Source organism: Tachyglossus aculeatus, chromosome 1 (genome assembly GCF_015852505.1).
Source record: "Tachyglossus aculeatus isolate mTacAcu1 chromosome 1, mTacAcu1.pri, whole genome shotgun sequence".
Taxonomy (NCBI): Eukaryota; Metazoa; Chordata; class Mammalia; order Monotremata; family Tachyglossidae; genus Tachyglossus; species Tachyglossus aculeatus.
Genome location: NC_052066.1, coordinates 152,559,301 through 152,703,479, shown reverse-complemented (window position 1 = coordinate 152,703,479; position 144,179 = coordinate 152,559,301). Strand labels below are relative to the sequence as shown.

The 144,179-nt window shown below is 43.3% G+C and overlaps 1 protein-coding gene across 5 annotated transcripts; it reads left to right on the top strand.

Moving 5' to 3' along the window:
* The first annotated feature begins 49,623 nt into the window (after positions 1–49,623).
* Positions 49,624–122,526, top strand: VRK1 (VRK serine/threonine kinase 1). 5 transcript variants are annotated; one of them, XM_038747878.1, is made up of 14 exons: positions 49,624–49,699; positions 72,018–72,107; positions 72,776–72,937; positions 74,139–74,194; positions 81,436–81,505; positions 82,682–82,769; positions 86,586–86,694; positions 86,849–86,941; positions 90,501–90,633; positions 92,428–92,548; positions 93,158–93,216; positions 94,935–95,113; positions 106,543–106,633; positions 122,308–122,526. In XM_038747878.1, the coding sequence occupies exons 3-14, from the start codon at positions 72,781–72,783 to the stop codon at positions 122,337–122,339; spliced, it is 1,188 nt and encodes a 395-aa protein (XP_038603806.1). In that variant the 5' UTR covers positions 49,624–49,699; positions 72,018–72,107; positions 72,776–72,780; the 3' UTR covers positions 122,340–122,526. The 5 variants fall into 5 exon arrangements, with proteins under 5 accessions (XP_038603806.1, XP_038603833.1, XP_038603841.1 ...); XM_038747905.1 differs by lacking the exon at positions 122,308–122,526 and adding an exon at positions 112,965–113,019; XM_038747888.1 differs by lacking the exon at positions 49,624–49,699 and adding an exon at positions 49,721–49,737.
* The last annotated feature ends 21,653 nt before the right edge of the window (positions 122,527–144,179 follow it).

Below are 144,179 nucleotides of genomic sequence, written 5' to 3'. Positions count from 1 at the left end.
CCTCTCCATCCCCCCCATCTTACCTCCTTCCCTTCCCCACAGCACCTGTATATATGTATATATGTTTGTACATATTTATTACTCTATTTATTTATTTATTTGTTTTACTTGTACATATCTATTCTATTTATTTTATTTTGTTAGTATGCTTGGTTTTGTTCTCTGTCTCCCCCTTTTAGACTGTGAGCCCACTGTTGGGTAGGGACTGTCTCTATATGTTGCCAATTTGTACTTCCCGAGCGCTTAGTACAGTGCTCTGCACATAGTAAGCGCTCAATAAATACGATTGATGATGATGATGATGATAATAAATACGATTTAATGAATGAATGAATGGAAAGAATAAAGGCCCGAGAGTCGGAGGACCCGGGTTCCAATCCATTGTCTGTTGTGTGACCTTGGGCAAATCACTTCACGTCTGTGTGCCTCAGTCACCTCATCTGTTGAATGGGGATTGAGACTGAGTTCCGCCCGCATCTACCAAACTTCACTTTCAAAGCCCTCCTAAAATCCCATCTTCTCTTCCAAGTCCTTCCCAGCTAATCATCAGTACCACAAATCGTTTTATTAGTGTTATTATTATTATTAGTAGTAATTATAATAGTACCTCTTTAGTGCTTACTAAGTGCCAAGTCCTATACTAAACACTGGGGTAGATACAAGATAATCAGGTTCCACCTGGGGCTAATGTGCACCCATGTGGGGTTCACTGTGTAAGTAGGAAGGAGAACAGTTATTGAAACCCCCTTATGCAGATGAGGAAATTAAGGAACAGAGAAGTAAAGTGATTTACCCAAGGTCACACATTAGACAAATGTCAGAGCTGGGATTAGAACCCATGTCCTCTGACTCCCAAGACTGTTCTCTTCCCTCTAGACCATTCTGTTTCTCATTTCAACTCTTCAGGCGTTTTTTGCACTTATGGATTTATTTATTCATGCTCATCCTCAGTGCTTGCGCATGTTTGTATACTCGCTTGAACTTTCAATTTTATTTATTCTGATTCCACTGCTTGGGAATGTTTCCATGCCAGTCTTTCCTGTGTTAAATGAATACCATTACTACTACTATTACTACTACCACCACTTCTACTAGGCTTCCCCCAACTCTAAACATCATCTCTGCTTCCTGCTCTATTGTCCCAGGTCTCCTGTACAATATCTTCAGTAAGCTATTCTATCATTTAAGATGTAATTCTCAGGTGCGGCCTTGTCATCAAGTAAAAAAAATGAGAAAATGTTGGGAGTACCAGCAGGGTACTCCGACTCCACTTTGCATGACATGGGATTGGATGACATTTTATCATGTCCCAAAGAGAGAAAACATAAAGAACACTCATTAACTATAAGTAAACACTTTATTATCTCATTTTTAGATTTCTGGGTGGTCATGCCCTTCGATACTCACATTCTCTAACCTCAAGTCCTTGCTGGATTTGGATGTCTTGGATTTTCTTCCTAAAAACTCCAAGTTCTTCTTTTTTACATGCTTTATTTCCCGGCATCCTTAGGTGGTAGGAAAAGGTAGGGGTTGTCATCTCTATTACATAGAGGAGAATACTGAGGACCACAGAAGTTTAGTGACTTGCCCTCCACTAGTCAGTCAGTCTTCTAGACTGTGAGCCCACTGTTAGGTAGGGACCGTCTCTATATCTTGACAACTTGTACTTCCCAAGAGCTTAGTACAGTGCTCTGCACACAGTAAGCGCTCAATAAATATGATTGATTGGTTGATTGATTGGAGAACTCAGGATTAAGTCCCAATTGACCAGACCCCCAGGCACTGGCCCATTCTACTTGAAAGAATTCAAGATCTTAGAAACACATTGGAACTTTAAAATCCTCACCTTCCCCCTTCAAAATAAAAATCACTGGCAATATGCCTTCAATTTTCTGGTCATGCTGGGAGATGACAGTTTAATAATAATAATAATAATGATGGTATTTGTTAAGCACTTACCATGTGCCAAGCACTGTTCTAAGTGCTGGAGTAGATACAAGGTAATCAGATTGTCCCACATGGGGCTCAAAGGCTTAATCCCCATTTCACAGATGAGGTAACTGAGGAACAGAGAAGTTAAGTGACTTTCTCAAAGTCACACAGCTAAATGGAGGAGCTGGGATTAGAATCCATGACCTCTGATTCCCAAGCCCATGCTCTTTCCACTAAGGCATGCTCCTGGCCTAGTGGAAAGAGCACGGGCCTGGGTTCTAATCCCAGCTCTGTCAATTGCCTGCTGTGTGACTTTGGGTGAATCACTTAACTTCTCTCTGCTTCAGTGTCCTCATATTTAAAATGGGCATTCAATACCTGTTCTTCCTCCTACTTAGACTGTGAGCCCTATGTGGGATAGGGATTGTGTCCAGTGTGATTGACTTGTATCTACCCCAGCGCTTAGAACAGTGCTTGAGGAACCAACTTGGGAGCTTGAGATTTAAACTGGGCTATCTCTGTAGTAGTCTGTTCTTCAGCTATGGATCACTGGGCATGATGTGGAAGTAATAAATCAGTGATATTTATTGAGCGCTTACTGTTGCACAGTACTGCACTGAGCGTTTAGGAAAGTAAAATTCAATAGAACTGGTAGAAGCAATCTCTGCCCACCAGGAGTTTACAGGCTTTGTTAATTATGGTGTTTATTAAACGCGTACTATGTGCCTAGCACTGTGCTTAACCAGATTGCATACTATTCCTGTCCCAGCACGGATTCATAATCTAAAATGGAGGGAGACCAGGCAGCTCACCCCATGGCTTAGTGGAAAGAGCCCGGGCTTGGGAGTCAGAGGTCGTGGGTTCAAATCCCGGCTCTGCTACTTGTCTTTGGGCAAGTCACGTAACTCCTCTGTGCCTCAGTTTCCTCATGTGTAGAATGGGGATTGAGACTGTGAGCCCCACGTGGGACAACCTGATTACCTTGTATCAACCTCAGTGCTTAGAACAGTGCTTGGCGCATAGTAAGCATTTTAACATATACCACCATTATTAATTATTATTACTATTATTATTGATGAGGCATCTGAGGCCCAGAGAGGGTAAGTGATTTGCCCAAAATCACACAGCAGGCCAATGGCAGAGATGGGATTAGAAATCTGGGTTCCCCAGCTCCCAGCTCGTGTTCTTTCTATGAGACCAGGGTACCAGCTCATCTCCTGTGAAGAGTTTTTCACACCAGTGCTCCCCTTTCCTGATGCACTGGGATCGTTCTCATGGATTCATTCATTCAATCATATTTATTGAGTGCTTACTGCATGCAGAGCACTGTGCTAAGCGCTTGGAAAGCACAATTCAGCAACAGGGACGATCCTTACCCAACAATGGGTTCCCAGTCTTCTCAGGGAAAGGCATCAGAAGGAAAAATGCCTTTGTTCCCAGCTAAAATGGAAATGCTGCTAATCAGTCATATTCTCATCCTCACTTGGTGCTAGAAAAGAGGAATGTGACAGTTTGAATCTTATTTTGCCTTCTGCCACTCAGGTCTGGGGGAGGAAGAACTGGCTTTGGGGACAGGGGAGGGTGGTGTGTGGGAGAGGGAAGTGGTAAAAGCAATCCACGTTTGCCCTGTGAATTACCTAGAACGAAATCCCCATTCTTATACTAAGAGACCGACAACCCAGTTAAATAAGCAGTAGGTGTCTGCACAGCATCGAGCATTAAGGAGAAAATAACAGTCATTTTAATAAAGTCTGCAATCACTTTCATCTCCTTCAACAAAGTGTCGGTGCAGACGGCAGAATCCTCCCCCTCTCCTCCCCACCCCCTCCGCCCCCCGTCACCTCCCCGGAATTTATTTGCCTTCAAGAGGTTCTGTGAAGATCGGAGGAGAGGAACACATTCTTACGAGAGGCAGCGTCGGCCTTCCCCGTTCGTTGCGATCCATCTCCCTTTCGACTGCTAAACAAAAGTAGCTGGTTATCGCTTTTAAAAATGATTTCCTACATGAGAGTCAAAGGCCCAGAGTGGGTATTACAGATTCCAACTGGGAAAGTTGACAGCAAGCCAGGGGGCCACACAAAAGGGGGTTAATTTTATTTAAGCATTGCCACGTGGGCCTCTAATTAAACTTTGAAATGGAATGTGAAAAGCATTGGGTGACAGACTGTCTGTGGGCGTGTCCCCTGAGGTGCTCGCTTTTTAGTATTAGTAATCTTCTCTGCCCATGTTCTTGCCTGGCCTTAGCCACTGCTCTCTATCTTTCCCTTCCGTGGGCACTTCACTCCCTCGCAGATTTGTCATACGCGCTTCCCTCTTTCCGGTCTTTTCTCGCCCAGTTTAAACTCTAGTTCTGCCTAGCTACCCAAGTCGACTGATTTCACTTTTACTCCTCATTCTTCGATCGATTTTAAAGGTCCGGGCCTTCCCGAACCGATGCCATCGGAGGCATGCGGAAGTCAGGAGGACCTATTTGTCTGTTGTGTGACCTGGGGGAAGTCACTTCGCTTCTCCGTGCCTCAGTTCCCTCTTTCTGTCAAATGGGGATTAAGACCGTGAGCCCCCATTGTGGGACGTGGATCGTGTCCAGCCTGATTAACTTGTACCTATCCAAGTATCAAATGCAGTGCCTGGCACTGGCTGAACAAAAACCATCAACGACAGCAGCAAACGACAACAATTAGGGGAGCGTGTCTGTATCTAAACGAGTGGGGCTGGGGAAGTGAAATGGCCAGTTGACCTGTTCACTCTCTCCCTATTGCGTTCGCCTGGAACATCGCCATCCAAACAGCGAGAGCCTATTAAGGATAGGCTGGAAGTTTCAATTCCTTATGTTGTGCAGAATGGCCGGCTTAAGTAAGGACCTCAGCCCTCACTCCTGACCTTCTTCCGCACATACGGAATCCCTACAGTTACTTAAAAAACACTTAGTGGGGTTGAACGCCAGCAGTTATGGGCATAAACTGATTTGAAGAGTTAAGAAACGTCTCCAGGGTCAGCTGCCACTGAAATCCAATTGTGCACCTCCATCATTTGTATCGTTTGAATCGTGAACTGTAATCACCTTAATGTCGGTTCTTTTCCTTCGATCCGGCATCGGGACAGAAGTGGCATTTGTTAGGCGATTTGCTTGTCGGTTGCTGAAGTAAAAAGCAACAACAGAAAAACAACCAAAACAAAACCTCGCCAATGATAATGAAGAGAGATATTCTTCTGTTGGAAGGGGAAGGTCCGTCTGTGCAGACAGCTCTAGCGTCGGGTTATAGGAATATCAAACGAAGCCGTGTGCTGTTTGTCTGATGTCAAGGCTGAGAGCATGTCAGCCTCACGCTCTCAGAGAGGTGAACCTTGGCGGCATTGGTAAGCACCTTATGGAGCATGAAAAACGAACGGCAGACGAAAACAGAAGTCCAGGTGTTAGGCTTAAGTGTACTTCTCCCATTACCTGCTCCCCCTGCCTCTCCACTGTTTCTCCCCCGCCCCACACCCTTCCCCTCCTTCCCCTTCCTCTTCCAAGCTAAGCAAAATGGAAGAGGCTACAGTCCAAAACAGAGGTTCAGCTGTACTGTTCGTTCGGTTGTTTTCCATTGCGTCAGCAGCACTCCGCTCCGTCAAATGGAGAGGAGAGGACGGGTAGCTCCATCCCAGCAGTCCCAGGATTTGCCCAAGACTCACTTCTTAGCCGTGGGGGTCCCCACCTTTGCGGGGCAGCAGGTAGATTGTCGGTCTGGAGCAATCATTTTTTCAGACAAGATCTCCCCATGTTTGTGGTCCCAGTGTTGATGCCCACCAAAAAACCACACCACCAAGAGTGACTTCGCAACTCATCGGGCCCACGGCTGCCTGCTGGCAGAGGTAATTATCCTCTGGAGCCCTCAGAATTAGATGCAGGTGGTTAATTGCACCTGCCAGTCGGCAACTGCGGGCACAATTAGTTGTGTGCACGTTTTTTCCCACTCACAGCAAATGCGGGGGGGAAAATCATAGGGGCAATAGAGAAGTCCAATGGAGAGAGGGCTCAGCGGTTCAGTCCTGAATATGATTTCCACATATTCGGGAAAGCTGTGGCATCATTCTATCGATCAACAATAATTATTGGGCATTTACTGTGAGCAGAGCACTGGACTAAACACTGGGGAGAATACAGTACAGTAGAATTGGTAGACATGATCCCTGCCCATAAGGAGCTTAGAGACTAGAGATTTCTCAAATTTTTTTGTTGATCTTCTGCCTTTTCGATGGACATATTCGTTGGCCCTCTCCTCCTACCTCTCTGATGGCTTCTTCTCAGTGTCTTTCACCAGTTCCTCCTCTTCTCTCACCCACTAACTGTGGGGGTTTCTCAAGTCTCAGTTCTAGGACTCTTATTCCCCACGTACACCCACTCCCTTGGAGAGCTTATTCAGTCTCACAGCTTCAACTACTATCTCTATATGGGTGATTCTTAAATTTACCACTCCAGCCCTGACCTTCGTTCTTTTCTGCAGTATAGTATTTCCTCCTGCCTTCAGGATATCTCTACTTGAATGTCCTGCTGACACCTCAAACTTAATAAGTTCAAAGCAGAACTCCCATCTTTCTCACGCAGCCCCTTCCTTCCTCTCCCCCTCGTCCCCCTCTCCATCCCCCCCATCTTACCTCCTTCCCTTCCCCACAGCACCTGTATATATGTATATATGGTTGTACATATTTATTACTCTATTTATTTATTTATTTTACTTGTACATATCTATTCTATTTATTTTATTTTGTTAGTATGCTTGGTTTTGTTCTCTGTCTCCCCCTTTTAGACCGTGAGCCCACTGTTGGATAGGGACTGTCTCTATATGTTGCCAATTTGTACTTCCCAAGCGCTTAGTACAGTGCTGTGCACATAGTAAGCGCTCAATAAATATGATTGATGATGATGATGATGATGGGAAGCAGCGTGGCTCAGTGGAAAGATCCCGGGCTTTGGAGTCAGAGGTCAGGTGCTCAAATCCCGGCTCTGCCAGTTGTCAGCTGTGTGACTTTGGGAAAGCCACTTAACTTCTCTGTGCCTCAGTTACCTCATCAGTAAAATGAGGATTAAGACTGTGAGCCCCCCGTGGGATAACCTGATCACTTTGTAACCTCCCCAGCGCTTTGAACAGTGCTCTGCATAAAGTAAGTGCTTAATAAATGCCATTGTTATTATTATCACCCAAACCCCGTCTCCCCTAGCTTTTCCCATCACTGCAGGTAACACCACTATCCTCCCTGTCTCACAAGCCCGTAACCTTGACATTTTCTCAACCCTTGCTCTCATTCAATCCACAGATTCAATCTGTTACCAAATACTGTCGGTTCTACCTTCGCAACATCTCTTCCTCTCCAACAGAACAGCCGCCATGCTGATCCAAGCACTTATCCTATCCCACCTTGACTACCTTCTGCCTCCTCGCTGATCTCCCTGCTTCCTGTGTCTCCTCTCTCCAGTCCATACTTCACTCCACTGCCCATTTTTCTAAAAAATGCTCTGTCCACATATGCCCACTCCTCAAACACCTCCAATAGTTGCCCCTTCATCTCCGCATCAAACTGAAACTTTTTACCATCTGTTTTAAAGCACTTAATCAGCTCTCCCTTTTCATCCTTATCTAGCTGACCTCCTATTACCACCCAACCAACACGCTTCATTCCTCTACAGCCAACCTGCTCATTGTACCTCAATCTGATTATTCTCACCATCCACTTCTTGTTCATGTCCCCTCTCTCCTGGAGCCCTTTCCTAGTACAGTGCTCTGCGCACAGTAAGCGCTCAATAAATACGATTGAATGAATCCCCCCCTTACCTCCTTCCCCTCCCCACAGCACCTGTATATATGTATATATATTTGTACGTATTCATTACTCTATTTTATTTGTACATATTTATTTTATTTTGTTAATATGTTTTGTTTTGTTCTCTGTCTCCCCCTTCTAGACTGTGAGCCCACTGTTGGGTAGGGACTGTCTCTATATGTTGCCGACTTGTACTTCCCAAGCGCTTAGTACAGTGCTCTGCACACAGTAAGCTCTCAATAAATACGATTGAATGAATCTCCCCTTACCTCCTTCCCCTCCCCACAGCACCTGTATATATGTATATATATTTGTACGTATTTATTACTCTATTTTATTTGTACATATTTATTATATTTTGTTAATATGTTTTGTTTTGTTCTCTGTCTCCCCCTTCTAGACTGTGAGCCCACTGTTGGGTAGGGACCGTCTCTATAGGTTGTGAAGTTGTACTTCCCAAGTGCTTAGTACAGGGCTCTGCACACAGTAAGCACTCAATAAATATGATTGAATGAATCCCCCCCTTACCTCCTTCCCCTCCCCACAGCACCTGTATATATGTATATATATATATTTGTACATATTTATTACTCTATTTTATTTGTACATATTTATTTTATTTTGTTAATATGTTTTGTTTTGTTCTCTGTCTCCCCCTTCTAGACTGTGAGCCCACTGTTGGGTAGGGACCGTCTCTATAGGTTGTGAAGTTGTACTTCCCAAGCGCTTAGTACAGTGCTCTGCACACAGTAAGCGCTCAATAAATACGATTGAATGAATGAATAAATTTATTTTATTTGTACATATTTATTTTATTTTGTTAATATGTTTTGTTTTGTTCTCTGTCTCCCCCTTCTAGACTGTGAGCCTACTGTTGGGTAGGGACTGTCTCTATATGTTGTCAACTTGTACTTCCCAAGCGCTTAGTACAGTGCTCTGTACACAGTAAGCGCTCAATAAATACGATTGAATGAATGAATAGTCAGCAGACCACCACTCTCCCCATCTTTAAAATCCTTCTAAAATCATATAGGACGGATTATACCAGGCTGTTTTACGAACAAGGAACCTGAGGATCAGAGAAGTTAAGTGACTTGCCCAAATTAAGTGACAGCAGGCTGGCAAGTGGCAGAGCTGAGATTAGAACCCAAGTTTCCTGACTCCCAGTCCTGTGTCCTTTCCATCAGTTCACGACGCTTCTCTTAACCAGCATTTAATATCACAACTTCACGGATTTGTTTAGAAAAACGCTCCTTCTTACCAGAGTAGTCGTTTGTCAAGTTTTGTAGCAGGCAGTCCAGTTCTCAGCTGGTCCATTCCCTGATGAAAATATAGCATCAGTTGCCTGGTGATTTTCAGGTCTACACCCTCCCTCTTCTTTGCTCCATGCCATCCACTCCTGCGGCTCAGAGGCGACCCCCATGTCAGGCCCATCTCCTCCAAGAGGCCTTCCCTGACTAAGCCCTCCTTTCCTCTTCTCCCACTCCCTTCTTGGTCACCCTGACATGCTCCCTTTATTCATCCAGCCCCACAGCACTTATGTACATATTTGTAATTCACTTATTTATAATATCTGTTTCCCCCTCTAGACATGTAAGCTTGTTATGAACAGGGAATGTGTCAGTTTATTGTTATACCATACTCTTCTAAGCATCTAGTACAGTACTCTGCACACAGTATGCACTCAATAATGTACATATTTACACTATTCTATTTATCTTGTTAATGATGTGCATCTAGCTTTATTTCTATTTGTTCTGACGACTTGACACCTGTCCACATGTTTTGTTTTGTTGTCTGTCTCCCCCTTCTAGGCTGTGAGCCCACTGTTGGGTAGAGACCGTCTCTATATGTTGCCAACTTGTACTTCCCAAGTGCTTAGTACAGTGCTTTGCACACAGTAAGCGCTCAGTAAATACGATTGAATGAATGAATGAATATGTTTGAATAAATGAAAAGAGAGACTCCTGATAGGAAATCCAATGATTCTAGAATGTGCAAGGAGAATTTTGGGTACTCCCAGAGAAACATTCCAGGCTTGGGAGAATTTGATATATTTCTGCAGGCCGTAAGCTCTTGGTGATCAGGTATCATGTTCAGCAACTCTACTGAATTATTGTTTCCCATGCACTTAGTACAGTGCTCTGCACAAAACAAGAGCTCAGTACATTCCATTAAATGAGTGACTGATTCTGTAAAATGATGTTATTGCACTCTGATGAATGCCTGGTGCAGTGCATGCGAAGCCATGTATTTCTGAGTGGAATCAGTGACTACTGACTTACCTACCCTACTTACTAATCTGCAAAATGTTCAACCAGTTCCCCCTTTTCTTACAAATGACCAAAGGAAAATCTGGAATCTGAAGAGCAACAGAGGCGATGCCAAGGCATGTTTTTAAAAAAATGGAGTTTAACTTAAAATTTTTACTTTTTTTAATTCATTCATTCAGTCGTATTTATTGAGTGCTTACTGTGTGCAGAGCACAGTACTAAGTGCTTGGGAAGTACATGTTGGCAACATATAGAGACGGTCCCCATCCAACAAAGGGCTCATAGTCTAGATGATACTTAATGATACTTGTTAAGTGTGTACTATGTGCCAGGCATTGTACTAAGTAATAATAATAATAATAATAATAATAATAATAATAACAATTACGGTATTTGTTAAGTGCTTACTATTTGCCAAGCACTGTTCTTAGTGTGGGGGTAGATACAAGGTAATCAGATGGTCATTCATTAATTCATTCAATTATATTTATTGAGCTCTTACTGTGTGCAGAGCACTGTACTAAGTGCTTGGGAAGTACAAGTCCCACGTGGGGCTCACAGTCTTAATCCCATTTTAATAATAATAATAATAATAATAATAATAATAATAATGGCATTTATTAAGCACTTACTATGTGCAAAGCACTGTTCTAAGTGCTGGGGCGGTTACAAGGCGATCAGGTTGTCCCACGGGGGGCTCACAGTCTTAATTCCCATTTTACAGATGAGAGAACTGAGGCCCAGAGAAGTGAAGTGACTTGCCCAAAGTCACACAGCTGACAAGTGGCGGAGCCGGGGTTTGAACCCATGAGCTCTGACTCCAAAGCCCGGGCTCTTTCCACTGAGCCACGCTGCTTCTCAGTACTGGGGTAGCTACAAGATCATCAGGTGGGACACGGTCTCTGTCCCGCTTGCAACTCACAGTCTAAATAAGAATGAGTATGTTGCCAACTTGTACTATATGTTGCCAACTTGTACTTCCCAAGCGCTTAGTACAGTGCTCTGCACACAGTAAGCGCTCAATAAATACGATTGATTGATTGATTGATTGATTGATTGAATAGTGGTATTTGTTAAGTGCTCACTGTTCTAAGCACCGGAATAGATACAAGTGAATTAGGTTGGACACGGTTCCTTTCCTGCTTGGGGCTAAGTAGAAGGGAGAACAGGAGGACTGAGGCATGGAGAAGTGAAGTGACTTGTTCAAGATAACCAGCAGAGTAGTGGCAGAGCTGGGATTAGAACCTGGGTCCTATGATTCCCAAGCCCGTCCTCTTTCCACTGATCCACCATGCTTCTTAGCCTACCTACTTACAAGCTGGGTTCTTTAGACTCAGTCTCATTTCCTTATGCTCCTGGTTCATCGATTGCTTCCAGAATAACAGGACCACGTGGCCTAATGGATAAGGCATCTGAATTCGGATCGAATCCCTTCGTGGCTAATTTTAAGGCCCTACTGAGAGCTCACCTCCTCCAGGAGGCCTTCCCAGATTGAGCCCCTTCCTTCCTCTCCCCCTAGTCCCCCTCTCCATCCCCCCATCTTACCTCCTTCCCTTCCCCACAGCACCTGTATATATGTATATATGTTTGTACATATCTATTATTCCATTTGTTTATTTATTTTACTTGTACATATCTATTCTATTTTATTTTGTTAGTATGTTTGCTTTTGTTCTCTGTCTCCCCCTTTTAGACTGTGAGCCCACTGTTGGGTAGGGACTGTCTCTATATGTTGCCAACTTGGACTTCCCAAGCACTTAGTACAGTGCTCTGCACACAGTAAGCACTCAATAAATACGATTGATTGATTGAATAGTGAAAAGGGTTCCCCCTTCTGAGTTAATGGTCAGTGTAATTATTTTCCAGAATCCCAAGACCACTTTCCACGTTCCCTGAAAATAATAACAATAATAATAATAATGATGATGGCATTTGTTAAGCACTTACTATGTGCAAAGCACTGTTCTAAGCATTGGGGAGGATACAAGGTGATCAGGTTGTCCCAAGTGGAGCTCACAGTCAATCAATCAATCAATCAATCGTATTTATATGATTTATATGCTCTCAATAAATACGATTGATGATGATGATGATTTATTGAGCACTTACTGTGTGCAGAGCACTGTACTAAGTGCTTGGGAAGTACAAGTTGGCAACATATAGAGACAGTCCCTACCCAACAGTGGGCTCACTGTCTTCATCCCCATTTTTCAGATGAGGTAACTGAAGCACAGAGAAGTGAAGTGACTTGCCCAAAGTCACACAGCTGACAAGTGACGGAGGCGGGATTATAACCCATGATCTCTGACTCCACTGAGCCACGCTGCGTCTTGAAAGGAAATGACCCATTTCCAAGGATGTCATTGCCTTAAGATAGCACTGGTTTGAGTGACTCCCACTCAGAAAAAAAAAACAATTTAGGAATCTAATATGACTGATGAGAAAATAGTTCAGCTTTCAAGACTCTTAGCTTGAAAGGCAGTTGATGATGCTCGAAACCGTCGAGTTGGAAGAGTTTCTCAGGCATATTCCAACACCAGCATCAAGTCTCTTGTTATATTCTCCACCTGGCTGGGTAGACTGGATTGAGCTAGAGTGAATCTGATCTATTACTTGGATTTTTTTCTGTTAGTAATGGAAGAGAGGGTCAGACAACATAACTCCAACTCTGATGTGCCCGAGCAAGACATCATGGAATTGCCTGGAGACCTCGGCAGATTTCTTGAAACTCTCCAGACAACCGTATTTGTTCAGTTGTTGAGTACTTGTACTTCCAACTGGTACTTCCCAACTTGTACTTCCCAAGCGCTTAGTACAGTGCTCTGCACACAGTAAGCGCTCAATAAATACGATTGAGTGAGTGAGTAGATATGTATATGTGTTTGTACATATTTATTACTCTATTTATTTATTTTATTTGTACATTTATTTTATTTGTACAGATCTATTCTATTCTATTTATTTTGTTAGTATGTTTGGTTTTGTTCTCTGTCTCCCCCTTTTAGACTGTGAGCCCACTGTTGGGTAGGGACTGTCTCTATATGTTGCCAATTTGTACTTCCCAAACGCTTGGTACAGTGCTCTGCACATAGTAAGCGCTCAATAAATACGATTGATGATGATGATGATGATGATGAGTAGTGTAGGTCTGGAAAGGAGGCCGTTAGAGACTACGATGTGGTTCCCAGTACTTCTGAATCAGACGTACAGCAAGGATCGTATCCTTGAGAAGCACTGTGGCCTAGTGGAAAGAGCACAGATCTAGGAGTCAGAGGACCTGGGTTCTAATTCTGACTCTGCCACTTGCCTGCTGTGTGACCTTGGGCAATTCACTGTGAGCCCGTTGTTGGGTAGAGATTGCCTCTATTGCCAAATTGTACTTTCCAAGTGCTCAGTATAGTGCTCTGCACACAGTAAGTGCTCAATAAATGAGATTGAATGAATATATCATATCAATCGTATTTATTGAGCGCTTACTGTGTGCAGAGCACTGTACTAAGCGCTTGGGAAGTACAAGTTGGCAACATATAGAGACAGTCCCTACCCAACAGTGGGCTCACAGTCTAAAAGGGGGAGACGGAGAACAAAACCAAACATACTAACAAAATAAAATAAATAGAATAGATATGTGCAAGCAAAATAAATAAATAAATAAATAGAGTAATAGAGTAATAGAGTTTTCTACATCATTTTTGCCTGAGAAATATCTCAGTACATAAAACTCCAATAAGGTGAAAGTTTTGTTTTGAGAGGATATAAGGAGATTTATAAGGAGATTTACCACCCATTTTAAAGTAGTGATTTCTGTCAGATTAATTCTGCAGGCAATCTGTCCCTGAATTATAATTTGGTGATTTTATTTGCCAAATTGAAGTACATACTTGAAGGTGTAGCTAAATGGTTATTGGATGGGCATTTCTACCCACTGCCTTAGGAAGGCAACGCATACCAAGACCCAAAGCATCGGACACTAATATTCTTTCAGTTTTGAATTCACTACTACAAAAAAGTTTAGTGCTTGAATGAATGTACTTAAGTTCTCTGTGCCTCAGTTTCCTCATCTGAAAAATGAGGATTCAATACTTGTTCTCCCTCCTACTTAGTCTGTGAGCTGCATGTAGGACCTGATGATTTTGTATCCACTGTAGCACTAACTTTAGTGCTTGGCACGTAGCAAGCACCTAACAAATTTTATTATTATCATCATCATTATTATTACCATCATCATCGTTACACTCTGAAATATTGTATTACAAAGTCACTATTTTTTAGAATGGTATTCATTAAGCCCTTACTATGTGTCAAACTCTTTTCTAGGGTAGATACAAGCTACTTAGGTTGGAAACAATCCCTGTCCTGCATGGGACTCATTGTCTAAGTAGGAGAGAGAACAGGAAAACTGAGGCACAGAGAAGCTAAGCGACTTGCACAAGGTCACACAGCAAGCAATTGGCAGAGCCGGGATGAGAACCCAACTCCTCTCACTCCCAGGCTTGTGGAAGCAGCATGGCCTAGTGGCAAGATCAATCAATCAATCAATCAATCAGTCATATTTATTGAGCGCTTACTGTGTGCAGAGCACTGTACTAAGCGCTTGGGAAGTCCAAGTTGGCAACACATAGAGACAGTCCCTACCCAACAGTGGGCTCACAGTCTAAAAGGGAGAGACAGACAACAAAACAAAACATACTAACAAAATAAAATAAATAGAATAGATATGTACAGGTAAAATAAATAAATAGAGTAATAAATATGTACAAACATATATACATATATACAGGTGCTGTGGGGAAGGGAAGGAGGTAAGATGAGGGGATGGGGAGGGGGAAAGAGCCCGGGCTTGGGAATCAGAGGTCGTGGGTTCTAATCCTGACTCTGGAACTTGTCGGCTGTGTGACCTTGGACAAGTCACTTCACTTCTCTGTGCCTCAGTTACCTCATCTGCAAAATGGGAATTGAGTGAGCCCAATGTGGGACAACTTCGTAACATTGTATCTATCCCAGTGCTTTAAACAGTACATGGCACGTAGTAAGCACTTAATAAATACCATTTTATTGGGAGAAGCAGTGTGACTCAGTGGAAAGAGCACGGGCTTGGGAGTCAGCAGTCGTGGGTTCTAATCCCGGCTCCACCAATTGTCATCTGTGTGACTTTGGGTAAGTCACTTCACTTCTCTGGGCCTCAGTTACCTCATCTGTAAAATGGGGATTAAGACTGTGAGCCCCACGTGGGACAACCTGATAACATTGTATCCTCCCCAGCGCTTAGAGCAGTGCTTTGCACATAGTAAGTGCTTAACTAATGCCATTATTATTATTAGTAGTAGTAGTAGTAGTAATAAGCCATGCTGCTTTTCCAAGTTTGATTCTGGCAGTGCATTGTTACCAAGATCCTTCAGGAGCCTATCTTATAGGATTCTAGCTAGGGTTTTGCCAGCAGTAGAAAGCACCTGCATATATGTATATATGTTTATACATATTTATTACTCTATTTATTTATTTATTTATTTATTTTACTTGTACATATCTATTCTATTTATTTTATTTTGTTAGTATGTTTGGTTTTGTTCTCCGTCTCCCCCTTTTAGTCTGTGAGCCCACTGTTGGGTAGGGACTGTCTCTATATGTTGCCAACTTGTACTTCCCAAGTGCTTAGTACAGTGCTCTGCACACAGTAAGTGCTCAATAAATACGATTGATTGATTGATTGATTGATTGAGAAGCCATGATGGTTCCTGCAGATGGAATTCTTCCTGAATGTGGCAGTGACGATGACAGCATATTTGAAGTCCCCGGGGTATTTTGTCAATGTACCATTCACTGAAGTAGACTGCAAACTCTTCGAGGGTAGGGATCACATCTACTAAATCTATTGTACACTTCCAAGAATTTAGTACGCTGCTCAGCAAAGAGCAATTTCTCAGTAAACACTATTGATTGATTTGCGTGGGCATTGGAACAGTACTCCTCCTACCTGCTACTAAATCTAGGTATAAGCTCCTTGTGAGCAGGGGACATGCCTACCAACTCTGTTATATCGTCCTCTCCCAAGTGTTTATTACAGTGCCCCACATACAGTAAATGCTCAGTAAATACCACTGATAGATTGGTCTGCTCTGGAAGTCCTAAGATTCTCCATGGATCTATCAAAGAGCCATAATTCCTCCAATGTTGGAAAGGGATCACATCCCCAGAAGTGGGCAAATTTTCCCTTCTTCATAGGCACTCTCCCTCAATCAACAATGATATAATAATAATAATAATGGTATTTATTAAGCACTTACTATGTGCAAAGCACTGTTCTAAGTGCTGGGGAGGTTACAAGATGATCAGGTTGTCCCACGGGGGGCTCACAATCTTAATCCTCATTTTACAGATGAGGCAACTGAGGTCCAGAGAAGTGAAGTGACTTGCCCAAAGTCACACAGCTGACAATTGGTGGAGCCGGGATTTGAACCCGTGACCTCTGACTCCAAAGCCCGGGCTCTTTCCACCGAGCCACGCTGCTTCCTGAAGTGTTCCCTAGTCTTAGAATTCCCTCCTCCATAATGAGGGTGAAGCCACCTTCAATTTTGAGCAATGCTGTCGGAAATGTGTTTACATCTCAGTAAAGTTTAAGCACTTAGTACAGTGCCCTGCACACAGTAAGCGCTCAAATATGATCGAATGAATCTCATAGACGCTTAGGGGATATATCAAAATCCTTGGTTGGTGGTAGAGGAATAGTTATTTGGGTGCTAGGTTAAGATTCCCAACACCCGGCCCAGTGGTAATAATAAATAATAGTGATGGCATTTATTAAGTGCTTACTATGTGCACAGCACTGTTCTAAGCATCAATCAATCTATCAATCAAGCTTTGCAGTTTTTAGAGCTACCGTTTCTAGAGTCTTCATTAGAAGATATGCAAAGAATTGCCTTGACGTTCTTTCATTAATTTGTCCTGCTAAGTTGGAGTTCAGAAGTTGCCTTTCAAACGGTTTTTGAACTACACCATTATGCTGCTCTACATCAAAATGGACCAATATCAATTATCATCATCATCATCATCATCAATCGCATTTATTGAGCGCTTACTGTGTGCAGAGCACTGTACTAAGTGCTTGGGAAGTACATATTGGCAACACATAGAGACAGTCCCTACCCAACAGTGGGCTCACAGTCTAAAAATTAAAAAATTAAAAATTATAATACATTCACAGGAGCAGGCTTACAGATTCAGAATTCGAAGCCAGCATTTCATTCCATATTCCCCCCCAAATGCTCCAAATAGTTGTACTTGCTGTTTGAAGCAAATGAAAAGGTGGATATTTGCAGTTTGATTATTAACAAGTCAGATCACCGAAATGATGTTGAATTCAGGTTGTCTGTAGCCTATTGAGAATGAAAAATCCTCAGAAGACAACTCCATTGTATTTCTAGTTTTATTTATTTTTTTCTATATGTCACTAAAAATCCAAGCAGCAAGATTTGCACATTTCATTTTGGCTCATTTAACCATGTCTATGACTTTCTGATTTTTTCCATAGGCTTTATATGGAATTGAGGCTTTACTCTTATAGGGTCTGAGTTAATTTAGCCAAGAAGCTTCCTTCTGGGGTACAATAATAATAACAATAATGGTATTTGTTAAGTGCTTACTATGAGTTAAGCACTGTTCTATGGCACGGAGAAGTTAAGTGACTTGCCCAGGGTCATACGGCAGAAAAGTGGTGGAGCTGGGATTAGAACCTGTGTCTTTCTGAGTCCCAGGCCCATGGTCTATCCGCTAGGCCTTGCTGCTAGAACCCACAACCCTGTGAAGGGAAGTGGATTTGTTCCTATTGTCCGGGAAATAGGAAACGCTAATAGGAAATTGCAGCCCAAATACTGGCTCATTTCCTCTCCCCAAGAACTCGAGAGGCTATGTTTATTCCACATTGACCACTCTTCATCTGGCAGTTGAGGCTCACTTTAGCCACTTCCAAGCCAAACCCTGAGAGGACCAGCATGGAGGCAGGCCAACAAGGAATCTAGGCGAAAGAAGCAGTGTGGCATAGTGGCTAGAGTACGGGCCTGGGAGTCGGGAGCTTTGCACATAGTAAGCGCTTAACAAATACCAACATTATTATTATTATTATGGGTTCTAGTCCCGTGTCCACCACTTGGCTGCTAGGTGACCTTGGGCGTCACTTCTTGCCACCCCCCTTACCTCCTTCCCCTCCCCACGGCACCTGTATATAGGTACATATGTTTGTACATATTTATTACTCTATTTATTTATTTCACTTGTACATATCTATTCTATTTATTTTATTTTGTTAATATGTTTGGTTTTGTTCTCTGTCTCCCCCTTCTAGACGGTGAGCCCACTGTTGGGTAAGGATCGTCTCTATATGTTGCCAACTTGGACTTCCCAAGCGCTTAGTACAGTGCTCTGCACACAGTAAGCATTCAATAAATACAATTGATTGATTGATTGATTGATTGATTTCTTCCCTGTCACCCTGATCACGGTAGAGAGGCCATCAGGAAACTTCCTACTGCGCAGTCTTGTTTTCAGCTAATCTGCCTCCATTCTGGTATAGATTTGACAACAGACACCCTTATATCTTTCTGGACTGCGAGCCCGTTGTTGAGTAGGGATTGTCTCTATTTGTTGCCGAATTGTACTCTCCAAGTGCTTAGTACGGTGCTCTGCAGTAAGCGCTCAATAAGTACTATTGAATGAGTGAATGAAGAGTTACATTTTTCAGTATCATACCTTCCTCCCCTTCAGCTCCTGCTTCTGAGTTCCAGGGTTGGCAGTGAAAACCACTTTCAGAAGGGCCCAGGAAAGGAACGTAATGGCCGCAGAGCAATTAGGGGTGCCAAGATACTCAGGAGAAACAGTCTAGGTCCAGGTAGCTTTGGGTGGAATCGGATGGATCTCCCCAAAATGCTGACTGTATAAGCGCTTAGTACAGTGCTCTGCACACAGTAAGTGCTCAGTAAGTACTATTAAATGAAGGAATGATTGAATGAATCAAGCTGCATTTCTAATAATAATAATAATGGTATTTGTTAAACTCTTACTATGTGCGAAGCACTGTTCTAAGCACTGGGGGGATACAAGGTGATCAGGTTGTCCCATGTGGGGCTCACAGTCTTAATCCCCATTTTACAGATGAGGTAACTGAGGCACAGAGAGTGAAGTGACTTGCCCAAGGCCACACAGCGGACAAGTGGCAGAGCTGGGATTAGAACACATGACCTTCTGTCTCCCAAGCCTGTGCTCTACACACTACGCCATGCTGCTCCCCTTAAAAAATACTATTACTGCTGTCAGGAAGACAACTTGTACTTGTACTTGCCAACTTGTACTTCCCAAGCGCTTAGTACAGTGCTCTGCACACAGTAAGCGCTCAATAAATACGATTGAATGAATGAATGAATGAAGACGAAGGACAACGATGACTTACATGCTACAGTATTTAGAAATAGCATGGTTCACAGAGGAGACATGACAACTAAATATGTTGCAGTGTTATAAACCAACTGAGTAAATACTGGGCAGATTTGTACTGAGACCAGGGGAAATAAAAGTGAAGTGGAACTGTAGCAAAGATGAGAATAGAAAAGCTGTCTGCCCAGAATCCTCCCCTTGAGAGAGGAGAGTAGTGACAGCAGATATAATAACAATAATAATGATGGCATTTGTTAAGTGCTTACTATGTGCAGAGCACTGTTCTAAGCGCTGGGGGGGAATACAAGGTGATCAAGTTGTCCCACATGGGGCTCACAGTCTTAATCCCCATTTTCCAGATGAGGGTACTGAGGCTCAGAGAAGTGAAGTGACTTGCCCAAGGTCACACAGCAGACATGTGGCGGAGCCTGGATTCGAACCCATGACCTCTGACTCCAAAGCCCGGGCTCTTTCCACTGAGCCACGCTGCTTCTCATATGTTAGGTAGAAATGCAAATGATCAGAAAGCAGTTTAGATGGGGTTTTACCCTTCCTCCCTTCATCTCGTCTCAGGTTCTGTTGGAGGAATCGGACTCTTCAAAGAGAAAGAGACTTGTGAAGAAGGATTTATGAAATCTCAGATACCAAGAGTTCTGTTCCACCCAATCCCCAGATCCAAACAGAAATAGCCTTCATAATGAAATCAAAACACTGACGTCCCTCAGGAAAGACTGGATTGTGCTTACACACTACTGTAAGCGTGTTTAGTGAGAATGATCATAAATAATATTATATGCTGTGATTTTTTTGATAACTTGCCTTTCATTGGCCAGAAGACCTCCAAGTTCATGAGATTATGTTACAATTTTCAAAGGGAAAGTTTTATTCTTCTTCATTCATTCAATCGTATTTATTGAGCACTTACTGTGTGCAGAGCACTGTAATAATAATAATAATAATAATAATAATAATAATAATAATAATTGGCATTTGTTAAGTGCTTACTATGTGCAAAGCACTGTTCTAAGCGCTGGGGGGGATACAGGGTGATCAGGTTGTCCCACGTGGGGCTCACAGTCTTAATCCCCATTTTACAGATGAGGTAACTGAGGCCCAGAGAAGTGAAGTGACTTGCCCAAGGTCACACAGCAGGCATGTGTTGGAGCGGGATTCGAACCCATGACCTCTGACTCCAAAGCCCGGGCTCTTTCCACTGAGCCACGCTGCTTCCACTGAGACACTGTACTAAGTGCTTGGGAAGTACAAGTCGACAACATATAGAGACGGTTCCTACCCAACAACGGGCTCAAAGACAAGAGCCTTATGTAACAGATGAAATTATCCGTCGGCCAATTAGATCAAGCATTTTTTTTTTTACAGAAATATCTCTGGTTAAGTATTTCTTTTTTTTATCATTAATTCCCCTGCTTCTGTGAAATGCGTCGGTTTGACAACCCGGCAGGCCGAGATTCTTGATCCATGGAACTTACACCAACCCATCCACGTCCACCTCCTTGTCTTCTCATAGTCATCATCAATCAGGGCTTTGTAGGTGTTTATTTGCATGGTGCTTTGCTGGCTACTGTTGGCCACTAGAAAGCAAACAATCAATCAGTCAGTCGTATACATTGGGCACTTATTATATGAACAGCATCGTACTTAGCACTTGGGAGAGTACAATTTAACAGAGGAGGTAGACACATTCCCCGCGAGTTCACAGTCTAGAGGGGGAGGCAGACGTCAATGTAAAAGAAAAAATTACGGCTATGCGTGTAATTGCTGTTGGGCTGAGGGAGAGGTGAAAAAAGGGAGCAAATCGGGGCAACTCGGAGGGGAGTGGGAGAAGAGGAAAGGAGGACTTAGTCAGGGAAGGCCTCTTGGAGGAGATGGGCCTTCAAAAAGGCTTGGAAGGTAGGGAGAGTAATTGTCAGTTGGATATGAAGTGGCTGGAGGCAGGATGTGGACGAGAGGTCAGCGACGAGGTAGAAGAAATCAAGGTACATTAACTAGGTTGATGTAAGAGGGCTGATTTGTGCAAACCAGTAAGAGAACAGCGAAATGAGGTAAAAGGGGCAAAACGGTTGAGTGATGATGATGATGATGGCATTTTTTAAGCGCTTACTATTTGCAAAGCACTGTTCTAAGCACCGAAGACTCCTGCAGCTCACAGGAGACAGGTTAAAACATCCTGTAGGATGTGTTTTTAGGTCTGACGGAGTGGCTAACCTTTCATTCCACTTCAACATTTCATTCATTCAATCGTATTGAGTGCTTACTGTGTGCAGAGCACTGTACTAAGCACTTTTGAATCCATCAATCAATCAGTCGTATTTATTGAGCGCTTACTGTGTGCAGAGCACTGTACTAAGCACTTGGGAAGTACAAGTTGGCAACACAGAGACAGTCCCTACCCATCATCATCATCAATCGTATTTATTGAGCGCTTACTGTGTGCAGAGCACTGTACTAAGCGCCTGGGAAGTACAAGTCGGCAACACATAGAGACAGTCCCTACCCAACAGCGGGCTCACAGTCTAGAAGGGGGAGACAGAGAACAAAACCAAACACACTAACAAAATAAAATGAATAGAATAGATATGTACAAGTAAGATAAATAAATGAATAGAGTAATAAATATGTACAAACATATATACATATATACAGGTGCTGTGGGGAAGGGAAGGAGGTAAGATGGGGGGGATGGAAAGTACTTTCCTCCTCTGTTCTCTCTGTGTTTAGGTGCCATGATACTTTTTTCCCCAAGGGACATCTGTGGAGTGGGAATGTGTTCAATTTTGTCCCGGCCCATGAGCAAATCTGAGAAGATCTCTCGGAGTCTTTGGGCTTCTTGTCAACTGGACTGGATCCAGGAATCGTCCAAACTAGGACACCCTCCAAATGGACATCTGGGGCCAGTACGTACAGAGGAAGTGTTGCATGAGGGACTGGATGACCAGCAAAAACAGCAGAACAACTCCGTTAGGTGAGGAGTCCCGAGGGCTGAGATCATCCATTTTACCACTAGATTGTAAGCTCACTATGGGCAGGGAACACGTCTGCTAATTGTATTGTACTCTCCAGAGCGCTTAGTAAAAATAATAATAATACTGATGATGGTATTTGTTAAGCGCTTACTATGTGCCAAGCACTATTCTAAGCTCTGGTGGTGGGGGGAGGGATACGAGGTGATCAGGTTGTCCCAGTGGGGCTCACAGTCTTCACCCCCATTTTACAGATGAGGTCACTGAGGCCCAGAGACGTTAAGTGACTTGCCCACGGTCACATAGCTGACAAGTGGCGGAGCCGGGATTAGAACCCATGACCTCTGACTCCCAAGCCCGGGCTCTTTTCACTGAGCCACGCTGCTTCTAGTACAGGGCTCTGCACATGGTAAACACTCAATAAATACCGTTGATTGATTTATAATAATAATAATAATAATAATAATGGCATTTGTTAAGCGCTTACTATGTGCAAAGCACTGTTCTAAGCGCTGGGGGATACAAGGTGATCAAGTTGTCCCACGTGGGGCTCACAGTCTTCATCCCCATTTTACAGATGAGGTAACTGAGGCTCAGAGAAGTTAAGTGACTTGCCCAAGGTCACACAGCAGACATGTGGTGGAGTCAGGATTCAAACACGTGACCTCTGACTCCAAAGCCCATGCTCTTTCCACTGAGCCACGCTGCTTCTGGATGATGTCCAAGCACTTTCATTCATTCACTCATTCATTCAATCGTATTTATTGAGTGCTTACTGTGTGCAGAGCACTGTACTAAGCGCTTAGGAAGTACAATTTGGCAACATATAGAGACGGTCCCTACCCAACAGTGGGCCCACAGTCTAGAAGGGGGAGACAGAGAACAAAACAAAACATATTAACAGAATAAAATAAATAGAATAAATATGTACAAGAAAAATAAATAAATAGAGTAATAAATACGTATTTATATATGTATATATATATGTACATATATACAGGTGCTGTGGGGAAGGGAAGGAGGTAAGGCAGCTGGGATGGAGGGGGAAGAGGGGGAGAGGAAGAAGGGAGCTCAGTCTGGGAAGGCCTCCTGGAGGAGGTGAGCTCTCAGTAGGGCCTTCATTCATTCATTCATTCATTCGGTTGTATTTATTGAGCGCTTACTATGTGCAGAGCACTGTACTAAGCACTTGGAAGAGTACAATACAAGAATAAACAGACACATTCCCTGCCCACTACATTGCTCAACGCTCAGGAGGACTCAGTCTCACTTGACTCCTCCCTGCTTCAAGACTGTAAGCTCGTTCACTCATTCAATCATTCAATCATATTTATTATGCACTTACTGTGTGTAGAGCACTGTACTAAGCGCTTGGGAAAGTACAATAGACCAATAAAGAGTGACAATCCCTGCTCAAAATCTCTTGTTGTGGGCAGGGAATGTGTCTACCAACTCTGTTATAGTATTCTCTTCCAAGAGCTTAGTTCAGTGCTCTGCACACAGTAAGCGCTCAATAAATACCATTGATTGATTGACCCCACCTGCCTATTTTCTGTTCCTTTAAGAAAGTCCTCTCCCCTGCTAAAACTTTGCCGCTGCCTCTGAGGGGCCCAGATTTCATCGAGCAAGGAGGCTAACAGGGTGCAGAACTGGGGCCAACAGAGAAGAGCAGCAGGGAGGCAGGGAAGATGTCAACCAACTCCGCTATATTGTACTCTCCCAAGGGCTTAGTACAGTGCTCTGCACACAGTAAGCACTCAATAAATCCCACTGATTGATTGATTAGAGGAAGGAGCCAAGTGATGGGACTACCAGGGAAACAACTCCCTGGGGCAGCTTGGAAACAGTGAAGGAACGTCCCGTTTGAGAGGTAGCTCGGCCCAAATAAAGAGCACGGAGTTGGGAGTGAGGATGGCCGGGTTCCGACCCCAGATCTGCCCTTGGCTTGCGGTGTGATCTTAGATAAGATGTGTCTTCTCTCTGAACCTGCTCTCCCTATCTCTTCCACGGTAAATACCGTGTCGGAGCTGTCAGGAAACTGACCCCCTAGGAAAGGTGGGACTCTCTGTGGTCTGGGGCCTGAGGGGTGGGTGTAGAGAAGCAGGGCGGTGATCGCCACAGCATTGAAACAGGTGGGGAGGGCCCTTTAGTGGTGGGATTTCTGCTTTTAAAATCACCCTCCCCCAAAATAGGGTTCAGCGCAAATAGGGTCCTACATTTCTCTAGGTATGGTCATGCTTACGGTAGCACAAAATCCAGCACCGTTGTCCCTGCTCTTACTTTTTTCTCTCACCCCATTCATTCATTCATTCATTCAATCGTATTTATTGAGCGCTTACTGTGTGCAGAGCACTGTCCTAAGCGCTTGGGAAGTACAAGTTGGCAACATACAGAGTCGGTCCCTACCCAACAATGGGCTCACAGTCTAGAAGGGGGAGACAGACAACAAAACAAAACATGTGGACAGGTGTCATCAGAATAAATAGAAGTAAAGCTAGAAGCAAATCATTAACAAAATAAATAGAATAGTAAATAAGTAATAAATAAGCAATAAATCTGTACAAACATATATACAGGTTCTGGGGGAAGGGGGAGAGGGAGGGGGAAGAGGGGGATCTGTCTCCCTGGCTAGATCGCAAAATTTTGGAGGGCAGGAATCATGGCTACTAACTATTGTACTCTCCCAAGCACTTGCTTTGTACAGTGCCCTACACACAATAGATGCTGAATACATATGATAGACTGATTGAGACCAAAGAATGAATGAGGTACTAAAAGACTCTAACTCTCTCAAATATATTTATTGAGCGCTTACCGTGTGCAGAGCACTGTACTAAGCACTTGGGAAAGTATAGTACAGCAATAGAGACAATCCTTGACCACAACAAGCTCACAGTCTAGAAGGGGGACAACAGACATCAATACAAGTAAACAGACAGCAATATAAATAAAAATTACAGATATACACGTAAGTGCTGTGAGGCAAGGGGAGGGGGGAAGAGCAGAGGGAGCCAGTCAGAGTGATGCAGAAGGGAGTGGGAGAGATTTCAGTGGGAACATTTAGTTCACTGTTAGTGTTGCACTAAGCATCTAATTTCAGTTATTTACCTTCATTTCACTAAATAAAGGGAATCAGTCAGTCAATCATATTTATCGAGTGCTTACTGCATGCAGAGCACTGTGCTAAGTGCTTGGGAGAATACAGTATAATAGACACATTCCCTGCCCATAAGAATAATAACAATAATGATGGTATTTGTTAAGCACCAAAACCAAGCACTATGGCACTTACTATGTGCCAAGCACTGTTCTAAGCACTGATAAAATTGGTTACTTCAACCCCATGTCCCTTCCTTCTTCCACTTTCCTTCCTCTTTTCCCTCTCTCCCTTCCCCTTCATTCATTCGATCTTATTTATTAAGTGCTTACTGCATGCAGGGCACTGTACTAAGCGCTTGGGAAGTACAATTCAGCAACCAATAGTGACAGTCCCTGCCCACGACAGGCTCACTTCTCTTGTGACATTCAGACCCAAACTCCCGAAGGTGAAAAGAACTGATCGCTCGAATCATTTGCATAGGACATGGAAAAGGGAAGGAAAGTGTTGAGCCCCTCAGACCACCATGGAATTAGAACTGGTAGCTCAAGAGCAGAGATCAATAACCCCAGAAAAGTGTTTCTTGGGCCAATGCTGATAAAAAGTCTCATTTTCTCAACAGAAGCCTTGTCGTGTTTTTGAAGTGGGAATATTAAAACCATTTATCTTGCTTACACTCCAAAACAACATAAAAACTATTTTCTTTAGATGGCAGGCCGTGTTCTTTTATGAACAGTCATGAGCTTTTCCTAAATAAAGAAGTATCCTTTCAGCAAGTGGATGAAGTTGCTACTTTTAGCAGAGAGGACTTGCCTCTTGAAAGAAAATGTTTTTTTGAAAAATTGGCCCAAACACTTCACTGAGGCCTGTAAAAGGCACTGGCAGCAGTTTCATGAATACCAAAAAAAGTGATCCATAAAGTCATATCTGGATTATTAACATTAAAAGTCCGGTATTTCTTTCATTCCTCTGTAGAAGCTTCCATGTTTATGTCAGATAGCAATAATAATAATAATTGTGGTGTTTGTTAAGTGCTTACTATGGGCCAGGCACTATACTAAGCATGGGTCAGAAACAAGATATTCAGGGTGGACACAGTCCCTGTTCCACATAGAGCTCACAGCCTTAGTCCCCATTTTACAGATGAGGATATTGAGGCACAGAGAAGCTATGTGACTTGCCCAAGGTCACACAGCAGACAAGTGGCAGAGTCAGCATTAGAACCCAGGTCCTTCTTACTCCCAGGCCCATGCTCTATCCACTAGGCCATGCTGCTTCTCTAGTAACCCAATAACAACTAGATCATTTTAGTAACCCAATACCAACCTTCCTATGTCCGCATTGTCAACGGGCTGTGGGTATCCTACTACAATGGTAGAAAAAGAATGAAAGATTTCAAAATGTAATCGACAGACTAATTATAATAATACACAAGGTTAAATTCAGGGGACGATTGTGTAACTAGAGAGAAAACGTTGATGGTAATTAACTATTCTTGCCAAATTTTGCCAATTATTTCTTATTATTTAAGGATGAATTATAAAACAATGACTAAGACACCTCATCAGACAGAAACTCCTCACTTGTACTCATTCAGTTTGCCCCCTCTTACCCCCTCCCTGATCTACCACATCCCAGCCCCCGAACTTTGTTCCTCTAAGTGCCAGCATATTCTCTGTGCCCCAGTCCCAATTATCTCATCATAGATCTCATTGCCCCGTCCTCCCTTTAGCCTGGAACTCAGTCCCCCTCCATATACAACAGACCACTACTTTCCCCATCTTCCTAGCCTTATTAAGGTCTCATCTCCTCCAAGAGGCCTTCCCCGATTAAGTCATCTTTTCCCCTGTTCCCTCGCCCTTCTGCATCATCTATGCACTTGGATCTGTAATAATAATAATAATGATGGCATTTATCAAGCACTTACTATGTGCAAAGCACCGTTCTAAGCGCTGGGGAGGTTACAAGGTGATCAGGTTGTCCCACGGGGGGCTCACAGTCTTAATCCCCCATTTTCCAGATGAGGTAACTGAGGCTCAGAGAAGTGAAGTGACTTACCCAAAGTCACACAGCTGACAATTGGCGGAGCTGGGATTTGAACCCATGACCTCTGACTCTAAAGCCCGGGCTCTTTCCACTGAGCCACGATCTCTGCCCTTTGGGCATTTGGTGTTCAACCCTCTCCTCCAAAGCACTTATAGACATATCCATAAACTATTTATTTATATTAATGTCTGTCTCTTCCTCTAGACTGTAAGCTCATTGTGGGCTGGGAATGTGACTACCAACTTCGTTGTATCATACTCTCCCAAGTGCTTAGTACAGTGCTCTTCCCACAGAAAGTGCTCAATAAACACCACAGCTGGCTGGGGGGGCTCAAAGTTAAGGTCAGCAATGTGACAAAGCTGGGTCATGGATAAAACGGATTCATTGTCCTGGAAAACCTGCAGGACAGGAAGGGAGAAAATGGTTTTCTCTACCATGTAGTTGTTCTTGGATTGGGTTTAGAGTCCCAACCTTTTGAGCATGGCTTCAAAGTGTAACAAATTCCCTCTGCTTTCACCTTTCTCTGGCAATAGGAAGTGCTTTTTGTTTCTCCCGTTAGGTAGGTGAATATCTGGGTTGCCTTTGGCTAGTCAGCTAGGGTAGATAGCTCCAAGGAAGCCAACAGGTAGCCTGGAAATCCTAATCGAATCAATCAGTAGTATTTACTGAGCACTTACTTTGACAGAGTACTGTACTAAGTGCTCAGGAAAGTTCTAGTCAGTTGGTAGACAGGATTGCTGCCTTCAAGGAGCTTACAGTCGAGACACTTGATTATCTTGAAAATATACTCAAAGGGAGGTTTTCTACAGCAGTAAGGATCTGTATTTGACCCAAGAACACAACTGTAATGCAGGAAGGGAGAATTTCCTGTAGGAAATGTGTATATACAAATGCACCGCATCATTGTAGATTTCCTCAAAATAGTATCCCTCTAAGGACTTAAGCCTACTTCTGAAATTGACCATATTTGCATCTAGTTCTTTCTCTGATTGCATGCTATACTCAGGTCCTTTAATTTGTGATCGTTTGAACATAACAGCAGAATAAAATGGTTTGTCAGACTCACGGTTTTTCTGCTTGTGCTTCATCTTTTGCTGGGATGTCAGTGATTTTTGGATCAGAGAAGTTGAACTGGTAATGCACAGTCTGCTGCTGCAGTGTAAGGGCTGAAGTTTAAGACCCACTGGCCGACTTTAGAAATTTGACCCTTTCCTGGACGAGAATACTATTGGAAGACCGGCTGGTAATGATCAATGCTGATGAGAAGTGATTTCTTACGTTCAGGAGATGGGAGGTGAAAAATTTGGTTAATGGAAGGGAGACCTTTGAGGGAAAATAAACCACACCAATTAACTGAACAGCTCTTCTAAATAAAGCTGATATTTTCCCAGGCCATATGTTGTAAGACCAATAAGGAAGGCTATAGAAACCCTACTAAGCTCAGGGAGGCTGGTCCACTTTAATTTTTTTAAGAATTCCTAAGTCAGCATGTATTTGCTGAATAAAATCCGGGGTACAATTCAGTTTTTCTAGAATTCAAAAATGATTCCCTAGGTCGTTCTTCCTTTGCATTTCAACCAAAGTCCTGCTGATATACCATTTGTTTGGCCCATTTAATAATAGTAATAATAATAATAATGGCATTTATTAAGCACTTACTATGAGCAAAGCACTGTTCTAAGCGCTGGGGAGGTTACAAGGTGATCAGGTTGTTCCACAGGGGGCTCACAGTCTTAATCCCCATTTTACAGATGAGGTAACTGAGGCCCAGAAAAGTGAAGTGACTTGCCCAAGGTCACACAGCTGACAATTGGCAGAGTCGGGATTTGAACCCATGACCTCTGATTCCAAAGCCTGGGCTCTTTCCACTGAGCCACGTTGCTTCTCTGTTCATTTAAGGATACCTCTTTACCTTAGCTTCTCTGTTAACAGGCCCAAGGGTTCAGGCTGTTGTCTAGAGAGAGAGTGAGCCTAATGGTTAGCATGCACAAAAAATGGAAGTATCTGGTTCTTCCTAGTACAGTGCTCTGCACACAGTAAGCGCTCAATAAATATGATTTATTGATTCCTGCTTTCACGAACACATCCAGAGGTAATCTTTGGCTACATCTTTGGCCTCTAAGTTTTGAACTATAAAGGGGGGTCCAAGATTGGGGATTTTAAAATTAGATCAAATTCCCTCTCAAGAAACATATGGGGCTTTTTTCCTTTTCCCTCTCCTGTTTGAAGCAGGGGTGATGGTCGGTGAGGGCGTGGGAGTTTGGGGGAGCGGGAGGTGCTCCTCTAGTGGAATGCAAAAGGGCTATTTTCCCTAAAAGGCCAATTTTGTGGCAGCACAAAACCAAATTCAATTCCTGATCTTCACTTCCCCCCTTGGACTACGCCCTTCCCCTGCAGTGTTCTGTTATTATTACTATGTTTTACAACATTAAAAAAAAATCTTATTAAACATATTGCATGAAAACAAGTCTCAGTGGGCATGTCTAATTAAACACTCATACCTATTACCCAGGTCCCAGTCCTTTAATCGTTAGGCAGGCAAAACTCCCACTGGACATGATGAGATCTGTCCATCTAAGGATTAAGGGATTGGACCCATGTTGAAGGTTGTGGAAATGATTCCCTAGGTATTCAAGAAATCAAAAATTGCTTTAGCTGGTCAAGGCGATTTGTATAAAATAAGAACTTTTTTTAGGAGAAATAAAGCTAAGATTTTGCTCTTTGGTTTTAGAGTTTAATGTCTTCCATTCCCTCTCCTTCTGCAGGCATTTTGCTGAAGGGACGGACCTCTGTTAAAATTCTGAAAGATAGCAAAGTTTATAAATCTGTGGCTGCTTTTTAAAATAATACATGTTGTAATACTTGACTGTTTAAGGTTATGCTAATGACCACAAGAAAACTTCAAGCCTTCACATTATGCTTTAATCACCAGCTGGGGATCAAAAGCCACCATGTGATTTTATAAAGAACGGGCAACCTCTGGGACTGCCTTACATAGAGAGATCAATGGCAGAATTGGTCAAATCAGCAAGGCTTACGCAATAAAAGCTTTTTATGTATCTTGTTCAAAGCATTTAAGTACCTTTTAGATGGCTGATTGAGCCATAGACATTATAAAGTGGAACATTTTAATACCAAAATACATTTCCCGACTAAAATGCCATTATAAGGAAAAGCTTTTTTCAACAACAGAATAGATATGTCCCCATATATTAGGATACATTACAGGTTTGCTGATAAACCAAAATTCATTATTGCATAATAAATCTATACTCTAATATTTGTATAACATATACCGACTATCCAAACTCATATACAGTGATGGTACAACCATCCCATCCAGGCAATTTAAGATGCTGATAAAGAGCTTGATTTTGGATCACAACCCCAGAAAGATCTGAGCCCTTTAAAAAGCCACAATAAAATTTGATTCTCCATTGATTTAGATCACTTCAAACAGGTGGTTGGTCTTAGAAGCCTCTAGGTAGATGGAACAACATTAACAACGTTAAATGATTTGGATATAAACATCAGCTTCCAGTGAAAGAAAAACTTTCCTTGGTCTGTGGTTCTGATGTTGCTGATTCACATTACCTACCTTGACTATATACAACATGCCTGTCTCCGTATTTAAGTGTTTCTCGCTTTCTCTCTCTCTTCACTCAAAGCACGTGCCTTGTCTTTTTATTCGGTCTGATTACCCATGAAAATTTTTCCTACTGTGCTTATTACCCAAAATACTGAGTCATCTATATTACACTTAGAAACCCCTAGCAGAGCGTAAAAATAGTCTGCAATATAGACGTAATATGCACACACAAATTGTTAGGATACAAACAAGAATGATAATTAGTCTGCTTCACTAATGAAGGGTCACGAGGGGGATGAAATCATATGGCGGTAGATTTTTAAGTTGTGTTTTTCCTAGCAGAATGGATATTTAGATTCATATTCGATTCTGTTCAAATTCCTTGCATAAAGTATAGCAAATACTGTGTTCTTTTTTCCAATTCCTGATACCTAATTCAGTGCTTGGCAAAGAATGGGGGTTCCATAAATATTGTAGAGGGAATGAAAAGGTGGATTTCCATACTTTTCCCTTTTTATGGATCGACTGACTGTGACACTTTGCCCTCTTGCTGTTCTTCCCCTGCCAGGGTTTTGGATCTGCTATTGCCAATGCTTTCAGAAAGACTTAATAGGATAATATTAATAACACTGTGAATTTATATAATGCTCTTTAATTTATCCAAAGTGCTTTTATGGAAATTACCTCATTTGGATTCCCAACGTCCTGTGAAGTAGGGATAAGCAGGTTCTATCAATCAATCTATCAATCAATGGTATTTATTAAGCACCCACTGTATACCGAACATTTTTTCAGCCGAGGAAACTGTGGTACGGATTTTAAGCGACTTGCCCAGGGTTACATGGAAGATTAGAGGAAAGACCGTGACCAAAACTCCCTTCTTCTGATCCCTGTGGTCTCTGCACAGACTGCATGACTTCCTCTTGGCTTTCACATTTCAGAGGTTTCCCAACTGCCATGGAGGCTTCTGAAGGTGAGTCAGCTGAGTGTTGAATGCGAAATACGGACAGTGGTCTCATCTAAGGAGCTCAAGAACTGGGAAGCCAGAAGACCAAGGTTCTAAGCAAGCACCTGCTTGCTGTGTGACCATGGGAAAATTGCTTAACTTCCCTGGACCTCAGTTTCTTCATCTGTCAAACAGCATTCAAATGCTTGCTCTCCCACCCACCTTAGAGCCCGAATGGGAAAGGGCCAATGTCTGATGTTATTCTAGTGTATCTATCCAAGAGTTTAGCACAATGCTTGGCCCATAGTAAGCACTTAAATACCACATTTATTGTTATTATTATTATTAGTGAGATCCAGTATTTAATACGCACTGGAATATGAGCTGAAGCAACAGGGAGCTGACTCTAGAAATGGCCAAAGGTTGAAATGGGTCTCGTGAAGTTTCTTGGCTGAAATCAACCTGTGGATCCAATATCTCCCGTCTTCAAGTCTGGGCAGCAAATGGAGAGGCCAGTAATGGCAATCAGAAATCCTGGGCACTGAGTCATTCTTGACTCTGCATGCATTAAGCAGGGCATATCTAGTGTCTATCGTGTGACCTTGGGCAAGTCGCTTAACTGTTCTGGGCCTCAGTTTCAGCATCTGTGAAATGGGGATTCAGTATCTGTTCATTTATTCAATCATTCAATCGTATTTATTAAGCACCATGTGCAGAGCACATTGGGAAAGTACAGTGCAACAATAAACAATGACATTCCCTGCCCAGAGTGAGTTCTTCCTTCTGCAGACCGCGAGCTCGGCCTATGTGGGATGGGGAATTGTATCAACTACAGTGAAGCAGTGTGGCCTAGTGGTAAGAGCACGAGAGTCTGGGAGTCAGAGGACCTGGATTCTAATCCCGCTCTTCCCCTTGTCTGCTCCATGACCTAACATGGAACTCTTTGCAGGACTCCCCCGGAACCTCCGGTCTTTGTCCAGAAAGACCACTGTCTCCCGTCTTGTTTGCTCCAAAGCCGCTGCGAACCAGATCCAGATCTGGGTTCCCCCGGCTGCCGTTTTCCGAATCTCGGAACTCGATGGCAGGCGCTGACGTGGAGTGAATGTGGGCCTTTTGAGACGCTGGACCGGAAAGCATCTGGTGCTCTATTTGTGTCGGACAGGGAGCAGACTGGTTAGAAACTGGGCTGAAAGGTATAAAATGGGATCAATGGTCACCTTAGCAGTGGGCGGAGGGGACCGTGTGGACATTAGGGTAAGGCAAGCTATCGATCTTTAAATGGCTCTGCCGTACCTTCATTCATTCATTTTTCAACTGTATTTATTGAGCCCTTACTGAGTGCAAAGCACCGTACTAAGTCCTTGGGAGAGTACAATAAACAATAAACAGATACAATCCCTACCCACCTCAACTCAGCAGTTCCTAGCTTCCTTCTTTAAACCTCTGCACCTCCAACCACTGCAGATAATAATGATGATGATGATTATAGTAATAATAATAATGATCACACTAATCATATTTTAAGCATTTATTATGTGCAAAACACTGTAATAATAATAACAATGATGGTATTTGTTAAGCACTTACTATGTTTCAAGCACTGTTCTAAGCCCTGGGGCAAATACAAGGTAATGAGGTTGCTCACAGTCCGTCTCCTACTTGGGGCTCACTGTCTAAGCAGGAGGGAGATCAGTTACTCAATCCCCATTTTACAGATGAGGTAACTGAGGCACAGAGAAGTTGAGACATGTCCAAGTTCATACAGCAGAAAAGGGGTAGAGCTGGGATTAGAACACAGGCCCCCTGATTCCCAAACCCGTGCTCTTTCTACTAGGTCACACTGCTTCACTGTAGTAGAAACAGGTCCTCACCCCAACTGGGGCTCACAGTCTAAAGGGAAGGGAAAACAGATGCTGAATCGCGGCTTAGAGGAGAGAGCCCGGGCTTGGGAGTCAGAGGATGTGGGCTCTAATCCCCTTTCCCCCACTTGTCTGTTGTGTGACCTTGGGCACTTAACTTCTCTGTGCCTCAGTTACTTCATCTGTAAAATGGGGATTAAAAGTGTGAGCCCCACATGGGACAACCTGATTGACCAGTGGTTAGAACAGTGCTTGGCACATAGTAAATGCTTAACAAATACCATAATTATTATTTTTATTTCACAGATGATGAAACTGAGGCCCAGAAAAGTTAAGTGGCTACCAATCAATCTGCGCATCTGGCAGAAACTCCTCACCCTGGGCTTCAAGGCTGTCCATCACCTTGCCCCCTCCTACCTCACCTCCCTTCTCTCCTTCTACAGCCCAGCCTGCACCCTCCGCTCCTCCGCCGCTAATCTCCTCACCGTACCTCGTGCCCGCCTGTCCCACCGTCGACCCCCAGCCCACGTCATCCCCGGGCCTGGAATGCCCTCCCTCCGCACATCCGCCAAGCTAGCTCTCTTCCTCCCTTCAAGGCCCTACTGAGAGCTCACCTCCTCCAGGAGGCCTTCCCAGACTGAGCCCCCTCCTCCTCTCCCCCTGGCCCCCCAACTCCATCCCCCCGTCTTACCTCCTTCCCTTCCCCACAGCACCTGTATATATGTATATATGTTTGTACATATTTATTACTCTATTTATTTATTTTACTTGTACATATCTATTCTATTTATTTTATTTTGTTAATATGTTTGGTTTTGTTCTCTGTCTCCCCCTTCTAGACTGTAAGCCCACTGTTGGGTAGGGCTTGTCTCTATATGTTGCCAACTTGTACTTCCCAAGCGCTTAGTACAGTGCTCTGCACACAGTAAGTGCTCAATAAATATGATTGATTGATTGACTGATTGATTGATTGATTGATTAAGTGATGTGACCAAGGTCACAACAATAGACCTACAGCAGAGTGGGCATCAGAACTTGGGTCCCCTGATTTCCAAGCCCATGCCCTTTCCACTAGGCCATGCTGCTTCTCAAACCCCAGGTTCAAGCAGGGCCTTTGATTCTGGACCTCTGATGTCAATTTCTGACACCTCCCCTGAGTCATACAGCACCCTCACCCCGGCTTGCTTCCTGGGATCAATCAAAGCCTAAAGTATCATTCTGGTGCAATATTAAACACCATGAAGCCAGTGGATTACATGGCCATAGCATCTCATAAAGGAAGAGTTGATCATTACCCCAGAACATAATTACATACCTGCTTAGGATGGGGGATTTACGAATGTCTCATAGAGTCTCTACTCAGTCAAGTAGAAAGAAACGGTGGTCAAATAGGAACCAAGGCCATAAACACGTTTTGACTTTTGATTGATAAAATCGGAGGTACCAACAATTGAAAACGACCCTCTCTGCTTGACCATGTTCAGTTCCTGGGCTGTGGTTTATTTGGGATAGTGGAAGTGAGGGAGGTGGTTGGGTCTTTGCTTGTAGATAGAACGGAAAGGCAAAGAGATGTGTTTCAGTGCAGAGACTGTATTCAGCAATACCGCTTGGATTTTTTTTTAATGGTATTTGTTGAGCTCTTACTATGCACTGAGGTAGATACAAGATGGTGGAGTTGGGCACTAGTCATGTCCCACATGGGGCTCATAGTCTCAATGCCTATTTTACAGAGGAGGTAACTGGGGCACGGAGAAGTTAAGTGACTTGCCCAACATAACACACAATGAGAGCCGGGATTAGAACCCAGGTCCTTCTGACTCCCCATCCCAAGATCTATCCACTAGGCTAAGCTGCTTCCCATAGGAAAAATAAGCCTGCTTCATTTAGAAGTCTTTAGAATCTTGTAAACTTATGTCTAAAACAGAACTCCTTATCCTCCTACCCATACCTTTTATTCAATCAATCAATCAATCAGTCAATCAATCAATTGTATTTATTGAGCGCTTACTGTGTGCAGAGCACTGTACTAAGCGCTTGGGAAGTACAAGTTGGCAACATATAGAGACAGTCCCTACCCAACAATCAATCAATCAATCAATCAATCGTATTTATTGAGCGCTTACTATGTGCAGAGCACTGTACTAAGCGCTTGGGAAGTACAAATTGGCATCACATAGAGACAGTCCCTACCCAACAGTGGGCTCACAGTCTAAAAGGGGGAGACAGAGAACAGAACCAAACATACCAACAAAATAAAATAAGTAGGATAGAAATGTACAAGTAAAATAAATAAATAAATAAATAAATAGAGTAATAAATATGTACAACCATATATACATATATGCAGGTGCTGTGGGGAAGGGAAGGAGGTAAGACGGGGCGATGGAGAGGGGGACGAGGGGGAGAGGAAAGAAGGGGCTCAGTCTGGGAAGGCCTCTTGGAGGAGGTGAGCTCTCAGCAGGGCCTTGAAGGGAGGAAGAGAGCTAGCTTGGCGGATGGGCAGAGGGAGGGCATTCCAACAGTGGGCTCATAGTCTAAAAGGGGGAGACAGAGAACAAAACCAAACATACTAACAAAATAAAATAAATAGAATAGATATGTACAAGTAAAATAGAGTAATAAATATGTACAAACATATATACATATATACAGGTGCTGTGGGGAAGGGAAGGAGGTAAGATGGGGGGAATGGAGAGGGGGACGAGGGGGAGAGGAAGGAAGGGGCACCCCTTCTTATTCACCCCTTATTCACCCCTTCGTCAGCCCCACAACACTTATTTACATATATATTTAATGTATTTATTTGCATTAATGTCTTTCTCCCCCTTCTGGACTTTGTTCATTAACAATTATGGTACCTGTTAATCGCTTACTGTGCTCCAGGCACTGTACAACGCACTGGGGTGGATGCAAGCAAATCAGGGTGGACACAGGCCCTGCCCCACATGGGGCTCACAGTCTTAATCCCCATTTTATAGATGAGGTCACTGAGGCACAGAGAAGTGAAGAGGCACAGCGAAGTAAAGTGACTTGCTCAAGGCCACACAGCCAACAGGTGGTGGAGCCGGGATTAGAACCTGTGACTTTCTGATTCCCAGGTCCTTGCTCTATCCAATACACCATGCTGCTTCAAGCTCACTGTGGGCAGGGAACGTATCCACCAACCCTGCTGTATTGTACACACCTAAGTGTTAAGTACACTGCTATGCACACTGTAAGTGTTCAATAAATACAATTGATTGAGTGAATCAATATTTATCTAGAGTGTCCTTTGTCCCAGAATTTCAAAGCAAACTGAAACCAAAACATTCATTCATTCATTCAATCGTATTTACTGAGCGCTTACTGTGTGCAGAGCACTGGACTAAGCGCTTGGGAAGGACAAGTTGGCAACATAGAGAGACGGTCCCTACCCAACAGTGGGTTCACAGTCTAGAAGGGGGAGACAGACAACAAAAGAAAACACATTAACAAAATAAAATAAATATGTACAAATAAAATAAATAAGAAGAGCTTTAAAATGACAAAAATAATAATAATAATCATGATGGCATTTATTAGGAACTTACTATGTGCAAAGCACTGTACAGGTTACAAAGTGATCAGGTTGTCCCACGCGGGGCTCCCAGTCTTAATCCCCATTTTACAGATGAGGTAACTGAGGCACAGAGAAGTTAAGTGACTTTCCCAAAGTCACACAGCTGACAACTGGTGAAGCCGAGATTTGAACCCATGCCCTCTGACTCCAAAGCCCGGGCTCTTTCCACTGAGCCACGCTGCTTCTCTAAAATGAAAGCAAATATTATTGCCTTTACCTTTGGATTGGCTTTTTTTATTCCAAGTTCTCTAACTTGGCAACCGCGTCTGTACTGGTATGTTTAGTCAGCATGTGTATTTAAATGAAGCCACCGCAAAAGGTGTTCAGCATTTCCAGAGACCAATGGGAGAAATCTGATGTGCATTCAACACCCTGTTTCATTTGACAGTCTGTCCAAAACAATAGAATCTATTCAGTTTCTCCGAGGGAGTAGCATTTGTTTTTGTGACTAGAACATTTTACTAGATCTTCATTGTCTTTTTAAATGAACTTGGGAAGGAAGATTGGAAATTAGGCTTGCACAGGTTCAATACCTTTCCAATTAGATCTTTAAGCCCCTGGAGATTTAGTTTGCACATTTTCAAAGGCTTTTTTTTTTGTCCTAAGCATAGAGAGGCTACTGGCTACATCATCATCATCATCAATCATCAATCGTATTTATTGAGCGCTTACTATGTGCAGAGCACTGTACTAAGCGCTTGGGAAGTACAAATTGGTAACAAATTACATGATCATCTAGCCTTTACATTTTTCAGGAAAACCAGAGTACTTTATTCAAATCCCAGTTTTCTCGAACTCCCAGCTCTGTTTTCTTTTCCTTGTTCATGACATTTGTTGCAGCCCTGCTGGAGGCTATTGAGGTCTACCCAATCAATCAATCAATCTGAACTAAGCATTTGGGAGAGTAATAGTAAAATAATATAATAATAATAATAATAATAATAATAATGATGGTATTTGTTAAGCGCTTTCTATGTGCCAAGCACTGTTCTAAGCACTGGGTAGATACAAGGTAATCAGGTTGTCCGTCGTGGGGCTCACGGTCTTAATTCCTATTTTGCAGATGAGGGAACTGTGGCATAAAGTAGTTAAGCAGACATGGCAGAGCTGGGATCAATCAATCAATCAATCAATTGTATTTATTGAGCGCTTACTGTGTGCAGAGTACTGTACTAAGCACTTGGGAAGTACAAGTTGGCAACATAGAGAGACGGTCCCTACCCAACAGTGGGCTCACAGTCTAAAAGAACCCAGGACCTCTGACTCCCAAGACTGGGCTCTTTCCACTAAGCCATGCTGCTTCTCAATACAACAATGCAATATGATACAACATCTGGTACACAAGTTCCCTGCCCACAATGAGCCCAAGGAAACCCATAGGTTGGAAGTCCGTTAATTGGGTGCAAATATTTGGGTGATCAAGTAGGGATGCTCAATTTCCCTTTAGTAATACTCTCCCAAGAGTATACAAGACTGCCACTCTCCTCACCTTCGAAGCCTTATTCAAATCATATAGGCCTTCCCAGACTGAGCCCCCTCCTTCCTCTTCCCCCCCATGTTACCTCCTTCCCCTCCCCACAGCACCTGTATATATGTATATATGTTTGTACGTATTTATTACTCTATTTATGTATTTATTTTATTTGTACATATTTATTCTATTTATTTTGTTTTGTTAATATGTTTTGTTTTGTTGTCTGTCTCCCCCTTCTAGACTGTGAGCCCGCTGTTGGGTAGGGACCGTCTCTATATGTTGCCAACTTGGACTTCCCAAGCGCTTAGTACAGTGCTCTGCACACAGTAAGTGCTCAATAAATACGATTGAATGAATGAATGAATCTCCTCCAAGAGGCCTTCCCCACCTAAGCCCTCATTTCCCCTATGCCCTCTCCCTTCTGCATCTCTTCTGCACTCGGATCTGTAATCTTAAAGTACAGGATATTCATCCCAATCTCAGACCAATCAATCAATCGTATTTATTGAGCGCTTACTGTGTGCAGAGCACTGTACTTACATACGTAGCCATAATTTCTTTTAATGTATTTCTCTGCTTCTACCCTGTAAGCTCCTTGTGGGCAGGGAACATTTCTACCAACTCTCCTTTACTGTCCTGTACTGTACTCTCCCAAACACTTACTACAATGCTCTGCACTCAGTATTGTCATTACTAAGAGCCGTCGAGTCGTTTCCGATTCATAGAGACTCCATGGATATACTTCCTCCAGAATGTCCTGTCTTCTGCCTTAATCTGCGATCTTTCTCAATCAATCAATCAATCAATCAATCGTATTTATTGAGCGCTTACTGTGTGCAGAGCACTGTACTAAGTGCTTGGGAAGTACAAGTTGGCAATATATAGAGACAGTCCCTACCCAACAGTGGGCTCACGGGTCTCTATCCATATTTTCCCTGGAGTTTTCCTAGCATTTGTGTCTTCTCCGGAGAATTAGTCCTCCTGACTATGTGGCCAAAATATGCTAATCTAAGTCATGTTATTTGGCTTTCCAAAGACTACTTTGGTTTAATTCGCTCTAAAATCCATTTGTTTATTTTTCGGGCAATCCATGGTATTCACAGAAACCTTCTCCAACACCACATTACTAAAGAATCGATGTTCTCTCTATCTTGTTTTTTCACTGTCCGGCTTTCTGATCCTTTCTATCACTGGAAACACCATAGAATTAACAATTTGCACATATTAACCGTGGAATAAATACCACTGGTGGATTGGTTATCACCTTGAACAGTGTTTTTAGGTGAATGATATGGAAATAGGCGATCTGGTTATTGTGACATCATCATGCGTCATGAAGTCTCATCTTTTTCACAGGAGGCAGAGGTATGTAGAGACGGCAGGAACAGGGAATGCAGGGATGGATCCAGAAGTCCCATCCCACCATTGTCTATATTCATTACATATCCACGGTCACCGTCAAAAGGATAAAGGGCAAACCGACTACAGACGTCCCTTGTTTCACAGTGCGCTGAGCATTTTCATGCTCGCGTGCTAGTTTCTCCTATAGATTCTGCGCATAAAAGGAAAACCTTTGAATGTACTATTAAACAGGCAGTCCTCGTACTTAATTGGTGTAGGTTGTAATTACATGAACAGGAAATCTTGGGTATACCTTTCTAATATATGTACGTCCTCGTTAAAACATATTGATTAATCACCCTCCCGCCGTGCTGGATGCGTGGAAAGCAAATTAGACACGGGTGATGGAGTGGGAGGGATGGTCGGTGTGGGGTGATGGGAACTGATGAAGACAGTGGGAAATTGTGGTGTGGTAATAATAATAATAATGATGGCATTTGTTAAGCGCTTACTATGTGCAAAGCACTGTTCTAAGCGCTGGAGACTACTCCTCTGGGGGAGTTAGAAGACATATTGATTTATTAACTATTTATTAAGCACCTACTGTAGGCTGAGCACTGTGCTTTAGACTGGGGAAAATACAAATCAAACAGTTCAGGCACAATCCCTGTCCCACAAGAGGCTCACGATCCAAGTCGGAGAGGGCCGACACATAGAAAAAGGAAAGATTACAAACAGCCGGGGCTCATAACAAAAGCACAATTCAGAAATTAAGACATGTATGGAAAAGTGTCCATGGAGACGAGATCCTAAGGGACTGACAGTGGCAGTTAATTCCCGAGCTCAGCACCTTCCATCGGTGTGGTAGTTAAAGCACCACAAGTTCAGCTTCATAGTATTTCATAATAATAATAATAATAATGATGGCATTTATTATGTGCTTACTATGTGCAAAGCACTGTTCTAAGCGCTGGGGAGTTTACAAGGTGATCAGGTTGTCCCATGTGGGGCTCCCAGCTTAATCCCCATTTTACAGATGAGGTGACTGAGGCCCAGAGAAGTTGAGTGACTTGCCCAAAGTCACACAGCAGGCAAGTGGCGGAGCTGGGACTAGAAACCAGGTCCTCCTGAGTCCCAGGCCTGTGCTCTATCCACTAGGCCAAGCTACTTCCCTTAATGTGCCTATCTTTGTAATTAATCAATCAGTGGTATTTATTGATGCTGTACTAAGTGCTTGGGAGAGTCCAATACAGCAGAATTAGCAGACGCGTTCCCTGCCCATAACTACCTTATGGTCTAGAGGGACTCAATTATACTTGGTTGCTTCCCCTACTTGCAATTTATTTTAGTATCTGTCAGATTATATTCATTCATTCAGTCAGTCAATCGTATTTATTGAGCGCTTACTGTGTGCAGAGCACTGGACTAAGCGCTTGGGAAGTCCAAGTCGGCAACATATAGAGACGGTCCCTACCCAACAACGGACTCACAGTCTAGAAGGGGGAGACATACAACAAAACATAATAATAATAATGGTATTTCTTAAGTGCTTACTATGTGCAAAGCACTGTTCTAAGTGCTGGGGAGGTTACAAGGTGATCAGGTTGTCCCACAGGGTGGCTCACAGTCTTAATCCTCATTTTACAGATGAGGTAACTGAGGCCCAGAGAAGTTAAGTGACTTGCCCAGAGTCACACAGCTGACAAGTGGCGGAGCCGGGATTTGAACCCATGACGTCTGACTCCAAAGCCCGGGCTCTTTCCACTGAGCCATGCTGCTTCTCCTGAGACAGGTGTCAAAATTCTCAGAATAAATAGAATTATAGCTATATAATGATGCCCTTTGTTAAGCGCCTACTATGTGCGAAACACTGTTCTAAGCACTGGGAGGGGATACAAGTTGTTGCCAACTTGTACTTCCCAAGCGCTTAGTACAGTGCTCTGCACACAGTAAGCGCTCAATAAATATGATTGAATGAATGAATGAATGAATACAAGGTGATCAGGTTGTCCCTTGTGGGGTTCACAGTCTTAATCCCCATTTTACAGATGAGGTCACTGAGGCACAGAGAAGCTAAGATGCTGGGGATCGAACCCGGGGCCTCATACATGCGAAGCATGCGCTGTACCACTGAGGATAATAATGATGGCATTTGTTCAGCGCTTACTATGTGCAAAGCACTGTTCTAAGCGCTGATGCACATCATTAACAAAATAAATAGAATTGGAAATATGTACAAGTAAAATAAATAGAGGTTATATACTCCTTTAGGGTATGGATCAAGTCTGCCAATGCTATTGTACTCTCCCAAGCTCTTAGTACAGTGCTCTGCACACAGTAAGCGCTCAATAAATACGATTGATTGATTGATTGATCTTGGGACAGTGTTCTGCAGCGTAGCCTAATGGATGGAGCATGGACTTGGGAGTCGGAGGATCTGAACTCAAATCCCATTTCTTACACGTGCCTGCTGTGTTATCTTGGGCAAGTCATTTACCTTACCTATGCTTCAGCTGCCTCATCTGTAAAATGAGGATTTCCTACTTAGGTTGTGAGCACCACGTGGGACACGGGCCGTGTCTGACCAGACTGTCTTGCTTGGTGTGAATTTTATTATTATTTTTATTATTATTTATTATTAATAAATAATAATTATTATTTAAATAATTATTTAAATAAAATAAAATAAAATAATAAAATAAAATTATTTAAATATTATTTAAGTAATTACTATTTTTATTTTTATATTATTTTTATTATTAGCATTATGCACTCGATAAATATGATGGAAAACAGGTCTGCAGATTTCTTCGCCATATTCAACACACAATTTGGAGCACTTCGGGCTATTGTAGTACAGCGTTTTCCAACACAGAATGAGTTGTTGGAGATAACAAGCAATCAAGCAATCATATTTATTTTATTTTGTTAGTATGTTTGGTTTTGTTCTCTGTCTCCCCCTTTTAGACTGTGAGCCCACTGTTGGGTAGGGACTGTCTCTATTTGTTGCCAATTTGTACTTCCCAAGCGCTTAGTACAGTGCTCTGCACATAGTAAGCGCTCAATAAATACGATTGATGATGATGATGATGATATTTATTGAGCGCTTACTGTGTGCAGAGCACTGTACTAAGCATTCAGGAAATACCACGGTAAAGAGTTACATTCCCTGACCACAACGAGCTCACAGTCTAGAGCTGGGGAGACGGATATCAATATAAATAAATAAAATTACGGATATGGACACAAGTGCTTTGGGACTTGGAGGGGGGAAGAGCAAAATGATAAATGAAATTACAAATAATTACAAAGAAATGAAATTACAGATATGGACATAACTGCTTTGGGGCTGAGGGGGGGAAGAGCAAAGGGAGCAAGTCAAGTTGACGCAGAAGGGAGGGGGAGATGAGGAAAAGTGGGGTTTTGTTGTCTGTCTCCCCCTTCTAATAATAATAATAATAATAGTGGCATTTATTAAACACTTACTATGTGCAAAGCACTGTTTCTAAGCGCTGGGGAGGTTACAAGGTGATCAGGTTGTCCCACGGAGGGCTCACAGTCTTATTCCCCATTTTACAGATGAGGGAACTGAGGCCCAGAGAAGTGAAGTGACTTGCCCAAAGTCACACAGCTGACAATTGGCAGAGCCAGGATTTGAACCCATGACCTCTGACTCCAAAGCCTGGGCTCTTTCCACCGAGCCACGCTGCTTCTCACTGTGAGCCCACTGTTGGGTAGGGACCGTCTCTAGATACTGCCAACTTGTACCTCCCAAGCGCTTAGTACAGTGCTCTACACACAGTAAGAGCTCAATAAATACCATCGAATGATGAATGAATGAATGAATGAATGAATGAATGAATGAGATGAGCCTTCAATAAGGCTTTGAAGCAGGGCAGAGTGGTTGTCTGTTGGATTAGAGGAGGGAGGGTACTCCAGGCCAGAGGCAATCAATACAGCGATTTTTCTTGAGCACTTATTAGGTGCAGAGCACTTTTAGACTGTGAGCCCACTGTTGGGTAGGGACTGTCTCTATATGTTGCCAACTTGTACTTCCCAAGCGCTTAGTACAGTGCTCCGCACACAGTAAGCGCTCAGTAAATACGATTGACGATTACCCAGTGCTGGAGAGAGTACAATATTACAGAATCGGTAGACACATTCCCTTCTCACAATTTGGAGCCCGAGGTCGTGGGTTCTAATCCCGGCTCCGCCAACTGTCAGCTGGGGGACTTTGGGCAAGTCGCTTCGCTTCTCTGGGCCTCAGTTCCCTCATCTGGAAAACGGGGATTCATTCATTCGGTCATATTGATTGAGCGCTTGCCGTGTGCAGAGCACTGTACTAGGCGCTCGGGAAGTGCAGGTTGGCAACATCTAGAGACGGTCAATCAATCAATCAATCCATCAATCGTATTTATTGAGCGCTTACTGTGTGCAGAGCACTGTACTAAGCGCTTGGGAAGTACAAGTTGGCAACATATAGAGACAGTCCCTACCCAACAGTGGGCTCACAGTCTAAAAGAGGGAGACAGAGAACAAAGACAAGCTTACTAACAATATAAAATAAATAGAATAGATATGTACAAGTAAAATAAATAGAGTAATAAATACGTACAAACATATATACATATATACAGGTGCTGTGGGGAGGGGAAGGAGGTAAGGAGGAGGGATGGGGAGGGGGCTCAGTCTGGGAAGGCCTCCTGGAGAAGGAAAACCGTGAGCCCCCCGTGGGACAACCTTGTAACCTTTCCAGCGCTTAGAACAGTGCTTTGCACATAGTAAGCGCTTAACAAATACCATCATTATTATTACTTTGTTGCCTGTCTCCCCCTTCTAGACTGTGAGCCCGCTGTTGGGTAGGGACCGTCTCTAGATGTTGCCAACTTGGACTTCCCAAGCGCTGAGTCCAGTGCTCTGCACACAGTAAGCGCTCAATAAATACGACTGAATGAAGGAATGAAAGTTTACAGCCCAGATGGGGAGGCAGGCACTAATATAAGTAAATAAGTGACAGATGTGTACATAAGTGCTGTGGGGCTGAAGGAGTGCCAAGCCCTGTGCTAAAGACTGGGTGGATAGAGACAATCCAATCGGGCACAGCCCTTGTTTCACATGAAGTTCATTCATTCATTCGATCGTATTTATTGAGCGCTTACTGTGTGCAGAGCACTGGACTAAGCGCTTGGGAAGTCCAAGTTGGCAACACGTAGAGCCGGTCCCTACCCAACAGCGGGCTCACAGTCTGGAAGACTCTGCACACACTCTGCACACAGTAAGTGCTCAATAAATACAATTGAATGAGTGAACGAATGAGTCAGAGGTCATGGGTTCAAGTCCCAGCTCCGGCAACTGTCAGCTGGGTGACTTTGGCCAAGTCGCTCAGTGGAAAGAGCATGGGTTTTGGAGTCAGAGGTCATGGGTTCAAATCCCGGCTCTGCCAATTGTCAGCTGTGGGACTTTGGGCAAGTCACTTCACTTCTCTGGGCCTCAGTGACCTCATCTGTAAAATGGGGATTAAGACTGTGAGCCCCCCGTGGGACAACCTGATCACCTTGTAACCTCCCCAGTGCTTAGAACAGTGCTTTGCACACAGTAAGCACTTAATAAATGCCATTATTATTATTATTATCATTATTATTATTATTATTATTATTATTATTATTCTCTGGGCTTCAGTGACCTCATCTGTAAAATGGGGATGAAGGCTGTGGCCTCCCCCCCGCCACACCGTGGGACAATCTGATCACCTTGCAACCTCCCCAGCGCTTAGAACAGCGCTTGGCACATAGTAAGCGCTTAACAAATACCATCATCGCAAAGCCCCCTCCTTCCTCTCTCTCTCTCCTCCCCTTCCCCATCACCCGCCTTACCTCCTTCCCCTCCCCACAGCACCTGTATATATGTATATATGTTTGTACAGATTTATTACTCTATTTTACTTGTACATATTTATTCTATATATTTTATTTTGTTAATATGTGTTGTTTTGGTGTCTGTCTCCCCCTTCTAGACTGTGAGCCCGCTGTTGGGTAGGGGCCATCTCTATATGTTGCCAACTTGGACTTCCCAAGCGCTTAGTACAGTGCTCTGCATTCATTCAGTCGTATTTATTGAGCGCTTTACTGTCTGCATTCATTCAATCATATTTATTGAGCGCTTACTGTCTGCACTCATTCAATCGTATTTATTGAGCGCTTATGTCTGCATTCATTCAATCGTATTTATTGAGCGCTTACTGTGTGCAGAGCACTGTACCAAGCACTTGGGAAGTACAAGTTGAAAACATATAGAGCCGGTCCCTACCCAACAGCGGGCTCACAGTCTAGAAGACTCTGCACACACTCTGCACACAGTAAGTGCTCAATAAATACAATTGAATGAATGAATGAATGAATGAATGAATGAATGAGTCAGAGGTCATGGGTTCAAGTCCCAGCTCCGGCAACTGTCAGCTGGGTGACTTTGGGCAAGTCACTTCACTTCTCTGGGCCTCAGTGACCTCATCTGTAAAATAGGGATGAAGGCTGTGGGCCACCCATGGGGCAACCTGATCACCTTGCAACCTCCCCGGGGCTTAGAACAGCGCTTAGCACAGAGTAAGCGCTTAACAAATACCATCATCGCAAACCCCCTCCTTCCTCTCTCTCTCCTCCCCCTCCCCATCCCCTGCCTTACCTCCTTCCCCTCCCCACAGCACCTGTATATTTGTATATATGTTTGTACGTATTTATTACTCTATTTATTTATTTATTTTACTCGTATATATTTATTCTATTTTGTTAATATGTTTCCCTTGCCCACAGCACCTGTATATATGTATATATGTTTGTCCATATATATATCCACTGTTGGGTAGGGACCGTCTCTATATGTTGCCAACTTGGACTTCCCAAGCGCTTAGTACAGTGCTCTGCACACAGTAAGCGCTCAATAAATTGATTGATTGATTGTGCTTCCCAAGCGCTTAGTACAGTGCTCTGCATTCATTCATTCAATCGTATTTATTGAACGCTTACTGCCTGCAGAGCACTGTACTAAGCGCCTGGGAAGTACAAGTTGGCAACATACAGAGCCGGTCCCTACCCAACAGTGGGCTCACAGTCTAAAAGGGGGAGACAGAGAACACTGCACACAGTAAGCACTCAATAAAAACAATTGAATGAATGAATGAATGAGTCAGAGGTCATGGGTTCAAATCCTGTCTCCACCAACTGTCAGCTGTGTGACTTTGGGAAAGTCACTTCACTTCTCTAGAGAAGCAGCATGGCTCAGTGGAAAGAGCCCGGGCTTTGGAGTCAGAGGTCATGGGTTCAAATCCCAGCTCCGCCACTTATCAGCTGTGTGACCTTGGGCAAGTCACTTAACTTCTCTGGGCCTCAGTTCCCTCACCTGTAAAATGAGGATGAAGACTGTGAGCCCCCTGTGGGACAACCTAATCACCTTGTAAACTCCCCAGCGCTTACAACAGTGCTTTGCACATAGTAAGCGCTTAATAAATGCCATCATCATTATTATTATTATTCTCTGGGCCTTATCTGTATAATGGGGATGAAGACTGTGGGTCCCCCCGGTGGGACAACCTGATCACCTTGTAACCTCCCCAGTGCTCAGAACAGCGCTTGGCACATAGTAAGCGCTTAACAACTTTTAGACTGTGAGCCCACTGTTGGGTAGGGACCGTCTCTATATGTTGCCAACTTGTGCTTCCCAAGGGCTTAGTACAGTGCTCTGCACACAGTAAGCGCTCAATAAATACAATTGATTGATTGACTGTCTCTATATGTTGCCAACTTGTACTTCCCAAGCGCTTAGTACAGTGCTCTGCACACAGTAAGCACTCAATAAATACAATTGATTGATTGACTGTCTCTATATGTTGCCAACTTGTACTTCCCAAGCGCTTAGTACAGTGCTCTGCACATAGTAAGCGCTAAATAAATACGATTGACTGATTGATTGATTGACTGTCTCTATATGTTGCCAACTTGTACTTCCCAAGCGCTTAGCACAGTGCTCTGCACACAGTAAGCGCTCACGAAATACGATTGATTAATTGACTGTCTCTCTATGTTGCCAACTTGTACTTCCCAAGCGCTTAGTACAGTGCTCTGCACACAGTAAGTGCTCAATAAATATGATTGACTGATTGATTGATTGACTGTCTCTCTATGTTGCCAACTTGTACTTCCCAAGCGCTTAGTACAGTGCTCTGCACACAGTAAATGCTCAATAAATATGATTGATTGACTGTCTCTATATGTTGCCAACTTGTACTTCCCAAGCGCTTAGTACAGTGCTCTGCACACAGTAAGTGCTCAATAAATACAATTGATTGATTGACTGTCTCTCTATGTTGCCAACTTGTCCTTCCCAAGCGCTTAGTATAGTGCTCTGCACATAGTAAGCGCTCAATAAATACGATTGACTGATTGATTGATTGACTGTCTCTCTATGTTGCCAACTTGTACTTCCCAAGCGCTTAGTACAGTGCTCTGCACACAGTAAGTGCTCAATAAATACGACTGATTGATTGATTGACTGTCTATGTTGCCAACTTGTACTTCCCAAGCGCTTAGTACAGTGCTCTGCACACAGCAAGTGCTCAATAAATACGATTGATTGATTGATTGCCTGTCTCTATATGTTGCCAACTTGTCCTTCCCAAGCGCTTAGTACAGTGCTCTGCACACAGTAAATGCTCAATAAATATGATTGATTGATTGACTGTCTCTATATGTTGCCAACTTGTACTTCCCAAGCGCTTAGTACAGTGCTCTGCACACAGTAAGTGCTCAATAAATACAATTGATTGATTGACTGTCTCTCTATGTTGCCAACTTGTCCTTCCCAAGCGCTTAGCACAGTGCTCTGCACACAGTCAGCGCTCAATAAATACGATGGATTGATTGATTGAAATCCCACCATCCCCAAGTGGCAGAGGTGGGATTCGAACCCGCGTCCTCTCTCTCCCCCCTGAGCCACGTGACCAGAGGACGAGCGGGAGTCCCCGCGCCTGCGCAGTCGCCCGCCGTCGGTTGATTGACGCGCCGGCGAAGCCGTTCGAACTCCCGTCCCGCGTCGGGATTGGCTCTTCCGAGCAGCGCGCGCGGGGCGGGGCCAGAGCCCGAGCCTATGGGGAGCAGGGGGCGGGGCGGGGGCCAGCCAATGAGAAAGGCGGGACGGGGAGGGGGGCGGGCCCCTCCTTGCCTTTCGTCACTTCCGGCAGGGGGGTTTTCCCGCGCGTCTCGCGCCGGGCGGAAGCGGGCGTCGCCTCGTGCGCCTGCGCGCGCGACCGTTGGGGCCGAAGGCGCGGGAGAGGAGAGGCGGCGCGCGGACAGGTAGATGGCGGGAAGCATGGCGGCTCGGGCCCTCTGAGGTGATGCTGGGTGGTGGGCGTCTACTATGTGCCCAGCGCTGTTCTGAGCGCCGGGAACAGTCATCCTGTGTGGTATTAATCGTCATCAACATCATCATCATCGTGATCATGGGATTTGTTAAGCGCTTACTATGTGCCAAGCACTGTTCTGAGCGCTGGATGATGATGCAGTTTGTTATTCATCATCATCGTCATCATGATGGGATTTCTTAGGCGCTTACTATGTGCCAGGCACTGTTCTAAGCGCTGGATGATGATGCAGTTTGTTACTAGTAATAATCATAATAGTGGTATTTGTGAATAATGATAATAATGGTGGTGTTTGTTAAGGCCTTACTATGTGCCAAGGGCTGGCAGTAATGATGCTGTTATTAATCATCATCATCATAATGATGGTGTTTCCTAAGCGCTTACTATGTGCGAAGCACTGTTCTAAGCGCTGGATGATGATGCAGTTTGTTACTGGTAATAATCATAATAATGGTATTTGTGAATAGTGATAATAAGGGTGGTGTTTGTTAAGGCCTTACTATGTGCTGAGCGCTGGTAACAATCATGCTGTGTGGTATTAATCATCATCATCATGGTGTTTGTTAAGCGCTTACTATGTGCCAAGCACTGTTCTGAGCGCTGGATGATGATGCAGTTTGTTATTAATCACCAACATCATGATGATGGGATTTCTTAGGCGCTTACTATATGCAAGGCACTGTTCTAAGCGCTGGATGATGATGCAGTTTGTTACTAGTAATGATCATAGTAATGGCATTTGTGAATAATGATAATAATGGTAGTATTTGTATGATAATAATGGTAGTATTTGTTAAGGCCTTACTATGTGCTGAGCGCTGGTAACAGCCATGCTGTGTGGTATTAATCATCATCATCATGGCATTTGTTAAGCGCTTACTATGTGCCAAGCACTGTTCTGAGCGCTGGATGATGATGCAGTTTGTTATTCATCATCATCATGATGATGACGGGATTTCTTAGGCGCTTACTATGTGCGAAGCACTGTTCTAAGCGCTGGATGATGATGCAGTTTGTTACTAGTAATAATCATAATAATGGTATTTGTGAATAATGATAATAAGGGTGGTATTTGTTAAGCCCTTACTATGTGCCAAGCGCTGTTCTGAGCGCTGGTAACAATCATGCTGTGTGGTATTGATCACCATCATCATCATCATCATCATCATGATATTTCTTAAGCACTTACTATGTTCCAAGCACTGTTCTAAGCGCTGGATGATGATGCAGTTTGTTATTAGTCATCATCGTCATCATGGTATTTCTTAAGCGCTTACTATGTGCAAGGCACTGTTCTAAGCGCTGGATGATGATGCAGTTTGTTACTGGTAATAATCATAATAATGGCATTTGTGAATAATGATAATAGTGGTGGTATTTGTTAAGGCCTTACTATGTGCTGAGCGCTGGTAACAGCCATGCTGTGTGGTATTAATTATCATCATCATGGCATTTGTTAAGCGCTTACTATGTGCAAGGCACTGTTCTGAGCACTGGATGATGATGCAGTTTGTTATTAATCATCATCATCATCATCATCATGGTATTTCTTAAGCGCTTACTATGTGCAAGGCACTGTTCTAAGCGCTGAATGATGATGCAGTTTGTTACTGGTAATAATCATAATAATGGTATTTGTGAATAATAGTAATAATGGTGGTATTTGTTAAGCCCTTACTATGTGCCAAGAGCTGGCAATAATGATGCTGTTATTTATCATCATCATAATAATGATCATGATATATCTTAAGCGCTTACTGTGTGCATGCAAAGCACTGTTCTAAGCGCTGGATGATGATGCAGTTTGTTACTAGTGATAATCATAATGATGGTATTTGTGAATAATGATAATAATGGTGGTGTTTGTTAAGGCCTTACTATGTGCCAAACGCTGTTCTGAGCGCTGGTAACAATCATGCTGTGTGGTATTAATCATCATCATTAGCATCACCATAATGATCATGGTATTTCTTAAGCGCTTACTATGTGTCAAGCACTGTTCTGAGCGCTGGATGATGATGCAGTTTGCAGATAATGGCATTTGTGAATAATGATAATAATGGTGGTATTTGTTAAGCCCTTACTATGTGCCAAGTGCTGGTAATAATGATGCTGTTTGTTATTAATCATCATCATCATCATGATCATGGTATTTCCTAAGCGCTTAATAAGCAGTTAGTACAGTGGTCTGTACACAGTAAGCGCTCAATAAATACGATTGATTGATGTGCAAAGCACTGTTCTGAGCGCTGGATGATGATGCAGTTTGTTATTAATCATCATCATCATCATAATGATGATGGTGTTTCCTAAGCGCTTACTATGTGCGAAGCACTGTTCTAAGCGCTGTATGATGATGCAGTTTGTTACTAGTAATAATCATTATAATGGTATTTGTGAATAATAATAATAATAGTGGTATTTGTTAAGGCCTTACTATGTGCCAAGCACTGTTCTGAGCGCTGGTAACAATCATGCTGTATGGTATTAATCATCATCATCACCATCATAATGATCATGGTGCTAAGCGCTTACTATGTGCAAAGCACTGTTCTGAGAGCTGGATGATGATGCAGTTTGTTATTAATCACCATCATCATCATGATGGTATTTCTTAAGCGCTTACTATGTGCCAAGCACTGTTCTAAGCACTGGATGATGATGCAGTTTGTTACTAGTAATAATCATAGTAATGGCATTTGTGAATAATGATAATAATGGTGGTATTTGTTAAGCCCTTACTATGTGCCAAGGGCTGGCAATAATGATGCTGTTATTAATCGTCATCATCATAATGAGGATGGGATTTCCTAAGCGCTTACTATGTGCGAAGCACTGTTCTAAGCGCTGGATGATGATGCAGTTTGTTACTGGTAATAATCATAATAATGGTATTTGTGAATAATGATAATAATGGTGGTGTTTGTTAAGGCCTTACTATGTGCCAAACGCTGTTCTGAGCACTGGTAACAATCATGCTGTGTGGTATTAATCATCACCATCATAATGATCATGGTATTTGCTAAGCACTTACTATGTGCCAAGCACTGTTCTGAGAGCTGGATGATGATGCAGTTTGTTATTAATCATCGTCATGACGATGACGGGATTTCTTAGGCGCTTACTATGTGCCAGGCACTGTTCTGAGCGCTGGATGATGATGCAGTTTGTTACTAGTAATAATCATAATAATGGTATTTGTGAATAATGATAATAATGGTGGTATTTGTTAAGGCCTTACTATGTGCTGAACGCTGGTAACAATCATGCTGTGTGGTATTAATCATCATCATCATGGTATTTGTTAAGCGCTTACTATGTGCCAAGCACTGTTCTGAGCGCTGGATGATGATGCAGTTTGTTATTCATCATCATCATGATGATGACGGGATTTCTTAGGCGCTTACTATGTGCAAGGCACTGTTCTGAGCGCTGGATGATGATGCAGTTTGTTACTGGTAATAATCATAATAATGGTATTTGTGAATAATAATAATAATGGTGGTGTTTGTTAAGCCCTTACTATGCGCCAAGCGCTGGTAATAGTGATGCTGTTTGTTATTAATCATCATCATCATCATGATCATGGTATTTCCTAAGCGCTTACTATGTGCGAAGCACTGTTCTAAGCGCTGGATGATGATGCAGTTTGTTACTGGTAATAATCATAATAATGGTATTTGTGAATAATGATAATAATGGTGGTATTTGTTAAGCCCTTACTATGTGCCAAGCGCTGTTCTGAGTGCTGGTAACAATCATGCTGTGTGGTATTAATCATCATCATCATGGTATTTGTTAAGTGCTTACTATGTGCAAAGCACTGTTCTAAGTGCTGGATGATGATGCAGTTTGTTATTAATCATCATCATCATCATGATGGTATTTCTTAAGCGCTTACTATGTGCCAAGCACTGTTCTAAGCGCAGGATGATGATGTAGTTTGTTAATAGTAATAATCATAGTAATGGCATTTGTGAATAATGATAATAATGGTGGTGTTAAGCCCTTACTATGTGCCAAGCACTGGTAATAGTGATGCTGTTTGTTATTAATCATCATCATCATCATGATCATGGTATTTCCTAAGCGCTTACTATGTGCAAAGCACTGTTCTAAGCACTGGATGATGATGCAGTTTGTTACTGGTAATAATCATAATAATGGTATTTGTGAATAATAATAATAATGGTGGTGTTTGTTAAGCCCTTACTATGTGCCAAGCGCTCTTCTGAGCACTGGTAACAATCATGCTGTGTGGTATTAATCATCATCATCATCATAATAATGATCATGGTATTTAAGTGCTTACTATGTGCAAAGCACTGTTCTAAGCGCTAGATGATGATGCAGTTTGTTATTAATCACCATCATCATAATGATCATGGTATTTCTTAAGCGCTTACTATGTGCAAGGCACTGTTCTAAGCGCTGGATGATGATGCAGTTTGTTAATAGTAATAATCATAATAATGGCATTTGTGAATAATGATAATAATGCTGGTATTTGTTAAGCCCTTACTATGTGCCAAGGGCTGGCAATAATGATGCTGTTATTAATCATCATCATCATAATGATCATGGTATTTCCTAAGCGCTTACTATGTGCGAAGCACTGTTCTAAGCGCTGGATGATGATGCAGTTTGTTACTGGTAATAATCATAATAATGGTATTTGTGAATAATGATAATAATGGTGGTATTTGTTAAGGCCTTACTATGTGCCAAGCATTGTTCTGAGCGCTGGTAACAATTGTGCTGTGTGGTATTAATCACCATCATCATCATCATAATAATGATCATGGGATTTGTTAAGCGCTTACTATTTGCAAAGCACTGTTCTAAGCGCTGGGTGATGATGCAGTTTGTTATTAATCATCATCATCATGATCATGGTATTTCCCAAACTCTTACTATGTGCAAAGCACTGTTCTAAGCGCTGGATGATGTTGCAGTTTGTTATTAATCACCATCATCGTGATGCTCCTGATGATGATGCAGTTTATTAATTATCATCGTCATAATGATGATGGTATTTCTTAAGCACTTACTATGTGCCAAGCACTGTTCTAAGCGCTAGATGATGATGCAGTTTGTTACTGGTAATAATCATAATAATGGTATTACCAACAATTATTAATTGACAGTGGTGTCAGTGCTTTGACAGTGCTGCCAGTGCTCTGACAATGCTTAGTACAGTGCTCTGCACACAGTAAGCGCTCAGTAAATATGATTGAATGAATGAATCGACGCCTGAGGAAACCAGGGAGGATCCAGAGCCGGGTGGGCTGGGAACCAGGTGAAGCTGGCAGAGATCCGTGGCTAGACCACCAGCCTGGAAGTCGGAAGGTCATGGGTTCTAATCCCGACTCCACCGCTTGTCTGCTGTGTGACCTGGGGCAAGTCACTTCACTTCTCTGTGCCTCAGTTACCTCATCTGGAAAATGGGGATGAAGACCGTGAGCCCCATACGGGGCAAGGACTGTGTCCCAACTCGATTTGCCTGTATCCACCCCAGCGCGTAGTGCAATGCCTGGCACATCGTAAGTGCTTAAGAAATACCGTCATCATTTAGGTGACATTTACTGGCTTGTGGGTAGGGAACCGTGTCCACCAACTCTGCTATATTGAGCTCTCCCAAGCGGTTAGTACAGTGCTCTGAACAGAGCAAGTGCCCAATAAATACAATTGATTTAGTTGACCTGTAGGATTTGGGGCATATGCCCATTTTCAGGGTGTGTCTCTCCCCCCCCAACAGACGCCTTTAAATGTGCAAAATATTTTCCTGTGTTAGAAATTGTTGGTCACCTTGTTCCCCACGTAGTTTTAAAGCTGCTGGTGTCTATTTTATTTTGTTAATATGTTTAGTTTTGTTCTCTGTCTCCCCCTTCTAGACTGTAAGCCCGCTGTTGGGTAGGGACCGTCTCTGTATGTTGCCATCTTGTACTTCCCAAGCGCTTAGTACAGTGCTCTGCACGCAGTAAGCGCTCAATAAATACGATGGATTGATTGATTGGATAAAGTAAACTTTTTGGTCCTTAGAGTTTACCAGCGTGTACTTTTCATTTGAAGGGCGATATTGTTGGTGAGCAAATCTTTAGCGACTGTAGGTTTAAAAAATAAGCGGTGCAAGGCTGACTTTTAGATGGGAGGTTATGTGGTCTGAAAAATAAGGTTTTATAGGTTTTATCATTATTATTGTTGTTAGAGCGTTTGTGAAGCGCTTACTGTCAAGCACTGTTGTAAGCGCTAGGGTACATCCAAGTTAATCAGGTTGGACACAGTCCCTGTCCCAGAAGGGGCTCAAAGCCTAAGTAGGAGAGGGAACAGGCATTTAATTGGCTTTAAAGCACTTAATCACCTTGCCCCCTCCTACTTCACCTTGCTACTCTCCTAGAAGCAGCGTGGCTTGGTGGAAAGAGCCCGGGCTTGGGAGCCAGAGGTCGAATGCTCAACGCATAGAACAATGCTTTGCACATAGTAAGCGCTTAATAAACGCTATCATTATTATTATTATTATCCCAGCTCCGCCACTCATCAGCTGTATGACTTTGGGCAAGTCACTTAACTTCCCTGGGCCTCAGTTGCCTCATCTGCAAAATGGGGATTTAGACTGTGAACCCCACGTGGGACAACCTGATCACTTTGTGTCCCCTCCAGCGCTTAGAACAGTGCTTTGCAAATAGTAAGCACTTAACAAATGCCATCATTATTATTATTATTATTATTACTGCAACCCAGCCCGCACACTCCTTTCCTCTAATGCAAACCTACTCACTGTACCTAGATCTAGTCTATCTCACACCACCGACCACATAGACACATTCTACCTGTGGCCTGGAATGCCCTCTTTCCTCCTATCGGGCAGATAATTGCTGTATTGAAGGCTTATCTCCTCCAAGAAGCCTTCTCCGACTGAGCCCTCCTCTCCTCTTCTCCAACTTCCTTCTGCATTGCTCTTACTCGCTCCTTTCTCCCGTCCCCACGACATAAATATATCTGTATATATCTATTTGTGTGTGTCTAGTAATGCCTATCTCCCCCTCTAGACTGTGAGCTCGTTGTGGGCAGGGAATGTGTCAGTTGCCTTATTGTACTCTCCCAAGCGCCTAGTACAGTGCTTTCCCCACAGGAAGCGCTCAATAAGTACGAATGAATGAATTTAATCCCCCATTTTCGAGGTGGAAAAACTGAGGCAAAGAGAAGTCAAGTGATTTGCCCAAGGTCACCCAGGAAGCAATTGGCAGAGCTAGGATCAGAATCCAGGTCCTCTGATTCTCAGGCCCGTGCTCTTTCCACTAGACCAAGCTGCAGCTTTATAGATTTTAAATAGAAAGAAAAGCGATCTCAAGACAGTCTAAAATATGGGGTGTTGCCTCAAGTATTTGCCACTTCAATATTGTTTTTTCTGTTTTAATAATAGATGAATTCAATGCAGAATTTTCAGAATCGGGACCCAGAAGCTCTGTGTTAAACTAATATGTTAATCAAGAGTATTAGGCTGTATCAATCAAAAAGATCTTAATTACCTCAACTTTTTCTTGCTGATAATATTTTACTGTACAATCCTCTCCATTAGAAAGGCCTGTTGCCTTGTGTTTTGGGGATTTAGTGTGGATGTGTCTACCAACTCTGTTTTGTTGTAATCTCCCAAGCACTTAGTACAGTGCTCTGCACACAGTAAGTGCTCAATAAATACGATTGATTGGTTGATTGACCCCTGTCAGTCTTACTAAACTGCTGCTGGTTGCCGTACAGTTTGAGTGCTACTGCCTATCAGTTTAATTCAGTATTTTGGGACCCCTGATAGGAAGAATAAAGAGCAAGAGGACTTAATTATGCAAGAAGACAGAAAGATAACTGAAACAGCTTAAAAATTCCTTCAAATGTGTAAAGGAAAGTAGTCTTTTTTTTCAAGTTTGCTTGTTAGTTCACAAAACACTTGAATAGCCTTCTGGAGGTGTAGCTGTTTTGTTAGTAAGTGGTAATCAGTGGCACTTTTTTTGCAGAGTATTAAGGAAATTAGATTTAGCATAATTTCTTCTTTTTCTTCTTGTTAAGACAGGCAGGAAAACTGGCCTCAGACTTTTGAGAAGCTTTGTTGGAGGCATCCATTTAGCAGAGATTGCAGAAAGAGCTACACTTGGTCCTTGTGAAGTGGTAACCAGTAATTTTGCAGGTGGGAGTTAATGATAGATGACACTTAAAGACCGAAGTAATTAAAAGGCTCTGCTTTTTATGAAGCAGGACTTCAGCGATCCGATAGGTGGAAGAGGTCTCGCCCCCCTGTCCAAATAGAAAGCATAGTCAAAATTAGTCAGGTATGGGTAATGTGTACATGTGGACGAGACCTAATGCTTTGCTCTCTGAGATATCAAAGTTTAGAAAATTCTGTAAACATCTCTCAGACCTTCTCGCCCTGCTTGAGTCCACGTGTAAAACTCCCATCATTGTTTTCTGAACAGACCTAGGTCATTCCTGTTCCCTTCGCCGGTGGTGTTTATTGCGGGGTTTACTCCTACTGGGCACTAGGGAGAGTACAAAAGAGTCAGTCGACATGATCCCCGCCCTCAAGGATCTTGCAATCCAGTGTGGGGACGCACCAAAACAAATTGCAGGCCGGGAGAACCTCGGAGTTTAAGGATGTCTGCATACAGGCAGGGGGAAGGGTGAGAGAGAGAGCCCAAGTATATAGGTGGCCATAGGGCTAACATGGTAGTAGAGGCTCCATAGGGTGGAGAGATGGGTTCCCCAACATCTATACAGTCTGCTGTCTTCCTCTCACTTGGGTGGAATTGCCTTTTCCTGTGACATCCCTGATGCATTAGCTGTGAGAAGAAGCCTTCAATCCCTCTAGAGTTACCCTTATTTTTTATGTGTAGGTGACGTTCACGTGGCTGAAAAGGCCAATATGGGGTCCACAGTGGGCATACAAGAAGGTTGTCCTTTTTGTTGGGAAGGATCTTTAATTTCCAAGCTGTTAGCCATTTCTCACAGGGTGGTACTACCTTCACAGTTGGGAACATGGCTCGAAGTTTGTTTGGCGGCCACCATTTGGCTTCCTTGTGCCTAGACTACGATTACGTAGGTGTGCAGCTGGAAAGAGGGCCATTGTCACAAAGTAGTTACCACTGGCTTTCTGTGGGCCTTCAGCAATTGGAGCCAAAAGGAGTCCCAACAGATAGAACCTAAAATGAAGGATTGAGCGAGTCAGTGCTGGAAGTAAGCTGGATAATATCATATTCAATCTGTCACCAAGTCCTGTTGGTTCCACTCGCACAACATCACTAAAATCCGCCCTTTCCTCTCCGTCCAAAAGTGCTACCGTGCTGATCCAAGCACTTATCCTATCCTGCCTTGACTGCTGCATCTGCCTCCTCGCTGACCTCCCTGCCTCCCGTCTCTCCCCACTCCGTTCCATACTTCACTCTGCTGCACGGAATCGTTTATCGACAGCAGTGTTCAGTTCATGTCTCCCCACTCCTCAAGAACCTGCAGTGGTTGCCCACCCACCTCCGCATCAAACAGAAACTCCTTACCATTGGTTTTAAAGCGCTCAGTCAGCTCGTCCCATCCTACCTCACCTCACTGATCTCCTAATATAGTCCAGCCTGCACGCTCGGCTCCTCTAGCGCCAGCTTACTATGCCCGGCTCTCGTCTGTCTCGTTGCCGACCTCTTTTCCTCTCCCCGTAGGCTGTAACTCCCTCCCCCTCTGTATATGCCAGACCACTGCTCTCCCACCCTTCCAAGAATTACTGAGGTCACACATCTCCTCTTCAATTAAACCCTTTTTTCCCCGGCTCGCTCTCCCTTCTGTGTCATTTATGCCCTTCAGTCTGTAACCTTTGGACATTAAGCGCTTAGTACAGTGCTCTGCACCCAGTAAGCACTCAATAAATACGATTGAGTGAATTTGGTATTCGTCCCACCTGCAACCCCCAGCACTTAAGTACGTTTCTTTAAATTATATATTATAAATGATTAAGTCATAATAATGTCTGTCTCCCCCTCTAGACTGTAAACTCGTTATGGGCAGGAAACCTGTCTACTAATTCTGTTGAACCCTCCCAAATGCGTAGTACAGCGCTCCGCACATAAGCGCTCAGTAAATACAGTTGATGGATTGGTAAGAAAAAGTCCAGAACAGGTTGGTCTGGGGCACTGGGGGTGGATGCCCCCAGGCCCGTGCTGTGTGCTGACTTTGGTGGCGAACAGTTAGTAGCCCCCCTCCCCATTTCACTCCACCCCATGGCCTTGGTCCGTGCACCCCCTCCCTGTCCTCCTTCGCCACCCAAGAAAGCCTGCTTCACTCCCCATAACACTTGCCAGAGTTGGCTGCCAGTGTCCTGTTTAGAAATATTTTCTACTTTCAGCACTGGAATTATTCGGAGTCAGATAATCGACACCTTGATTCTAAGCCCTCCTTTAGACTAAACTCGTTAGGAGCAGGGGGCGTGTTTGCTTATTCTGTTGCATTGTACTCCCCGAGCGCTTAGTACAGTGCTGTGCACATAGAAAGTGCTCAGTAGATACCATTGATTGATTCAGCAGTGTCATCGCCATACCGAAAGGTACTTCTACTATATTCCAAAATGGGACCAGAAGCAGGATACTCATTATCTGCCCTCAAGAGGGTTACAATCCCAGGGTAGCTCTTGTCAAGGGAGTTTGAGGAGTGTTCCCTCCTAACGAGGACGGGTTGTGGATCCAAGACTTACTCTGTATAAAACATTGGGCTCGACTTATTTTGCATCGGACGTTGGCGGTGCGGTTGGTTTGAACGCCACCCCACAACCCGTTTCCTGTTACGAGATCTTCCTCCTCTCCACTTCCTAGTTTCTTTACCAGCAGATTGCTTTCAGGGGTGGTCAAAAAATCACTTGTTTGAGATCAGAGCCCTTCAGTGTAACCATATAGGAGAGGTTTTTCTGCAGGAGAGCAAATCCTTCCAGTTCTCTGCAAGCTGCCCATTTAAAACTATCATTGCTTGGCACCTATGCCCTAGTGACAGTTTGACCAACATGTGAGCAGGCAGAATGCCATTTTAACAGATGGGCCTGAGCGCAGACAGCCAAGAAATCCTGTATGTGCATCAAGTGTATTTGTTAAGGGCAGGATTCCCAGTCGGGGACGTTCAAACGTCTGTCCATCCTGAATTTTCATGCCTATGGTTAAAGGAGTGTCATCATTAATCCAGAATGTGACTAGCTTTCGTTAGTATCTGTCCGTGTTTGTGCTCAGATAGAAACAGACCACTGGGGACCATCAAGGTAATTGCTTCTCAGGACTACTTAATAGATGTGATTTCCCCACCCCCCAAATCTCCATCCCACCACCCTCCCTTCCCTCAGCAGGGGAAGATAATCGGTACAAAAGCTTGCTCAGCTTTATATGATGGGCCCAGACCCTTTCTTCTCTTAACCCTCAGATTATGCCACCATAAATGCTCCATAAGTTGTACAAAATGCTTCAAGGCATTACATTTGAGAACGATTCCTTTAAATCTAATAGTTCATTGGGTCCTCTTAAATAGTTCTGGATTTATCTTTTCTTGGGATTTATTAGGCAAAGCACTTCTGGAAAAGGAGTAGCAGTCTGGTGTTTAAAGCGTCTTACTTCCTGCCATATCATGTCTGGCAGGCCACTTGAGTAGGTGAAAAAAGCATATCATTAGGGACTCGTTTCTATAACTCAAAATACAAAGGCAAGATTGAAGGCCTGAAATTGATGCTTAAGCAGATATTTCAGGAACCGAAATGAAATGATCTGGTACAGCAGGTCAGGATCGCGGGGAAGCGGAAATTGTGATGGATTGCAAACTGGTCAGGATTTCAAAGTGGATTCGGTTGTTCCGATCAATCTTTTTGATGGAGTGTTTATTGCTTGCAGAACACTGTACTAAGTGCTTGGGAGAGTCCAGTATAACAGAGTTGATAGACACATCCCTTACTTTGGCATGAAAAATGCAAGACTTCAGTACAGCAGTTCATGGCCAAACTATTTTCAATTTGGGGGCCGTGTTGTTTACTGATCTTTTTAAATCTCTGAGTATTGCAGAGATACCTGACTGCTTAGGTACTAGATGATAGTAGTGGAGGTTGGAAGGAGGACTTTTCCTTTGCTTGGCCAGTGGCTCCAAGATGTTTAGTAATTAAAGGAGAGTGTGAAGGGAGCATCCTTTCTTGAAGGGGAAAAAAAAAAGTGTTTCAATAATAATAATACTGATGGTATTTATTAAGCACTTACTATGTGCCAAGCACTGTTAATAATGACAGTAATAATGATGGCATTTATTAAGCGCTTACTGTGTGCAAAGCACTGTTCTAAGCGTTAGGGAAGTTACAAGGTGATCAGATTGTCCCACGGGGGGCTCACAGTCTTCATCCCCATTTTACAGATGAGGGAAATGAGGCCCAGAGAAGTTAAGTGACTTGCCCAAAGTCACACAGCTGACGATTGGCAGAGCTGGGATTTGAACCCATGACCTCTGACTCCAAAGCCCGGGCTCTTTCCACTGAGCCGCGCTGCTTCTCTGATGTAAGTGCTGGGGTAGATACAAGGTTCTCAGGTTGTCTCACATGGGGCTGACAGTCTTAATCCCCATTTTACAGATGAGGTAACTGAGGCCCAGAGAAGTGACTTGCCCAAAGTCACACAGCAGACAAGTGGCAGAGGCAGAATTAGAACCCACAACCTCTGACTCCCATACCTGTGATCTTCCCAGTAAACTGCACTGCTTCCCCTTCAATCAATCATTGGTGTTTATTGAGCACCGATGACTGTCCTCGGCACTTGTTAATTTAGTCCCTTAATAATTTCTCAGATGTTTCTCTCGAGTGGGAAGGCCGAATCTTTTCTTAGTTCTTGTTATGTAGTGTGCCAAATGACAGAGATCAAAAAAGGCAGGAAGGGTTGTGTGACTCCTTATGTATTTTCCCCTGAGGTCTCAGAGACCACGGACAGAGATTTGAGGCAGATCTGGTACTACTGTTAGCTTTGTTAGAAATTGAGTTAAGACCGTGGACTGAGATTTGAGAGGGATCTGGTACTAGATATTAGCTTTGTTAGAAATTGAGTTCATACTAGCGAACTTCTGTTGACACTTTACTTCAAGGGGGGCTAGGACAGCCACCTCCTCCTGCGGCCCCAACCCCATGAAACCCCAGTCGGCGAGGAAGGGGCAAGTGAGAGTTGTGCTGGAGCTGAGGTGGGACAACTAAGGAGGTTGAAGCATCTTCAGGGGGATAATCATCTGGATAAAGAATGGGCAGTGAGAGGGACTGTTTGTACATATTTATTACTCTATTTATTTTACTTGTACTTATCTATTCTATTTATTTTATTTTGTTAGTATGTTTGGTTTTGTTCTCTGTCTCCCCCTTTTAGACTGTGAGCCCACTGTTGGATAGGGACTGTCTCTATATGTTGCCAACTTGGACTTCCCAAGCGCTTAGTACAGTGCTCTGCACACAGTAAGCGCTCAATAAATAACGATTGATGATGATGATGACTGGACGAGATGATTCAGGAATTGGAACTGGCCCACCCTGCCACAAAAGCCAAAATTTTCTACGGTAACCGTCTTCTTCCTTCTAATCCTTCCCCTTTTGTGTCATCCAGGAAGGTGGTTTGGAGCACACTAAGGCCGAAAAGTTGGATTGCTTTGACCTAATTCATTCCTTTCAGGCAAAGCACTGCTTTCAAATATAACAATCCATGAATCAAATTTAGCCAGTGCTACCAATGTGCAGAGTACTGTGTTACTGTTTTATGTGCTTGGGACAGAGTTGGCAGTCACGTTTCCTGCCCACCAGGAACTTACACCTTAGAGCGGGAATTAGATGTGAAAGTGCATTATGGATATGTGCACAAGTGCTGTGGGACGAAGGAAGGGGACAAATTGAATTGCATGGACAATGCAGAAGGGAGAAAGAGTAGAGAAATGGGGCTGAGAAGGCCTCTTGGAGGAGATGTGATTTTTATAAGACTGTGAGCCCAATGTTGGGTAGGGACTGTCTCTATATGTTGCCAGTTTGTACTTCCCAAGCGCTTAGTACAGTGCTCTGCACATAGTAAGCGCTCAATAAATACGATTGATGATGATAAGGCTTTGAAGGTAGGGAGAGAGATTGTTGCATATGAAGAGGGAGAACATTGCAGGCCAGAAGCAGGATGTGGGCGAGGGGTCGGCAGCGAGATGGATGAGATTGAGGTACAATCAATCAATCAATCAATCAATCAATCAATCAATCGTATTTACAGTGAGTAGGTTGATGTTAGAGGAGTGAAGTGAGCGTACTGGGTCGTAGTAGGCGATCACTGGGGTAAGACAGAAGGGGGCAAGAGTGTGTCCAACCTGGTTAGCTTGTATCCACCCCAGTGCTTAGAACAGTGCTTAACGAATACAACCATTATCATCATCTTTGCGTGCCTCAACGCCGACGGTAAGCCGTTTCTTCATTCATTCCTTCAATCGTATTTATTGAGCGCTTACTGTGTGTAGAGCACTGTACTAAGCACTTGGGAAGTACAAGTTGGCAACATATAGAGACGGTCCCTACCCAACAGTGGGCTCACAGTCTAGAAGGGGGAGACAGAGAACAAAACAAAACATATTAGTATTTCTTTCGATTCGGAGGTGGTGGGCACCCACTGGAAGTTCTTGAGGAATGTGGAAAAATGGACTGATTGTTTTTAGAAGAAAAATGATCCGGGAAGTAGAGTGAAGTAAGGACTAGAATGAGGAGAGGCAGGGGGATCAGCGAGAAGACTGATGCAGCAAAGCAGGACAGGATGGATTTTAACACTGTTGTGAAGATAGAACTAACAGGATGTGGTGACAGACCGACTCCGTGGGTTGAATGAGAGAGGAGTCGATTATAATGCCAAGGCAGGGAGGGTGGTGGTGCCGTCTACAGTGAAAGGAAAGTCGGGGAGGACAGGGTTTGGATGGGAAGATGAGGAGCTCTGTTTTGGACGTGTTAAGTTTAAGGTGTTGGGGGGAAATCCAAGTAGGGATGTCCCGAAGGTGGGAGAAGTTCCAAGACTGCAGCAAATGGGAGAGATCCGGGCTGGAGGAGGTAGGCTTGGGAATCGTCCGCATAGAGACGATTGTGGAAACCATGGGAGCGAAAGCGTTCTCCAGAAGAGTGTGTGTTTAATATATGTAGTCTGTGTCTCTTCTCCCAAATTGATTCGTGGTCCATTTTGGTGCTGATGAGAGCCCTACACCTGAGTGATTGTAAATCTCCAAGGAACAGTTCTGGATTTAGGGTGATGCTTTGGATTTTCAGCTGCCTACCCAGTGACACTCGTCCATTAGTTTAGGTAATATGCGTGTGCTTAATTTAGATACCTAGTGATTTTAAGGTGTGTTCTTTTGTAGAGCTAAAAGTGGGTAAAAAGTCCTTAGTTTCATACAAAATCAGTTATCAATCAATGCTATTTATTGAGCACTTACTATCTGCAGAGTACTAAGCTCTTGGGAGAGTACAGTACAATGGAATTAGCAGACATTCCCTGCCCATAAACGAGCTTATTATGTGAAAAGATTCTGTTTAAATCCAAGTCAGTAGTACTAACAGTAATATGCTTGGCAATTATAGTTTTGTGGCATCAAGACAGAAGTGGGCCACCGTCTTTAAAAAAATTAGTTCCCTTGCACCGACATGGACAGTTATTGTCAAGATGGAATCGTGCATCGTTGCGAATGGAAAAGTGATCAGAACGGGAATTCTATTTTGATTACCAAGAAAATATTCCACGTTCCAAGTATAATATTTGGAGAGAATAATTGAGAATGTGGCTATGCACACATGTATTTTAGTTCTATGAAGTGCTATGACTTTAATAGAGAAATTAAAAAAAGAAATCCTTTGGCAGATGAGTTGCAGTTGCCCAATTTGGATGATCAATTCTTGGGTTCCAGGCAATTAGGAACTAGAAGTGGCATTTAGGCCACAATTATAAATAGCCAAAAAAATACCTTTTTTTTTTCTTTGTTAGTTTTTTGCCAGTAGTTTAAATGTTCATAGTTCTGAATCGACAAATGTAATGATTGAAGTTTTTTGGATGAAAAAGAGAAGAAAATTACAGGATACTACAGTTTTAAATGGAGTTAGTGTATTTACAGCAAAACTTTTTCTGGAATGGAATTTGAAAATGGGGAACCAACTTACAATCAGAGCTGACTATTAATTAGGATATTGTCTCAGATATAAAAGTTGATCTGACATTAAAATTCTATCTGAATATGTATGTGTTCCAAGCTTTTTGTGTATCTAATAACTTTAGTACCGTAATTGCTCTATTTACAATTAAATTTTGGTGAATATGCTAATGTGGACTATGGCAATGAGTGATTCCATCAAAGGGCAGTTTTGATTGATCTGCCTCTTTGAATTGCTTTCTGCAGTTTAGCTGGCATGTGAAGGATTAGAGTACTCAGATTATGTAACATATCAACTTTTTATTCTCTCTGGAAGCCTCTAAATTGAGTTGGCTACCGAAGCCCCAAACTGATATCAAGCTAGGATGTAGTTGGACCCACACCAGTGTCTGCAACTGTAGCAAGAGACAGAACGTCGGAAAACGGTTATGCATTTTGCTTAAAGCTACAGAAGGCATCAAAACTCAGATGACATCGTTTGGATCCTGCTGTAGCACTTTACCGTAATGTTAGACCCTACTTGACTTGGATAAGTGGGGTCAAGATAGAGAATGAAGTAAATTAGAAATACGTGAGTAGATATTCAGAGAAGAAATTAAGAACAGGTGTCCTGGTTGCTGGAGTTTCGTATTTTATAAAAAATGATTTGCGTAGTGAAGCCTTATCCGTGGTGTAGACTCCATTATATCCAATAATTGTGCCCTTGTATATTTTATACTGTATACTCTCCTGAAGCCAGCTGTAGGTTAAAGTACAAGGCAAGGAATAATCTGTTTCACGATAATCCATATCCCTTTGGTTAATGAATAGTGGCTTTGCTCTGCTTTCTCGAGAAGTTGTGTCCCCAAAGTAAGGGGAAAAAACAAAAACCCAAATCCCATGAAATAAGGCCTCTGTCCAGGAATCTTTTTTAAAAATGGCAAGTCCCTTTGTGATAATGAGTAACTGAATAGGTGATTTTAAAAGAGCCCTCGGATTTCCAAGGAGACTGTAATTTGGCATTAGCATCTTGAGAACAGATGATTTGACCAAGATGATTCTGTTATTTTGTGAGATTATTTTCAGGACAACATAACCATCGCATGCACCTGTCATAAATCGTAGCAGTTTTGGTTAGTTGACTTAAAAAAATGAAAACCAAAATGTGAACTTACAAGCATGGTCTTTAATTCTTTAACTTTCTCTGTTCTACATTTTCTTAATTATAATGTTCAGAGTATTCATAAAGTCCTTTTGATGTAGATATGATACAGAGAAACTTTAATGCTTAAAAACATCATGGTTTGGGTATTATAAATCATACCCTTTAAATGCCATATTGTTTTAAGGCCCAGAAGAGGTTACTTTTGGTTTTCGGGTTGCTGAATTAGAGTTAACATCATTGAGAAGAAAATGGATTAAACAATACAGGGTAACTTCTAATTTGGATGAAAATCTTTAAAGAACAGGTTAAAAATGTGCAGCTGGAGATAGTTTTGCATTGAAGTATGAAAGAGCTATATTGCAGGAAGTCTTTATGAATTATAATTGTGCCATTTAAAGTTTGTTTTTCACATTGGTCAGAAATTAGCAGAGTTTAAACTTGCATAAGGACTTTGTGAACTCCTTCAATATTGGAAGCCTGAAATGAAGTAGATTTTAGTCAGAATTTTTCCAATATCAAACTCATGTCTGTCTGTCACTCCCACTGGCAGGAAGTGCCAGCAAAATACAAAAGTTATTATAATCACTACATTGAGATACAGAGAAGGTAAAAACACATTTTTTAGTCATTTAAAATGTCTTAACTGTAATAAAAATGATTAGCAATCAAACAGGAGGCTGTCTTTTTGATGGCTTTGATAATGTAGGTTAGGTCTGCTGGGAAGTGCATTATCTTCATTATTTGAAGGCATTGTATATGTTTTAGTTATTTTAAGATACATTTTGTGCTAAGTTTTTTTTCTTATACTTTGTCCGATAGTTTTTAAGAAAGCTCATGCTTCTGGCCTCATGGCCCAGAGCCTGTTATTAAAATGGTAAGCCTATTAAGAGAGAGAATGGATTAAAATGTAGACGAGGTAACAGATGCCATAAACCTTTTGGTTAATTTTAGTGTAAAGTGTTTATAAGTGCATAAAACATTTTGAACTTCAATATTAAGAATTTATAAAGAGTTGGAGAAGCAGCACGGCTTAGTGGATAGAGCACAGGCCTGAAACTTGGGACAGGACTTGGGAGGTTCTTGTCTTGGCTCTGCCATTTGTCTGCTGTGTGACTCTGGGCAAGTCATTTCACTTCCCTTTGGGCAAATCACTTCACTTCCCTGTGCCTCAGTTACCTCATCTGTAAAATGGGGATTAATACTGTGGGACAGGGACTGTGTCCAACCTGCTTAGCTTGTGTCTACGCCAGTGCTTAGAACAGATGCCTGGTATGTAGTAAGTGCTTAATAAATACCACAAAAAATCTAATAAAACCCGTTAATAGAGAAAGCTCCTAGAATAAATGCAAATTATTCTCTTTACCAAGAGGGTAAAAAAAAAAAACAGGTCAGGTCAATATCATTTTCCACATGTGAAGAGTAGGTGGTCTTCTTGTAGTACTACTAATAATAAGTGCTTACTGTTTGCCGAGCACTGTGCTAGGGTCGATACAGGGTAATCAGATCGGATACAGCTCCTGTCTTCCATGGGGCTCATAAACCTAGAAGGAGAGAGAACAGGTATTTTATCCCCATTTTGCAGATGAGGAAACGGAGGCCCAGAAGTTAAATAACTTGCTTCAAGTCACATAGGCAAGTGACAGGGCTGGAATTAGAACCGGATCTTCTGCAACCCAAATCCCGGCTCTTTCCGGTAGGACATGGTGAAGCTAATGAGGTGAGATTCTTTTATCATAAGGACTCAGGAGACAGGATTCGGGAAGTGCTGCATGGGGCAACTCCTTACAGTCTATGTGTTGGAATGGACTCAGTTTTATTGGGGTTGCCTGGTGGGGCTTTTACACTCTTCCCTGTCCTGGGGGGTTCCTATCCAGGGGGCGGGGGCAAGGCACCTGGGGAACTTCCTTTATCGAAGTTCCAGAGGTGCATCCGTGGCCTTGGGGTTTGTCATAGTGTTCTGGGAACTAAATCTCGGAGTCATTTTTGTGACAATAATGATGGCATTTGTTAAGCGCTTACTACGTGTAAAGCACTGTTATAAGCGTGATTTGACTGCAGCTCATTCTGAGGCAGGCTTGGGATTTGCCCCAGGCCAGAGCCTCTTCTGAAAGTTTGGAGAAAGGACAGGTTGGGATCGGGTGGATGGGCCTCACCAGACCTAAAAGCCTCCAGCTTTTGCCAGCTTTGTATTTTGACAGGCACTTCCACATCATTTATAGGTCAGTATAAAACTCTGGAATGCTGTATTTCCCACTGAAGATGTCAACGACTGGCACATCAGTTGCGAATTTTTGACTCAGCAGCAGATCATCAACCTAATGAGGGCACGGCAGCGTCTGCTGCTTATTAGGGTGGATGAGGACATTCGGTTCCATGATGGAAGCCATATTCAATCAATCGTATTTATTGAGCGCTTACTGTGTGCAGAGCACTATACTAAGTGCTTGGGAAGTGCAAGTTGGCAACATATAGAGACAGTCCCTACCCAACAGTGGGCTCACATATTCCAGCCAGTCATCTTCCAATAGGTAGTAGGGCTTGGGCATTCATTTATTCATTCAATCCTATTTATTGAGCACTTACAGTGTGCAGAGCACTGCACTAAGCACTTGGGACAGTACAATATAACAGTAAGCAGACACATTCCCTGCCCACAATAAGCTTACAGCCTAGAGGGCATAAGGGTGGATGGTTCAGAGCAACTCATCACCACTCCAGAATAACAACTCAACATAAGCACATGTCCTAATGATGGTGGATGCTCTGTCGATAGCTGATTTTTATCATTAACGATGCTATTCCCGACCGGGTGGTTCCTCTAGGCCATAAACTCGTCTTGGGTCGGGATTGTGGCTGAAAATTCTGTTGTATTGTACCTCTCCGGAGCACTTAGTACAGTGTTCAGCACAGAGCAAGCTCTCAGTAATACAATTGATAGATTTACAATGGGTTTTGAGTAGATCGCTGTTATGGCATTACGGAGCATTCTGACAGTCTGCCTCTATCTGGATAGAATTTAATTTCGGAAGAAATAACCCCCTCTATTGTTAGCTCCTTGAGGGCAGGAATCATGTATTCTAATTTTGTCATACCCTCCCTGATGCTTGGTGCGATGTTTGGCCCATCGTAGGGGTAAGGTAAAGAAGATTGGTTCGCATGGGAGTGATGCCAATCGAGGTGTGCTGCTAATAGTGCAAGTTTTCCATTAAGCACGATCAGTCAGGAAAAATTCCGTGAATGAAGGACAGCTGAGTTTACGTGTTAATCTGCAGTCCCATTTTCTATCACAATCTATCACAAGTGTGCCTCTTGTCCTCTCCTTCCTGAAGCTTCTGTTCTTAAAGAACTTCCATAATCCCAATTGTCAGATGCTGTCACAGTTGCATCATGAAATGGGTGCTTCGTTGTGATTTTAAAAAGCCTTTTCACCACCTTGCTTGTGATCCCCTCTTCTTCTCAGCAACGGCTAATTGGGTACTTTGGTCTCATCCATTTTGTACATCACAGCAAAGCTTCTGACTATTAGCACCTCTTTATTTCTGACTGGTCGGCTGCATTCAGAACCACATTGTTTGGGATAATAATAATAATTATGGTATTTAAGCGCTTACTGTGTGCCAGGCACTGGACTAACCGCTGAGGTGGATACAACTAAACCGGGTTGGACACAGTCCCGGACCCTCGTGGGGCTCGCAGTCTCAATCCCCATTTACAGATGAGGTCAAAGGAGTGAAGTGACTTGCCCACGGTCACACAGCAGACGAGTGGTGGAGCTGGGATTAGAACCCATGACCTTCCGACTCCGAGGCCCATGCTCTATCCACTGTGCCATGCTACTTCTTCCTTTACATTAAACATGGCAGGGGAGTAACTTTATTAAAATTACGATAAGATGTCAGAGATGGGGTGTGCCTTAGCCTCAGGTTGCCATGGCTTCTCAGCACGGACTCCGCAGGTGAGAGGAGGGACAGTCACCCTTGTGGGGTTGGTGGCACTGAGGTGGAGTCTTCATTCCCTCCCACCTCTTCCCCCCTTCCCTGCCCCCCAACCCTCCAGTTGGGCCGGGATAAGGAGGGAGGAGGGCTCTTGCTCAGGGGTCTCTGGGTGGGGAAATGAGGGTGGGCTTGTACCCAGCCCTGGTGCCTGACAAGGGCGAGACTAGAAATGATGGAGGATGAGGAAGAGCAGCAGCACGTGTACCTTTTTCTCTTCCAAATTTTTCTCTCCCCTTTCTCAGCACTCTGTTTCCTCTTCTCCCATCTCCCATTTTTCTTTCCCATATCCACTCAAGGTTCATCCCCTTTCCCCAACACAAAATGTATATAGCTGTAATTCTGTTTATTTTGATGCTATTGATGCTGTCTACTTGTTTGGTTTTGTTGTCTGTCTCCTGCTTCTAGACCATGAGCCCGTTGGTGGGTAGGGATTGTCTCTACGCGTTGCCGAATTGTACTTTCCCAGCGCTCAGGACAGCGCTCTGCACACAGTAGGCGCTCCATAAGTACGATTGAATGAATGAAATGCAAAGCTGGTGCCCCTGCTTTTCAGCAGACCTTTTGGCTTGATTTAAAACTTGGTGCCATGTTGACGCTATAGTTTCATTCTCCCAAAGTGCATGTTATCTTGATTCCATTTTCATCTTTATACGTTCATTCAGTTGTATTTGAGTGCTTACTGTGTGCACAAAGCACTGTACCACTAAGCTCTTGTATTCCCTGCCCTCAGTGAGCTTACAGTCCAGAGGGGGATTCAGTGTTGGTTAGTGCTGCCCGGGTGGCAGAATTCAGGAACAAAATTTCGCTCTGCATTGTCAAAAAATCTGGATCTCCAAGGGGAAGCATAACTTCAGTTTTCAGGCTGCTGGGCCCTAGGTAGCACTTCACTGGTTCTGCAAAGGGTCTCTTAACCATTTGCGTGATGTCTTTTGTGCTTCCAGAGTAGAGTCATCAGTAGATGCTGGCTTTTGTATGACCGACTCAAGGACATTCAATTTTTTTCATATCCTGATGAGAACCAAGTGTCCCAGGTGAGCAGAAGGTTTTACTACTTCGGGGTCTCTCGTGGCTTTTCAAATCAGATGCCTCAGGTCGAATAAACCTGCCCCTGCCCATTGGTGATGGGAAAAGAATCAGGCAGCAAAGGTTACATTAAATATTTGCTTCTGAACCTTAAATGTGTTCCGTACTTCACCGTTGCTGTATTTGTTTGCTTTGAAGATAGGAAGTTTCCTTCTGTGAGTTGCTTTTTATGCTAGTCTTTGCCCAGGGTGCCACAAAATGTTATTTCAAAAATTATACCTTAAATTGATATTCTTAAAATGTTCTCTTTTGCTCTCAGATTGATTATCTTGTTAGCACTATTAGCTTTTCTTGCGTGTCATAATGTTATGTGGATTCTTAGACAAGAAAACTTCAATTTTAGAAATTAAAAATGCTTGCATGTTGTTTGAACAGATCATTTCACTTCATTTTCCCCCTACTGCCTAACTCCCCAAAGTAATAAACAACTTCTTGCTCAAAATATGAGTTAATTCAGAAGTAATTGACTACCTGCTTTCCAGGTTAGATCTAGTAGAAATTTGAACAACCTGGTCCGTTGTTTCAAAGACTTCCCTAAAAAAAGGAATCTTTACTGCTGGCTTATGGAGTATAACCCAGGATATCACTTTTTCTTTTTTTTTTCTTTTTGGTATAGTGAAAATGCCTCGGGTAAAGCCACAAGCTGGACGAAGAGGTCCCGCAAAGAGAAAACTAGCAGAAAACTTTGCGGCTGGGGAAATATTAACTGATATGACAAGAAAGGAGTGGAAAGTAGGAATTCCCATTGGCCAAGGAGGCTTTGGATGCATATATCTTGGTAAGTTTATGGTGAGTGTGTGTGCGGACGTTTGTGCACACCTAGTTGCCCTCTGTATTTGAAAGGGCTACTGATGGTTATGTGACCAGCACATATTCCATGTCGTGTGTACTGTTCTCAGGAGAAACTTATTTCAGTATGCATCCTTTTGGAGATAGCAGACAGAGAAGCCTATAAAATGGGAGAATGGGCTCAGCCCCCTTGGAAATTAGGCTACTAAATATTTTTTCATAGTGTCACTGGACTTACAAAATATATGTCCGTTGATCTCTGGGAGTATTTATTTTCTCTTCGGTTCCTAAAGTTTGTATGTACATTTTTTTTTTCTTGACAATAATAGGTACTACTGAGTACCTGTTATTTAAGCAAAACCAGGGGTCAACATTTACAAAAATTAGCCTCCAGCCGCATTAACTTGGAAATGATGACCCAGACAGGGAGGTCTTTGCATTCTATTGCTCTTATTTTCAAATTTGAATTGTGGGGCTCTTCTTGCAATTTTAGATGGGTGCTGTTTGTAAAGGATTCTGGTGGTGTTTTCTCTAGCACATATTTCAGTGGTATGCTTGTGGCTATGTTGTATGGGTCTTGGAACTACCTTCTTTCTGTCGGTTTTTAAAAAAATAAAGATGACATTTGTTAAGCGCTTACTATGTGTAAAGAAAGCACTGTTGTAAGCACTGGGAGGGTTACAAGGTGATCATGTTGTCCCACGTGGGGCTCACAGTCAATCCCCATTTTACAGATGAAGTAATTGAGGCTCAGAGAAGTTTTGACTTGCCCAAGGTCACACAGCAGACATGTGGGGGAGCCGGGATTAGAACCCATGACCTCTGACTCCCAAGCCTGTGCCCTTTCCAATGAGCCACGCTGCTTTAAACCGGGTTGACAAGTCCTTATTCTTGAAAGAACAATCTTGGCTAGAAATTCCTTCTTCATGGTGCTTTTCAATTGACTGAAGGTGCCGCTTTTGTGTGTGATAGGATTTTTTTGCTCACTAATACAGAGGTCAACCAACTTGATATACCTTGCAAGGACAGAGTTCAAAGTCCTGAGACTTTGAACTGCTTACATGGGACTATTGAGCTCTGTTTTGCAGAGCAGTTAAAATTATACGGGCACTTGATATGTGTTGGTAGTAATATGAATCATATTTGTAATTTAATGTATTCTGATATGAAATATTTCATATTTTTAACAGCCGATGGTAATTCTTCCAAATCAGTTGGCAGTGATGCACCCTGTGTTGTAAAAGTGGTAAGAAAAATTGGAATTTATTTACCCTTAACTGATGATTTAGTATAGGATGTGTCTCATGAAACACCCTCTAAGTAAGCTGGAATTAATTTGACCATAAGGCATTATGTTTTTAATAGTGTAGCTCATAAATATTTTCTGAGAGAACAAGATGACTTTATGGTTTTAAGTAACTCGGGTTCACAAAGCCTCACCTCTCTTAAATTAGAGTAGTTTGTCACTGAAAATCAAGGCTCAGCACAGAATAAGGTAGAACTGGAGTCAAAGCATATCAGGGTTATTAATTTATATTTGCCATTGATATTTATACTTGACGGAAAGCCTTTTTAAATTGTCAAATTCGTTAGATTGACATAATTTTATGCATTTTTTGAGCTCAATTTTACAGTGTTTTATGTTTCAGATGGTATTTAATTTTCCTTTTTGAAATGCAATCCTTCAACCTCCCCATCTTAACTCACTTGGTAGATTTATTAAGTATGATGGCCCCAAATCGAAACCTTTTGGAATTGCGTGTTGAAAATAGCTTATTGTTGGTAATTTTTGGGGTAGCAAAGATTAGTATTTTCTGGGACATTTGCTCAAGAACAGAATACATCGTTAGGCCCAATAGTGCAGTTGTAGTATCCTCAGTATCCTCAGAGGAGCTCTCCTCCCTCCTCTCAAGTGCTGCTCCGGCCACCTGTGCTTCTGACCCCATTCCCTCTCATCTCATGAAATCTCTCACTCTGTCCCTTTTCCCCTCCTTAACTTCCATCTTCAACCGCTCACTCTCCACCGGTTCCTTCCCCTCTGCCTTCAAACATGCCCATGTCTCTCCCATCCTAAAAAAACCCTCTCTTGACCCCACCTCACCTTCTAGTTATTGCCCCATCTCCCTCCTACCATTCCTTTCCAAACTCCTTGAACGAGTCGTCTACACACGCTGCCTCGAATTCCTCAACCCCAACTCTCTCCTCGACCCCCTCCAGTCTGGCTTCCATCCCCTACATTCCACAGAAACTGCCCTCTCAAAGGTCACCAATGACCTCCTGCTTGCCAAATCCAACGGCTCCTACTCTATCCTAATCCTCTTCGACCTCTCAGCTGCCTTCGATGCTGTGGACCACCCCCTTCTCCTCAACACGCTATCCAACCTTGGCTTCACAGACTCCATCCTCTCCTGGTTCTGCTCTTATCTCTCCAGTTGTTCATTCTCAGTCTCTTTTGCAGGCTCCTCCTCCCTCTCCCATTCCCTTACTGTAGGAGTTCCTCAAGGTTCAGTTCTTGGTCCCCTTCTGTTCTCGATCTACATTCACTCCCTTGGTGACCTCATTCGCTCCCACGGCTTCAACTATCGTCTCTACGCTGATGACACTCAAATCTACATCTCTGCCCCTGCTCTCTTCCCCTTCCTCCAGGCTCGCATCTCCTCCTGCCTTCAGGACATCTCCATCTGGATGTCTGCCCACCACCTAAAACTCAACATGTCGAAGACTGAACTCCTTGTCTTCCCTCCCAAACCCTGCCCTCTCCCTGACTTTCCCATCACTGTTGACGGCACTACCATCCTTCCCGTCTCACAGGCCCACAACCTTGGTGTCATCCTCGACTCCGCTCTCTCGTTCACCCCTCACATCCAAGCTGTCACCAAAACCTGCTGGTCTCAGCTCCACAACATTGCCAAGATCCACCCTTTCCTCTCCATCCAAACCGCTACCCTGCTCGTTCAAGCTCTCATCCTATCCCGTCTGGACTTCTGTATCAGCCTCCTCTCTGATCTGCCATCCTCTTGTCTCTCCCCACTTCAATCCATACTTCACGCTGCTGCCCGGATTCTTTGTCCAGAAACGCTCTGGACATGTTACTCCCCTCCTCAAAAATCTCCAGTGGCTACCAATCAACCTACGCATCAGGCAGAAACTCCTCACCCTGGGCTTCAAGGCTGTCCATCACCTCACCCCCTCCTACCTCACCTCCCTTCTATCCTTCTCCAGCCCAGCCTGCACCCTCCGCTCCTCTGCCGCTAAACTCCTCACCGTGCCTCGTTCTCGCCTGTCCCGCTGTTGACCCCCGGCCCACATCATCCCCCGGGCCTGGAACACCCTCCCTCTTCCCATCCGCCAAGCTCGCTCTCTTCCTGCCTTCAAGGCCCTACTGAGAGCTCCTCCAGGAGGCCTTCCCAGACTGAGCCCCCTCCTTCCTCTCCCCCTCCTCCCCATCCCCCCCGCCTTACCTCCTTCCCCTCCCCGCAGCACCTGTACATATGTATATATGTTTGTACATATTTATTACTCTATTATTTATTTTACTTGTACATATTTATTCTATTTATTTTATTTTGTTAATATGTTTTGTTTTGTTGTCTGTCTCCCCCTTCTAGACTGTGAGCCCACTGTTGGGTAGGGACTGTCTCTATATGTTGGCAACTTGTACTTCCCAAGCGCTTAGTACAGTGTTCTGCACACAGTAAGCGTTCAGTAAATATGATTGATCTCCACCGTGCAACTGGTGTTTCCATTAACACAGTGCTGTTTTTAAAGTTACTGAATGGATGCCCTCTGTTTCTCACCACCTATTTGAGGAATTCACTTTGAAAATTTCTCCATTAGATTTTTCCCAGTTGTAGAGTTTGGGAATGGAAGCAGTTAGGAGAAATTATCGGAAAGCTACCAGTTATCAGTGTAACTGTATTTGTCAAATATGTCTCGGACAAATGAAAATTACTTGTTTGAAAGACCATAATTCTAGAAATGGGAATGTCCCTTTATGTCCTTGAAATGTATTTTGTTTGTATTTATGGTTATTTAGGGTTGTGGTATTTATTCATAGCTAGTCACTTTTTTTCGTTTATGGATTAGTTTTCATTTTTTGGCACAAAGGCTTTTTCTCACGCATGGAAAGGCTATGGCTCTCCTTATCTTTTTTTGACCCATTTGAATTATCTACCTTAGCTTTTCAACTATACAAATTGTACTAGAGGAGAAGGCTAACAGCCGTAGGAGCCAAAGTCTCTTCTATTATTTTAGAACACTTTGTATAAGCACCCTGAAGACCGTAAGCTCGTTGTGGTCAGGGAATGTGTCTGTTGTTATATTGTAGTCTCCCAAGCGCTTAGTACAGTGCTCTGCACACAGTAAGCACTCAGTAAATACCATTGAACGAGTGAAGTAACTGGTTGTTCAAATATGGCAGAGGAAATTGTTACCTCTGATTAGGATGAGTTTTTAAAATGGAGCAACATATCTTTATGAGTTCTTAGTGAGAGGCACTAACCTTTTTCTGTGGCTTTCAAAGACATTTAAATGTACTGGGAAAAAGGAGCATTTTAGAATTTTAATATTTTAGAATTAAACAAATTTGAGCTCTCAGAAAGGTGCTGCTATATAAGTGGCAATGTTGTCACACAGCCACTCTTCTTTTTAATCAGTAGTGTTTTTTGAGCACCCAATTTGCAGGTCACTGTACTAAGCGCTAAGGGGGAGAACAACAGAATTACAAAGATCTTCCAAACGATCTATCAGTGGTATTTTCTCAGTGCTTTTACTCAGTGGTTTCTATATGTACAGCACCATACTAACTGCTTGGGAGAGTACAACAGAGTTGGTAGCTGTGTGCCCTGCCCTCAAGGAGTTTATAGTATATTAGGGGAGGTAGTGACCAAACTACATTACAGAATCGAGGAATGTGTGGAATACAAAGATATGTACTCAAGTGTTATGGGGAATGGGGGTGAATACCAAGTCCTTAATAAGGGGGCAGTTGGGCAATTGGGGGATATAGGATGGGGAGTTGAGGAATAATAATAATAATAATGATGGCATTTGTTAAGCGCTTACTATGTGCAAAGCACTGTTCTAAGCTCTGGGGAGCTACAAGGTAATCACGTTGTCCCATGTGGGGCTCACAGTCTTAATCCCCATTTTACAGATGAGGGAACTGAGGCTCAGAGAGGTGAAGTGGCTTGCCCAAGGTCACACAGCAGATATGTGGGGGAGCCAGGATTAGAACCCATGACCTCTGACTCCCAAGCCCGTGCTCTTTCCACTGAGCCACACTGCTTCTCATCTGGGAAGGCCTCCTGGAGGAGGTGTGATTTTTAGAGTCCCAGGCCCATGCTGTCTCTCCTACGCCAAGCCGCACATGAGTGCCGTGGGGCCGAGGGAAGGGCGAATGAAGGTTGCAAATCCAAGTGCAAGAGTGACATAGAAGAGAGTGGGAGGGGAGGCTTCAATGGGAGTCAGAGGTCATGGGTTCTAATCCAGGCTCTGCCACATGTCTGCTGTGTGACCTTGAGCAAGTCACTTCACTTCTCTGGGCCTCAGTCACCTCATCTGTCAAATGGGGATGAAGACTGTGAGCCCCACGTGGGACAACCTGATCACCTTGTATCCTCCCCCAACACTTATAACAGTGCTACGCACATAGTAAGCGCTTAATAAATGCCATCTTCATTTTTTCATTGTCAGTTTTAAGGCATATGGGATTGATTTAATTTATTAGGAGAGGTAAAAAATTTTCAGCGAGTGTCAGTGATCACTTTAGAATATGGTCATTGAAACAGTATTCGTAATGTGGATATTACAGGCATGGCCAAACCGTGGCTCATTTTGACTTGCCGCATGGTTCCTGCACATAGTAATAATAATAATGATAATAATAATAATAATAGTAGCTATGGCATTTAAGTGCCTCCTATGTGCCAAGCTGTATGCCAGGTTCTGGGGTAGAGACAAGATAATCGGGGCAACCTGTTATCCCTCACGTGGGACAACCTGATCACCTTGTCTCCCCCCCAACGCTTAGAATAGTGCTTTACACCTAGTAAGCACTTAAGAAATGCCATCATTATTATTATTGTTAGTCTTATGCTTCATTAATATTTTGCCACAGTGGGCTAAGTGCTGAGGTACATACAAGGTTATTAGATTGGACACAGTCCCTGTCCCACATGGGGATCACAGTCTAAGTAGGAAGGAGTAAGATTTAATCCCAATTTTACAGTTGAGGGGGAACTGAAGCAAAGCGACAAGTGTCTGCAGACAAGCATACAAGGCAGGATTAGAACCCTGGTCCTCTAACTCCCAGCCCCTTCCTCTCTCCACTATGTCATGCTGCTTGTTTTTATTTGCTACTCTCGGCCTTGCTCCGTATAAGGACCGTGTGTCTTCAGTTTATGAGCCGGGGCCATTTCTGCATTAACAGCAATGCAGTAATAATGTAATGGACATGGATACTTACAGCATCTGACGTATTTCGGAGCGAGTGATGGCCTTGACTTGCACTATTGAGGGACTTTAAGGCATCCTTAGAATAAGTGACTTGCTGAAGGGTATTTTTTGTTGTTGCCAAAAACAAGAGTAAGGGTCTGTTATTAATTTACCCTTATAGGCCCTCCCCTCAAACCCCCCTTTTCTCTGTAACAGTTAGATTTGAATGACCTGACTGAATAAGTGGCTCAACTTGATTTGCTTTTGTAGAGCCAGAAGTCTTTAGACACTGTCAAGGCTATCTGTTGGGTCATGCCGTCTCAAGGTAAACTGGTCTACATTTTTTAGTCAGGAAAGCATTGTTCAGACTGGAAGACGTTTCTTTCTTTGAGAAGTGATCTGAATTTTTAGTCATAAATTTTAATAGAGAAGAGCTGCTTGATACCGCTTCATTTCTAAGTGGCAGCAAGTTACACATTCAAAATCTATCATCTATTTTTTTTTTCATCATTTTGACACATATGTTTTCTAAAGATACTAGATACTCCACATATTAAAAAAAGGCAGTGCTAATTTCTTTTTTTAAGTGTTGGCTGTGGTGGTCGGCAGTTTCCTATTTGAAATATGCTAATATAATGATCAGTACTTACGGAGAAATACCTGTGGAATGTCCGCTCTGCTTTGTTATGATGGAATTCTGTTGAAGAAACTACAAAAAAACTATGAACTTTTATTTTATTGCACTTTTCATGTTAAAGGACAGTCAGTCATATAGGTCAAATCTCATTTGTTGCACAAATTAACACACTCCAAGGCATCCTAGAAAATCAGTGATATCAGGGTTTATGCACTTCCATCCTCGACACCTGTTTATGTATATATATTGTACAGTGTTATTTATTTTGATTATTGTAAATATATTTGTCTCATTAGAGTGTAACTTTTTTGTGGTCAGGGAATGTATGTGTTGTACTGTAACGTACTCTTCCAAGCGTTTAGTACGATGCTCTGTGCAGAGTAAGAGCTCAATAAATGCGATTGATTGATTGATAACCTATTCACTATGTCTTGCTCTCATCTCTCCTACCATAACTTCTTGTTCATGCTTCCCAGTCCCTGCTGGAAACTTCTTCCCCCTTCATAATGGATCAGAGCACAGCTTTCCCAGTCAGACAGAGCTCTTTCGAAGTTGCATTTCCCAAGGATTTCTTCCCATTTAATAATCTCCTCACTTTATATCCCCCAACTGCCACTTTGCCCTTTATGCCCCACTTCAGCATATAAATTCTCACAATCCCCTGTATCACTTATGTACATATTTTTCTGTTATTTCCTTCCTCTTACTACTTATTTATCTCCTTCCATAGATTATAAACTCCTCAAGGACAGGAATCAGCTATACTAATTCTGTTGAATTTTCCCAAGCATTTAGTACAGTGCTTCACAAATAGTTGGAGTTGGATTGTTAAAGTAAGCCCGTTGGGAAGAAAGTGAGATATTTACATAGCATTTTCCAAAGATAAATAACAAGTTGAGTTTTCTTCATACATGCAGTTGGATGCCTTTAATATGAATAAAGGAAATGAATTTCAAATTTCTGATAACATAGTACTGCATATAAAATTTGTTATTACCTACCAAACCTCAGAGCCTTGATTTCTTGGCAGGAAGATTTTGTTATAAGTATTATATTTACTGGAATCAATTTCCTATATTTTTCTAGTTTCATCAAGCCGTCCATAGATTTCCAGGATCATGAATCTCTTCTTTGAGAACAATGAATCTAACCTTTACCACAATATTTACTTATGTAACTGATTTGTCACTTAGAAATTGGATGGAAAGGAGAGATACAAGGCCTGTAAACTCTTCAGAACATTTTAAATAGTATGCTTAAAACTAGTAGGGCTTAATCTTTATTTCAGGGTTATTCAACATGCTTTATATAGAAAGAAAGAAATTTACCATGAGAATCTTTTATTCTGAGTTTTGAAAGAGAATTGCAAAGAAATTTTGAGGTGCTAGAATTAACTATACATTTTATCATTCAAGGAGCCCAGTGACAATGGACCTCTGTTTACAGAATTAAAGTTCTACCAGCGAGCTGCTAAACCAGAGCTAAGTAAGCTGTATTCCATATTATCCTTCAGGCTCTCTCCTACCCTCCTCCTCCCTCCCCATTTTCAACTTCAAAATAATTCGGATTTACAAATGAAGACTGGGAAGCTTATTTACACGTATAGGCAGCTGAAATCCCAAAATTGCATTTTTAACATGTGGATGCAGGTTGAACATTTTTTAAAAAATTAATTTAATTTTTATATTATAAATATATTCTTCAACCCTAAATGGATGCCTATCCTTGTTTAATGTGCAGTTGTTTTTCTCAGATAGATAAGTAATGATAATCATAGAGTCCTACTCAGTAGCTACCATTTCTTGACTTCTGCCACAGTTATAAGCTTTTGAGACTATAACGTAATTTTCTCCCTTCCCTCAAAAGAAAGCTTTTGAGACATGATCGAGAGTTCTGATCATGACAGTTTGGATTTTATATCGATACTAAAAAAAAAAGCCAACCCAGAAACTTGCAGGAAGATTGAGAGTATTGGAAAAACCGATCATAAAGTACATTTTTCAATGTATAGGGTATAATTACAAAGATTTTTGGTTAATTTCCACATTATAGAAGTCTTCCAGATAATTCATTCCCCTCTAGCCTTATTTTATTACATATTAATAAATCGTAATTAATTACAATTAATAAAATGAGTATATATTAATAAAATAAGTGCATAGAAGGAAAACAGTTGTCCTTTTAGGAAAACTAACGCTGCTGATGTAGACTGTTGGTCTCCCATTTTCAACTCCTGGGAGCAGTTGGGATACAGATCTCCGTGTAATGCAGTGGGCAGTCTTTATTTCTGGGTTGGCTTGTGTCGTCCGGCTGCCTGATCAGTGTGGTTCAGACCAGGTTAGCCCAAGGAAGCTCTCTAGTCATTAGCTAGATATATAGTGGATATATTTTTAATTCTGGCTCATTGCCTCACCTCTCTGATACCAATAAGTATGGAAAGGGCTTGAGCGCAATAAAAAAAAAATAAGTTGAACCCCCGTACAAGATTGGTTTGATTGCTTTGGATACTGGCTAATGAAGTATGACCTCACTGACTTGTTCTGAGACTTAGGCTTATTAGCAAACAGTGTTCCTGAATATACAATAAATGTGCCTGGCTCTTTTGTAGAAGACTCTTAAGTGGTAAGCTCAAAATCACAAATTTCTATTTTTAATTTTTAGTTCAGAAGTGGACTCGTTCCCATAAATTGAAGTATCTGGGGGTTCCTAAGTATTGGGGATCTGGACTACATGACAAAAATGGAAATAGGTAAATATAATCATATAGATCTTGCATAATCTTCCTACCTTTTTTTTTTGGGAAATCTGTGTATTAAAGTTCTCGTGAAACAGTAAAAAAAGGTTAGGCTTAAATTGTACTTACAAGAATCTGGATGAATGTTTGGAAAATTTACGTTTGTTTCATTGTTTTCAGTTCCATTTTCAACTTTTCCCCAATGGAATATTGTGACATTCCATTAGTATATGACCTACAGTGGAATGTGGTTATAATGAGATGCAAGTGACCAAGAAATTAATGGTGCTAAAAGAGAAAGTTGTACCAAGAGGAGAAATGTTTCATAGTTTTTTTCCCCATGGATAATCTGGGACTTGACACTGCATGTCATGATAACCGGGTTTATTTAATATTCTAATAGTCATGTTAATATCTAGGTTCTCCTGAACACGAAAGATGTGAACAACAAATAGTAAGGTAAATTATAATACAGAGGAAGGGAGAAAGCATAATATCCACCCATAGTACCCAGATGCTACTATTTGAAAAGACAAGGGATAACTACATAAAAGTTTCAAATGCTTTGAAATGCCATATTTCATTCTTCACACTATATGCGGTTATAGTTGTGAGATAAGGGTCTATTTAAAAGCAAGTGATTACCTTTTCAACTTTTCCCGGCAAACCGTACTTTTCCACAAATGGGAGGATAGAGGGGAAAGGCAAAGAATGGGCTGTCTTGGAGGCATATCTCCATGAAAAATCTCTCTGAAAAATCTGCTGTTTTCCAACCAACTCTGTCTTGTTTTCCTGCATGACATTCAAGCCATATAGCACTGAGTTAAAAGAGATGACTGCATAAATTGATGTTGTTAGGCCAGGGACTAGAGAAGAACAGGAAATGGCAGCAACAGCTATCCATCACCCTCAGGTCAGTGACCAAGGTGATGACTGTTGGCCTGTCTTCTCTTTTTGATTTCCACCAACAGGTGTTACGGGAAGCCAGGAAAACCTCTAGCGTGGGCTGTGTTTAGAGGGTTTTTTTTTGTGTGCGTGTGTGTGGTTTTTTTTTTTTTTGGAGATATTGCATGACTGACTTAAAAACCCACCTCATTCCACTGGTCTGGTCTGATCGGAGCGGAGACTACCGTGGGACCTTCAGAGGAAGGTTCTCCTCCTTTCCAGGACCCCAATGGGAGAAGAGCTTGGGTGTTCTCCCCCCTGGGGCTGCAAGGGGTGAAAAGAGCTCCATTTTTCTAAGAGGATTTCCATGTAGGCTGAATGCTGACACTGTAGGGTCAACTGTGAGATCAGTGCGGTATTTAGCATAATAATTTTAGTCCTTGAATTTTTGTCCTAAGTAGAATAGTACTCCCAAGAGAAAGTAGTCAGTGTTTTCTGGGCTGTTCAGGAAGAGAGCCCTTAGTTGGTGATAATTATTTCTGAAAAGTGCTACCCTATTAAAAGCTTAGGTGTCATGGTACCTGACTGGGGTAGTCACTGTTTGCACACCAGATTCCCGAGCACTCTTTGCCAACTCCCCTTGCCCCCTAAAAATACATGATGTGGGATAGAACCAACTGAAAAAGGTTTAAAACCAGGTGTTTGGCTATCCTCTAACTGGCAGAGGAAGAGGATGAGTTGCTCTTCATAATACCAAATTAATTTTGGACGTTTGAGGTTACTAAGAACAAATTCCCATTTGGCCTGCAAAACGTAATAAACCTCTTCAAGTATAAGCACTTTTTGTGGACCGTATTTTGATATGTTTGTCAGTCCTCCCATCTTCAAAGCCTCATTAAAATCACTTCTCCAAGAGGCCCATCCTGGAGGTAATTGTGTTTTAAAAATATATTAATTCTAATTCAAAATTACTATGTGTAACACTGCCAGGATAAATTTTAGTGAGCGGCCAGAGATAGCTGAATTCCTGAAAAAATTCAGACGGTCACTAATGAAAACTGCCTTTTGTCTCAAATCAGCTTGAGTTGCCTCATCCTGCCTGCTTCTTTGATAGAATAAGCTTAAAGATATTGCGAGTTCTTTCCCAACTGAAAAAAGTTTTAATTGATTCTGAGATCATTTGCATGCTCCTTGCAGGCAAGGGAATGTCTACCAGCTCTGTTCTGTTGTACTCTTCCAAGCACTTAGTACAGTGCTTTATCTAGAGAGAGCACTCAATAAATCCCATCGGTGGACTGATTTCATGGCTAGAACGGTATCTTTTTCTTAACTGTCATCTTCAAAATGTAAATGCTGTCAGTCTCCATGTTGAATATAGTAGTTTTATTTGTATAAAACGTTTACACTTGTAAAAAGGTGAACTTCATGCTTAAGCACCGTTGTGGGGGTACACACTTAGCTTTTACTTTGACTTGCGCATGTAGGTTTTCTGAATTGCTACTTATATATTAAATTATTGCAAGATTTGGTGCACAAAACATTCCCCTTTGACTTATAATGGTGCTTCTGGTCAAAATACTACATCAGTCAAAGCAGTCTCCACACGCATCTTTTCTATTGTGCATTACTGTAGTGCCTTCAACAGAAGACAGAAACTACCTGAATGAATTAATTTAAAACCCACCTCATTCCACTGGTCTGGTCCGATTGGAGCAGAGAATACCATGCTAGAATACTTCTAGGCACAAGCACCATAAAAACACTCATTTCAAATACTGAATTTCATTGTAGATAATGAAAGGGAAGGAAAATGCTAGTGGTTAGAATCAGAGCCTGAATAAGAAGTTTAAGATTATATTCCCACATACACAACTGCTTTATGGTAAAGGCAATTCACTAAATTTTCCTTTCGGTAAAAGAGATTATAGTGCTCATTTGTAGAACACTAAGTGCCCGACACTTAAAAGAGATTATAGTGCTCATTTGTAGAACACTTAAGTGCCCGACACTGGTTGCGGTATTTTTTTCCAGAGCAAATGTAGCAACCAGAAACTTGGATAAATGGAATATGGATGCAACCCCAGCATTAGAAGTTGTCCTGAGGGTCCTCCCCCATCTTCTTTTTTCCCCAACTCAGGGTAAGGTGTGGGTACCTTGCGTCAGTCACCATCTCTGTTCCCAGTTGAGGTGAATCTCTTCTCAGCCCACTTCCCCTCCATCCAGTCGGCTACCACGATAGCCAATCTCAACTACTGCATCGGACCCCCTCCCTAAGCAGTTCACACTTGAAGCATTTTTCTGCAAAAGCCCCTCCACTGCCCTCTCTCCTCAGAAAACTCCAGTGGTCGCCCACCCATAATAATAATAACAATAATGGCATTTATTAAGCGCTTACTATGTGCAAAGCATTGTTCTAAGCACTGGGGAGGTTGCAAGGTGATCAGGTTGTCCCACTAGGGGCTCACAGTCCTAATCCTCATTTTACAAATGAGGGAACTGAGGCACAGAGAAGTGAAGTGACTTGCCCAAAGTCACACAGCTGACAAGTGGTGGAGCTGGGATTTGAACCCACGACCTCTGAACTCCAAAAGCCTGTGCTCGTTCCACTGAGCCACGCTGCTTCTCAAATCAAAACAGATACTCCTTAATGCACTTAATGCACTCAAGCAGAGCCTCAGTTGCATGGCTTAGAAATGTAGCTAAATGGTATAAATAAGAACTGTTTATTTTGTTTTGTTAGTATGTTTGGTTTTGTTCGCTGTCTCCCCCTTTTAGACTGTGAGCCCACTGTTGGGGAGGGACTGTCTCTATATGTTGCCAACTTGTACTTCCCAAGCGCTTAGTACAGTGCTCTGCACACAGTAAGCGCTCAATAAATACGATTGATGATGATGATATAGCAAAATAATACAAAGAAGTACTTCATAATTTATTTGATCCTCTCAGCTATAGGTTTATGGTCATGGACCGCTTTGGAAGTGATCTTCAGAAAGTGTACGAAGCTAATGCAAAGAAGTTTTCCCGAAAAACAGTTTTGCAGTTGAGCTTAAGAATAGTAAGTGATCTATTTTTCCTTGTTTTTTAAAAAATGTTTCCTTTATGCATTCTTTTTTGAAAGCGATCTTGAGTTTACGTTGCCTATAGGTCCTCAGCTGGTTGGAGTTAGGCACGTCATCTTTATTTTTTTTTTTTGTCATTGTGTCTCGTAGCTGGACATACTGGAATATATCCATGAACATGAATACGTGCATGGAGATATCAAGGCCTCAAATCTTCTCCTGAGCCACAAGAATCCTGATCAGGTAATCCAAATTATTTTATTTGTATTGTTTTAAACCTGTTGATTGGAAAGCGATAGGGTTAATGTGGCCATAAAACTCCTGTTTTTTAAAAATGTATACAATGAAACCAATATTTCTGACACTTCTATCACGTTAACAGTCTACACTCTTTGATTAAATATGCTGGCAGTTTTTCAAGTTGGCTATTTTGCCCTAAATAATATTCAAGAGGAGTTCTTGTGATATGGAATGAATTTCAAATAGCTGTTTGGGAGTGGAAGCTTAAAATTATATAGTGTACCAATGAATTATGTTTGCCTGTCTGCTTTGTCACTATTTTATTTCTTTGTTCAAGAGATCCATCAAATATAAAGTGTTCTGTTACTTGGAAAATTTGGTCTTTAACATGTCGATTATTCACGTCGACTGGGTTACAGAAATATCTTAGTTGTCTAATTTTTTTTATTGTTTGTGTGTGGAATTCAAATGTGCATTTATCCCATTCTGTCCTACTCCTTCCATGACTTTCCTCGGAAAGAAGGGAACGCTGCAATTTTTCAGTGTAGTGCGGGCGCCATCCAAGAATCGTGTGGTCTAGCGCATGTCTTCTGTCTTCAGCTTAGACAGTTAAATGTGCTGTGGAAGCAGCGTGGCTCAGTGGAAAGAGCCCGGGCTTGGAGTCAGAGGTCATGGGTTCAAATCCCGGCTCCGCCAGTTGTCAGCTGTGTGACTTTGGGCAAGTCACTTAATAATAATAATAATAATAATAATAATAATAATAATGCATTTATTAAGCGCTTACTATATGCAAAGCACTGTTCTGTGCCTCAGTTACCTCATCTGTAGAATGGGGATTAAGATTGTGAGCTCCACGTGGGACAACCTGATCACCTTGTATCCCTCCAGCGCATAGAACAGTGCTTTGCACATAGTAAGCGCTTAACAAACACCATCATTATTATTGTGGGCCTCTAGGTGCATCAGAATATATTTATCCTACTGTTTCTTCAGACTGGTTCCAACACTTGACCTCTAATCCCATCTGATCCTGAATCTTCTACTATATTTTGTCTGCCACTTTTAGACTGTGAGCCCGCTGTTGGGTAGGGACTGTCTCTATATGTTGCCAACTTGGACTTCCCAAGCGCTTAGTACAGTGCTCTGCACACAGGAAGCGCTCAATAAATACGATTGATTGATTGCCTCTGTGAGAGCTCTGCTAGGTCTCGGTCTGATCCGTAGTCGTGCTCAGGGTGACCAGTCGAAAGGTGGGACAGGTTCAATTTGCAGCAAGGCCGCTTGGTCGTTTCCCTCCCCAACCTTGGGTTTCCCGCGGGATGTGGGGGAGCCATAAGTAGCAGGGGCTCAGTCAGTACTGGTTCAGTCAGAAAGGCTCTCACCTGCTCAGGAATAGGTATATTCCTGCAGGGACAGTGGCATAATGTAGAATCAGTCAATCAATCAATCACATTTATTGAGCGCTTACTGTGTGCTGGCAACATATAGAGACAGTCCCTACCCAACAGTGGGCTCACAGTCTAAAAGGGGGAGACAGAGAACAAAACCAAACATATTAACAAAATAAAATAAATAGAATAGATATGCACAAGTAAAATAAAAATAAATAAATAAATAAATAGAACAGAACTTTCCCCTCATCATAGTAATAATTGTGGGAGACGAGTGCTTACTGTGTGCCGAGCACTGCACTAAGTCCCGGGGTAGCTACAAGATAATCAGGCCAAGCCCAGTCCCTGTCCCACACGGGGCCCGCAGTCTGAAGGGGCGAGAGAACAGGTATTGAATCCCTTTGTGATTTCCCAGCCCGACTACTGTCAGCCTCCGTACTGATCACCCCACCCGCAGTCTTTCCCTTCTCTGAGTTGTACACGGATCATTGTTCTAAAATGTCCCTTCAAGGCCCTGCTGAGAGCTCACCTCCTCCAGGAGGCCTTCCCAGACTGAGCCCCTTCCTTCCTCTCCCCCTCGTCCCCCTCTCCATCCCCCCATCTTGCCTCCCTCCCTTCCCCACAGCACCTGTATATATGTATATATGTTTGTACATATTTTTTTACTCTATTTATTTATTTATTTAATTTATTTGTACATATCTATTCTATTTATTTTATTTTGTTAGTATGTTTGGTCTCTGTCTCCCCCTTTTAGACTGTGAGCCCACTGTTGGGTAGGGACTGTCTCTATATGTTGCCAATTTGTACTTCCCAAGCGCTTAGTACAGTGCTCTGCACATAGTAAGCGCTCAATAAATACGATTGATGATGATGATGATGATGTCCTTCTGATAGAGTGTTCTGCACCTAGGCGCTCAATAAACAGTGATGATGGGGGTAGAGATTTTCTCGGCACTGTTTTGCCTTTTCTTCTTTTTCTTTTCTCCTTTTCTTATTCACATCAATATGATTCTTTTTCACATCAACCTTTTCTTTTTCTCCTTTTCTTCTTCTTCCTTTTCCCCCTTCCTTGTCCTTCCTTTCACGTCTTACTCCTAATGAATAAATGTCAGATGTACTTATTCAGCAATTATTTACCGTAAAGCACTGGTTTTGGAGGAAGACATCCTGTCTGCCTGCAGGGACTTTGTTGCCGATTGGGAGTCGGAAGGATGTGGATTCTAATCCTGGCTCTGCCACTTGTCTGCTGTGTGACCTTGGGCGAGTCACTTCACTTCTGTGGGACTCAGTTACCTCATCGCTAAAATGGGGATTAAGATTGTGAGCCCCATGTGGAACACGGACTGTGTCCAACCTGATTAGCCTGTATCTACCCCAGTGCTTAGTGTAGTGCCTGGCACATAGCGCTAAACATCTGTGCCTCGGTTACCTCATCTGTAAAATGGGGATTGAGACTGTGAGCCCTATGTGGGATAGGGACTGTGTCCAATCTGATTTGGTCCTATCCACCCCAGTGCTTAGTACAGTGCCTGGCACATACTAAGTGCTTAATATCACAATTATTATTATTAGTAACAACAAATACTCCATAAAAAGGACCTTAAAATGATCATTTCTTCTTTTTCATCCTTCATCAAGTGATCAGCTTCTTTTCTCACCCCACTATAAACCTTTAACTACTAAGCATTGATGGACATGTGTTACAGCAGAGTATAAGAAATAGGGAGAAATTTGCAGTGCTCTCAAATGCTCTTACAGAAATACTGTCAAAATACCATGTAGGGTCTTTTGTTGATTATGGCAGTCTAATTTGGGAATCAGTGCCAAGAGCATTTTAAAGTTCAAAAGACTTTTCCTCTGGTGGACTAGTTTACCGTGTGTAGTGCTGGTAATTCCTAGCATTCATAATCACATATATAAAAAGCCTCAGGGATGGTAATCCACACAAAATCTCTCTGGACCAAATAGATTGTCTAGCTAACTGAAAAGATGAATTTTCAGAAGGATATAGTGTTGGTCAGTAAAAAGTAGTTTAGAATTCAGGCACAGGATTGAGCTCAGTCTTTTCCTTTAATTGGTGAATAACAGTGATTGGTATCCCAGAGTTAGTTTGTCACTTGATGATTTTTCTTCCTAAACCTGAGGCTGTGTGGCATTTGCAATTGTAGGTGTATTTAGTAGACTATGGCCTTGCTTATCGCTATTGTCCAGAAGGAATTCACAAAGAATACAAAGAAGACCCCAAAAGGTGTCATGACGGAACTCTCGAATATACTAGTATTGATGCACACAAGGGAGTGGGTGAGTAAGGAGTATTCATTCATTTGTTTTTATTGAGTATGTCCTGCACTATGGCTCGGGGAGTATGCACCAGGGTGCGTATAATATACTGTACTTGTTATCATCCTTGACTCCGCTCTCTCATTCACCCCACACATCCAGTCTGTCACCAAAACCTGCCGGTCTTACCTCCAGAACATACCAAGATCCGCCCTTTCCCCTCCATCCAAACTGCTACCTTGCTGGTTCAGTCTCTCATCCTATCCCGACTGGATTACTGCATCGGCCTCCTTTCTGATCTCCCATCCTCCTGTTTCTCCCCGCTTCAGTCTATACTTCACTCTGCTGCCCGGATTATCTTTCTACAGAAATGCTCTGGGCATGTCACTCCCTTCCTCAAAAATCTCCAGTGGCTGCCTGTCAACCTACGCATCAGGCAAAAACTCCTCACTCTCGGCTTCAAGGCTCACCATCACCTCGCCCCCTCCTACCTCACCTCCCTTCTCTCCTTCTCCAGCCCAGCCCGCACCCTCCGCTCCTCTTCCACCGCTAATCTCCTCCCCGTGCCTCGTTCTCGCCTGTCCCGCCGTCGACCCCGGCCCACGTCCTCCCCCTGGCTTGAAGTGCCCTCCCTCCGCACATCCGCCAAGCTAGCTCTCTTCCTCCTTTCAAAGCCCTACTGAGAGCTCACCTCCTCCAGGAGGCCTTCCCAGACTGAGCCCCCCTTACCTCTCCTCTTCTTCCCCTCCCCATCACCCCCCCACCCTACCCCCGTCCTCTCCCCGCAGCAGTTGTGTATATTTGTTCAAATTTATTGCTCTATTTATTTTATTAATGATGTGTATATAGCTATAATTCTATTTATTCTGATGGTATTGACACCTGTCTACTTGTTTTGTTGTCTGTCTCCCCCTTCTAGACTGTGAGCCCGTTGTTGGGTAGGGACTGTCTCTACACGTTACCGATTTGTACTTCCCAAGTGCTTAGTACAGTGCTCTGCGCACAGTAAGCGCTCAATAAATGCGATTGAATGAATGAATGAATGCATGAATGAATTCAGAGTATAATGTGAATGACACATTCCTGCCCCTGATTTAGACTTTGAAAATGTTACATCCATTTAAAAAAACTAGCCTCTAATTTTGAGCCTTAATTCTTTTGGGACATCTGGTGTGTGTTTGTAATATATAGTAATATGTATTACAAATATATGGAGAGATTGAGAACGTTTTATATAAGGGTTTACTGTGTCATCAGATTGATTTGATATAATAGAAGATTCTTCCCAATGAATGTAGCTTTTATGTAAAAAAGGGGATTTGCAATGTGCCAAATCTGTCATTTTCATTTTATTCTGTAGTTTGAGTCTAGTCAACTGTTACTTTTCCAAAGAAAGCATTTGGGTACAAAATGTTTCAGATGTATATTCTTAGAGGAATGACAATTTCCTAATTTTAGTCTCTATAAGAGATTGCTCTTTTTTTTGGTTGGTTTTGTTCTGGAGCCTGGTCATTATTTACAATATTCCACAGTGTAGGAAGTTTTTATCATTTGGTTTGAATGCTGAATATGAACTGTCTTGTCTATTTCCTCTAGACTGTAAGCTTGTAGTGGGTGGGGAACGTGTCCGTTTATTGTTGTATTGTACTCTCCCAAGCGCTTAGTACAATGTTGTGCGCACAGTAAGCACTCAATAAATAGGACTGAATGAATTGAATGAATATTGTGAAATAAGCACACTGATCAAGTCTACACAGGGCAACATTTGCCGCAGTTGTTTATGTGTATAAATGTGTATCTGTCCTCTGTCTGCAGCACCATCGAGGCGGGGTGATTTGGAGATACTTGGTTATTGCATGATCCAGTGGCTCAGTGGTCACCTTCCATGGGAAGACAACTTGAAGGATCCCAACTACGTCAGAGATTCGAAAATTAGGTTAGAGGAGATGTTTTGCTCTTCTTTAATAGGCAAATGCACAGTTTTTACATATAATAATAATGTAAATAATAATAATAATGTATTATTTACATATTGTATAATATAATAATAATAATAATAATTTGTTAAGCACTTACTATATGCAAAGCACTGTTCTAAGCACTGGGGAGGTTACAAAGTGATCAGGTTGTCCCACGGGGGGCTCACGGTCTTAATCCCCATTTTTACAGATGAGGGAACTGAGGCCCAGAGAAGTGAAGTGACTTGCCCAAAGTCACACAGCTGACAATTGGCAGAGCCGGAATTTGAACCCATGACCTCTGACTCCAAAGCCTGGGCTCTTTCCACTGCGCCATGCTGCTTAAAAATATTAGTGTCAGAAATATTTAGTCCAAAGAGCTTTTCAGGGTGCAAGCAGTGAAGGTTTTAGTAAGATCCGAATTTTTGTAGGCGAGGAGCCTTGAGGTTAGCATTTCCTTAGTACTGTTCTACTATTTATGAACAAGTCGGTGAACAAATCCATTCTTAATGTGATTTCGTAGTATTGTTAAATTCACGTATGGAACGGTGGCTTAAAACAATGACTCATTCTTTGCTCTTTTGTAGCTACAGAGAAAACATTGCGAGTTTGATGGACAAGTGCTTTCCAGGGAAAAATAAGCCAGGTGGGATGCGTCTTATTAAATTTAATGCAGATTTTGTTGTTATGAAAAAATAAATAACTCTGAAATTTTTCCTTGAGTAAAATACATTTATTTTGCAAACCATTGCTCTTTTTTTGTGAAATGTCATTCTCCGACATTTAAAGGTATCTTAGTAAAATAGGAAACTTGAAAGTTCCAGATTAAGCTAAATAATCATCTTGAGGGTGGAAGGAACCCTAAATAAATCCCCATTGGTATATTACTTTGGAAAGAAGAGTGGCCTGGGGCTTTCTGAATGGTGACACTGCTCATCAGCATTCCCTTGCAGAGACTGATTTATTCTTCTTTTTGTTCATTAGTTGCCTACTTTTCCTCTCCAGTACAGTTGGAGAGTGGGAGGAAGGTGGGATGAGAATGGTGGAAAAATTCAAAATAGTTAATTTTTACTGTTTCTTTAAACAGTCTTAGTAAGATTCAGTAGGGATGGACGTTGAAGATGAAAATGAGGTTTTTGGATCATCGGTTTCATTTTCATTTCATTTATGTTGCCAATTTGTACTTCCCAAGCGCTTAGTACGGTGCTCTGCACACAGTAAGCGCTCAATAAATACGATTGATGATGATGATTTTCAGTGCTTGGCATAAAGCACTTAACAAATGCACAATTATTATTTTGTCCATTCTCTCCTATCTTCTTTTAGCTTGGTCAGTTCCTAGGTAACTTTGTACAGTATTTGGATTAGATGTGTGTTTCAACTGAAGAATATAAATTTTATTTAAACAAATATTGACAAGCCATCCTATCGAGGACAATTATAGTCATATTTAGATAATATATATTTTGGACTTATCCATTTTTTAAAAAAAGAAAACCAATAACCCAAAGTTAGTATTTTTTGGGAGAAACAAGTGTTTGATCAGAAATTAGCTCCTATGTTTGCCAAGTCATTTTCAACTAGTATTTCCATCACTTTAAGATATTTTATTACACCATGTCTGATATTTTTCTAATTCTTCTAACTTTTTCAGTGGAAAAGGTATTTAAGTGCTTACTTTCAGTGGTATTTATTGTGTGCTTACTGTATGCAGAGCACTGAACTGAGTGCTTGGGAGCTTACTATGTGTCAAGCACTGTTCTAAGTTCTGGGGCAAATAGACGTTAATCGCATTGTATACAGTCCCCATCCCAAATGGGGCTCAACAGTCCAAGTCGGAGGACAGACAGGTATTGAATCCTCACTTTACAGTTGAAGAAACTGAGGCACAGAGAAGTTGAGTGACTTGCCCAAGGTCACACAGCAGCCAAGTGGCAGAGCAGGGATTAGAACCTACGTCCTTTGACTCCCCAGCCTGATTGCCTTCCACTAGCCATACTGCTTCCTCTGTGGGGATTATTCTTTTCTGAACTTTTTTTGATTCTAGAATAATATTCTTTTGATGTAGACCATAAGTACATTTTCACAGTGGGTTTCAAAGTCAGTTTTCTTTTACATGTTTCACAAAACCTGAATTTTGTAGTGTGCTTCTCAACCAATATATGCCTATGCACGACAGCACCAGTATAGCACCGTGGAGAAGCAGAGTAAAGATTTCAAGGCAATAAAATATATTTTAGCTCATCCTGAGAGCGGTAATTGAACTTAAACAACTAATAGGACGACTGGATTATGTTGGTGTAAAATATATTGATTTAGATAAAAAATTAACAGCTTTAAAGAACATGTTTTATATTCTTCTAGATGAAATTGCCAAGTACTTGGAAACTGTGAAGTTATTGGGTTACACTGAAAAACCCCTCTATCAGAGGTTACGTGACATTCTTTTACAAGGACTCAGGACCATTGGTAGTAAAGATGATGGCAACTTGGACTTTGGTATAGCGGAAAATGGAGACACGAGAGCTAAACCAGGGCCAAAGGTAACTATGATTTTTCCACCGTTAAAGCATTCCCTTGGTTTAAAATTAGTTATAAATGCAACAAGTATCTTAAGCACCAAAACTACCTTATTCCTCTCTCATTCATGAAAACCCCCATGCAAGAGCAAGCATTTTTTCCTAATTTAATGACACTAATTGTTCGGACACTTAAGACTGAAATGAGACTAAATTTAAGAAGTCGTGACTTCGTAATGTGGTGATCATTTAAGAATACAGAATTTTTATGTAACTTTAATTACATTTGAACGGATGTGACCTTTTGGTTTACCCTTTGAAGGATCTGACTATCTGTTGAAAGATCCAGAAGGTGTTTTAATAGAGCTAAGTTGAATGCTCTAATCAAGCTTTGTTTCCCTTCCCGAATCTCACATTTAGTAATGAATTTTTACTTGGATGTCTTGGTGAGTTAATCTCTTTCCGGGGTTGTGACAAGTTAATGCATGTCTTCTTGAGCACACACAAGGCATTGTTAGAGCTGAAGATCTTGTAGTTTAAAGACGTATTAGAGCTCTCTTGAGATTATTTTCTGATCTGATAAGTTATTCATGGCTAGTGTAGGTTTTTAGAGTTAAAATAAAGAGCCTTTAACATTTCAGTAATACTTTTATGATCTTTTAGCTCCATGTGCTGGGCTAAATTGCTGGAATTCCTGAATAAGTTAGCGTGAAGATGTGCACATGGCCATTTCTGGGGTTCCCCCCGTTGTCATAGGCATTTGAGACATGGCCATTGCATTGTATGTCTTAAATTGTCCTTCTTCACTGGTCATGTCTGCCTAGGGGATTAAAAAAAAAGCATTTTGGGGGTGGGGGGAATCTCAAACTTACACACTTTAATGGCAGAGTGGAAGCTACTTCATTTTCAGCCTAAAACCACGTGTGTTCTTGCAGCATGGATTTTTGTCTTTTTTGATTATGATGGCCTGTGTCCTCCTGAGCAGCCCGCGTATCTTCCCAATTGAAGGCTGCTGGCCAGATAGATATGTTGGGAGCTTTGTGCCTCCCTGTTTGGGCTGTGGTGACTGCCATAAGGTGCCTTGGGGTACCTCTGGGGATGCTGGAACAGGACTGGGAAGTGTGAAAAGGAGCCAGCTGGCTAGTCCGTCCCAGTACTCTTGAGATGGAACTTTTGGAATTGAGCTCCACAGACTTCATGAAGCTCCCTTCCTACATGTAAAGTTTGAGCCTGAGAGATGGCCCGCACAGAGGGATGCTAGTCAGAAATGGCTTAATAAATGCCATTATTATTATTATTATCATCAATGTTGAATGGCATGATAATGGTCCCGCAGTGATGATAATGAAAGAAGTCAAACACAACTTGAATTTATGAATGTACTGCATTACAAGAAAAAAATGAAATTTGTATGTCAACTGAGAAAACATGCCCTAAAAGTAAAGTACATAATGGTTTGCCTTTGCTACTCAAGTCTCAATGATTGCCAAGGCTTTTGTTTTATTTGAGTATAGTATCATTTAGACTGTAGGTCCACTGAGCAGGACAAATGTCCTATGTTCTTCCAAGTGCTGTGCATGGTGTCAGCACTCAAATACTAATAATAAAATGTTATTTGAAAGCATTTAAAGCGTTTTTAAGCATTTAAAGCTTTATTTGGAAGCAGCGTGGCTCAAGGGAAGCAGCATGGCTCAATGGAAAGAGCCTGGGCTTTGGAGTCAGAGGTTATGGGTTCAAAGCCCGGCTCCGCCAATTGTCAGCCGGGTGACTTTGGGCAAGTCACTTCACTTCTCTGGGCCTCAGTTACCTCATCTGTAAAATGGGGGTTAAGACTGTGAGCCCCCCATGGGACAACGTGATCACCTTGTTACCTCCCCAGCGCTTAAACCAGTGCTTTGCACATAGTGAGTGCTTAATAAATGCCATTATGATTATGATTATGATTATTATTATTATATGGCAATTTCCAGTGGAAAATTCCTCTCCCAAAATCCGGTTGCAGATTCAGGGACTGATGAGTGTGTCAAAATGTAAGTGAGATCATCCTTCTTTTTCTTCCCATTTCATAGATGGAGAAAGTGATAAATAGAAGTTACTTCCTTTAGTACCACCTAGCAAGTCAGCAGCATAGTCAAGATTGAGAGATCAAATGTCCTACTTTCTGGTGATCGGTTGAGTGCCCTCTGGAATGCAAGGACTTAGACTCATTATTACGGTGTCACAAGCTGTTTGTCTACTGTTGCAACTCTTCGTATTTCTTGCGGCCCTCAGGCGTCTTGATTTTCCTCTCCTGTTTGCTCCTCGATTTCTGCCGTTACTTCTTCTGCTGTGGGAGGCTTAAAACATGTTTGTTTTGCATATGGTGGCTTGTGTCCTTTGAAGGAGTGTCATTCACTGTATGAGTTTAAGAAGTAAAGGAGTTAAACTTTGAAAAGAGAAACGAGGACACGTGAGCAGTTATACGAAGAACCACTTTGAGCTTTTTGGAGGGGAATAAAAGATTGCCCTTGCACCTCTACCGATTTCTTATTTGTTTTTGTTTTTGCATCGTAAAGCACCAAATTTGAAAAGCGTTCGTGTTTCCTTTGAAGTCAAACAGGTTACAAGCAAAATACAGTCTAAAAAGTGAACCATTCAGTACTAAACACGCAAGCAACATAAGGGGAATTTGCAGTACTCTTTTTTGGAAGAGGATAGCAGCATTACCTAGTGGGTACAGCACTGAACTGGGAGTCAGGAAACCTGGGTTGTAATCTTGGCTCTGACATTTGCCTGCTGTGTGATCTTGGGCAAGCCACTCAGTGCCTCAGTTTCCTCATCTGTCAAACAGGGATTCAATCCTCCTCTCTCCCCTATATAGTGTGGTTCCATGTGGGTCAGGGAGTGTGCCTGATCTGATAATCAGGTTGAAACTCCAAAAGTATGTCAAGGTTTTGAAGTTTCTAACGTTCCTTGTGTCCCCTGGTCACTTTGGAGCACGCCAAGTCTGCATTCAACATGCCAAATGTTTCTTCTCAACATATTTAATCAGGAAGTGGTCCTGAAAACCGCAGGTTTGAAACCAAAAGATAAGTGGCTGGATGTGAAAAAGGATGCGAAACCGACACAGCCGGCGCCGGGCTTCCGGCCATTGTTCGGGGAAGAGTTTTGTGGGTTAAAACCTGTAGTGTTTTCTGTGCTGCCCTTCCCTAAAATTCCTGTTGATTCAGAAGTAAGGGTCTCACTGCAGTGAAAACTTGGTGGAAGGAGTCCTTCGTGCAGGTAAGTGTTTCTGTGGATCTGCAGGCTAGAGAAAAATTGGTTTCCATGGGTTGGCTGACTTAGCTGATGAGGTCAGCCTGCTGCAGAGCCAACATCTGTGACCTTCTAAGCCTCTGTTGTCCTTCTGCAGCACACAAGGCTGGGAAAATTTCCTGCTGAATCATGCCCTACATGTTTAAAGCTTTAATTATTGTTTTTTTTCCTTTAGGATGAGCGGATTACCTGCTGAGAATTAACTGATTTAAGTTGTTTTTCTAAATGATGGGGTTCTATGGACTCTGTTCTCTAAAAATGTTAGTTGAAAAGTTGATCATTTCCTCTTAATATAGTCTTTGATTTTTGAAGACATCAACCAAGTTGCCACCCATCCCGAATCATCACCTGCAAGTGGTATTCCCAACACCTCTCTGGATCAGTTTAGAGGGATCCAAGGATCTCAAATGCTCCCAAATGTCCACTCCAGGTGTCCAAGGATATAGGGTTTATGGCAGCCAGAATGGTGATTCTAGTAATCAGTTGTAGGAGATGTCTGTGACTGCTCCCAAAGACACCAAAGAGGAAATCCGGTATATCCCCCATTTGCTAAGCAAAAACCTATTCAGAAATAATCAGTCAGTTGTAGTTATCCAGTATATCCCCCATTTGCTAAGCAAAAACCTATTCAGAAATAAATAATCAGTCAGTTGTAGTTATTGAGCATTTACTGTTATGCAGAGCACTGTACTAAGCACTTGAGAGAGGACAATAGTAATAATTGTGGTATTTGTTAAGGGCTCACCCTGTGTCAAGCACTATACTCAATGCTGGAGTAAATATAGATATCAGTTTGGACGCAGTCTCTAGTTTTGCCCCCTCTAGACAATAAGGTCGTTATGGGCAGGGAACCTGAAGGCTAATTCTGTTAGATTGTACTCCCAAGCGTTTAGTATAGTGCCCTGCACATAGTAAACACCCAATAAGTATCGTTTATTGACTTATTGAACGCTCCTGGCAGGCCTGTGACCTTACTGTCTAACACTATTCACAGTGCTTGTGTGCAGTTTATGGTTGCCCCAAGGTAGTTGCTAGCATCAGGCATCATCATCGTCATCAATCGTATTTATTGAGCGCTTACTGTGTGCAGAGCACTGTACCAAGCGCTTGGGAAGTACAGTTTGGCAGCATATAGAGACAGTCCCTACCCAAAAGTGGGCTCACAGTCTTAAAGGGGGAGACAGAGAACAAAACCAAACATACTAACAAAATAAAATAAATAGAATAGATATGTACAAGTAAAATAAATAGAGTAATAAATATGTACAAACATATATACAGGTGCTCTGGGGAAGGGAAGGAGGTAAGATGTCATCCTCATAAGACCAAACCAAAGTTGTTGGGTAGCAACAAGCCTTGTTTTGATGCCGGGAAACTTGGCTTTTACTACTGATCTTTCTTAGTCATTTATTGCAAGGTATATTCTTTTCAATCAGTGATATTTATTGACCGTTTACTGTGTGCAAAGCACTGTACTAAGCATTTAGGAGAGCGCAGTGCAACATAGCAGGCGCATTCCCTGCTCACAACGAGCTCACAGTCGAGACAGTCATTAATATAAATAAATAATTTCTAATCTATAATTTAAAGTGCTGTGGGGTTGAGTGTGGGGTGAATATCCAGTGCCCCCAAAAAGTGCTCAATAAATATCATTGATTGAGGCATGACTAATGGAACATCTATATCTTTGATCTATAGTAGACCTGAGCTATATAGCTTAGTCAACCAACCAATGGTATTTATTCATTCATTCAATCATATTTATTGAGCGCTTACTGTGTGCAGAACACTGTACTAAGCGCTTGGGAAGTACAAGTTGGATTTGAGTCCCTACTGTGTGCAGACCGCTGTATTAAACACTCGTGAAAGTACACCACAACAAAGTTGGTAGGCACGTACCCTGCCCACAAGGAGTTTACAGTCCAGATGTTTGGCTTCATTCATTCAATCGTATTTATTGAGCACTTACTGTGTGCAGAGCACTGTACTAAGTGCTTGCAAAGTCCAATACAGCAACAAATAGAGACAATCCAATCAATCAGTCGTATTTATTGAGCGCTTACTGTGTGCAGAGCACTGTACTAAGCGCTTGGGAAGTACAAGTTGGCAACATATAGAGACAGTCCCTACCCAACAGTGGGCTCACAGTCTAGAAGGGGGGAGACAGACATCAAAACAAGTAAACAGGCATTGGTAGCATCATTACAAATAAATAGAATTATAGATATATAAACATTAATAAAAATAAATGGAATTATAATGATAAGTATGTACATATATACACAAGTGCCGTGGGGTGGAGAAGGGGGCTGGAGCAGAGGGAGCGTGGTGATGGGGAGGGGAGGGGAAGCAGAGCAAAAAGGGAGTTTAGTGATTCAGTGCTTCAGTGATTGCCTTATAGACCTGGAGTTGGATCAGTCCCTTCATGTCACACTGGCCTCACCCTCTTTTTCCCGAACACTTAGTACAGTGCCCTGCACACAGTAAGTGCTCAATAAAAGCGATTGAGTGAGTGAATGAATACAGTTCTCTGCGCACAGTAAGTGCTCAGCCCTTCACTTGGTGAAGTGTCTGGAAAAAGGGAATAAACCCTAGTATTCCCCAGTTATCCTCCCCTTGTCTCCCTTTTACTCCAGGTAGAGCTTAAAGCCAACTGAAAAACTTTACCAAATATTGACCTCTCAAGGTTGAGTCCTACGGGAACAGGCGGGCGCTAAACCACAGTGAGCCCAAAACGAAATCTTTTCTCCTTGTCCTGCTCTTAAGGGCGACGAGGCTCGCGGGGCGTTCTCCCTCTCGTCAGAAGAGCCGGCCACTTGGCACCATGGGGTTTGTAGTCTAAACTCCCTTCCCCGCAATCCTCCCGCCAACTATTTTTAAATATCCGAGCCTGACCTTGATTTGTGCGTATGAGTGTGTTCTTGTCTATTATTAGTGTCCCAATCTCGCAGAAAGTATTTCTGGGTATAACGCTGATCCCTTTTTCTCTCTAAACCAGGAGGTCCTGCATTGATCAGGCTCCGTGGCAGCTTGCCCGGGCTGGATGCCGTTTGAGCCTCAGGACCCAGTCAAACGGATACTCAGCGAAAGGCCGGATAATTTTATCCGGTTTATTCCCTGATTACCTGAGCTTAACAGTAGAACACTTCCATTGTTCCGTAGCACTTTCGCATCAATTAGCTCCTTTTATCCTGCAGCATCCCTGTGAGGAAGGGAAAGGCAGGTGTTCTCCCCTGGAGTGACTCGATTTAGCTAGAACCTAATTTAGGCACCGTAAAGTGTAAACTTCCCCAAGTCTTCCCCATGACTCCCCAGCACCCTCTAATTCCCTCATCTTCTTTCTGCTCCTTTCCAGCTGCCTCTCAAGAGGAGGTCTCCCATCTGCTCTCAAAAGCTACGCAATCTACCCGTGCGCTAGATTCCACCCCCTTTCGCCTCTCGGTGCTTTTTTTTAATGGTTTGTTAAGCACTGACTGTGCGCCAAGCGCTTTACCAAGCACCGGGGAAGGTACAAGTTAATCAGGTCAGACACAGTCACTCTCCCACATGGGGCTCAGAGCCCAAGCAGGAGGACGAACCTCATCTTACCGTACTATTCATTCATTCAGTCGTATTTATCGAGCTCTTACTGTGTGCAGAGCACTGTACTAAGCGCTTGGGAAGTACAAGTTGGCAACATATAGAGACGGTCCCTACCCAACAACGGGCTCACAGTCTAGAAGGGGGGAGGAAATACTACTTACTAAACTGCCTTCTCTTACCACCATTTTCCACCTCTCTCTGTTTTTCCCCTCTACTCTGGCAAGGGGAAAAGGGGGCAATGATATTTTTTTTCCTCAAAGGGGGCAATGATATTTTTTTTCCTCTAAGGGGGCAATGATTTTTTTTTTAAATGACAGTGTTAAGCCCTTACCATGTGCTGGGCATCGTACGAAGCACTGGGGTAGATGCAAGCTAATCAGGTTGGAACGTAATCCCTGTCCCCTACGGGGCTCGCCGTCTTAATCCCCATTTTACAGATGAGGTAACTGAGGTAACAGAAGTGATTTGCTCAAGGTCACCGAACAGGCTTAGAAGGACCCTCAGGCCCATGCTCTGTCCACTAGGCCATACTGCCATGTAACCTATTGGTGGGAAGTGGATGCTGGAAGGGAAAAGCGATGGTAACAAAGGCAGTAGGCCAAGTAGAAGGAGCATGAGCTGGAGAACCAGAAAATATGGGTTCTAATTGCAGCTCTGTCACTGGCCCGCTGGGTGACCTTGTGCCAATCACTTACCCTCTCTGTGCCTCAGGTGCCTCATTTGTAAAATGAGCATAAGGTACCTGCTCTCCCTATGTCTTAGCGTGTGAGCCCCGGGTGGGACAAGGACTTCATCTGGTCTTAATTTTTTATATTTACCGCAACGCTTAGCATGGTGTTTGGGACCTACAAAGTGCATACCAAATACCATAATAACAGTAATAATCCCACTGTATTTTGTGGCTGTTATCCTATCTCCCTGCTCCCATTCCTATCCAAAGTCTTCGAATGGGCAGAGCCGCGTGGCTCAGTGGAAAGAGCACGGGCTTGGGAGTCAAAGGTCAAGGGTTCGAATCCCGGCTCTGCTACTTGTCTGCTGTGTGATCTTGGGCAAGCCACTTCTCTGTGCTTCAGTGGCCTTATCTGTAAAATGGGGATGAAGACTGTGAGCCCCACGTGGGGCAACCTGATTGCCTTGTCTTCTAGACTGTGAGCCCACTGTTGGGTAGGGGCTGTCTCTATATGTTGCCAACTTGCACTTCCCAAGCGCTTAGTACAGTGCTCTGCACACAGTAAGCGCTCAATAAATACGATTGATTGATTGACTCGGCTGCCCTTCAATTCCTTTCACTTGCTTCACTTGTCGAAAGCAGCAAGGCCGAGTGGCGAGAGCACGGGCTTGGGAGTCAGAGGTCCTGGCTCCGCCACTTGTCCTCTGTGTGACCTTGGGCAAGTCACTTCACTTCTCTGTGCCTCAGTTACCTCATCTACAAAATGGGGATGGAGACTGTGAACCCACTGTGACAGGGAGTGTATCAAACCTGATTACCTTGTATCTACTGTAGCGCTTAGAACAGTGCTTGGCTCATAGCAAGTGCTTAACAAATACCAGAATTTTTCTTTTTCCCATCGTCTCTCTTTTTGACCCCCTGTAATAAAATTGTCACTCCCTTTCCAACGTTACCAATGAACTGCATAAATCAAATAGTCCTCTCCTGTCATTATCCTGCAGAATTTCTTGTCCACCTTTGACAGTGTTAATAATAGTAAGCTCTAAGCGTATCAGGAAAAAGATCCCAAATATTCAGCCCAAATTTTGCACATATGTAAATTAATATAGTAATTTGTGGCATTTATTAGGCGCTAAATCAATCAATTGTATTTGTTGAGCGTTTACTGTGTGCAGAGCGCTGTTCTAAGCGCTTGGGAGACAACAGTACAACAGAATTAACCAGGCACATTCTCTGCCCATAACAAGCTTACAGTCTAGAAGGGGAGACAGACATTAATATGAATAAATGTCAGACCGGGGTTGTTATAAAGTAATCAGATCAGACACTGTCCCTGTCCCACGTGGGGCTCGGTCGTAGAGGAAGCGAGAACGGGTATTTTATTCCCGTTTTACAGGTGAGGAAACTTTGGCTCCGGGACTTGTCTAAAGTCACACAGCAGGCAGGTGGTGGAGTTGAGATTCGAACCCTGGTCTCTTGACACCCAGTCATGTGGGTTAACAAAGATCCTTTCTACTGTGACCCCAAAATTCACCATTTGGAGTTAGCGGAAAAAAGTTGGGAATGAGGTAAGGGTGGGTGTCATTGATCCTTCTTTACCAGGCACAGACTACCTAAAAAACAAATGTCTCCTTTGTCTACTGAACGCTGATTCCCACTGCCACCTAATTCACTTGCATGCAATTTAAGGCAGACCTCTTATTTGAGAAACTGGAAAAGAAGGTCAATGCCCTGTACTCTCGGTTGACGTGCTGTGGGTATCTGGTTTTTTGATGAACATTTTCATTCATTTATTGAGCGCTTACTGTGTGCAGAGCACTGTACTGAGCGCTTGGGAAGTACAAGTTGGCAACATATAGAGGCAGTCCCTACCCAACAACAGGCTCGCAGTCTAACATTTAAAATCATTCCCAGTACTACTTGGGGAAAACGCGTCCTCTCCCATGTGGAAAGCAAGTGGAGGGGGGAGATTTTCCTCCGTAATTTCGGTCAGAGTGAGCCGGAGCGTGTCTCTTTATTCCCGCCTAAAGCATCACGAATCTGCTGGCGCTGATCCGGCCCGTGCAGCGGCAGGAAGGATTGTACCTAATGTACTCCATCAGGGCAGTTTGCATATGGAAGTTCTCACAGGGGAGCCGCCCTATGCCAGCTGAGGGTTACCTGCCCACTGCAGTTATTGTATGTAATTATCGAACCAATCTGTTCAGCCCAGCAGGGTATAGATGGTAATCGTGAAGCGACACTTTGGAAAAAGAAAGATTCATTCGTTCAGTCGGATTTATTGAGCGCTTACTGTGCGCCGAGCACTGTACTAAGCGCTTGGGAAGCACAAGTCGTCAACATACAGAGACGGTCCCCCACCCAACAACGGGCTCGCGGTCCAGGAGGGGCTTTCACCTACATCAATCCTGATGTCACTGACCAGTCCTTTTTCCTTTTTATCTTTGCTGGTTACGTACGCGGCAAAACTGTCGTGATCTTGAGAATGACGAGAGCATTCCTCGGGTGACTTTGAAGGCTTTAAAAGTTTTTTTTTGTGGGTTTTTTTTTAAAGATATAAGGCACTCTTTCCCCCTGCACCCCCTGCCCTCACCAGTTACGGGAAGTTGAAACCCTTCTTAAAGCTCTCTTAGCACAAGCAATGTGTCCACATACAAAGCCGCCTAGGGAACATCATCGAAAGTTTCTGAAGACCCGGTCAAGTTGTTTTTTTATTTGGTACGGGGAGACATACCCTTTGGGAAGATGACGGGAACACACATCTGGGTTTTAATCTTTGCCCAGCCACCTTAAAGTATTTTGAAACAGTAGGCTTAATTGTAATACGCAAGATAATCGCAGTTCTGTCCATTTGCAAGTTTTAGGATTAATGGAGCTTGAATAGAGTTTGGCTTTCCCCGGTAGTTTTCTTGGGAATAGAACCTATCGTCGTTATTAAGAAAAATAACAGTGGGTTATAATAATAATAATAATGTTGGCATTTATTAAGCGCTTACTATGTGCCTAGCACTGTTCTAAGCGCTGGGGTAGCTACGAGGTAATCGGGTTGTCCCACGTGGGGCTCACAGTCTTCATCCCCATTTTACAGAGGAGGGAACTGAGGCCCAGAGAAGTGAAGCGACTTGCCCAAAGTCGCACAGCCGACAAGTGGCGGAGTCGGGATTTGAACCCATGACCCCTGACTCCAAAGCCCGGGCTCTTTCCACTGAGCCACGCTGGGTTATCAGCCGGTGTTGGACTTTTTTTAATAGCTGGTCAAAAAATGGCCTCTAGCGAAGAAGAAAAAGGTTTAGGTGAAAGTTGAACTTAATGTTAATTGCTAGAAAATATGAATGAGACTTGTTGCACTGGTAGAGGTTAAATTGTTTTAAAATACAGGTAGATGAAGTGAATAGTAAATTAAAGATTTGGGGGATTAAATTCAGATTGTCACCTTTAAATCTGACTGATTCCGTAGAGGACGTATTGCGGTTGTGCTTTGTAACCTAGGGGTCGTGTGGTGGAGAGTGAAGAGGGGTAATAGTGTACATTTCTACCACTGATCTTTATTGTTCTATAACTTCTTATAAATCTGGTGCCGGTGATTGTTTCTCCAGTCCCCAATTGGTAAAATGGAAATAATTACTATAATTGGCTGGAGTCTTGCAAAGTCACATAGTGTATGAAATCATAAATGTGTTATTTATGAATACTTTGGATTTTAGCTTTTGGATTTTATCTAATTTTTATCCCTTCCTAGGGAAAGAGTGACTAGGAAAGAAAAAATGTCCGTTTTGAATGACTGGTAGATTTTAGTGATGTGAAGATAGTAAGTACATGTTTTTACAGAGCTCTGTAATACCTTTCCCAGTATGAATATAACTCTCATTTTTTTCCTGTCGTGTGTGTCTTTTTTGTTCTGCAAAAGAAACGGAAGAAACAACCAGAGGAAACCATTGAACAAAATCTTGAAGAGATGGCAACTTCTCCCAAAAAGTCGAAAGAAGCAACTTACCCCTGTAAGTTTAACATACTTTTCATTGTTCTCTTTCGGACTTCTGTTCTGCCTCAGTTTTCCCCCGTGCCCCTCTTAGATAAAACTTTGAGATGACTATAAATATGAGTTAGGCCCATTTTATTTTGCTTTTTCTCATTAATTTTTTTCCTCAGGATTTATTAGGATTTATCACCGCAGCAGCAGAAGTGGGAGTCATTTGATGGAAAAATATGAATTTCTGTGGAAATACCAAAATTAATCTGTTACAAGGTGCCCAAGCATCATCTCTCTGTAGCAGATCTGGGTCCAGGGCAGTTGGAAAGGGAGGTAATGCTTGGAGATTACAGATGTGGTCCTGGCTTCTTTGCCTCTTTCCCCAGGTATTCAAAGTCATTTTATTTGGCAAAGAGCCTGTTCTGAACACTGAAAGTACCTGAGACCAGAGGGTTTGCTGTATCTGACTTGTTCATAATTCAGGTGGAAATCAGAAAAAGACCGAATCACACACCTTGTCAAACCTGGTCATTTTAGGTAAAATTGGGGTTATTTGAAAAGAAAAGCGTATATGAGTCGCAGATGTGACTTTTGACTTTATACTGATACCTTTTTAGAAATTACTATTTACAATTTAAGAATTCATTGTAGCATCCTCGATAAGTTGTCCTGTCCCCATAGTAGTTTGGGCCTTGTGAGTTCAGTCCCTGTAAGAAACAGAATAATTTGCATTCCTAATCGCAGCTCTTGCTAAAAAATAAAGTCAACCTCTGTACAGAAGCTCAGAGCAGGGTAGAAGTTAGAAGCCTTGCCTGGTCTGTAGTAGTAACAGTAATTCATTCAGTCGTATTTATTGAGCGCTTACTGTGTGCAGAGCACTGTACTAAGCGCTTGATAATAATAATAATAATGATGGCATTTATGAAGCGCTTACTATGTGCAAAGCACTGCTTGATGATAATGATGGTACTTGTTAAGCACTTGCTATGTGCTAAGCACTGGGGTAGATACAAGTTGATCAGGTTGGACACAGTCCCTATCCCACATGGGGCTCACCTCTTGATCTCCATTTTACAGATGAGGTAAGTGAGGCCCAGAGAATTGACTTACCCAAGGTCACACAACAGACAAGGGGTGGATCTGGAATTAGAACCCAGGTCCTTGCTGTAGCCACTAAGCCACACTGAAGCTGAAGCAAAGCCTCCCGGCCTAGATGTCCCCTCCCTGGACTAGTAGTGCTGAGGGAAGGGGCTTAAGTGGATCGTCAGAGAAGGGTTTGGGGATTTTTGTGTAATAACCAAGCACTTGTCACAACCGAGAAACACTGTGGCAAAGTGGGTAAGGAGCAAAATTGGCCCTACTGAGAGCTCACCTCCTCCAGGAGGCCTTCCCAGACTGAGCCCCTTCCTTCCTCCCCCCCCTCGTCCCCCTCTCCATCCCCCCATCTTACCTCCTTCCCTTCCCCACAGCACCTGTATATATGTATATATGTTTGTACATATTTATTACTCTATTTATTTTACTTGTACATATCTATTCTATTTATTTTATGTTGTTAGTATGTTTGGTTTTGTTCTCTGTCTCCCCCTTTTAGACTGTGAGCCCACTGTTGGGTAGGGACTGTCTCTATATGTTGCCAACTTGTACTTCCCAAGCGCTTAGTACAGTGCTCTGCACACAGTAAGCGCTCAATAAATACGATTGATTGATTGATTGATTGATTGGCAGAGCTGCTTAGGTAAGTGGAGCAGGTAGGGTGTGGGAGCTATGTTAGCATATGCTTCAAAACAAGTACATTTTTGTGGCAGTCAAATTTCTTCATTCCTCCAATGTTGGTATAACCAGGTTATGGTATATAGATAGGTACTGCTGTGTGAGTGAAGATAATATAGATATCCTATTGCCTCCATTTGTGTGTACAGGGTGTCTAAAAAATTGCTTTTGGGTGACCGGGAATGATGGCTTGTTCAGAACCATATATGTCTGGTTGCCATAGGTTGCCCCTGGTGTGTTTTAAGGACTTAACTATATGGTTAGTCCTGTGCTAAAAATTGGGGTAATTGGAAAGCAGCTTGGCCTAGTGGATAGAGCGCGTTCTTAGGAGTCAGAAGGTCATGGGTTTTAATCCCGGTTCCACCACTTGTCTGCTGTGTGACTTTGAGCAAGTCGCTTCACTTCTGTGCCCCAGTAACCTCATCTGTAAAATGGGGATTGGGACTGTGAGCCCCACCTGGGACGGGGACTGTGTCCAAACCGATTTGCTTGGGTCCACCCCAGCGCTTAGTGCAGCGCCTGGCACACAATAAGCGCTTAACAAATACCACTGTTGTTATTATTATTATTATTATTATTATTATTATTATTATTATTAAAGGATAATCAGACCTGACAGCCCCTGACCTGCATGGGGCTTCTAAGGAGTGCAAGTAATAACAATAATAATAATTGTAATTGTGGCAGTTTGATTTGCCGACATGGGGCTGACAGTCTAAGAGGGAGAACAGGTATTAAATCCTCCTTTTCCAGAGGGAGAACAGGTATTTAATCCTCCTTTTCCAGTTGAAGCAGCTGGAGCAGAGAGAGTCATCATCATCAATCGTATTTATTGAGCGCTTACTATGTGCAGAGCACTGTACTAAGCGCTTGGGAGTCGTGATTGCCCAAGACCACAGAACATACTGTGACGGAGCCAGAAGCCCATGCCTTCTCCACCGGGTCACGCGGCTTCTCAGTGGAATACTGTAGCTATGCACAGGGTCAATTCATTTACGTTTTGCTAATGAAATAGGAAACATACAAAAATTGTTCGAAATTATGTACTTTGAATGTCAGAACTATTTACTTGAGACAGTCTGTAAAGAGGAAGTTATAAAAATTCCAACAAAAGGAATCCAAATAATTTAGGAACACATTCAGTCCCTGTTCTATCTTCATCTTCCATCCATCTGCCCTATTGCTTTTAGAAAGTGAGGGGGCCGAAGCAGCAGCGCCTCGCAGCATATTTTAGCAGCGTGGCTCAGTGGAAAGAGCCCGGGCTTCGGAATCGGAGGTCGTGGCTTCAGATCCCGGCTCCGCCACTTGTCAGCTGCGTGACCTTGGGCAAGTCACTTCACTTCTCTGGGCCTCAGTCCCCTCATCTGTAAAATGGGGATGAAGACTGTGAGCCCCGCGTGGGGCAACCTGATTACCTTGTATCTACCCCAGCGCTTAGAGCAGTGCTTGGCACATAGTAAGCGCTTAACAAATACCAACATTATTATTGTTATTATTGTAGCCAGAAGTTAGCAGCAGCTGTAATGAGTGGAAGCAAAATCAAGGCGTACTAATGAGGGAGGAATATTTTCATTGTAGAAGATCCGATAATAATGATGATGGCATTTATTAAGCGCTTACTATGTGCAAAGCACTGTTCTAAGCACTGGGGAGGTTACAAGGTGATCAGGGGGTTCCACGTGGGGCTCACGGTCTTAATCCCCATTTTACAGACGAGGTAACTGAGGCCTCCGATAGAATTCTCACGGGGCGTTTTGGAAAAGCCCCAAATGGATGGTAGCCTGTTTGCAAACCAAGTTTTTCACCTTTACCAGTAAGCCTGGAGATACCTTCCGCTAACGTCAGGGAAAGCAGCATGGCCTAGTGGTATCCTGGGTTTCGGAGTCAGAGTCCGTGGGTTCGAATCCCGGCTCTGCCACTTGTCTCTTGTGTGACCTTGAGCAAGTCACTTCACTTCTCTGAGCCTCAGTGACCTCATCTGTACAATGAGGATTGAGCACTGGGAACCCCACGTGGGACAGCTCGGTTACCTTGCATCCACCCCAGCGCTTAGAACAGTGCTTGGCACATAGTAAAGCGCTCAGCAAATGCCATCATCATTATTATTATTATTAGCTTAATGAGCATCAGGTTTATTTAATTTTGTACAGAGCCTCTGGGTGGTAAAATAGGATGAAAGAGTTTATTTTTCATGATCCGGTATTTGTAAATGCAGGGGAAATCCTGGGCAGAAAAACTGAATGAAATCATTTTAATGAGTAGCATTCCTCATTAGCAAAAGTTTGAGGGAATGAATTTATTAACGTGGAACATATCAAATATTAAAGCCGCCAGTGTTCCATTTTGTTTGAGCCTTTGATCACTTGTGAATTGCACCTGTCTTCCTATCAGGGCTCTTTGGAAGTACGTCATTAGAAATAGTGAGCTTTAAAACTGTAAAAAAGAAGTTAAACCATTTTCTCCCTTATTCCTCCTGTATTCATTTTTCTACTCACATAAGCCCTTTGCTTTGTGCTTGTCTTATCTCTTTTTTACCCCTGAACAGAAAGCGAGTTTAGGTAATTGATTTCCAGATATTCATGAATCAAGCAAACTTTAACTGATAAAACGGCAGCTGGTAGCAAAATAAGTTGTCAGGAAAGATGTGTGCACCCTTCCAGGGTGGATAAAAATCAACAATTTTACAAACTGGGTTTTCGGTGATTCTTTAAGGAAATAGACCCATAAAGAAAGTTTAATTTACGATATGTTAAAGCCCAAAGATATCATCCTGCAGACGGGGTTATAACGGCCGATCATCATCACTTATGTTCTTGGCTGGGTTGCAGCTTTCATTGTGCACGCGTAGGGAGGTGAGACCCGAGGGAAATTGGTTAAGGAGACACCGGGCCATGTGGAGCCGAAGCAAGTGGGAAGTGGAGGAGCCTGAAATGTGGAAAACTGAAACTGGTTGTGGCAGGGTGGGATGGGTGGGACTGGGTGGCGTGGGGATAGTGTGGTGGGGATCATGAGAATGGGGTTATATGTATATATTTTTGTACATATTTATTACTCTATTTTACTTGTACCTATCTATTCTATTTATTTTATTTTGTTAGTATGTTTGGTTTTGTTCTCTGTCTCCCCCTTTTAGACTGTGAGCCCACTGTTGGGTAGGGACTGTCTCTGTATGTTGCCAATTTGTACTTCCCAAGCGCTTAGTACAGTGCTCTGCACATAGTAAGCGCTCAGTAAATGCGATTGATGATGATGATGATGAACTGTGTGGACCAGGAGAAACTTGGGGTTTGGAGCAAGATAATAGCCCATTCTCATTAGTCAGTTGATCAGTGGTAGTTACTGAGCACTTACTGTGCACAGAGCAGAGCTTGGGAAAGTACAGTACAACAGAATTAGCAGACCCCTTCCCTGCCCATAACGAGTTTACAGTCTAGAGGGGGAGAAGAATGTTAATATGAATAAATAAGTCATTTATTATTATAATAATAATAATGATGATGGCATTTGTTAAGCACTTACTATGTGCAAAGCACTGTTCTAAGCGCTGGGGGGGGGATACAAGGTGATCAAGTTGCCCCCCGTGGGGCTCACAGTCTTAATCCCCATTTTACAGATGAGGGAACTGAGGCTCAGGGAAATTAAGTGACTTGCCCAAGATCACACAGCAGACATGCGGCGGAGCCGGGATTCGAACCCCTGACCTCCGACTCCAAAGCCCAGGCTCTTTCCGCGGAGCCACATTTATAATATATAATTTAAGGATAGTTAGTCCTTTAAGAAAAAGATTATAAATAGATCCTTCTGTTCAACTAGTATATTAGCTGATTTTTAGAAAAATGGTATTTAAAGTGCATACAGTCAAGTATGATACTAACTGCTGGGGTAGATACAAGATAATCAGGTTGGACACAGTCCCTGTCCCACATGGGACTCACATTCTCAATCCCCATTTTACAGGTGAGGAGGTAACAGGCACAGAGAAGTTAAGTGACTTACCCAAGGCCACACAGCAGACAAGTGGCAGAGCCGGGATTAGAACCCAGGTCCTCTGACTCTCAGGCCTGTGCTCTTGCCAGTAGGCCACACTACTGCTCAGTTTTATGGGGCTCCCAGTGGTTCCTCCAAAGGATTAAAGAGTAAAGGAATTGACTTTACCCTTTTAGACTGTGAGCCCACTGTTGGGTAGGGACTGTCTCTATATGTTGCCAATTTGTACTTCCCAAGCGCTTAGTACAGTGCTCTGCACATAGTAAGCGCTCAATAAATACGATTGATGATGATTAGATTCAGTGTATTGTCTAGAAATTTCCAACAAGGGTTTCTCCGGTTCTTGGTTGTAACTATGGATTTGTACTGCCAGAGATAACATGCGTCCACAGTAAAGAAGAATCAGGGCAGTGGGTCCAATACATCAACTCTGATGTGTCTTTTTGTGTTTATAAACACAAGTAGGCCTCTTCTCTCTTCGAAGGTGTGAAACCGATTTAGACAAGGTAGAGACTGGAGAGTAAAGGAGCAGCAGTAGAACAGTGCTTTGCACGTAGTAAGCGCTTAATAAATGCCATTATTATTATTATTATTATTAGAAACAAGAGGAGAAACATGTTAAGCAGACGATTCCCGTCATCCTGAGGCGTACATTTCTGAACACAGACGCACGTTTGGTTCTTCTGCAAGGGTAATACTGAAGTGTGGGCATTGCTCTCTTTTAGAGAGATTTCTTAGTGTCAGATGTTTGAAGGTATCGGGTATTAGCTGACTGCATAAGATGAAAGGAGTTGATCCTTATTGTAAAAGTAGTTTAGTCCCTTTCTTCTCCCCACCCTGATAGCTACCACTGGGGACCCCATAGTAATAATAATAATAATAATAATGGTGATGATGGTATTTGCTAGGCGCTATGTGCAAAGCACTGTTCTAAGTGCTGGGGAGGTTACAAGGTGATCAGGTTGTCCCACAGGAGCGCTCACAGTTTTAATCCCCATTTTGCAGATGAGGGAACCGAGGCACAGAGAAGTTATGTGACTTGCCCAGTCACACAGCTGACAGTTGGCGGAGCCGGGATTTGAACCCATGACCTCTGATTCCAAAGCCCGTGCTCTTTCCGCTGAGCCACGCTGCTTCCATCTTCCGGTGCCTGGATCCCAGGCTTCCTTCTTGGGCCTTTGAATGCGGCACAGGAGCAGCAAGAACGGGGTTCGCACCTTTTCATTCATGCACAGTTTTTAAGAAATGAAACCTCAGTCAGTGGCAGCCGTATGTCATTATCAAAAACTATAGATAAATTTGTATGAAGAATCAGCGGATCCCAATTCAGCCGTAGCCTTCATTCTGAAACACCGCAGTTGTACAATTTGGAGGCACGGCATGCACTCCATACAGGCATAACCCAAGATGTGGAAGCTCCATAATAATGTTGGTATCTGTTAAGCGGTTACTACGTGCCAAGCACTGTTCTAAGCACCGGGGTAGGTACAAGGTAACCAGCTTGTCCCGCGTGGGGCTCACAGTCTTCATCCCCCTTTTACAGATGAGGGAACTGAGGCCCAGAGAAGTTAAGTGACTTGCCCACGGTCACACAGCTAAGCGGTGGAGCCGGGATTAGAACCCGTGACCTCTGGCTCCGCAGCCCGTGCTCTTTCCCTTGAGCCACACTGCTTCTCTCCGCAGGGAATTCTCATCCCTCTTCCACCTCCTTGCCTCCCCCCTTTTCCCTTCCCCAACACACGTGCAAACCCACACCCCATTCAGTTCCTTCTCTGCCCCTTTCAGTAAGTAGAAGCAGCATAGCCTAGTCAAAGGAGTATGAGTTTGGGAATCAGAGGACCTGGTTCTAACTCCGGCTCTGCCAATTGCCCTCTGGGTGACCTTGGGCAAGCACTTAATTTCTGTGTGCCTCAGTTTCCTCATTCTGTAAAATGGAAAATGGTCTCCCTCCTACTTAGACTGCGTCCGACCTAATTAACTTGTCTCTACCCCAGTGCTTGGAGCAGCGTTAGACACACGTGAGAAACAGCGTGGCTCAGTGGAAAGAGCCCGGGCTTGGAAGTCAGAGATCATGGGTTCTAATCCCGACTCCGCCACTTGTCAACTGTGTGGCTTTGGGCAAGTCACTTAACTCCATTCATTCATTCAGTCGTATTTATTGAGCGCTTACTGTGTGCAGAGCACTGTACTAAGTGCTTGGGAAGTACAAGTTGGCAACATATAGAGATGGTCTTTACCCAACAGTGGGTTCTCTGGGCCTCAGTTTCCTCATCTGTAAAATGGGGATTAAGACTGTGAGCCCCACGTGTGTCCCCTCAGCGCTTAGAGCAGTGCTTGACATATGGTAAGCGCTTAACAAATACCGTAATTATTATTGTTATTATAAACGTTTAACAAAGACCACAGAAAAGAGGTAGCGTTCCTTCTCCTCCAGACTTCTTAGTGGTTCATCCCTTTGCGAGTTCCCCATCCTTTTATTCAGAAAGTTGACATGATGCCGTCTTCAAGATGTGGCGATCGACTCCCCTCGCTCCCGGCCCTTGCCAGAGAGTTGCAGGCAGCACTCTCTGGAGACAGTAGGCAGGATTAAAGACCCACAGCCTTGGGAGAGAAGGGAGGAACACAGGATTGGTGTCATCCTTGGTGTCATCCTCGACTCCGCTCTCTCATTCACCCCTCACATCCAAGCCGTGACCAAAACCTGCCGTTCTCAGCTCCGCAACATTGCCAAGATCCGCCCTTTCCTCTCCATCCCAACCGCTACCCTGCTCATTCAAGCTCTCATCCTATCCCGTCTGGACTACTGCATCAGCCTTCTCTCTGATCTCCCATCCTCGTGTCTCTCTCCACTTCAGTCCATACTTCACGCCGCTGCCCGGATTCTTTGTCCAGACTCGCTCTGGGCATGTTACTCCCCTCCTCAAAAATCTCCAGTGGCTACCAATCAACCTACGCATCAGGCAGAAACTCCTCACCCTGGGCTTCAAGGCTGTCCATCCCCTCGCCCCCTCCTACCTCACCTCCCTTCTCTCCTTCTCCAGCCCAGCCCGCACCCTCCGCTCCTCCACCGCTAATCTCCTCACCGTACCTCGTTCTCGCCTGTCCCGCCATCGACCCCCGGCCCATGTCATCCCCCGGGCCTGGAATACCCTCCCTCTGCCCATCCGCCAAGCTCGCTCTCTTCCTCCCTTCAAGGCCCTGCTGAGAGCTCACCTCCTCCAGGAGGCCTTCCCAGACTGAGCCCCTTCCTTCCTCTCCCCCTTGTCCCCCTCTCCATCCCCCCCATCTTACCTCCTTCCCTTCCCCACAGCACCTGTATATATGTATATATCTTTGTACATATTTATTACTCTATTTTATTTGTACATATCTATTCTGTTTATTTTATTTTGTTAGTATGTTTGGTTTTGTTCTCCGTCTCCCCCTTTTAGACTGTGAGCCCACTGTTGGGTAGGGACTGTCTCTATATGTTGCCAATTTGTACTTCCCAAGCGCTTAGTACAGTGCTCTGCACATAGTAAGCGCTCAATAAGTACGATTGATGATGATGAAGATGATGATTGTAGGCACCTGCACCAAGGAGATAGGAGCCCAGGGGCCAAGCTTGAGCTGAGCAGGGATGGAGGGGGCTGCAGAGGCTCTGGAGCCTTGGCACTGGGGAGGTAGGGAAGCAGCGTGGCCTAGCCTGGGCGTCCGAGGACCTTACTACATTGTGGGAACGTGTCCACCAACGCTTTCATATTGTACTCTCCCAAGCACTTAGTGCAGTGCTGTGCACCCAGTAAGGGCTCAATAACCACCATGGATGACGCGGGTTCTAATGTTGGCTCTGCCAGTTGCATGCCGTGACCCTGGGCAAGTCAGTTAACTTCTGTGCTTCAGTTTCCTCATCTGTAAAATGGTGATTCAATACCTGTTCTCCCTCCTACTTGGGCTGAGAGCCCCGTGTGGGTCAGGGACTGTGTCTGAACTGATTAATCTGTATCTACCCCAGCATGGCCAGGCTGCCTGCCGTGACCGAGACTCCCCATGGCTTGGGGTTCCCGTGAGCTTGGAAGGTCTGGAATGGCGGGGGAGAATCCCGTGCCCGGATAAGCCCCACTGTGGGAACGAAGCCCCACCTCCCTGCTAGATCTTCGCGCAGGCCGTGGCGGGTTGTAACCGAGGATCATCGGCCCGGAGGAGTGAGGAACTTGAGGTCTGCCCCGCTCCAAGAATTGCTCAGCTACATTTTATAACGTCCTGAATTTGCATTGATTTTTAACTGACTCCCGCTTGCAATTTCATCTTGTTCTGTGTACCTCTCCTCCCCCACTAAGACTGTGAGCCCCTTATGGTGCAGGGACTGTCTGAATTGTTTATCCTGGGTTCACCAGAGTGCTTGGCGAAAAGCAGGGAGTTAATACCGTAACTACCTCCAGGGAGAAGAACGACCCAGCGCTTAGAACAGTGCTTTGCACATAGTAAGCGCTTAACAAATACCATCATTATTATTATTATTATTATCCAAGTTCATCTACCTCTAGTGTCATTCGATGCATCCCAGGCAAAGAATTCTTTGTTCCCGAAATGAGCTGTAGCAGTGTTCTAATTGCAAAACGCAGCCCTGATAACCGCTTTGTAGAAGCTGTTGAAAAGAAAGCAAGAGGAACCATATTATCATGGCATTCATTAAGTGCTTGTTGTGTGCTAAGCAGGGGTAGATACAAGGCTATCAGATCGGACGTCATACCTATCCCACATGAGGCTCACCTTATCCCCATTTCATAAATGAGGAAACCGAGGCCCAGAGAAATTAAATGATTTGCCTGAGGTCACACAGCAGGGCAATGGCAGAGCTGCGATTAGAACCCGGCTCTCCCGACTCTCAGTTCTGTGCTCTTTCCACTGGACCAAAATACATCTGCATGTCAGATGAGGAAACGCAATAGATGACTATGTTAAATATCCATATTGGCAACTGGTCTAATGTAATCACCGTTCATAAGGACATCGGAGTTGGAATCGCCGTAACCCGAATCCTTCACGCTGTGCCAAAAGAAATGCGGGGTGATGCCGGCTGTCTATACTAGGTCTTGAACGAGTCGCAGAGAAGTAGCATTTTTATTGTTGATGCTGTTGAAGATGTTGTGGAAGGAACTGAGGGAGATTTTGGAGAAATATGCTGTGACATAGGTAAATTAAAGGCATTTGAAAAGAGTGGATGAGGTGCTAGCTTCTGCCCTATTTAAAAAAAAAAATATTCCCAATACTTGGTATCGGGGTGACTGCATCTAAGAAATTATTCCTCCGTAATGCCAACTTAAAAATTTCAAGACGAAAAGTGGAACATTCAAGGCGTGACTATCTGCTGGTGGACCCTTAAAGTCATTCCAGTAAGATGGTGCAAGTCATTTAAGCTTTTGGAGCCATCATAGGGCTCTAAAGTGATGGTCCATTGTAAGTTCACAGGCTGTTTTCAAACACTAAACTTTTTTGTAGTAGTGAATTCAAAACTGAAAGAATATTAGCGTCCGATGCTTTGGGTCTTGGTATGCGTTGCCTTCCTAAGGCAATGGGTAGAAATGCCCATCCAGTAACCATTTAGCTACACTACTTCAAGTATGTACTTCAATTTGGCAAATAAAATCACCAAATTATAATTCAGGGACAGATTGCCTGCAGAATTAATCTGACAGAAATCACTACTTTAAAATGGGTGGTAAATCTCCTTATAAGTCTCCTTATATCCTCTCAAAACAAAAGTTTCACCTTATTGGAGTTTTATGTACTGAGATATTTCTCAAGCAAAAATGATGTAGAAAACTCTATTACTCTATTACTCTATTTATTTTACTTTTACATATCTATTCTATTTATTTTATTTTGTTAGTATGTTTGGTTTTGTTCTCCGTCTCCCCCTTTTAGACTGTGAGCCCACTGTTGGGTAGGGACCGTCTCTATATGTTGCCAACTTGTACTTCCCAAGCGCTTAGTACAGTGCTCTGCACACAGTAAGCGCTCAATAAATACGATTGATATGATATGATTGATATAAAACTAGCGTGGCTCAGTGGAAAGAGCCCAGGCTTTGGAGTCAGAGGGCATGGGTTCGAATCCCGGCTCCGCCAGCTGTCAGCTGGGTGACTTGGGGCAAGTCGCTTCACTTCTCTGGGCCTCAGTGACCTCAGATGTGCACCTGTATATATGTTTGTACAGATTTATCACTCTATTTGACTTGTACATATTTACTATTCTATTTATTTTCTTCTAGACTGTGAGCCCACTGTTGGGTAGGGACCGTCTCTATATGTTGCCAACTTGTACTTCCCAAGCGCTTAGTACAGTGCTCTGCACACAGTAAGCGCTCAATAAATACGATTGATTGAAAACTGTAATTAAATGGAAGCAGTGATGTCAGTGCTTAGTACAGTGCAGTACAGACACACAGTATGTGCTTAACAAACACCATAGTTATTATTACCTAAATCCAATCATCATCATCAATCGTATTTATTGAGCGCTTACTATGTGCAGAGCACTGTACTAAGCGCTTGGGAAGTACAAATTGGCAACATATAGAGACAATCCACTTTGCACCGTTAGAGGCAAAAGCAGCTTTCTTTTAAGGACACACTACATTACCTTACAGGGTGTGAGTTGAAAGATTTATCAGGCAATCAGTGATATTTATTGAGCACTTATTACGTGCAGAGCACTGTATAATGCACTTGACTGGGACTTTGGGACATTTGGTATTCCCCACAGTACTTTTGAACATACCTATAAATTACATTTTATAAATGTATTTATATTATTATCTGTGTCTCCCCTCTAGACTGTAAGCTACTTGAGGGCAGGGAAGTCTGGACCAACTCGGTTTTGTACTCTCCCAGGCGCTTAACACAGTGCTCTGCACACAGTATGTGCTCAAATGCCATTGATTTTTTTTATTTTTGAGGCCGAGTCCGCTTCAGTTCATAATCTGTTTGGGGGCTTTGTTATTGCTGGTTTCACCAGTTTATGTTTCTAGAACATGGTCACCACCAGCAGTAGCTTTAGAGGTGTCAGTCTCTTCGTTACCAATTTTCCAACACAATTGGATAGTTTGCAGTGTGGTAAGATTTTTTTTTCCCCTCTCCTTACTCAGTCGTTCAAATCAATCAATCAATCAATAAATCGTATTTAAAGTGTATTAAGTTCAAAGTGTATTAAGCAAAATGGGAGCCACTTTAGAACATATTTGGGTCCTTCTCTGTGCCTCAGTTACCTCATCTGTAAAAGGGGGATTAAACCTGTGTGCCCCATGTGAGACTCGGGCCGTGTCCAACCTGTTCAGCTTGTATCGACCTCAGCGCATAGTACAGTGCCTGATGCATAGTAAATAGCATCAAAAAAAATTAAGCCTGTGTGTAATTTCCTTCAGATTTTGATTCATTTGAAATAAGTGGGATTCTATTGTGTTACATAAGCACAATGGTTTCAAAATGTACCCTATCCTAGCTTTCCCAAAGAAAGAGAAGTGGTGGATGATAGTGTGGCTTTTCGTTCATTCAGTCGTATTTATTGAGCGCTTCCTGTGTGCAGAGCATGTACTATGTGCTTGGGAAAGTGCAATATAACAACACCCACATATGCTGCCCATAATGAGGGTGGTTTTTAGCACCAAGGGTCTCTGATCCTAGTTTTAAATAGAGCATAATTTTTAACCAATTGCCAAATTGTCTGTGTGCTACACGTGATTTCCTCCACTTCACAGTAGCATGGATGAAAAAGTTTAGAAATCTTGTGTGATGTTTTGAAGTGATTTTAATAATTCCACAGGCGTGATGCACTAATAATGACCAATGAACTTCACTACGGCATGAAGAATTGTGTCTGTAGTTGTACATGGGGTTTGTGATGGGTCTTGAATTTTGATTCCCAAAGCTGCCAATCACTCAAGAAAGGAAATTGTACTTTGCTCTTTGATCTCTCTGGGGGGACCCCAGTAGTAATGGGCATTAACAAAGACATTTCATAATAATTTCTTGCTCTTTAGGCTTGTATAGCCACGTCTGAAAACTTTGTTGTCCTCTTAGCAGCGCTTGTATTTGGCAGATTTTCTTGATGCTTGGAGTAACATGTAGATTTTACCAGTCAATCCGTATTATGACAGAACATCCACAATCACCGATTCTTTACGGGAGTAAGAAAAATGGATGCTTTAAAATAAGGAGGCTCAGTTTTACTTAAAAATCTGCCTCTCTGACAGCGTTAGATTGGATACTTTGGAAATTGTGAATGTAAAACACTTTCTGCCTCACTGTTATCAGGGAAGCACAAAGGCCAGCCTCTTCCCCCGGGTATCGAAGGAGCATTTTCTCCTGCTAGTGCCCAGCGATTTCTAGAACCCATGCCAGAGGGTGGCTGTTAGCCAAGACTGTGAGCCCACTGTTGGGTAGGGACCGTCTCTATATGTTGCCAACTTGTACTTCCCAAGCGCTTAGTACAGTGCTCTGCACACAGTAAGCGCTCAATAAATACGATTGATGGATTAAAAAGAGCCATTCCCGCCCCAGGGCTTCGTGGCGATTCTTCCTAGTGCTGCTGTTTCTGCTACCTCGTCATTCTTTCTGTCGGCTTCTGCTCGAGTGGCAGCTCGCTGTGGGCAGGAAACGTGTCTCCCAACCTTTTTAGGTTGTACTCTCCCAAGCTCTTAGTTGAGCGCTTTGCACGCAGGAAGCATTCCGTAAATATTGACTGATTGATTGTGGGGTAAGGGGGCTGGCGGTTTAGAAACCTAGCAACAGAGGCACTGAAGCGGAGAGAGTTAGAGCCGTGGTCAGAGGTGAAAATGCCCAGGAATCTTGGAATTGGGATTATATGAGCCTCACTCACTTCCTCTACCCTCCTGCTCGCTCCTGCTCCCAGCAGGAATGTCGGATACTCGGAGTGTGCACAGCAGTATTCTAGGTGGTTGGCTGGGGGAGGATGCTTCTGCCTTAATCAGTCGATGGTATTTATTAATTGCTCTTACTGTGGGCAGAGCCCTGTACTAAGCGTGACAGGTGTGGATCTTTTTAGACCGCGAGCCCACTGTTGGGTAGGGACCGTCTCTATATGTTGCCAACTTGTACTTCCCAAGCGCTTAGTACAGTGCTCTGCACACAGTAAGCGCTTAATAAATACGATTGATTGATTGATTGATCTCTAATTTGGAGCGTTGCCGGGGGGACAGGTAAAGACAAGTCCCAGTAGAGGAAGTTTTTGGTGCCGGAATGGTCTGGAGCTGCTCTTCCCGAGTTGGAGAGTTTAGCACTGGATTTGGGGAATTGGCAAACCTGTGTTCCTGACAACCTGTAATTGATGGGGCGCCAAAATGAATCTGTATTTCTGTAGCTCTCCGGTGTTCATTATAATGTAAAATTAACGTGTTTACTTTGGTAATTAATGATTTCTAATTGGAAAGGCTATTTTCTGTTCCTCGCTTTGGGGCCGATTTCCTTAATTCGACGCTTGTCACCCAGTTCGGCAAACCCCCAGGGCTATGAAACCAGGGTTCAGCCTTCAGGACAAATTAGTGTCAGTTTTCTACTAGGTTATTTTCCAAACAATTTACCCAGACCTCATTGAAGTTTTTAAAAGGAAGTCATTATTTCCGGCCAAGCATTAAGGAAAGATTCGTTACATGAAAGCTGTCAAGCCATTACCAGCTTTTAATTGTTTCAGTGTGGGTTTCTTTTTGAATTGCTGGGACAGAAAGAATCGAACCCAACGTGAGGATCTTTGTTCTGCTCTGATGCTTTAGTGATGACTCGCCTAATTGTACTTTCCAAGCGCTTAGTACAGTGCTCTGCACATAGTAAGCGCTCAATAAATACAATTGATGATGATGATGATGATGCACACAGTAAGCGCTCAATAAATACAATTGAATGAATGAATGAATGACTGATTTGAGTCTTTCTCTTGTTTTCGAAGGTACAAGATCTCGAAAGAGAGTTCCGAAGTAGAGCGACCTGCGCGAGCCCGGCATTTAGTTTCGTTTCATTCCTCTTTGGCATTTTAAATGTTAAGTTTCCATATGAATGATGAAAAATTATGCATTGTTTACTAATTGCTTCTTTGTACTTAACCTTGAAGAATTAAGTTTTTTATTCGAGTAAGCATCGTATAACTTATAAAAGTGCATTTTTTCAAGTTTTCGAGTCCTGTGCATTTATTGAATTCTGTGATGTCATGACAGTGTTTGAATTTTTCCTAAAGTGAAGCTTGAATGAGGTACTTTCTTTGCCTTGAAAGGACCTAATGTTTGCCCATATTTCTGTACTTTATTTGCATCCAGACTGATTCTTCCCCCACCCCGCCCCCAAATGTATGTGTGAATTAAAGTGTTTTATCTCCTTAAACCCCCAAATAAAAATCTGGGCCATTGTTTCCTTAGAAAAGTGTTCATCACATGGTACACCTCCTTAGAGATGGATGCCAGCTTTAGCAACAGTTAAGTTAATGGCTATGGGATTTTTCAGATATTCTGAAATGCTTTATTGCTATCCTCCCATTGATCCCCTTGGAGGGGGAAATTGGGATACAGCCCAACGAAGTGACTTACCCAAGGTCATTGATTAAGCTGAGATGAGACCGGTTCTCTTGATTTTTAAATATTTTTTACACTCCATCAAGTTATCTCCCTTGAAGATCTCCCTTGAAGGTAGGTCTGCTGCCTACCAGTGGGTTTTGATGTTTTGTTTTGTTTTTTACTGTAAAAGTTCTCACAGTTTACTTTTTTGGTCACGAAGCATATCCTTTAAAAATATAAGGTGGTGAAAACACAAAATGTAAATTTTCTATAAATCTGAGATCTCCAGTAATTATCCCATAACCATACAAAGTAGTCGTGAGGGTTGAGTTGATTGTTAAAAAGCACCAGAGGATGGATATTAAATGGCAATATTAGGATTTACTCTATTAACATGGTAAAGATGTTGGCGCTTTCCAGAAATCCCTCTGTAGGAGTAACAAGACCAATCAGTGTCCGCCAGCGGAAGGCTAGGGAGAAAAACCAAGCTTGCCTCTTGTGTGGCCTTAGGCAAGTCACTTAAATTCTTTGGGCCTCAGTTTCCCTACCTGTAATATGGGGATCAGTCAATCAGTGATATTGAGTGTTTACAATGTGCAGAGCACTGTACTAAACACTTGGGAAAGTACAGAAGTATGAGAAGTCGCGTGGCTTAGTGGAAAAACCCAGAGCTTGGGAGTCAGAAGTCACGGGTTCTAATCCTGGTTCCGCCACTTGTCTGCTCTGTGACCTTGGGCAAGTCACTTAACTTCTCTGTGCCTCAGTTCCCTCATCTGTAAAAAGACTGAGCCCAACATGGGACAACCTGTATCTACCCCAGTGCTTAGAACAGTGCTTGGCACGTAATAAGCGTTTAACAAATACCATTATTATCATTATTACAGTACAACAGAAATAATGGGCACATTCCCTGCCCTTAATGAGCTAAATCTATTCTTCCTCATCCTTAGGCTTTGAGCCCTATGTGGGACAGACACTGATCTGATATAGTATATCTACCCTGGTGCTTCGTGCAGTGTTTGGCACACAGTAAGTGCTTAATACAATTATTATTATGAAGAGGAAGAAGAGAAAGAAGAACCAGAACTTTAGGCAGTAAAGGCAAGATGCCTGAAGAAAACCCACCATGTAGAGCTGAGAGGGGCCTCTTCCAGCCTCACTCCTCTCCGACCACCCTTGCTACCTCTGTTTCCCACCTTCCCTCCCTTCACTCCATCCTCAAACCATAAATTACCGGCTCTTTTAGTAATTGAGATTTTTTTTTTTTTCCCTCGGCTTTTCCTGAGCAACGAACAGCTCTCTCTATGGAATCTTTGCTCACTAGATTCCACCCTTTTCAGCGATCAAAGCTGCAGTCGTTTCCGTAGCAGAGAACCAGGGCGCTGGGAGACAGCATTGCCGAGTTGTGGGGAAGTCTGGATTTCAGCACTTGAAAGCTTTGTGGTCCCAAGTTTATTTGTGGCACTTAAATCAACTCTCAAGTTCTGTTGGAAACACATTGAGGCTTAAAATAGGACGAAATGTGTGTGATGTGTGTTTGTGTACATGCCTTTTCCTTTTTAATTTTTCAAAACACAAAAACAGCAAAACCTGTTGGTTAAATATTAGGAAAACAAACATTTCCTTGCATATTGTTTTCTTTAACAAGTGCTGGCATTTTTCTAAGTGTTACTACGTTGGCAGGCCTGCAAAAATGAATGAAGAACCACTAGCCAGGCTAGCCAGCAAGTTTGCTTGTTGGACTTCACTGCATTTTTCTCTTTCCCATAAAGTTAAATACTGTGCTCTCTCCGTGTTTCCGTTCACAATTTTTTGGTGGGTACTGTTTGCACGTCTGGTTTGGGTACATTGTTCTTCCCACAGGAGGCCCTCGAAGAACTTTATTTCCATCCTATTTTTGTCTCTTTGCCATCTCTTGATATTTTCCTTTTTTCCCCCCCCTCAATCTTGTTTTCCAGATCCATTCGCTACTGCTTCCCCTCATTTTGCTCACAAATAGTCAAAGCCAGAATAAGCCAGGAAGGTCTAGCTGGCCAAATGATCAGGATGTATTTATTACGCAGCATCAGAATGAATTGGGCACCTCTTATAATAATTATAATAATAATGGCATTTATTAAGCGCCTACTGTGTGCAAAGCACTGTTCTAAGCACTGGGGAGGTTACAAGGTGATCAGATTGTCCCACGTGGGGCTCACAGTCTTAATCCCCATTTTACAGATGAGGTAACAGGCACAGAGAAGTTAAGTGACTTGCCCAAAGTCACACAGCTGACAATTGGTGGAGCCGGGGTTTGAACCCATGATCTCTGACTCCAAAACCCGGGCTCTTTTCCACTGAGCCAAGCTGCACTGAGCTAAGCACTTGGAAGCTTACCAGAGGGGCCCGCTTCCCATTATCAGAGGGGATAAAAAGGAGATAGGGATTTTAAGGGGGATGAGGACTGGGAGAGGGCAGACGTCAAAAACAAAACAAAACCTAAACTACTAGCCTGAAAAGCTCCCATTTTCGATCTTTGTCAGGCAGAAACTCCTCACCCTGGGCTTCAAGGCTGTCCACCACCTCGCCCCCTCCTACCTCACCTCCCTTCTCTCCTTCTGCAGCCCAGCCCGCACCCTCCGCTCCTCTGCCGCTAAACTCCTCACCGTTAGGCCTCGTTCTCGCCTGTCCTGCCGTCGATCCCCGGCCCACGTCCTCCCCCGGGCCTGGAATGCCCTCCCTCTGCCCATCCGCCAAGCTAGCTCTCTTCCTCCCTTCAAGGCCCTACTGAGAGCTCACCTCCTCCAGGAGGCCTTCCCAGACTGAGCCCCCTCCTTCCTCTCCCCCTCTTCACCCCCCCGCCTTACCTCCTTCCCTTCCCCACAGCACCTGTATATGTGTATATATGTTTGTACATATTTATTACTCTATTTATTTTACTTGTACATATCTATTCTATTTATTTTATTTTGTTAATATGTTTGGTTCTGTTCTCTGTTTCCCCCTTCTAGACTGTGAGCCGCCTGTTGGGTAGGGACCGTCTCTATATGTTGCCAACTTGTACTTCCCAAGCGCTTAGTACACTGCTCTGCACACAGTAAGCGCTCAATAAATACGATTGATTGATTGATTGAAAAAATTGGAGACTCCAAGGGCATGTTGGAGTCCTGGAGCTGTGTGGCCTACTGGATAGAACACAGGCCTGCGAATCAAGGAGCTGGGTTCCAATCCCGGCCCTGCCACTTGTCTGCTGTGTGACCTTGGGTAAGTCACTTCTCTGGACCTCATTTACCACCTCATCCAGTGCATCCAAACCCCAATGCTTAGTACAGTGCCTGGCATGTAGTAAGTGCTTGACAAATATGGTTAAGAAAAAAAAACAACTCTAGGATTCTAGGTCCTAAAACGTTGTTGGGAGATATACCCCCTCACCTGGCGATCTGGGCACCTAGGAAGCTCACAACAAAAGTAGAAAACATGATCCCTGCCCTGGATGAGCTTCCAGTCTAGTGGACTCCCTGTGGTATTATTATTATTATTAATAATCATATTTATTGAGCACCTACTGTGTGCAAAGCACTCCCCAGTGCTTAGAACAGTGCTTTGCACATAGTAAGCGCTTAACAAATGCCATCATTACTATTATTACTAAGCTCTTGGGAGAGTGCAATAAATCATCAAGCACATTCCCTGCCCACAAAGAGCTCACAGTTTAGAGGGGAAGACAGACATTAAATTGAAAAGATAAACAAATAAATACAGATAAATAATCTGAGCCCCTTCCTTCCTCTGAGCCCCTTCCTTCCTCTCCCCCTCGTCCCCCTCTCCACCCGCCCATCTTACCTCCTTCCCTTCCCCACAGCACCTGTATATATGTATATATGTTTGTACATATTTATTACTCTATTTATTTTACTTGTACATATCTATTCTATTTATTTTATTTTGTTAGTATGTTTGGTTTTGTTCTCTGTTTCCCCCTGTTAGACTGTGAGCCCACTGTTGGGTAGGGACTGTCTCTATATGTTGCCAATTTGTACTTCCCAAGCGCTTAGTACAGTGCTCTGCACACAGTAAGCGCTCAATAAATACGATTGATTGATTGACGAAGCTGGCCTCAACTTGCAGGGCTCGTCAGCACCTCCCAACCCACATAAAAGAAGCAGCTCTGCCACTTGTCTGCTCTGTGACCTTATGCAGGTCATTTCAATCCTCTTTGCTTCAGTTACCTTATCTGAAAATGGGAATTAAATCCTACTCCCTTCTACTTAAACTGTGAGCCCCATGAGGGACAGGGGCTGGATCCGACCCGAGTAACTTTTTTAACGGCATTTGACTTGGGCTGGGCAGCAGCGGCTTGGGAGAGAGTTGACGGTGGAGATTCATTCATTCATTCATTCAATCATATTTATTGAGCGCTCACTGTGTGCAGAGCACTGTACTATTCAAGTTTACTGCGTAGAAGGAGGCAATGGTAAACCGCTTCTGTGATTTTACCAAGAAAACTCTCTGGTTAGACTACCAGAACGATTGCAGATGGAGAGCGGGGCGATCTGGGAGAGATGTGTCTATGTTGTCGCTATGGGATGGAAATGACTCGACGGCTTAAGACAAGTTAAGGGCTTACTATGTGCCAATCAATCAATCAATCAGTCGTATTTATTTAGCGCTTACTATGTGCAGAGCACTGTACTAAGCGCTTGGGAAGTACAAGTTGGCAACATATAGAGACAGTCGCTACCCAACAGTGGGCTCACAGTCTAAAAGGGGGAGACAGAGAACAAAACCAAACATACTAACAAAATAAAATAAATAGAATAGCTATGTACAAGTAAAATAAATAAATAAATAGAGTAATAAATATGTACAAACATATACATATATACAGGTGCTGTGGGGAAGGGAAGGAGGTAAGATGGGGGGATGGAGAGGGGGACGAGGGGGAGAGGAAGGAAGAGGCTCAATCTGGGAAGGCCTTCTGGAGGAGGTGAGCTCTCAGCAGGGCCTTGAAGGGAGGAAGAGAGCTAACTTGTCGGATGGGCAGAGGGAGGGCATTCCAGGCCCGGGGGATGATGTGGGCCGGGGGTCGATGGCAGGACAGGCGAGAGCGAGGTACGGTGAGGAGGTTAGCGGTGGAGGAGTGGAGGGTGCGGGCTGGGCTGGAGAAGGAGAGAAGGGAGGTGAGGTAGGAGGGGGCGAGGGGATGGACAGCCTTGAAGCCCAGGGTGAGGAGTTTCTGCCTGATGCGTAGGTTGATTGGTAGCCACTGGAGATTTTTGAGGAGGGGAGTAATATGCCCAGAGCGTTTCTGGACAAAGATAATCCGGGAAGCAGCATGAAGTATGGATTGAAGTGGAGAGAGATACGAGGATGGGAGATCAGAGAGAAGGCTGATGCAGTAGTCCAGATGGGATAGGATGAGAGCTTGAACGAGCAGGGTAGCAGTTTGGATGGAGAGGAAAGGGCGGATCTTGGCAATGTTGCGGAGCTGAGACCGGCAGGTTTTGGTGACGGCTTGGATGTGAGGGGTGAATGAGAGAGCGAAGTCGAGGATGACACCAAGTTTGCGGGCTTGTGAGACGGGAAGGATGGTAGTGCCGTCAACAGAGATGGGAAAGTCAGGGAGAGGGGAAGGTTTGGGAGGGAAGACAAGGAGTTCAGTCTTCGACATGTTGAGCTTTAGGTGGCGGGCAGACATCCAAATGGAGATGTCCTGAAGGCAGGAGGAGATGCGAGCCTGGAGAGAGGGGGAGAGAGCAGGGGCAGAGATGTAGATCTGGGTGTCATCAGCGTAGAGATGATAGTTGAAGCCGTGGGAGTGAATGAGGTCACCAAGGGAGTGAGTGTAGATTGAGAACAGAAGGGGACCAAGCACTGAACCTTGGGGAACCCCCACAGAAAGAGGATGGGAGGGGGAGGAGGAGCCTGCAAAAGAGACTGAGAAAGAACGACCGGAGAGGTAAGAGGAGAACCAGGAGAGGACGGAGTCTGTGAAGCCAAGGTCAGATAGCGTGTTGAGGAGAAGGGGGTGGTCCACAGTGTCAAAGGCAGCTGAGAGGTCGAGGAGGATTAGGACAGAGTAGGAGCCGTTGGATTTGGCAAGCAGGAGGTCATTGGTGACCTTTGAGAGGGCAGTTTCCGTGGAATGTAGGGGACGGAAGCCAGACTGGAGGGGGTCGAGGAGAGAGTTATTGAGAGATGAGGTAACTGAGGCCCAGAGAAGTTGTGACTTGTCCAAGGTCACACAGTAGACATATGGCAGAGCTGGGATTAGAACCCAGGTCCTCTTGACTTCCAGGCTCATGCTGTATCCTGTATGCCACACGACTTCTATTGTATCAACTTGTACATCGGTGCTTAGAACAGTGCTTGACACATAGTAAACGCTTCACAAGTACTGTAAGAAATTGAGAAAAAAAATGCAGAAAAAACGTTTCAAATGCCCTGAGAACTTGCCTGTTGTTTCCCGTTTTTTTTCCAAGAGGTTTTACCCCATTTTTTTCCCTTTGTGCATACAACATTCCTGGGAGGTAGCTGGTATTCCTGTTGTACAGATTAGAAAAGGAACAAAGACATGAAAGTGGCTTAATGGAAAGTGTAAGGGCCTGGAAAAATGGGACCTGTGTTCTAACCCTAGCTCTGTCACTTGCTTACTGTGTGACCTTGGGCAAGTTTACTTAACGATGGTATTTGTTAAGCGCTTACTATGTGCAAAGCACTGTTCTAAGCACTGGGGAGGTTACAAGGTGATCAGGTTGTCCCACATGGGACAGTCTTAATCCCCATTTTACAGATGAGGTAACTGAGGCCCAGAGAAGTGAAGTGACTTGCCCAAAGTCACACAGCTGACAAGTGGCAGAGCCGGGATTTGAACCCATGACCTCTGGCTCCAAAGCCCATGCTCTTTGCTCTTTCCACTGAGCCACGCTGCCTTGTACCTGTTTCTTCATCTATAAAATGGGGATTCAGTTCCTGCTACTGTGAGCTTCATGTGGGATAGGGACTTAGTCCTGATTATCTTAATAATAATTATGGCATTTGTTAAGCACTTACTATGTGCCAGGGACTGTACTAAGCGCTAGTATGGATACAAGCAAATCGGGTGGGACAGAGTCCCCATCCCTCGGGCTCTCACAATCAATAAATCGTATTTATTGAGCGCTTACTGTGTGCAGAGCACTGTACTAAGCACTTGGGAAGTACAAGTTGGCAACATATAGAGACAGTCCCTACCCAACAGTGGGCTTACAGTCTAAAATGGGGAGACAGAGAACAAAACCAAACATACTAACAAAATAAAATAAATAGAATAGATATGTACAAGTAAAATAAATAAATAGAATAATAAACGTACAAACATATATACATATATACAGGTGCTGTGGGGAAGCGTTTAACAGATACCACAATTATTAATACGATTATTAGTACAGGCAGGCGTTCTACTAAGCGTTGGGATAGAAAATAAATAGAATGGATATGTACAGGTAAAATAAATAAATAGAGTAATAATAAATAGAGTAATAAATAGAGTAATAGTTTCAATCCCCATTTTACAAGTGAGGTAACTGAGGCCCAGAGAAGTGGTGACTTGCCCAAGGTCACATGGCAGACAAATGGCAGTCAGGATTAGAACCCATGACCTTCTGGTTCCCAGGCCCATGCTCTATCTGCTATGCCCTGCTGCTGTATCTACCCGTGTGGTAGTATAGTGCTTAATAAGTCAATCAATTAATAGGATTTATTTAGCACTTACAATATCATAATTATTGTTAGATTACTTTGCCACTGCCCCATAACAGACCAATGACAGCCAGTACTAGAACTCAAATCTGTCAATCAATCAATTAATCAATCAATCGTATTTATTGAGCACTTACTGTGTGCAGAGCACTGTACTAAGCGCTTGGCAAGTACAAGTTGGCAACATCTAGAGACAGTCCCTACCCAACAGTGGGCTCACAGTCTAAAAGGGGGAGACAGAACAAAACCAAACATACTAACAAAATAGAATAGAATAGAATAGGATATGTACAAGTAAAAAGTTAATTCTATTTGTTCTGCGGATTTTGACACCTGTCTACATGTTTTGTTTCATTTTCTTGTGAGCCTGTTGTTGGGTCTTTGCTCTTGACCTGCTATTTTCTTTTCCACCCCTGCTTAGGTTGTCTCCTTCGTCATCTTCTGTCACGTATTTATTTTTTTTCAGGCTGCTACTCCTCTCTCTCCTTCACATCTTCCTGAGGCATAAGACAATCGATCAGTTAAGAATGTTTATTAAGAACCTACTTTGTCAGAGCCCTGTAGCAGGCATTTGGAAAGACTGAACTTAGAAGTGCCCCCAAGATGCTTACAGTCTAAATGACTAGTCAGGCTAATAATCCCTTCTAGACTGCACGGAAGGAGGCAATAGTAAACCGCTTCTGTATTTTTACCAAGAAAATCTGTGGATCCACCACCAGAACGATTGCAGATGGAGGTGGGGTGTTCTGGGAGAGATGTGTCCATGGCATCGCTGTCGTCAGATGCGACACGGAAGACAAGAAGAAGACTATAAGCTTCTTGAGTGCAGGGAACGCATATGCTAACTGCTATGTCGTACTCTCCCAAGCGCTTTGTATGAATGAATGAATCTAGTGATCAGTAATTGCACTAGATTCATTCATTCATTCAATCGTATTTATTGAGCGCTTACCGTGTGCAGAGTACTAGGCACTTGGAAAGTACAGTTCAGCAACAGAGACAATCCCTACGCAACAACAGGCTCACAGTCTTGAAGTGAGGAGACAGACAACAAAACAAGTAGGCATCAATAGCATCAATATAAACAGAATTATAGATGTATACACATCGTTAATAAATAGAATAATAAATATGTACATATATACACAAGCGCCGTGGGGGCGGGGAGGGGGTAGACATAAATACACAAGCACTGTGGTGGGGGGGTAGAGCAGAGGGAGGAGGAGCAGAGGAAAAGGGGGGCTCAGTCTGGGAAGGCCTCCTGGAGGAAGTGGGCTTTCATCAATCATATTTATTGAGCGCTTACTGTGTGCAGAGCACTGTACTGTGAGAAGTAGGACGTGGGCCAAAGGTCGACGGCGGGGCAGGCGAGAACGAGGCCCAGTGAGGAGGTCAGTGGCGGAGGAGCGGAGGGTGCGGGCAGGGCTGGAGAAGGAGAGAAGGGAGGTGAGGTAGGAGGGGGCGAGGTGATGGACAGCCTTGAAGCCGAGTGAGGATTTTTTTGCTTGATACGAAGGTTGATAGGCAACCACTGGAGATTTTTGAGGAGGGGGGTGACATGCCCAGAGCGTTTCTGTAGAAAGATAATCCGGGCAGCAGAGTGCAGCATTGACTGAATGTGTCGTCTTATTTTTGTAGTGCACTTTCCCAAGCGCTTAGAACAGTGCTGTGCACAGAGGGAGCGGTCAGTAACTCCGAAGGAATGAATAAACGAATGAATGAGTGAAGGAATGAAGGGTGAGGGATGGTGTACCCCCGTGGCGCTGCTCCCCGCCCTCCCTGCCCTCCTGCCACGAGTCGTTGGGGCCTAAAATATGCTCCAAATCATCATCATCATCAATCGTATTTATTGAGCGCTTACTATGTGCAGAGCACTGTACTAAGCGCTTGGAAAGTACAAATTGGCAACATGTAGAGACAGTCCCTACCCAACAGTGGGCTCACAGCCTAAAAGGGGGAGAAACTCCAAAGAAACTAAAAGAAACTCCAAATGAGTTTCTTCCCTTCAACTTTAATATACTTTGGGGGGATTATACTTCTGATTCTGGCACTTCACAAGTTATCAGTAGGACTACGCAATCAGTTTATTATTGAGTATTTATTTATTGAGTATTTATTGAGTGCTTCATGTGTGCAGAGCACTGTTCTAAGCACTCAGGAAAGTGTACAGTAATTGGCAGACATGATCCATGCCCTCAAGGCGGTTGCACCCTGCCTCTGCACATAATCAATCTATCGTATTTATTGAGCGCTTACTGTGTGCAGGGCACTGTAATAAGCGCTTGGGAAGTACAAGTTGGCAACATATAGAGACAGTCCCTACCCAACAGTGGGCTCACAGTCTAAAAGGGGGAGAAGGAGAACAAAACCAAACATACAACAAAATAAAATAGACTAGATATGTACAGGTAAAATAAATAAATAAATAGAGTAATAAATATGTACCAACATATATACAGGCGCTGTGGCGAAGGGAAGGAGGTAAGATGGGGGGATGGAGAGGGGGACAAGGGGGAGATATCCTTTCCTCCCATCCCCAATTTCTCCCCTGCCACCCACACCCAATTTCCCAAGTATTTGTAGCTCGAAATAGATAACACAAGTCAAAGTCAGTTGTGAATCGGCAAATCAGCTGCCGAATCTTTCCTAGGAAGAGAAGCCCCGTGACTTGCCCGTAATGGTCAGATCACATGCCATATGGTTCTTTCCGGTCAAATCACCTCAAGATGTTCCTGACAGAAGCCCCAGTTAAGCTATGAGCAATGCAGTCGCGTGGATGGAGCAGTCAAACTCTGACTGGCAGTCAGAAATGAGATTTTTTTTTCAGCTTTACCGCTAACTAACTTTGGCTCTGTCGCCCAAACAGACGAGGAGACTGGGGCTCAGGGAGATTAAGGCAATAAATTTGGTACGCAGCTTTAATGCTGACACAATTTTTAAAAAGTCTAAAATCATTACATATGTAAAGTATTATATATTTATATATATGTGTGTTTGTACATATGGCAATAAAATTGTATGTACAAATCCTATGGGGAGCCAGATTTAGGTGAGGGATTTATATTCAGGGGTTATCATTCATTCATTCAGTCGTACTTAAAAGAGCACGGGCTTTGGAGTCAGAGGTCATGGGTTCAAACCCCAGTTCTGCCACTTCTCAAGCTGTGTGACTTTGGGCAAGTCACTTTACTTTTCTGGGCCTCAGTTACCTCATCTGTAAAATGGGGATAAAGACTGTGAGCCCCAGGTGGGACAACCTGATCACCTTGTAACCTCCTCAGCGCTTAGAACAGTGCTTTGCACATAGTAAGCGCTTAATAAATGCCATCGTCATCATCACCATGCTAAGTGCTTCGGGGAGTATGATATAACAATAAACTGACATATTGGCTACCCACAGTGAGCTTATGCCAGTTAGGCGTTTTGAGATGGTAGTAATTGTTATCCATGGGATGAAATCAGAAAGGCTGAGATGATAGCCCTAAGTGTTTCTTTTTAAACATGATCTGGATGTTTCTTTTTTTCCTCTTTTTACCTCTTTAGATTATTAGCAAAGTAGAGTACTCAAGCAGCGTGGCTCAGTGGAAAGAGCACGGGCTTTGGTGTCAGAGGTCATGGGTTCAAACCCCGACTCTGCCAATTGTCAGCTGTGTGACTTTGGGCAAGTCACTTAATTCTCTGTGCCTCAGTGACCACATCTGTAAAATGGGGATTAAGACTGTGAGCCCCCCATGGGACAACCTGATCACCTTGTAACCTCCCCAGCGCTGAGAACAGTGCTTTGCACATAGTAAGTGCTTAATAAATGCCATTATTACTATTATTATTACAGTGGTGGTGTGGGAGAGCCTGGAACTTGAAGTCAAACTGACTGTTGAGAATGAGAATATCTGCATCTACTTAGCAGGGAGCTTGGAAAGGTTCATGTGATAATCAGTTAGATAATTAGGGAAGCAGCGTGGCTCAGTGAGAAGAGCACAGGCCTGGGAGTAAGAAGGTCACGGGTTCTAATCCTGACTCTGCCACTTGTCGGCTGCGTGACCTTGGACAAGTCGCTTGACTCCTCCGTGCCTCAGTTACCTCATCTGTCAAAGGGGGAATGAGACTGTGAGCCCCATGAGGGACAGGAACTGCATCCAATCCGATTTACTTGTATCCACCCCAGCGCTCAATACAGGGCCTGGCACATAATAAGCGATTAACAAATGCCACAAGTATTATCATTGTCAGTTTCACAGGGTTTTGAGACAATATTCCATTATTGCGGCCATTATTTAGGTAATCCGCGTAGATCTGGGGAGGTGACTATGCTGTAAACATAACATATTATGCCTTCCGAACCCCATTCTCTGTGAATTAGCCAAAGCAATACTTCTGGGACTGACTCTAGGGTTGATGCTTCTGACTCTAATTATTCCTGGTTTTAAATGGGACTTACCCTTTGTGGGAATCTCGTACAAGGCTGAAAATCCAGGCTCCTGTGTGGCTAGCGGGTATGGAGGGGCCTGCTAGGGACTCTTAAAATGTGGAAATGACTGACACAGCGCGGGACTGGGAGAAGGGGAGCCGAGGTCTCTGGGTGACGCTGGAGGAGGGAGATGTCTCTATATGTTGCCGCCTTGTACTTCCCAAGCGCTTAGTACAGTGCTCTGCACACAGTAAGTGCTCAATAAATGCGATTGAATGCATGAATGAATGAATGACTTCCAGGATTCCCTGCCTCCTCCCAAGTCTTAGCCTTCCCACGGGACTGGGAGAACCGAAGCTGGCGATAGAAGGATTCCTGTTTCTCCCCGGTGCGGTTGTAATTCTTTCCTTTTTTTTTTTTAATGGCATTTGTTAAGCACTTTACTATGTGGCAGGCACTGTACTAAGTGCTGGGAGAGTTCATCAGGTTAAATGATGATGATGATGGCATTTATTAGCCACTCTCAGTCAGTCAGTCAGTTGTATTTAGACTGTGGCAGTCTAGACTTCTAGACTGTGAGCCCACTGTTGGGTAGGGACTGTCTCTATATGTTGCCAACTTGTACTTCCCAAGCGCTTACAGTAAGCGCTCAATAAATACGACTGATTGATTGTATTTACTGAGCGCTTACTGTGCGCAGAGCACTGTACTAAGTGCTCGGGAAGTAGCGTGGCGTAGTGGAGAGAGCACTGGGCTGGGAGTCAGAAGATCATGGGTTCTAATCCTGGCTCTGCCACGTGTCTACTGTGTGACCTGGGGCCAGTCACTTCACTTTTCTGAGCCTCAGTTACCTCATCTGTAAAATGGGGTTTAAGAGGGTGAGCTCCATGGGGGACAGGGATTGTGTGCCAGCCTGATTAACTTGTATCTACTTCAGCGCTTAGAACAGTGCTTGGCACGTAGTAAGTGCTTAATAAGTACCATAATTAATTCATTTCAATATAATAATAATAACAGACTCATTTCCTGCCCTCAATGAGCTTATAGTCTGGAGAGGGGCTCGCAGTCTCAATTCTCGTTTTACAAATTGGGTAACTGAGGCACAGAGAAGATAAGTGACTTGTCCAAGGTAAAAGCAGACGTGTCCGGGCTGGAATCAGAACCCAGGTCCTACTAACTCCCAGGCCCGTACTTTATCCACTAAGAGAAACAGCGTGGCGCAGTGGAAAGAGCTTGGGCTTTGGAGTCAGAGGTCATGGGTTCAAATCCTGGCTCCACCAATTGTCAGCTGTGTGACTTTGGGCAAGTCACTTCACTTCTCTGGGCCTCAGTTACCGCATCTGTAAAATGGGGATTAAGACTGTGAGCCCCCTCCATGGGACAACCTGATCACCTTGTAACCTCCCCAGCACTTAGTACAGTGCTTTGCACATAGTAAGTGCTTAATAAATGCCATTATTATCCACTATGCCACGCTGCTTCTCTGTCCTCTCTTGTTATCCTCCCCTCCCCACTCCTGCTTTTCTCCCCGCATTTCTCTCTCCAACCCTGCAGGTATTGAGGTATTGAGGCAGATATTGAGAAGCAGTGTGGCTCAGTGGAAAGATCCCGGGCTTTGGAGTCAGAGGTCATGGGTTCAAATCCCGCTCTGCCAATTGTCAGCTGTGTGACTTTGGGCAAGTCACTTAACTTCTCTGTGCCTCAATTACCTCATCTGTAAAATGGGGATTAAGACTGTAAGCCCCCAGTGGGACAACCTGATCACCTTGTAACCTCCCCAGCGCTTAGAACAGTGCTTTGCACATAGTAAGAGCTTAATAAATGCCATTGTTATTATTATTATTTTTATTATTGGACAAATTCATCATTGAGGGGGCCCCAGAGGGTAAGCAATGGTCGTGGTCCATCCCTAGCCAGTGATTAACTATGGCATTTATTCAGCACTTATTTTGTGCTAAGTGCTGGAGAAAACACACCCCCCATCTTACCTCCTTCCCTTCCCCACAGCACCTGTATATATGTATATATGTTTGTACATATTTATTACTCTATTTATTTATTTATTTTACTTGTACATATCTATTCTATTTATTTTATTTTGTTAGTATGTTTGGTTTTGTTCTCTGTCTCCCCCTTTTAGACTGTGAGCCCACTGTTGGGTAGGGACTGTCTCTATATGTTGCCAATTTGTACTTCCCAAGTGCTTAGTACAGTGCTCTGCACATAGTAAGCGCTCAGTAAATACGATTGATGATGATGATGATGATGAGATCAGACGCTGTGCATGTCCCCTTATACGGTGCATGCAATTGATCATCCCCATTTTATAGATGAGGAAATAGGCCCTGAGAGGTTAAGTGACTTTTCCCACCGTCCCACAGTAAGCCACTGGTGGAGCTTGGACTTGAATCCAAGCCTCCTGTCTTCCAGTCTCATGTGCTAGGCCTTGGAAGCCTTGGTACAGTGCTTCGCACACAGTAAGCGCTCAATAAATATGAGTGAATGAATGAAAGTCAGGCAGTATGGCCCAGTGGAAAGAACAGGGGTCAGAGGACCTGGGTTCTAACTCCAGCTCTGCCAATTGCTTGTTGTGAGACCCCGGGAAAGTCACTTCAACTTTTCTGTGCTTCAGTTCTCCAGTCCTCTCTCCTGTGTGCCCCATGTGGGATAGGGACTGTGTCCGACCTAATTCACTTTTATCTACCCTAACACACAGAGCAGTCTTTGACACGTAGTAAGCGGTTAACAAAAATCACCTCACTGTTTTACCGTGTCCACTGTTTAAGGCAGAACGCCGGGTTGGTTGGACCATTGGTCTGACCCAGAATTGGCATTGCTAATCGTTGAGAACCAAGTCTATTCCCAGCCTCTGATGATGACTTCCTTGGCGTGTAACAGATGAAAGGAAATAAGGAGTTGCCTTTTATCTCTATCCACTGTTTCTCTCTCTAAAAGCTGCTTTCCCAGATGCAAAAAAAAAAAAAATACAGATGGGTTTGAGGGTGGTTCTTAAATGCGTCAAAAAGAAGATTCTCCCCTGTTCACTTGACTTTCTTTCCGGGAACGTCAGGTAGAAAAAGTTCTGGATGGCAGCTTTTGGTCCAGTTGCTCGTGAAGAACTGGCACCCCCATCCCTTTGAAAGCCGCTGCCTCCTGACCCTGCCAGAGCAAGATGACGTCTTGGAAACTTGTCAGGATGAGGACGCCGGAATGGATTGGAGCCTAGGCCCCTTGTCGGAGGCTCCACGGGTGCCGGCCGATTCTTGACTTTCCAGCCCCAAAGCCGCAGCCTCCGCCGCGGCTCGACAGGTAAACGCCTCGGCGGGCAAAGGGGTGTTAGGTGACGTCAAAATGGTTTCTGAGGCCCTGTCTCCTCTTGTAGAGGTCACACAAGCGGCAGTCGGCGGAAACCCAATTTGAGGTCAAGAATAGAAAACGCCCGCTGTTCCCAAGGAGCTACAGGGTGCACAGAGAAAATATTTGGTGGGGTGGGGGAGAGCTAAGTGGACCGTCTAGATCGTACAGTGGGGGCTTGGTCTTTTATTCTGAAAAAATAAAGGGGAAATAGGAACCATATTTGGGTTTTTGTTGTTGTTGTTGTTGAGATCCCTATTTGAATGTAAAGTCCCCGACACAAAGGAAGCCCGCTGCCTTTAGACTGCATTTACTCTCTTGATGACTCCAGTTATGTGTAAATATTAGAAAACAGCAGGGTCCTGCATTCCAAGAATCACTTGAGCTGTGCCATGAAGACAAGTGTCCTTACTGGTATTGTAGTCAGAATCCCAAGCTCTCCTGCTGTTTCTAATCTGTGCGCACAGCCGTGAAAAAACTGGACTGACATTTATAGGCACAGCAGGGAGACACTTGACTAGGGAATGTTAAAGACTCCACTACAGCCGATTCAAAGTGGCCACCATACATGATAAATCTTCACAGGAAAACTAGTCTGCACTTCAACTGATGGCATAATGAGGATATCTCTAATGAAGCAGTCAAAACCATTTTTCCCCCAAGTTCAACTTTCCACAAAAAGATGCTTATTTCTCTTTCCTGGTAGGTAATTTTTTTTTTAAGTCCTCTGAGGGTCTTATTTTCCCCGCCTTGGTTTTACAGGAGTCTCTATCAGTGAGGAGGACTTTTCCATCAAATATGAATCAAATCCACTTTCCTGGAATCTGCCCAACCGATATGAAAAGAAACAAAACAAAAACTGGTCAGTCATTTTCCCAACATGAGTTTGACAGACTTTACTCACTGTTTTGTCCCCAAAAGCTGCCAGATTTGGATGCCATAATATCAGTAATGCAATTAGGATTTCTGCACATTGTCTGGTTGACTTCTCAGTTAAGAGTTTCTTTCCCTATGGGAATAAGACTAGACAGACTGTCATTTGCTATTACTAATTCTGCTTAGCATTATCACTGGAGCTTTTTTTTTTTGTAATTAGCGATCTTAGTTGGCTCTTAAATTTTAATAGCCAATTGAAGCTACATTTTAGCCAAGTTCCATATCTAAATTACATTCAGTCCATTAACAAAGTTGGTTAAAAGGCTATTAAAACGAAAGCCAATAGATGGTGAGGAGCACGTATGTGTTTGCAGCAGTCTTCTCTATGTCGGTCTTCACTGAGTTCTTCAAAGAAACTCATGTACTCTTCCATCAAAATTCCCCATGAGATGGACCCAACTTTGCTTGGGCAAAAGTTGTTAGACACCTGATTCTGGCACAGACCAAAATATTTGAGAAGAAATCTCCTCCCCCGCATCCCCCGCCTCCAATCTCTTCTCCTTTATTATATTTTTTTATGGGGGGGAGAGAATGGACAGGGGCCATTAATGTGCCCATTTCCAACTGACAGTTTTTTGAAAAGCAAATAAATGAAATGATGGTTTTCCTCCATTTCAGCTGATCAAAATTATTAGCAAAACCATCTGAGGCACCTTCTGGTGGAATTGTAGTCTTGCTGAGTTTAGTTTGTAAAACATCCTGCCAGACATTATAAAAACTGTAGGCATGCCAGCCCATAGGCTCAGAGCACTCATTCTTTAATTGATAGCCCTGATAATGATTTTGTTTTAATTCTGAAGACCGTCATTGGATACTTTCACCTCCCTAGGCCATTGAGCGAGCCTGTTTCTTGCTCTTTCCCCTACCGGATTTCTGATTTTGTTTCCCGTTTTCCAAGACCTTGTTTCGTTTCCAGATTTGATAACTTGTGATTGGATCACTGCTGGAGATTATTCCCCAGACGCTACTTCACCGGGCGAGGAGTTGGGAGAGGCTTGCTCCTAGCCGGGGAATCGTGGAGTTGCTGCTGGGAAGACGAAACTGAAAATGGAGTGCACCAATGTGAACGAGCCAGGTGGCTGGACTAATTACCTCCACCTACAAATGAATTGCTTTTACCTCGTCAGAGTTGAGATGACACCTTCCTTCTAAAATACACTCAGTTGGACCAGGACACATTCTCACTCTGCGTATTGGCTAGAACGTGGCAGCGACAGGATTTCTAGACTGTGAGCCCATTGTGGGCAGGGATTGTCTCTACTTGCTGCTGAATTGCACTTCCCAAGTGCTTAGTACGGTGCTCTGCACACAGTAAGTGCTCAATAAATATGACAATGAATGAATTTGAGGATATTCTTACAGCACGTCTGTCTGTCTCTAAACTGTAAATTTGTCCTTGGCAGGTAATGTTTCTATCAACTCTCCCGAGTGCTTAGTACAGTGCTCTGTGCACAGTAAGCACTCAATAAATACCAGGGATTGGTTGATCGGGTATAGCCCAACTCGGTGGTAGATCATCATCATCATCATCAATCGTATTTATTGAGCGCTTACTATGTGCAGAGCACTGTACTAAGCGCTTGGGAAGTACAAATTGGCAACATAACATGGTAGATGAAACAACTGTGCACATGCTCATGGCCTCTGACATAGATGAGTTTTACAATAGGAGAACTCGGGCTCACTGTCATAGGAGAACCGGGGTTATGTAGACCAATCTGGAAGTATGAACAGTGAGTTTTGGCATACATGTTCCCATACAGAATCAATCAATCAATCAATCGTATTTATTGAGCGCTTACTGTGTGCAGAGCACTGTACTAAGCGCTTGGGAAGTACAAGTTGGCAACATATAGAGACAGTCCCTACCCGACAGTGGGCTCACAGTCTAAAAGGGGGAGACAGAGAACAAAACCAAACATACTAACAAAATAAAAGGAATCTTGCTTATGCCCCCCGCCCCCTTGGCTCAGAGTACTTTTCACTTCCTGCTTTTGGACCGTCTCCAGGGAGAGTTCTGCCCAACTCCCTCAGAATTGCTGCCTCCCTTTCCCTTTGATAACATCAGCCTCGCTGCTGATCGGTCTTTGTGGCAGGAAATCCAGAAAGAGGCAATTCCAGGTGGAACCTGGTTTTTGGCAGCATCAAAGTGCCCATTATCGATCCTCGCGAGCTTGTTTCTACATAGGGCCCTGGCCTTCCTCAGTCATTTGCTTCCCTCAAGCTTAAGGTTCAATCAATCAATCAATCAATCAATCGTATTTATTGAGCGCTTACTGTGTGCAGAGCACTGTACTAAGCGCTTGGGAAGTATGAGTTGGCAACATATAGAGACAGTCCCTACCCAGCAGTGGGCTCACAGTCTAGACTGGCCTGGCACTCTAGGCGGCAAGGTTACAAGCCCTAACGGTCTCCCCCATTGGAATGGTTTGGAATATTCTAGGACCTCCTTTCCCTGCACCCACCCCCAACCCTGCCAAAACCTGTTTGGATCATCCTAGGCAGGGCCTGATTTCTCTGCTCCACCTCCCTCTCAAAAGAGGTGGAACTTCCCTCCTGTTAGCAGAGAAATCAGCTCCAATCATCTTTCATTTCATTTCATTTCAGGTCTTCCTTAGAGACATCATCCATGCAGGTCTTCTGAAGCCTGAAGGAGTAGGGGACATCCTGCTGCGGTTTATAGATGGATTCTTCCGTCGTGGCTGATGCTTAAGGTTCCCATGTGGATAGTTACTCCAGCAAGTCAAGAACATTGAAGAACTTCAGCCTCTGAGCATAAATTCTCCATTAATCTGTAAGCCCTCTGAGGGCAGGGCTCAAGTTAGTCAATCAATCAGTGGTATCTATTAAATGTACTACACTGTACTAAGAGCTCGGGAAAGTACACTATATCAGAGTTGGTAGACACATTCCCTACTCCCCATCTTACCTCCTTCCCTTCCCCACAGCACCTGTATATATGTATATATGTTTGTACGTATTTATTACTCTATGTATTTATTTATTTATTTTATTTGTACATATCTATTCTATTTATTTTATTTTGTTAGTATGTTTGGTTTTGTTCTCTGTCTCCCCCTTTTAGACTGTGAGCCCACTGTTGGGTAGGGACCGTCTCTATATGTTGCCAATTTGTACTTCCCAAGCGCTTAGTACAGTGCTCTGCACATAGTAAGCGCTCAATAAATACGATTGATGATGATGATGACAACAAGCTTATAGTCTAGAGGAGGTATGCGTTTTTGGGAAATGGTTCACCCTTCCCCATTTTGTCCAATTCATGGCAGATTTGAAGGCACTCAAACTATAGTCTACTGTCCCAAGCATAGTACAGTGTTCTGCACATAGTAAGCTCTCAATATTTTTTAATGGTATTTGTTAAGTGTTTACTATGTGGCAGGCATTATGCTAAGTGTTGGGGTACATAGAAGTTAATTAATTAATTAATTCATTAATTCATTCAATCGTATTTATTGAGCGCTTACTGTGTGCAGAGCACTGTACTAAGTGCTTGGGAAGTACAAGTTGGTGACATATAGAGACGGTCCCTACCAAACAGTGGGCTCACAGTCTAGAAGGGGGAGACAGACAACAAAACAAAACATATTAACAAAATACAATAAATAGAATAAATATGTACAAGTAAAATAGAGTAATAAATATGTACAAACGTATATACATATATACAGGTGCTGTGGGGAGGGGAGGGAGGTAAGGTGGGGGGGATGGGGAGGGGGAGGAGGGGGAGAGGAAGGAGAGGGCTCAGTCTGGGAAGGCCTCCTGGAGGAGGTGAGCTCTCAGTAGGGCTTTGAAGGGAGGAAGAGAGCTAGCTTGGCGGATGTGCGAAGGGAGGGCATTCCAGGCCAGGGGGAGGATGTGGGCCGGGAGTCGACGGCGGGACAGGCGAGAACGAGGCACAGTGAGGAGATTAAAGGCAGAGGAGCAGAGGGTGCGGGCTGGGCTGGAGAAGGAGAGAAGGGAGGTGAGGTAGGAGGGGGTGAGGTGATGGACAGTCTTGAAGCCGAAGGTGAGGAGTTTGGAGTTAAACAGTTGGAGTTAATCAGGTTGGACCTTGTCCCTGTCCCACATGGGGCGCAGTCTTCATTTTATAGATGAGGTAACTTAGGCCCAGAGAGGCAAAGTGCCTTGCCCAAGGTCACACAGCAGATAAGTGGCAGCATGGGGATTAGAACCCAGGTCCTTCTGACTCCTAGACCTGAGCTCTATCCAGGAAGCCACAGTGCTTCTAATACCACTGATTGATTTGTCAGAATCCTTGAAAGGTACCAACGATCCCCACTGACAATAATAATAATAATAATGACATTTATTAAGTTCTTACTATGTGCAAAGCACTGTTCTAAGAGCTGGGGAGGTTACAAAGTGATCAGGTTGTCCCACGGGGGGCTCACAGTCTTAATCCCCATTTTGCAGATGAGGTAACTGAGGCCCAGAGAAATTAAGTGACTTGCCCGAAGTCACACAGCTGACAATTGGCGGAGCTGGAATTTGAATCCATGACCTCTCACTCCAAAGCCTGTGCTCTTTCCACTGAGCCACGCTGCTTCTCAATATGGAACAGACTTTCAGAGACCAACTCTATATCCAATTTTGGCCAGGATTAGGAAAAATTAGAACTCTGAATCAAGGGCCGATCCAAAGGGGAAAGGCAATTTAAGGAGCTGGAAGAGGAATCCCAGAGTCATCGATGGCTTCCTCACAGTCAAGATCAATGGGCTCTGTACTGTCATAATCCTCTCTCTAAGCTCATCTGTATATGTGTATATATCCTGTATATATGTTTGTACGTATTTATTACTCTATTTATTTATTCATTTTATTTGTACATACTTA

Excerpts from the sequence above, each read along its gene's own strand:
- VRK1 (XM_038747878.1), top strand. The coding sequence starts at position 72,781 with ATGCCTCGGGTAAAGCCACAAGCTGGACGAAGAGGTCCCGCAAAGAGA. Across the intron at positions 81,506-82,681 it reads AGCTGCTAAACCAGAGCTAA|TTCAGAAGTGGACTCGTTCC; the intron begins GTAAGCTGTATT and ends TTTAATTTTTAG. Across the intron at positions 86,695-86,848 it reads TGCAGTTGAGCTTAAGAATA|CTGGACATACTGGAATATAT; the intron begins GTAAGTGATCTA and ends TGTGTCTCGTAG.